A 144,179-nucleotide genomic window follows, 5' to 3' on the forward strand; every position below is an offset into this window, starting at 1 on the left:
TTTAAATGAAAGACTTTCAAGGTATCTTTGTTCAGTGTATTTTTTCATTCATGATTATTCTGCAAAAACAAACGTTCATATAATTTGTTACATGCAGTTTTCATGATCTGTGTTGTTTCTTTCCCTTAGTCATTTTGTCTGTTTTTGCAAGACTATGTCTAAACCTCATGAGCCCCAAGATTCTGCAACTGTGCCCACAATTGGAGAACTCATATGAACACAACACCGTCTTGCATGTTTCTACTTCACCCAAGGCTATTGCATAATTGATAACATTTGCTTAGCATTGGCAAAGCTTACCTCAGTCGTGCTTTAACATGGATGAACAGGTACCTGCTACTGACGTGATCTGTAGGCTACTCTTTAATTAAGCAACATCACATGAAACATCACGTGAAATATACACGAAGGGTTGCATGGAAATTTTACTAGGTGTCAGATAGATAGATAGCTGGCTAGATAGACAGACAGAAAGACAGAAAGAAAGACGATCAAACACCACAAAGCGGTTGAATCCAGAGCCACTAGCTTAACACAGTTCTGTTTATTCAAATTTATTTAGAGCTGGAAAGTAAAAATGACCTTGTTGTGGCTGTATCAGTGGTTATGTCTCTATCAGTGGTGAATTCGCTCTGAAAAATGCATTCCACAATTTCATGCTGCATTTACTTGCACGCGGACAGCAGAGTTCAGTCTTGTAAATTTTGAACAATATTTTGAACAATATTTATTTTTTCTATTAGATTGTCTAGACTGGGGTGGCAGCTGAGCCCCTGGGAGGCAGCGCTGCCAGTCAACAGTGGTGGCGGAAAGGAAGAGAGTGACCACTGGTATCCACACGTCTGTCCTCCCACACATCTTCCGCTGACCACAGTCCACAGTTTAACCCCAGTTATTTTTAGAAACATGTCCGTCTTTGTGTTGATGCAGTGCAAAGTTTCTTAGCATTACCACGGGTGTTCATGCAATTAGAGTTTTTTTCAATCGCTTTACCTTCTCTGTCAACTCAGAAACCCTGGTATCAAAACAGCTACTACATAGGCCTAATGAGAGGTGCTCCTCCCAAAATAACACATTTTGTTTGCAAAAGGCTCTTACCATGACAAAACATTTCAAACATGCAGCAAAAGCACATTTTGTCACCATCCAATACAACTAATCCAGCCACTCACTCACTTCATACTCAACACCAGAATGCAACATACCCTTTTCAGTCTGAGCAGGTTCAACTTTACTTTTTCCTGTGTGTATTGCAGTCATATTTTTTTTGACAATTTACATAGTTACATTTTGTAAAGCAAGTAGCAAAAGCCAATATTTCCCTCAAACAACTCAACTTCTGCCCAAATGAGTAGATTCCTTCAATCAGCTCTACTGTACTGTAACACAGCTGACAGCAGAATACAAAATACAGCTATCAGTTTGAACAAGGTTCTCCTGTGTGCTACACATTCAAATGTGGACTTACAGTAAAGACCTGCATCCAAACTCAGAAAGACTCTGAAGTGAAATTTTACTGTATTGAAGGCAAAAACTGAAATACTGTAAGTCACATACAGTATTACACAGAAAAACTCAAAGGAGTTGAAAAAAAAATACAGAATACAATTTATAGGCCCCTTTTTTGTAGGTGCATACTGACTGATTGGTGAATGGTGATTGGTGGAAAGGGTAGTGATGCAGGTGGACTAGTGATTTCACAGTGATGCAGCTCATTTCTATCAGCTGTGAGCAGATGTTTTGCTTTTGACTACAACAGTGAAGTCAATGGAGTCAGGGCCATGTAAATGACACATGTGAGAAGTGTTGCGCAAAAGAGCGTGACAAATATGTGAATCCAATGAAAAGGTATGAACACATGTGCAAAAGAAAACTTCTGCTGTGGTTTGGAGGTGAAGATGACGACAAAGTGGATCCTAGTTTCATTATACTGGAAAAAGTGATTGAAAAAAACTGTAAGAGTGCTGTTGAGTGATGTTGAGGTGTCCATGAGTGCTGTATATCAGCACTCATGGACACCTCCTGTCCAGTCAGATTGCACCACCAGAGTTAACTGTTGTGTAGCAGTAAAAATGGCATGTATGTAAGGTCTGTGATGTAAGGTGTGCATATATGTAAGGTCTGCGAACTGACAAACACTCCAAGTGCTGCTTTCAGTTCCTCTTCAAATACAATTACAAGGAGTATAAATAAATAAAACCAATTTCCCTACATTTTTTCAGAGGCTATAAGACTTTAGCTGTTTTATGAAATTAGATTTTTTGTTTGTATTATTATTGTTATTATCATTGTTATTGTTAGTCGTGCTCTTCTTCTTCTTCTTCTTCTTCTTCTTCTTCTTCTTCTTCTTCTTCTTCTTCTTACTATTATTATTAGGGTATTATTATTAGTAATAGTGCTAGTAGTAGCAGTAGTGGTAGTGGTAGTAGCAGTATTTCTAATTTGTAGAATGGACATTTCCTATGTATGCAACAAGTATTCTCTAATACAACCAATGAATCATAATAATGTTTAATTTTACTTGCATTCATTTTTCAACACATTGGGGGGATCTGCACTAGGCACAGTACATCAAAATGTGTGCTTAATGAGACGAGCATAACCCCAGGACAGTAATACTTGGACTGATTACATTACTGAAAAAAAAAAAAAAAGATAAATTATTGCTGACAATATGGAGCCTGTCTCTGTATGAAGTACAAGCACTTCCACTGGGTGAGGAAGTGTTAAGTGAAAATGTGAAGGACTAATTGATCTGTTGTTAATTGAAGTTAGATACTGTAGTGAGGACTGGGAAGGAATGCACTACTTTATCATTCAGCTTTCTTACCATCTTCAAAAAGATCAACATGTTTTTCCACCTGATTTTACCCATTTTTCTTATTGCAATTGTCTAGAAAAGTCTAGATAGGGCAGCAAACAGAACTCTTTGCATGGCCTTACACAAAACCAGTGTGATTTTGAGCAATAACGGCCACTTGCAGTCTCGACCACTCTTCAATTTGTCAATCTCTGTTTCACGAGCAGCAGGCCTTATTTGGATGAAAAGCAGTTAGCCCTCCGGTCTATATAACCTGCAGTCCTTAGGTTTTTTTCCTCAGGTGTCTTCTTGGTTTGCTGCTGCCCTACAGACAGCCATGTGCTCCGTCCTCCAGCTTGCAGTGCTGACCCTTGTTTTCTGCTCAGTCCACAGCTTTACCATACAGGTATGTCTCAGTGCTCCATGTGATCAGTGCATGTATGGGAATATATTTTGATGAATTTCATAAAATGTTCATGCTCAAATTAAACAGTTGAACTCAAAAATTGCAATTCAGTTATTTAATTATGATTTGAAATATAGTCTTCTCAAATCTTAATGGCATCCAAACATCCAGTGACTCAGTGCACCTTGTGGGTGAGGGTGGACATTTCAACGACTGAATCTAAACCAACACGAGACATTTTGCATCAAACTAGGCGACCTAATCTAGAAATGACTGATTGCTTTCTTCTTCTTGATAAAAGATAAGACATGCAAGCATTTTATTTGCCTTTACCTCTGGTTATACATGACAATGCAAAACTTATTATATCATGCAATTCATCTTTAATTTCTGCCAGCACTAATCTCTCTCCACAGGGAAAGTTAGTTTCACTAATTCTGTATTTATTTATCTATAAGTAATCTGATTTCCCATGTCTTATTGCAGGCTTCACAAGAGAAGAGTGATGAAGCCTCTGGTAAGCTACTTGTCTTTGTATCTATCTATCTATCTATCTATCTATCTATCTATCTATCTATCTATCTATCTATCTATCTATCTATCTATCTTTTTTTCCAGGTAAACATATTATTTTATACCAGCCTGATTTACATGGAGCTATTTTCCTTCCACAGGTAACAGCATCGATGATGATGAGTTCTCAGTCTCAACGCTGATTGAGAAGGCCAACGCTAATGTTGGTATGCTGCTCTCTGTTGCACTCATCTTATGTTGTCCATTATGGATTTCATGAGGCAAAATTAAACTTTATTGATCCCTGTGGGAAAACATGGGTATGCTTATGTTCCAAATATGGAACATAAGCATAAAAATGTAATGTACACAAAAAGATAAAGGTATAAACTGGAGCCAAAAATGGCAAATAGAAATAGAATAGAAAGTTCAAATAGAAAGTTCTTTGTGGACCCAACTGGTTCATTAAAGAACTTTTTTAGAAATGGGTTCTATAAATAAATGGTTCTTTGAGCATTTTAATTCAAATTTTATGGGCATTATTATAATGTCAGCAACTGCAGGCACCTCAGTGGCTCAGTCCTGATTGCAGTGTCCTGGGTTGGAATCCAACCTCAGGCCCTTTGCTGCAGGTCGTCCCCTCTCTCTCCCCTGCCTTTCCTGTTTCTCTCTACTGCCACTGTCAAATAAAGCAGAAATTCTAAAAAATAATTAGAAAAAACAAGTCACCTGTGACAGGCATTTTTCACTGTTTTCCAATGGTTTATAAATGAAGACATATATGTATTCACTTAGAAAATAATCTGCGGATTAATCTAGAATGAAAAGAATTATTAGCTGCAGTCCTAATTTCATGCTGCCGTCACCAAATAACTCCAATAAAAATGAAGACGCTCTGGTACAAGAGGTTCTTCAGCTGCTGATGGCAGAACCAGAGAGCATCTGAAGAACCATTTGAGAACCGGTATTTTTCTGAGAGTAGAATAAGCAATAATGGTAGAAATGATAAACAAGTGTCAGTTCCAACACGTGGAATGCAAAGTATGGTGTGAAATGGGAAGTGTAGGACAGATTAGGGACTATACCCAGGCTCTTAATCACAGTGAAATCAACTAACATGAGGTGCAAATATCAAGTTCACAACAATAGATCTCCGCAAAGGTCTTTCTGTCACGTTGCAGGTAAGGACGAAAACGACCCAAAGGTGATGTTTGGAGACATTGCGGTGTACACCGGCCTGCAGAGCGCTGATCCCTGCACAGCCAGAGGCTGCCTGTGGCCCAAATCATCTGATGGCAATGTCTACGTGGCGTACCGCATCTCCAACCAGTACTGTAAGAGCCCCGCTCAGCCACAGCCTGCCAGCCGCTTTGGCTTTGTTAGCTGTATTTGCAATGAATTATTAACTATTTTCTTATTTTATGCTTATTAACATTATTATCATTAGTATCACTGCTGCTTTGCAAAGTGCTACATGTAACATATTTTAATAATTATTTTCTCTTTTCTCTTTTATTTTTTTTTATTTTTCTCACTCTTGCTATATATATATATATATATATATAAGTTCATTTATTATTATCTTGACTTTTGTGTTTCATTTATGTACAGCATATATAAAGTGCTATACTGAACATAGGGCTACTATTATATTATACATTTATTTTTTAAAAAATGTTTTATTTCTCCACGCCACATTTTGCAGTGGTGATTTAAGTTCTTTATTATTATTTTGACTTATTTGATGAGTGTGTTTGCTGTAAGTTCTGAAGCTGATGGAGAAATGAGAGGATCCTGCTGCAGTCTATCTAACTTAGAGATGGGGTTAGGGTTAGAGAGAGCTCATCCTCACAACAGTTCAAATGGTAACTGCTGTTTCAACTGTGAAGCCCAAAGGGAGAGAAACACCATCGTCCAGGGCCTGCGGTCGTTTTCCCGCTCCACCTGCATCCGCTTCACCCCTCGGAGGAGGCAGAGGGACTTTGTGGACATCCAGTCCCGCTCAGGGTAGGAGCCCCACACACACACACACACACCAGCTGTACATGCATGCACACACTCAAAACACACACACATGCACATTCATGCATGCACATATAATGTTGTTAATTATAATCTGTCACACTTCTCAAAATGCAGTTCCAAATGAGCATAAACATAAAAGTCAGCATCAAAACAATTCAAAGCCAAGAGCCATGAACTGGACTTCAAGAACAACAGGAAAGGATTATTAATTACATAAATGCATGTATCAATGTGTGTGTGTTTCAGCATTCTATTTACACATTTGTGTAATCATTAATCACACATTCATCCACATAGAAAAGATAAGATGTATGTAAGATTTTTTTTTAATTATTTTGTAATTTAGTGCTCATTTTAATATAAGTGAATTGCATTTATAATTTGAAATGTATAAGTTTAAGAATTATAAATATTGATTTATGTTGTGCTTATCCTTATCTTTATGCTTTTTTTATTTTTGATTATTTCTGGTAAATGTATGGTAATTGTGTAATAATTTTCAGTGGACTTTTTGCTAAATTTCTAATAATTTTGTAATTTTGTCTTACTTTTTTTGGCTAATTTTCTGATTGTTTTCTTGCAATGTTATGGCTAATGCTCAGGTAATTTTTTATTTTTTTATTTTTTATTTATTTGTTTATTTACTTTTTTTTTTTTTTTTTTTTTTGCTAATTGCTATCTTTAATAGGCTTTTGTTGTTGTAATTTTGCATTTTCTGGTCATTTTCCCATAACCACCTATGGTTTTGAAAGAAAAAGTTAATTTGTTTAGATTTCTTTTATGCTGCCAGTCCCATCAATTGGTTCATCTTTGCTGCATGGCATCAATTTTATTGTAATTTCTAGTGGAGATCCCAAGGTTTCCAAAGATCCCAAATATATCCTGCCAAATTAAAAAAAGGTGTAAAGAAAATGTATAAAATAATGCACAAGACATCTATCACATATTTCCTATTTGATGTGATGCTGCAATGGCACCATGAATATTTCACTCAGTGTACGTGTGATGTAACTTCAATGAAGCTGAAGCCAGCAGAGACACAATATGACTGTCCTACAATGTGGAAAAAATGCTTTCTCTGACTTTGACATTACTTAAGTGGACATTTAAGGGAAGATCAGACTCTAAGGAGTTAAATCTACTTAAAGCAGCTTCAGCTTTGGTGGCCCCCTGTGACAGCTGGAGGTCACTGTTGGAATTTGCCCAGAAATCTTGCACAGTGCTGTCAGTAAACAACGTGGTGGTGGAGGCGGTGATGCTCAGGTTTTTGCGGGCTCACTGCTGTCGAGGAGAAAGTTTCTGATTTCAGTTCACCACTTCCTGTGTGGAGAAGACTGCAGTGTTACTGACTGTGACTGTGATTCTTACCATCAACTGTGATCATTTGAAACCTCAGGTGTTTCTCGTTCGTCGGCCGTCGTGGCAATGGCCAGGTGGTGTCTCTGAGTCGCAGGGGCTGTGTTTTCCAGTCTGTCATCCAGCACGAGCTCCTCCACGCTCTGGGCTTCAACCACGAGCAGACCCGCTCCGACCGGGACCAGCACGTCCGCATCCTGCTGCAGAACGTCATCCGTGGTGAGCCCCACTGCAAACACCCTCCGTACCCATGTTGCCCAATTCAACAGGGTTTTTTTTGGCAAAGCATACAGGAATATGAACAAGTGAAACATTTAAATAAACATTTACTGTATGCATATGAAAAAGAAAAATATTAAATATCAAATATCAAAATAAATACATAATATTCGGTGCAAATATGCATTAGCAGGTCTGTACATGCATAAAGAAAGTTTCCCACCTGATCAGACCTATTGAGTGCATGTGCAGGACGCTCAGCTGTGGATATGTGTGTTACTAGCTCACCCTCTGGAAACCTCCAGATGGAGGAGGCATGCAAACAGAAATCATGATGATGTGCAAGGCACATATGGATACGCCATGTGGCCTGTGCATATCTCATAACCATGGACACTTTTAGTCAGTTACTTTACTCTTCACCAGTTTTAACAGGCAAATTAAACAACAACAGCATTTGATAAAGTGATGTCGTTCTCCCTCAGGACAAGAGCACAATTTCCGGAGGATTCGAAACAGCAGGAACCTCGGCACTCCATACGACTACAACTCTGTCATGCACTATGGAAGGTAGCGCCTCCATTCTCTCAGTTTTTTTCTTTTTTACAGTTGGTTACAAGCATTTCTCAATACTGAGTTCCCTTTTTCAAAATGCATTATGCAACTCTCTGCACCAGGATGCAGCTTGGAGCAACAATCAATTTCATATCTCTATTCTATAAACATCCCATTACAAGATGAAAATACGACCTTGGTGTGTGTTAGTGCTGGACGTCCTGGTGTCAGCTGGATCATCAGCTCCATAATTTGCTGTGTTTGTGCCGCAGGTTTGCCTTCTCTAGCAACAGACAGCCCACCATCGTGCCAGTCCCCAACCCAAATGTAGCCATCGGCAGGGCCAACCAGATGAGCCCTACTGACATCCTGAGGGTGAACCGCCTCTACGCCTGCAGTACGTACCACTTGTTTCTTTTCCTGCTAATTACTAACCTGCACACCATCAACATGCCTTCTACCTACTTCATATCTGCATACCTAACCTCCATGTTAGCTACTTACCTGTCTACAAATGCACCCACCACCCTACCTGTTTTCTTCCCTGAAGCCTACCTACCCACATCCCTTACACAACCTAGTAGGCTTTGTTGGTCTCCTGAACTTGCCCTGTTATCTTGAAGCCTATAATGTGTTGGCATGAAATCATGTGCTTTTGAATTCAGAGTTCTACAGCGTTTTATTTGTTTTGAGTCATAAACACAGCTACGTTTTGGTGAGTTAACTTGGGATTTTCACAGTATCTCATCAGGCTGATGTTAGCTGCTGGCTAACGTGAAAGTTGGAGGTTATGCCCCGCTCATGTAGTGTCAGGTTTATCAAGCATTCCAGTTTCCGAGCAGGAAGTGTATGAACGCCACACCAAGTTGTACAATCATCAATTGGGATGAATTGGGATTGTACATGTAACCCAAACTGGCCTGCGTTTCAAAATGTCAGCTCATTATGCAGCAAGAAGTTTGATCTGATAATACGTCAGTGAGCCACAGCTAAAAAATTCAAACATAAAGTCATGTTTGTAATAGTTATTCCCCAAATGCTTTGTTTTCCACTGTGGTTGTTTTAATAAAACAGTGCAAAAATAAGCGTGGGAGCTTCTGAATTATCCTGTGAATTCCATTGTGACACACTTTGGTGTTTCCTAGTACAGCCACAGAATTGCGCAAAAAACATTGTCAATGAGGAGAAAAGGAAGTTTCAGGAGAAATGGAGCAACACGTACTCTGTTGTGCCTCATGGTTTGGATAAAATAATGCCTAAGTGAATATAATGTACTTTTGACCAGCATTTGAGGGGTTAAACATAAAGCACCATTATGATGTCAATCATAAAATGTACAAGTTTGTGGGTGAGAAGCGCACAACTAATGTTGAACAAGAGGCTGAACTGCCCAGCATTACTGGCTGCTAACCATTCCCAGAGCATCACTTGTAGACATGCATTTCTTACATGATTTACAATGGGCATGGCTTCAAAAAACAGGTCATTAAAAAAAAAAAAAAAAAAAAAAAAAAGATTAGTTTTGAAATTATTTTGCGCTCTGTTTTCTTGGGCAGCACTCAAACCAGTTTTGGGTCCCTAAATTGGCTCTTAACCATGAAAACTTTGAGAACCCTTAACCCTGACTCTTTCCCTAATGCCAGACATGACCAGCTTATGCCTAACCCTGACCTTAACCCTAACCCTCATGATTTGGTCACCTAACACTAAGCTTTACCCCAACCAGTGAGCCAAAATAACCACCCAGTACAGAATGTAAAAAGAAAAATCTATGGCTGTGCTAGGAAACGTAAACGCAAACGCAAAGGCAAACGAAAAGATGTGATTGGGCCATATGTGTGATGCATTCAGGACAACACTGACACATGACCATCTGAAGATACTTGGCAAAATCTCAGTGTGCCGGTAAACACAGACCTAGAGGGAAGAAAACCTGCATCAGCTGTGCAACAATATGTTCAAGAACGCACGCAGCATTTGTGACTTTGGCTTTCTGGTTGAATTCATCTTCTCAGATTCAACTGCCTCCTTAACTGACCTGTACCTGTGAAGAAGACATTTAATGATGGTATACAAAGAGAAGTAAGGGCAATATTTGTAGGTGTGAAGCTTCCTGTTTCTGTTGTGCCGGTAAAATAACAAAGTGACAGAGCCTCACTCAACATTCCCTAGAGAGTGTTGCATTTGGTTTCTTACTCAGCAAATGACCTGTCTCCAGTAGAGTACAAGCCTCTGATACATTTCTCCATTTCTTTACTAATGCATATTCTTAATTTCAAGATGGACATTTTTTTTTAATTGCACTGTAGTCTCTAAAATGATAGAATTTTAATTCAAGGCTTATCTGGTCTGTGTGTGTGTGTGTGTGTGTGTGTGTGTGTGTGTGTGTGCGCGTGCGTGTGTGTTAACATGCTCATACCTCTATACGAATGACATGTCTTGCTTCTCTTTCCAACAGGGAGATCTGACTGAATAATCAAGAAGAAACAAGGCAGTCTGCAGCTTTTTTTTTTTTTTTAAACCAGCAATTTAACCTCAAGAGCCTCAAATCAGACTGCATCTGTGCTTGTGCTGTAATGCAGTTTAGATTTTACTTTAATTTAGCGAGACTATTGTCAGTTTTTGATTTTTCTTTAGCTGCCATAATCACACATGAAGTGTGTGTATGAAACAATTAACCGAAGATGCTTAAATTTCAGTTTCACTTCTTTTGATGGCCACTTGATGACTTGATTAAATATCTTCAGTAAAGCATGTATATTCTGAACTCCTGCCTCCAGCCTGTTCTTTGTAACTTCAGCTGTGCCCTTCATAACCTCTCTGGATATTTTCTTGTCAGTGTTATTTGCTCTGGGTCTCTTAGTAGTTTTAGGTTCTCATTACAACCAAAACCTCCGCCAGGTGATTTCACTGATTGGTCCCCTCTCTCTGCTCGAAGGTGAAGTAACCAGTGAAATTGCCTGGTGTGGTTTTTGGTTGGAATGAAAACCTGCAGCATCTTGGCCCTCCATGGCACATGGTTTGACACCCCTGACCATGTCAAACATTCAGCAACAAGGGCAGCAGACAATAGTCGATCCCACACCGACACATTAGCTGAAGCTGCATTTTGTACAGTAAAACAAAGAGCTCTTGGTTTTTGTTTCTCATAACCTTCACCTTCATTCTTGACTTTATATTGGAAAATCTCCCAACCACCTTTTTCAAATCAGTATCCCTCTTGATGCTTAAGCCTAGTGTTCTTTCATGTGTGACCAGGACACTTAGAGACTCCAGAAACCTCAACAGCGCTCAGACAGTTCACCCAGAGAGTAACCAATAAATATACAAGTCCTTTGTGTTCTATTTTGGATGTGGAAACTCATGTCTCTGCTCCTTCTATGATAATTTATTGAAGGTCAGAAAACAAATAGTTGCTTGGTAGATGAAAGCTGCAAGAGCCAGGTTAATAATAGATTATTATTACAAAAATATTCAAAAAATGTAAAAATATAACAATGTTACCAGCACAGGAAAGGGTGCCAGGGAAACCCACAAGAGGAGGGGATTATGGGAGAGGTGCTTTACCACCACCAACATGATTCACATGCACAGTTGCTCACACTCACTGCGAGACACGCACACAAGGACTTGTTGTCTTGTCACAAGGGGGGGACCCTCATCCTGGAATCAACCACCTGCATGATTCTAGCAACCCAAACAACCTGCAACTGGCACAAACAAGAAATCAAAATTAAAAAAAATAACAAAAAATGTGTAAACCTACTGTTGCGCAGGTATAAAACAGGGATAAAATTAAATGCTCTCCTTTACATCATGCAGGCTGGCTGATTGTCAGACCAGTACTAACACAAACTGCACTAATGCAAATCAACAAGAGGAATGGGGAGGCTAGCAAGGCAAGGCTTCCAGGCAGAAAATAACCACAAATACAAACTGATGGATGAACAGGGAACCACAGGCAGGGAAATTAAGAGAGACTAACCACGGGACAAAAACCGCCTGGTGGGACAAGAGAACAATAAATTAACTTAATATTTTACACCAGGGGAGAATACACCAACTTGACAGCTATACCACATACCCTCACCAAGCACAGCAGGAAGAGGTCATACAGGAGGCCAACGCCACGTTCCTTGTTCCTAGTACAAGAGGTCTACGTTATTACCGTGAAAATGTGAGCAAGCTGTGATCAAAAATGTCAAAGAATGTCATACCTTACCTTGTCATATTCATGCTGACTTGTAAATATGTTTAATTTGCAAGCAGCTGGAGCTCCTCTTGGCTTTGGCGCTGCTGATTGGTGTAGTTTTATACAGCTTGTGCACGTTTCTGAAATTCAGATATGTGTGATGCACTGGTTATTAGGAAGGGCAGCCTTGGCCGGTGTTTAGCTCTACTGGTAATGGGAATTCCCTGTACATGTGCATATTTTAATTTAGCTTTGCAATGAATGAACTTGTAGTGAACATATAGTACATTTATAAAGGTACTGAAATGCATTTTCATTTAAAAAATGGGGAAAAAGAGATACGAGAAAATAAGATGTCCGTCACATGGAAATTTTGTCTTGCATCACGTGCTCCGACACCATCTGCAAGAAGAGCACAGCCTTGTGTGAGGACCATGTCCACTGTCACATGCAGCATTCATGTATATATGGAATGGAAGGGTGTGATCACACAGCCCCTGTGTGTGTGGGACTGATAAATATTTACATAGCATGTTCAGATTTTAAAATGTCTGTCATCAGTTAGTCAGTGGCTGTATGGGCAGAAGCCGTGCCCTCCCCTTCACAACACAAGGGGCCCTATAAAGGGGAAGACGGGCCTGTCAGTGATGTAGCCGAAAAACTGATATCAAAATGTGCTTTACATATAGGATAAAAAACGCACACATACAAGTATAAGTATACATACATACGTATGTACACATCACTATGCAAGAAAAGAAGACAAACATGAAAGTACACATATAAGTAAACAAAACTACAGACAAAACCCGGAGTATTTATAAAAAAGCTAACCTATAGAAGTGAGTTTTCAGCAGCCGCTTGAAACAAACCACAGATTCAGCAGATGTGAGGGAATGAGGAAACCTGTTCCAGAGTTTAGAGGTGACAAGATTGCACAGATTGAGGAAGAGCAAGAGACAATTTGAGTAATGAAAGTAAAAATGGAGATACAACAGTCTGAGCAAGGACAGATGAGGGTGCACACCAGAACAGAGGTGTCAGAGATACGGCCCGGCCCACGAGCACGTCTCCTCTGGCCCCCACAGAGGTTTTGGATGGTTTTTGATCAGACCTAAAACTGGAAGTTACCAACTTAGGATCAGTAATGTCTGTCCTATACACCATGGTGCCAAATAGCAGAACATATGTCCACTTCCCACATGTTGATAAGCCTGTCAGGTTAGCTGATTCTTTAGGTTGATCTTTTTTTTTTTTTTCTTTTTTTTTAAGCACACAGATAATCCTTATTTGGGCTCACAGACTCGGGTCGGCATTGTATAAAAAGTCAGTGCAAAACTCTCAACTTCACTTCTGCCCGCATCTTGACCGAGGATCGAGGGTAAGTTCAGCCGCAAATGTGTGCAGCTCGCAATTTTGTGAGTGACAAGTTGTGAGATTTAAGTGTGAACAGATTTGCCTGTCTGCTTTCCGTCCTCATTCTCCACCTGGCCTCAAGTCATTTTTTGGTAATGACTTCAATCTGGTTTAATTTTGAGGTTCTGCTTCTCTTTTGAGATTCTCCTCACTCCTGCATTTCTCCATGGGCAGACGCCATGTCTTCTTCTCTGTCGCTGTATGAGCACTGCAAAAACGCAAAATCTTACCAAGATTATTTGTCTTATTTCAAGTGAAAAATGTCTTATTTCTAGTCAAAATATCTCATTACACTTAAAACAAGACATGATCACCTCAGAAGAAACTTGTTTTTCACTTGTTTCAAGTGAAAATTCACTTGAAATAAGTGAAAATTTGCTTGTTTCATTGGCAAAATTTGCCAGTGGAAAAAGTGAAAATGCACTTAAAATAAGCTTGAAACAAGAAACAAATTTTGCCAATGAAACAAACAAATTTTCACTTGTTTCAAGCAAATTTTCACTTGAAACAAGTGACAATTGTCCAAAAACAATTTACTTCTGAGGTGATCATGTCTTATTTTAAGTGTAATGAGATATTTTGACTAGGAATAAAACATTTTTGACTTGAAATAAGACAAATAATCTTGGTAAGATTTTGAGTTTTTGCAGTGAGTAGGTGGGTTTTACATGATGTGGAGCTGGAGCTGTGTCTCATCTCTCCCCTGCAGGTCTGCTGGGAAGGTCAACATGTCTGCTCTCAGGTTCACCGCCTTCGCCCTGCTGTTGTTGTCTGCCGGCTGCTGGGCCGAAGATCACGTATGACTCCATATCCTAAGTTTGCAATGACTGCGTTTGCATGATTGAGATTCTAGGATAGAAAAATTCCATATTTCTTCATGACCTGCTGTTGCGATGACAGTTATTCTCAAGAACAGTCAAAACATTTGTGCAAAGTTAAGAGCACCTTCAAAAAATTGTGCCTGTGCTACAATACAATTTAGGGAAGCTGGTGTTGCAAAGTGCAGATGCAATAATATTTGACTGATGAATAATTTACATATGCACTCAGCAAATAGAATGGCTTTCTAATTTGGTCAGTGTGGTGATACAGTGCAGTGAAGTGAAGAATCTGCACCTGAATGTTTTGATAAGTCAGATGAAGATTTTAGAACCTGACATTTTTTTTGTAGAAAAACTTTTAATTATACAGTCAATCCTAATTATGTATAATGTAAATGTAAGGTGAAAGTGTATAGCAAAAGTGCTTCTCTTTATGTGACAACATTAAGATCACCTCATCTGGCAGATGGACTGTATGGTTATTTGGCTAAAGGTTACTAATACTTTATATTACTTCTTAAATAATGCATTTTCTGTCCATTTCTAATGTGTTTATTTTTCCTTCCTACTCCTACGCTGATGCTGCAGGCAGGTATGGGATTCCCTCTGTTGATCTGCCACATTCTGTTGGTATGCACAACACTGTGACTCACATAATTTGCATAAAAAGTGATGTGTTGTTGATGTTGTTGAACAGAGAATATGGGAGAAGAGGATGACTCAGGGGAACTTTCTGTCTCTGACCTTCTGGAGAGAGCCAACAGTAATCTCAGTAAGTGCATTTGATATATACAGCATACACACCAGACGTGACACCAGGTGTGTTGTATTGTTTTGTTAAATGTGACTCTACATAGAATAAAATGATAAATGTTATTTTGGTGTAGATGTGACCCATACTATCTAACTTTTAAATGATACAAGTGACAGTCACTTTCTGTTAAACACAGTGCCACAATGTCCTTTTTGGTAGAAAGATGTTGCAATATTTTATGATATTTTCAGAATATATACTGAGACTGTCCTCTGGCAAAAAACAAGCCCATTGGGAGTTTGGACTGCAGCTGATTATGAGCTGTAGTTACGTTTTAACGTTAAGCGACTTCTAGTGGTCCTGTAAAAAACAGCACTGAGGTGTAGTTTTAAGCGAGCAACAAAGTGCATGCAGTGATGTTGGTGAGGAGGTGGACGGATCAATCAACACGACATTCACTCAGTTGACCCGAGGTCAAATCCAAGTGAGAGCACTGTTCAGCTAAAAATTTGTAACCTTAACCATGACCTTTCCCCAACCCTAACCATTACAACAAACCTTTCTCTAACCTGAACAATAACCTTTTCCTCGCCTTAACCAAGTATTTGTAGTGGTTAGTGGGCTACCTCACTAGCTGCTAGCTAGCTTGCTCAGGAAATGGTCCATAGGGTCATATTAGAGACACTCCTTCAGGTCGTATTGGAGGGCTGGAACAAACAACCTATGAGGGGTGTGGATTGGAAGACTTATTGCATATACCATATAACAACATGAGGACAAAAACATGCCAATCCTTGCAGCAAAAGAGAAAATCTCACAAGAAAAATTGGAGGATTAGAAGTAGAACTTCAAGACAGCACTGTGAGATTATTAGTAGCTAATGTTATTATAGCACTGTTCAAACTCTGAGGTCAATTGTGTTTCAGTCCCGTCTGTGGATGAGCCCATCCTGATTGGAGGAGACATTGCTGTTGACAGCGAGAGTGAGAAAAATGCAGATCCCTGCACGTCCCGAGGCTGCATGTGGGGGAAGTGGACGGATGGGAAGGTTTACATCCCCTACTACATCACCAACCACTTCTGTAAGTGTAGCATTCACTGATGTCACAGGGTCGGCAGAAGAGTTGCTTTATGTTGATTAACATAAACCAACACATTTTCTGTTGACAAAAGACTTGTTTAACACTTTTTTATGTTAACAATCACTTAGGATTACCTGACATCATAAGTATAAGTAAATTTGCTGCTTTCCACCTGAACATCACCTTGGGCTAAACACTGCTGTCTCTCTGCTGCAGCTTTGGCTCAGTAACAGGATCTCACAAGTGGAAACTATTTACAATTCATTACACATAATTACTACTTATGATGTTGGCAGCCTGTGCTACAGCGACATCATGTGGCCAAAGTCAAGTGGGCTACATTCAATTTTACTGTGTAGGTATCTTCCATTAGCAGTATTTGTGATAATGCTTGTTTTGTTGTCATAGAACTGTCAACAAATCCATAAATTATAAACTGCCAATAAATTTACTTGATTGGTTTTCCAAAGATGGCTGCCGGTTGGCCTATTCACAACTGCAGAAGCCCCTATTCAATGCCGATTCTACTCATTCCATTTCTGTGGCTGGAAACTGATTTGTTTGTCAGCTGTGATGGGCATTTTTCACTGTTCTCTGATGGTTTATAGACCAAGACATTAATCCCTTCACTGAGAAAATAATCTGCACATTAATCCAGACTGATGCCACCAACTGACTCCAATAAAAATGAAGATCCTTCAGTCCTTTAAAGAACCACATGAACTGTGTGAAGAATCAGCCCCTAATAAAGAGGTTCTTCAACTGCTGATGGTTCTTTGTAGAAGCAGAGAGCATTTTGAAGAACCATTTGAGAACCATTATTTTTCTCAGAGTGGAAGAAACTGCAATTTGGAGTGTCTTGAAGCTCCAATAAGTGTAGAGTGTAAACTATGGCCCAGAAAGTGAGTTTTGAGTCATAAACCTCTTCAGCTGGCCAAGAAATCATTGAGTCAGTGGTATTAATCAACAGTCCCATCCAACCCTGCAGAAAACATTATGGCTATTTTGTCCTCTACTTGCAACTACTAGTCCGGATGATGTTATGTGTTTTGTCCTGCCAGCCTCCCGTGAGAAGGCCATCATCACCCGCGGCCTGGAGTCCTTCTCCTCCGTCTCCTGCATCCGCTTCAGGCCCAGCCGCAGCTCCGACCGCGACTGGCTGAGCATCGAGTCCCAGAATGGGTAGGAGAATGCAGAAAATGAAGGTCGAGAGCTGCTCTTTGCCTGCAGTTTGCTTTGAATCTGACCTCTGTGTGCCTCATGGTTCTCCCCAGGTGCTACTCGTACGTTGGCCGTCGCGGTGGGAAGCAGGTTGTGTCTCTGGCCCGTCGTGGTTGCCTTTACCACGGCACCGTCCAGCACGAGCTGCTCCACGCTCTGGGCTTCAACCACGAGCAGACCCGCTCCGACAGGGACAGCCATATCAGGGTCCTGCTGGAGAACGTCCAGTCTGGTAACAGAGCTGTTGGTTCATATTTTCTTAGACAAGTTGCAGCAGAGTAGATTCAAATTATGGCCAAACTGCCATTAGTTAATATCACTGAAATAATGTCCTGGTTTGTCCATACTGTGTGCAGAGCAGTTGGGCAGATCTGTATCAGGTACCCACAACCAATCCATTGCTTTTTTCAGAGCCCAGTTAAACGCTTTTAAACACAAGTATTTAAACACCAGAAATTTGACACTGATACAACCACTCATCTGCCCTTTAAATACATCATATTAATAATTTTAAATATAGCTTCACAGTGGTGAAAGAAATCAAGTAAATTTTTCTCAGTGAGCGATGAGAAATCAAGGCTTGACCTGGAATTAGCCAGAAATGACTTGAAAAAAAAAATGAAATCAAAAATTTGTATTATTATTATTATTTGTATCTAAGTATTAGGTGAATAAATAAATCAACAAATAAATCAGGTGTTAAAAAATAGGCTAATATAAAACCTTTCACGTCCTTAACACTGCACTGATCTAAATATGCAAATGCAAATGCTTTGTCTCTGTCTTGCTCTGCACAAAGAAATGACTGTGAAGGAAATACACCTACTAAAGACAATACCCTAGTCTTGACAGACAAATCATTCTTTTTTTTTGTCGGTGTGTTTTTAGGCAAGGAGCACAACTTCAGGAAGATTGCCACCCTGAACCAGGGCACTCCCTACGATTACAACTCTGTCATGCAGTACCGCAGGTAGGAGCAACCGGCTGCAGTCCACATCATCTTGTTTCTAAATGCGTGAGCGTGCGGCTCAGCCCAGCTGTCGTCATGACCTCTTGGTCTGGGACTCAAAGTCTAACGGCTCTGTGGGTTTTTCCAGAACTGCCTTCTCTAAGAACAACAAGCCCACCATGGTCCCCATCCCCAACCCCAACGTGTCTTTTGGCAACGCCAAGGAGATGAGCCGCAACGACATCGCCCGGCTCAACACGCTCTACAAATGCTGTGAGTTCACAAACCCTGCCACAGGCCTAGACACTCCCCGTCATCCTCACGTCCTGATGCAGCTCACAGTGAGGTCCACCTCACCAGTCTGACAGGGCTGAACATGAATGTGGCATCAACCTTACAACAACCAGTTTCTCTCATTCTTGTCAAAATGGTGTCCAAACATTTTGATGGTAATTTCAACATTGTGCCAACAAAACTTGACACAGATAAATAACACACACTGCCTTGGTTTAGACCTGCATGTCTGCTTTTCATGACCTCACCAGAGTCCAGCATCAGGCATGGATTTTTGGGTCATGCTTTCATTTTTTTTTTCTGCCAGCCACAAAATTCCATCTCTCTGTATAGTCACAAAATTTCTTTTAATTTTAATTAATGAATTGACTTTATTATTTGAATTATTATTTTTTTATTTGTGTGTAGACACTGCCTGTATTCACTGGTATGCCTATGTTATTATGGCCTTTTGTGCTTTTGTGCTTTTCTTAACTGTCTTTCTATTGGTGTTTCCTTTTTACAGAGGACGTCCATTCAGCTGCTCCACACAGGAGGATGAGAGGGAATATTATCTCCCTGTCATGCACTCAGCAGCAGTGCCTGTTGACTCAGTGTCAATACTGAACTGAATGTGAATCCAATAAAGCTGCTCTGGAGTGCAACCCTGTCTTTGAAGTCTTTTATCTTGTTCTTTTTGTTTGCTTAGACGATTTGCTAGCCTTCTAAATATTTCATCCATGACAAAATAATTAAGTATAAATGGAAAAGGGACTGCATTTCTGTAGTGCTTTTCTAGTCTACTGAGCGCTCAAAGCGCTTTACAATGTTTGCCTCACATTCACACACACTGATGGCAGAGGCTGCCATGCAGGGTGTGAAACCTAGAAAACAGACTTCAGAGTTTTTATCCTGCCCTGACAAAGTGCTGCTGGCACAGAAATGGACTGGGTGTCATTCCACTGCCTTTACTTTTTTTTTAGTTAATGTTTGTTTGACAGGGACAGACACATGTTAGAGTACAGATCAGGCCACATATTTTTGTCCAAACCCAACCTGAGATGGGAGCATGGTAACCAAGCCTGACCCCAACCCGACAGGTATTCTTTTTTGTGCTCAAACCCAACCCAAGCCTGAGATTTTGCTTGTCCTCCATCTCTAGGTTAGATTTACTGCCTGAAATAACCAACGTGTTGCCTTCAGTGTTGTCACGTAAACTCCAATACATATCTCCAAATATAAGGCTTCGGGTGGTAAATGTAACCTAGCAATGGGGGGCAAGCAAAATCTTAGGCTCAGGTTGGGTTCATACACAAAAAAGAATGCCTGTCAGGTTGGAGTTCAGACCATGTTACATACACATTGAACATTTCATGAATATTCTGAGACCTTGTATCATAACATTTCTAGATTAAGCTAATTTGCTATGTTTGTCCCTGATTTGCCTTCAAACATTAAACATGATCAAGAGAAGAGATGAAATGCAGAGCACAGGCTAAAAGTGAATGAAATATGAAGAATAGAAACCAAACCTTTTTTTAAGCTCACGGTAATTTGGTTATATTGTAACTGTATTTTAAATATACAGTCGTAATGAATATAAATATAGTTTTCTGGTAATTTTTTAAAAATTGTTTTTGCTAATTTTATGGTAATTGCATTCTGTTTTTTTTGTTGTTGTTTTTTTTTTGCCAAGTTATTTTCTTTTCACTTTTTGCATGAATTTTCTGTTATTTTTGTAATTTCCTTGTATTTTGTATTTTGTAATTTGTATTTCATTTTATTTTGTAATTTTATTGTTATATTTTATGGTAATCTTGTTCTTTTCTTTTTAAATTTACTATTATTTGCTAATTTTGACATAATTTTCTTTATTGCTTTTATTTTTGTGAATTTTCCATTTTTTTTGCAATTCTCTTGTATTTTTTATTTTAATTTTATTATGTAATATTTTAATTTTATAATGATGCATTTGTATTTTACATGTACAGTTGTAACAAATATAAATGTAGTTTCTGTTTTACTGTTTTTCACTGATTTTGGGGTCATTTTCTTTTTTGGGGGGATTTTTTTCTTTTTTTGGCAATTTCCTTTTATTTTTAAATTTTTTATTGATATATATATATATATATATATATATATATATATATATATATATATATATATATATATATATATATATATTTACATTTTTTGGCAATTTTATGTAATTTTCTTGTCATTTATTTTTAAACATACAACTTTCTTGAGAGGAATCAGTTTAATTTGCAAAGATTTAAACAGAATAGAAGATACTTATTCGTATACGTATTCATCCCACAGGGAAATTCAGTTGTGGCCTGTGACCTTGAAAGCCTGCAGTTGTTGGCGTTTGATGCTGTAGGGAAGCAGAACGTGTCGAGGGTATAGGTGACATATGGAGGGAAAATGTGCTGAAAAGGAGAAAACAAGCGCTATGGAGGGAGACGGGCTGTGTTCAGGCTCTGCAAAACAAGATATTAGTGCAGGCGCGGTGTAGTGAGGAGGGAAAACCTGTCCTCCGGTCATAAAGCAGCACACGGACCCACTGAAGTGACATTTAACACTGCTCTGTAGCAATGTGGCTGCATGCATGACCCTGTGAGGGTGGGTGTTTGATGCTGTGTGTGGGTGGGGGTGTATGGTGTGTCCCACACTGATAAGACAAAAAGACTGTCAGCAACTCCAACTCCGCCTCTTCTCCACTTCCAGACTGACGTTGCAGAAGGCAGTAAAAACATTCAGTGTTCTTCTCAGCTGATTTGTCACATTTCTCATAAAGTCTGTGCTCTCACAACTATTAACACAGCCGCTGACACAAGCAGCCAAACTCTGCAAAAATGAAGGGCTGCCTTCCATTCGGTCAATGGCTCTGTTCCCACCCAGTATTAACACTGTCTTGAGAAATCCAAACACAAGGGGACAGCTGCCAGTCCGTCCATACACACCTGGCATTAACATGCACCTCAAAATGCGTCTCACTAAATAAAAATAAAACGTCATTCAACAGGCAGCAGGTATGTAACAAAAGGAGACATCCTCGCCACTTCAGCCTCATTTTATTTCAGCTGTCAATCACTGAAGACATATTTCACATCTGCTACAGCTCGACCCGATCACATTCAGGCTCAGTCAGGTTAGTAGGCGGTCCTTCAACGCGTCCTGGGACACATGTCTGTTTACACCTCTAATGTGATGAGGACACAAGATCTCTGAATGTGTCCTGAGATCTGATCAGGACACAAATACAAATAACACCATCAAAACTACATGTCATTAAATGTATTGATGAGATTTAAATAGTGAGACATATTCATGCAAGAACACTGATCAGTCCAGGGGGTTTATGGCACACATGGTCTTGTAAATTGTATGAAAACAATACAAACTTGCTATTAAAGGCATTGCTAATGAAGACAATGGGGTGAACTGTTTTCACAGCTTGACACTTTTACAGTTTAGAGAGTTTGGTGCATAGCTTTTGGGAAAATGGCAATCTTATATAAGCGTTTTTATATTTGGCATGGAAACAATGTAACTTTATGGTCAGTTTTGCAAAATTATCAAGGGTTTCAATGAATATGTTCACTGTTTTGAGAGCATGGATCTTAGTTTGGGGAAAAGTGTCAAATCAGCTGAGAAAAACTGGAACTAAGAACCTGATAAACCTGTGGCTGTTTTTTTTTTTTTTTTTTTTTTTTTTTTTTTTTTTTTAAATGATTTCCTAGCGGCTGCATGGTCTTTGCTCCTAGTCTGTGCTGCATCTGTAGCTGAACACAGTGCAGTACCACACACCTGAACGGCTGATGTTAATAATCAGTATGTGTGTCAAACTGGTGCTCTTTTTGATTATTATATCAGCAGTTCAGCAATTTGCTGCTAAAGAAGACCAGAATCTAGATATAATTAAAAAAAAAAAAATTATTGTACAGTAGACCAGGAGCAGTGATATCTTCCCCTTACAGATTTTTTTTTTTGTTCAAAATAATGGAAGTGCTTGCTCCTGCCATGACTAGATTGATTCAGTGAATAAAAATAACATGAAAACACCAGAAAATGATAAAAAAATTTAACAAAATAATTTCCAGAAAATTATATACAATTGACCAGAATATTAGCACGAAATCTGTAAAAATAAATTGTATTATTAAAAATTTATATTTAAAATGACAAAAAAGAAAACAGAAAATTTGAATTTGAAAAAAATGAAAAATTATAATACACATAAATATGTGTATAATCTATCTATCTATTTATGTGTGTGTGTGTGTGTGTGTGTGTGTACACTCACACACACACACACACACACACACACACACTCACTCACACACACACACACACACACACACACACACACACACACACACAGACGGAAGACCACCTGTGCACCTGCACACAGGTGCTCATCTGCACCTGTGATCACATACACTCAGGGGCACCGAATATGGGGGAAAAGTTACAACAATTCCAAGGGCCCTTGCCTGACAGGGGCCCCCCAAAATACTATATATATAAATATATATATATATATATATAGATATATATAAATTTTTTTTTTTTTTTTTTTCATGGGGCCCAAAATTCCTGGCGGCACCCCTGCATACACTGTATACACACACACACACACACACACACACACACACACACACACACACACACAGACAGTATGCTGGTGTCACACATGGGATGTTTCACACACATTACAAGGCCTTGCCTGTGCTTTCGTTGCCAGCCGCTCCGTGTGCAGTGATAAGGGCGCTGCAGCGTCGGCACATCTGTTTTCTGAGTCTCTGCTGATCTTCACATCAGGAGCTCTATAAAACCCCCGCTGGCCCCGGCACGCCACTCACACTCTCCTGAGTCTCTGAGGTAAGGACCGAGTCCGTCACTCTTTCCTGTTGCAGTGGTTTGGGGGACATTTCTAGATCAGTGGTTGTCAAAGTGGGGTTCAGGGAATATTAAGAAAGACTGCCGAAAGAAGAACAAAACAAAAACAAAACAAAACAAGAAAAGTATTTGAAATTTTGCAAAAAAAAAAAAACATTAATAATTACAAGAAAACTATCCTGTATTATAGGTTTTAGGTAATATTGTTAATTAAACTTCAAGTCGATGCCATGTTACTTATTTTCCTCCCACTGTGTGATTTGCTACCTTCCTCCTCCTCCTCCTCCTCCTCCTCCTCCTCCTCCTCCTTGGCTGCAGTTGTGTTGCTGCCATGTTGGTGTTCTCCTGGTCAGTTGTGGCTCTGCTGCTGCTCTCCTCTGCCTGGGCTGAGGTAGGACACCAGCCCATCACACCGACACAGCAGCTGAGGAAAAAACTTGAGAATTTGAGAGATTAAATTCATAAATTTACTAGGAAAAAACTTGGTTATTTCTGAAATCAAAGTGGTACATTTACAAGAAAAAAACTCACAAATTTATGAGAAAAAAACGCTGAAAATTATGACATTATAAAGTCACAAATTTTTTGGTCAAGTAGTAGAAAAACTAGTTTTTTTCATATATTTGTAACATTATAATCTTAGAATATCAATTTTTTTTGTTGGAATATTACCCCTAATATGCCATCTTAAGATAGAGACATTTATGTCTCAACTAAAAAAAAAAAAGTCTAAAAGCTTTTATTCTATTTGTTATCAGGCTTTATCAGGTCCACCTGTACAGTCCAGTGCAGCAGCTCTGCCATAAATTCTACCTTTTAACAAAGTTTATAATGCTCAGTTTTTGTTGACACTGTGGAGAATGTGTCAATTTAATTCTGTGTTTATTACTGAGGTTGTAGTTTGCAGAGGTCTGCTACTGGACTGCATTATATTGAGAGGTGTTTCTGATTTTTTGTCCTACCTGTTTCTATACATTAGGTGGACAGAATAGTAGAAACAGCTGTCAGTAAAGTGCAGTCCAGTCCAACAGCAGCACTAACTATGAGCTCAGTGCCAAACATAGAAGTGAATGAACACCTCTGTTACCGTGACAACAAGACAAGCTGAGCATTATAGGCAGCAGGAGAGGAAACTTTATGGCACAACAGTTGGACTGGATTAGATTGTGCAGGTGTAGTTTACATACAGATTATGTGTTTTGAATGAACATGCATGGAATATAGTTTACTCATCAGTTTAGGCTGATATCAGTCTTAATATTATGACTTTATTATCCACATCAATCTGATGTGTGTTATTTATATTTTATTTTATATCTTAAAAAAATAAAAAGCCTATAAGCACATCTCTGCGTCTAGTGCAGCATGGCCATGGAATATTGTTTGGAATTATAGAAGAAATCTGAGGCACTCAAAAAGGAGATGAATTTAAAAGGAAACTATGATGGATTTAAAATAGACTTTCCCATTTGACCTGTCTGCTGAATGGTATAAAAATTCTGTGGAGGTTTACAACAGATAAAAGCTGATATTAAAACACATACAAGAAAATGAATAGCTAACAAAATATCAGTATTTTTTTCTTTCTTTATAATGTGTATATATATATATATGTATATATATATATATATTTATATATACATTGGTGTGTTTTCTTTTATACAGATATATTCTCATTGCTTCTCTTTTAATGGTACACATGCAAATAAAACAGAGATGTAAAATCTTCATTAGTGGAGGGACGTCTGGGGCCCTTGATTAAAATTCAACCATGAAACATGGGAAAACATCCCTGGCAGAGCAGCTGCAGGCTGATTTTCACACCCATGTTCTGATACGGCTGAGCTGCCTGGGCCGGACATCATATCTCATAACCTCAGAACAGCAAACAGCAGGAAGATTGAGGCTGAAACAGGTAGTAGCTTTTTTAGTCTAGGGCAGGGATTTTCAAACTGTGGGTCGTGACCCACTGGTGGGTCCCAGCATGGAGACAGGTGGGTCATGGAAGGCTGCATGGATGCATCTGTGTGTCACTAAGAGGATGCAAAAGGTTAAATCATGCAATGTAGCCACAGTGTCTACACCCATCAGCCACCCATAAAGGACCGTTACCCATGATGCCCTAAGAATGACAACATGGACACAATTTTAAAGCCAAGAGCAGCCGGTGTGCTGCCTTAAAACAACATAGCACACACTGAATGGAGGACAGTGTAAAACTAAATATAACACAAATAGAAATTTTGTGATAATGATGGGTATGACTGCACTGAGAGCTAAATTGCTTCATGCCTCATCACACAGTATTTAGAGGCTCTCAGGACAAATAGTTCCTCTCCACATGGGTCCTGGATGTTTGACACCCCCTGCTCGAGGCCGTCGCTTGAATTATACAAGTCCTAAAAATCCAAAGCAAACACTAAAATCCACCGAACAGGGTTGACTTGCAGTTTTTCTCTGAATGGATTTCTTTCTGCTCTTCTCTTTCATGTCACCATGGGATTCTACAGGAAGGTAAGGAAAACATTTCAAATCAAAGTCTTCTTTATTTTTTTTTTTGTCTATTTTGTACATTTTGAAATTTTTATATGCTAACAAACACAGGGAAGTAATGCTTTTAAAAGACTGTAGTTCCATGAAGAACCACTGACTACTGACAAAGATTCTTTGTTGAAGCCTGAACCACCAAGAATGATTTTGAAAAAGGTTCTTTGGAGAACTTTTTGGTTAGAGTTTGTAGAAGAACCATTTCTTACATGAGGTTTCTTAGAAAGTTCTTCACCTTAAAGAACTGTTTCATAGGCCTCTGAGGCACCTTTGGGGACACTTTAAAGAAATGATTCTTTAAAGAACGGTGGTCGCAAAGAACTTTTCTTTTCTTTGTCTGAAGCCGTACCGTTTCTCTTCTTTAAAGACACACGGTCTGAAAGGTTCTTTGTGGAACCAGAAAGAGAGGCCATTTTCAGGTCCAGCAGGGCATTTAATTTTCTGCTTGTGTGTCTCCAAAGATTCTATTTCATCTTTCTACATTTTGTTTCTCCTGTTCTATGTGCTACCTCTAAAAGAGACCTATTGTCTTTCTCTCAAATTTCTGCTTTTATTGCGTCTGTATTTCTATGTATTACTTAACCATCTACTACTGTAAAGACACATTTTCACCACATTTTTTATTTTAATGTTGTTTTTTTTAATTTTGTACTGACTAAACTGAATTTCTTATATGTGCAAATATGCCAATAAAAAATGATACTAATGCAACTATCCAGAGAGATGATGCATATTTCAAATGTGATGTGTTGTGCAGATGTTGCTGCCGTAGAGGAGGACACATCCAGTGAGCTGTCAGTGGGGGAGCTGCTGGAGCGAGCCAACAGGGACCTCAGTGAGTGCGACCCCTCTGATCAATTATCATCCTGATCATAACATACACTGATCTGAATGCACTGTAAAAGTAAAAGGATGCTTTATCTGTGTGACTGCCAACAAGTAAAACAACGTATTTGTTAATGTCAGTGTCTTTGTTAGCCTGTAAATGGGATATTGTCCTTCCATTAACACTTGCAATCCTGAAAGGAATTCCATTTTTTTTTAAACATACTTTTCCAAAATTGCAACTTTGGCTGATGGAGATGAAAGTCATTCATTCATTCATTCATTCATTCATGCATTCATTTATATTTGGTCATAAAACACATTGTTGCAATTTTTAAATACCTTTTAAAAATTTGTTTTGCTTTTTTTTAAAAAAAAATAAATAAATAAATAAATAAAAAAAAATATATATATATATAATTTGTAACATTTGTAACATTAACATTTAAAGTGGGTTCTACATATATTTCATACTTATTTATTCTTTTTTGTAGACAAGACTTTACACTTTCAAAATAATAATAATAATAATAATTTGTCTTCACAGGCCAAAGTAGCAATGTTTTAAATCTTTTTGAAAAGAAATGCAGGAATTTATGATTAGATTGATTGATTACATTGTGTTATTGTATTATGTTATGTCATCACTGGTTGTAATGGGGCGATCCTTGCTACACCAGTTATCATGCAGGTTGTTGTACATGCAGAGCTCTAGCACCTGAGGGGCTGAGTGCTGATTCTGACGCTCTTCATTATGACAAAAGCAAAATCCTGCAATGATTTTCTTATCAGTAAAAACTGATAACTGACAATTTACAACCTACAATCCTGTGTTGCTCTTGCAGCCCCTGACTTCGATGAGCCCGCCCTGATCGGAGGAGACATCGCTGTCAACTCTGAGCTGGACAGGAACGCTGACCCCTGCACCTCCCGTGGCTGCCTGTGGGGGAAGTGGACCGATGGGAACGTCTACATTCCTTACTACATCACCAACCACTTCTGTACGCAGGATTTATCACAAAACAACAGCATCACTCCACAACTATTTCCTGACTTTGTCCACCATCCTTTGTACTGAAGAGATTGTTTATGCCGGCATGGCAGTCATGTCAGTGTGAAGCCTTTTTAACACACACACACACACACACACACACACACTCCCCAAAACTAACCTAACATGCCTAAATGCACCAAGTTGCTGCCAAGTGATTGGATGATTAGATATTTGCAGTTGAACAGGTGGACCTAATAAAGCAGCCAGTTAATGTATATATTATGGTTAACATGTATAAGATACTATAAAATAAAAGCCTGCCCATGCATTTCACAGGTCTCAACGGGGTTAAGAGTTGGAATATGCTTTTGAACAAATGTCCAACATGTGTGCTTTGTCCTGCCAGCCTCCCGTGAGAAGGCCATCATCACCCGCGGCCTGGAGTCCTTCTCCTCCGTCTCCTGCATCCGCTTCAGGCCCAGCCGCAGCTCCGACCGCGACTGGCTGAGCATCGAGTCCCAGAGCGGGTAGGACACTGGCTGACGTCAGCTGCACCAACCAATCAGCTGACGGGCCCACAAGGCAGATCGGACCCTACATCTAGGGCCCGCCTTCCTCAGTGTAGGGCCCCCGCAAACGATCAGATTATTTTTGAGAACTCATATAATCCTTTGAAACCTGAGCAAATTCACCTAGTTTCTGTCAGAGACACATGATCTTTAAAAAAAAAAAAAAAAAAAAAAAAAAAGGTTAAAAAATGACCAGAAAATTTAATCAGATAGAGATGATTCAAAGAAAATTGTTACAATATTAGCCCATAAATGACCAGAAAATTAAATGTCAGACAGGTTATTCATGTTTTGGATTTGATCTATTCATATTAACCTCCTGAGACCCAGAAATTTTTTTTTAATGATTTTCATGTTTTTTATTATTATTATTTTTTAAGGTTTGAGGTGGTAATGAACACATTTCAAAGATTTGTTTTTTCAAAATTCGACTTTATTAGAATTTTACAGAATGTCCCCTGTAGAGGACATTCTGTAATTATTATTATTATTAGTAGTACAAATCTAATGTCCTCTACAGAGGACAAAAATGAATAGCCGGGTCTCGGGAGGTTAAAACACATGGGCCCTCAAATGATTTTTTTTGCCTGTATAGCTCCCAGATGTGCAGCCAAGGCAGTACATGTCCCTGACTGCAGACAGGAGGAACTGATTAGAAGACTTCAGTTCACTGACTGAATACTGCAGCTATCAGCCTGAAATGTGTTTCATGTCAGTTTATGTCCATCAGCGAAACAAAACGAGTGTTGTGTATGTGTCTCCAGCTGCTACTCCTACGTGGGCCGTCAAGGTGGGAAGCAGGTCGTGTCTCTGAGCCGTCAGGGCTGCTTGTACCACAGCACCGTCCAGCACGAGCTGCTCCACGCCCTGGGCTTCAACCACGAGCAGACCCGCTCCGACCGCGACAGCTACATCAGGGTGTACTGGGAGAACATCATCGATGGTTCGACCTACAAGTTGTTTCTGATGCCACAGGGTCTCAGTGTCAGCATCTCTTAGCTCTGCCTTTAAGGAACGTCTGTAGAACTTCAGTTTCATACCTCATTGAGTTTTCTCTCATCTTCTCAGATATGAAGTACAACTTCAACAAGATTAACACTCTGAACCAGGGAACTCCCTATGACTACAACTCTGTGATGCAGTACGAGAGGTGCGGATAAGTTGACCCAGTGTGGGCCCATGTTATGCTAACAGCATCTTGGTGGAGTCAACCCCAAGATCGACCATCAGCGCAAACTCATTCTTTATCAAACTGATGCACGGCAGCATCAGGACATTCAAACCAAACTTGTTGACCTGTGCCGTGTGTCATGTCGTCTCCAGATACGCCTTCTCCAAGAACAACCGCCCCACCATGGTGCCCATTCCCAACAGCAACGTGGCCCTGGGCAAGGCCACCCAGATGAGCCGCAATGACATCGACAGGCTGAACAGGCTCTACAAGTGCTGTGAGTACACTGTGGTCCGCCTGGACTCCCACAACAGCATTCAAACACACAGACTGAGTCACAGTCACAGAGCCCTGCAGCTGAGAACCATACATTTGCTTTGACTTTTCATCTGAGTGTTGACTTCACACCTTAAAGCAGCGGTTCCCAAATGTTTTTTTCACTAATGTAGTCCCGCTGACATATTTTTCAGCCCAGTACCCCATGACCAGTGAAAAAAAAAGGTAGAAAAAAGCCTATATAGAGATCCAGTCAGCTCCATCAGTGTGGGAAACATCCACCTGATACTGAGGATAGTTGTTTTTGCTTCTTTTTCTCTTCTTCCTCCTTGTTGTATCGCTGCTACCTTTCAACCACTAATTCCATTTTCTTGATTTTGGCCTCGTCTTCCCGGTCATAGTCAACAAACATCCTCGCTCAACGACCACGGTAGCAGATTTAAACCACAAACACACACATCTGATACCTGTGGGAAACCTGGAGGGAAAACTGAATACAAAACGCAAAATGTGCTTTATCAAACTTACATTTACATTTTTTTTATAGAACATATACACCACAGGCTAATTATTTTAGGAATTAAGCATGACTGAAATGACATTTTTAAATTAACATTTTTAAAAAATTTCATGTACCCCCTGCAGTACTCCAACATACCCCTATGGGTAGGTTGCAAGAAAAGTAATTTATATTTGCAAGTAAAAGACCACATGGCAATAACATGGTATTGCTTCATCAGGCTTGCTCTGTAGGAAACTGATCACAGGATATACTTTCTACATCATTTATGAAGTATATGAGTCTTTTTTCTTATTGACGTAATTTTCTAATGTGGTAATTTTATAATATTATTGAGGTCTCTTTAATCTTTGGAGTAAAGTTATTAAGCGCTTGTCAGTCAACTGATAAATTTTCTGTGTAACACATTAAGCATGCAGGGCCCTACTGATGCACATATTTTTTGTCTGTGGATGTACTTTATATGTAAGGTGGGTGTTTCGATCCCAAATTCTAATTTGCAAATTGAGGGATCTTGATTTTATGTTGTCAAACCTTTAACACCCCCAGATGGCTTGCAAAATGGTTTGTTGCTGATGTAAAATGTGGCAAATGGACCAAACATTCAAAATCACGGGTGTGGACCTTTAACAGGACTCAGAGTTGTCCTCATGAATTGTTCGATTTGGGGTAATTAACGTTCATTTACCTCACTGGAATGATTCATATGTTGTTCTGTAAACATCAGCAAGACCCATTTTTTTGCACTGGCCTTCCAACAAGGTTGTGTTTATCCTCGGCAGAAACTGCACGTGACCTTTGACCTGACTTCCTGCTGACATCGGAGCGTGCTGGTGAAGAAGACGGGAAAGCCAGAATTAAAGGATTTGGAATCGGGTTGTCCAACAACAATAAACCTGATCAAAAGCATAAAAAGGCTCGTCTCAGTATGATTCTCTGATGATTGTGGTTTTATGAAAAGATATCCCGGTTTGAAAAGACCTTTGAAAAGAACATCAATATAAAATGTGGATTTGTTAAGTGTTGTTACAAATATCATGTAGCAAGAATATTGTAATGTATTTTAATATAACTAAGAACATTTAAATCAATCAATAATTTCAACTGTTTGATGGCAGCTTTTCAAGATCAGACATTCTGGAACAGATGTTAGGTGAGCTGGTCTGGGCTCTCAGCTGGATGCTGATTCAGAAAACACATCGTCAGACGACACTGAAGTGCACATTCCCGTCTTGCTAGTCAGCTCACACTGGCAGTCAACATGCTAAAGGCAGATCAAGGTGACGGATGATGAAGTTACACTTATTTGTAAACACTCACACATATTTAGGACCATATTTGTAACTACTTTGTAGCATAAATGTAGGAATGATAATCTATTATGAATTCCTTATGAGTCATTGTTAACTATAATGAAGGGCTGCTGATGGTACATTCCAAAGAGGGTTGTGCACGAGACTGAGCAGAGGCGAGGAAATGACACTATAAATGGTGATAATAATGCATCACGTGTAGTTGTGACATTATCAGGACAATAAACAATTCCATTATTCCATCCTTTAGATGTTTTGAAAAATTGGTAAAATGTCCTCCATGACCTCCACAAATTAAAAAAAAAAAAAAAGTCTGTTTGCATAGCCATTAATGGGCACCTCAGAATACTCCCAAGTGATTTTTTTTTGTTTATGACCACTATAGCACCATTATGTGAAACTATAAGACAATAGCAACTTGCCTTGAATTCTTTCAAAATTTATTTTTTCTGGTGGATGATCTTTTAACACTCAGGAGGTTGTTTATCTGCTTTGACCAAAGAGAAAGAAAAAACAAACATATGAAAAGTTGCATGTGAAAACGGCTCTTGTTGTCATGCTCAGAGTGGATCTCAGTCTCAGTCAAAGTCTTGATCATCATCAATATCCGCTGTCCTTCAGTTTCTGCTCCACTTTGTCAGCAGTGAGGTTGTGCTGGCAGGCTCTCAGGGCTTTAATGAGCTCCTCTGCGCTGGCCTGCGCTGCCTGGCTCCTCCTCCACTGCTTCAGCAGCTCCCGCACCGTCTCCTCCAGGTCTCTGGGATGCTTCTCCGAGATGGACTCCAGCTTGGCCTCAGTCAGACGCAGTTTGCGGCCCAGCTGACGCCACGCCCTCCCGATGTTGTCCACGATCACCTCTGTGGCGATGTCCAGCTTGGCTAGGAGAGGAGAAATTTAGAGTTTAGACCTGAGCTGTGCATCATAAAAAAAAAATTTCTTACGGTGCAAAAACAGAGCAAAACCTACAGAGCCCCTGAAAGGTCATGGCCAGATTTTTTTTTGGTATTACCTCATTAACTGTAGGAAAACTACCAGCAGGCATCAGCAGTGAAAAAGGGAACAATGTTTATGAACCATGTTGCATAGTGAAGGAGGACACTTTCATTTTTGCCTCATACAGGGTGTTTGCACGCATTAGAGAGCTACATTTTATGTTTTTTTTTTGTTTTTTTTAAACCAAACTACAAGCCTGATTTTTGAACAACCATTTTATTTATTTATTTATTTTTCAAATGAGCTTAAGTGTTGCAGGTAAGTATAAAAGTAAGTTCTATACATTCGGTTCAGAGGTCTGTTTTTGGTAGGAGTATGTAGAACTGAAATCTCATTATATCAGTTTTCTTTAAGTTAGATGGCAAAATGCTACTGTAATAAATCAAACCATTACTTTTTTCCCCACAGAACTCAGGACAGGGCAGTTCATGAATTGTCTTGGATTTCTCCCTACAGTATAACTGGAAAGTAAAAAATCAGCTGGATTCATCTACAGGAAGTATTTTCACAAGAGGTGATGTGTCAGTAGAAAGGTAAGTGTTAGCCTCAGTGGTAGACCTTGGAGTGTTTTCATGTAGAAGAACTTCACATTTTTCACAAAAATAAATGGAGAAATGGAATTAGACAAAATCTTTTTGCGGAATTGAGGACCTCATAAATTCAAATTTAATACTATTTAATGAAATTTCTGGCCTGATATTTAGAAAAATTTAAAAATGAAAAGAAAATTGTGATTAAATTATTTAGTTAACTTACTCCAGGGTTCTGTTGTACCTAGACTCTCACACTTTAGGAGACATTCATTCATTATTCATTATTAATGAGCCACTGAATGCTTACTGGTTGGAGTTAACTTTTTTTTTTGGTAATAATTTTGAAAATGATTTAACAGATATCCAACAAATGCAAACACACTGATGTCCAATTCATTCAGCATCCTCTGAAACAGGATTTAAACCTAAGACTCTATTTTGACACTACTACTGATACTACTATTCATAATAATACACATGTATGTGTGTGAGAAATCATTTCAAAATATCTCACTGGTATCCAGGTTAAGATGTTATTGGCATCTGCACCAAACAGACATATCATCATCTTTTTTGACACATGCTCAATTTCTTATTTCTGTTTTTATTGTTGTAATATTTTGTAGGCGTAATGCATATATTTAAACAAAATTCACATACATACACATTTTAACAATTTTATAGATCATTTATTCAAGTTATACATACTTTTTTTATTCCAAGGCACATATTTCTATGTTATTAATTACTTTTTCTCTTTCTTATTTAATTCTTCTTTTGAAAATCAGAGCATCTGCAACTGACTCAATTCCCCCTCAATCAAGTATTTCTGATTCTTATTGTTATAAACAGCGCCCCCTGGCGGTTGGGCCGGGTGGTGCCGCCGCCTCAGAAGTTCCTCATACAGTACCTCTCTCCGTCTCGCTGGGCTGGTTGTCGCTGGGTTCCGCCAGATGCTCAGTGTCATAGTTGTCTAACTTGGTCGCCAGGTCTTGACGGTGAACTTGTTTGAGAAGGCCGGACAAAAACGTGGTGTTGTCCTCTCCCAGCTCGCCTCTTTCCGTCAGCGCTTCGAAAAGTTTGTAGCCGGTGTCCAGCTTCTCTTTGCGGTTCTTCCCGATTTTTTCACACAGAAACTTCATTTGCTCCAGCTGCTCCCGGGTCAGCGCGATGGAGATCTGCAGTAACACGGCCTGAAACTGCGACGAAGTCATTTCTGCGATGACGGTCGGCGACCTGCCTGCTTCTAGGAACTAGGAACTACGTCGACCTTTTTGCTTTCACTTCAGCTCTCTGCCAGGATTGTCGCTGTTTCACAATCACACGGTCCACAGCCACACCTCCACCTGAGCGGGGAGACACTTGGTGCATCCTCTGGCTTCAGGGACTGCTCTCCCAGCCCCACTGAGTGCGAACTCCAGTAGCCAAACTCCATTCAAAAAGTCGACATTTTCATGTTTACTTGCGTGTCGGCAAAAGTACACATACGCCAGTACCTGACCTCAGACTTTTTACACATCTGTAAGGTGTTCAGTTAATTCGGCATGTATATGATCCACCAAGTAGCTTTGTATTTCAATAAATATTAACTTTTATCACGAGTTTGCCAATTGTAACACCGCATAGAGGTAGGTAGGATACATTCTTACAAGTTGAGATGTTAGTAATGCAAATTTCTGCTCGTTTTTTTTTTTTTTTTTTAATCATGCCGAATTAAGGGTAGCTCTCAGAGTTAGAGAAGCTCTTGAGTCATACTTAATGAGGGACTTAACCACTGCTGACACTCCATAAGAAATGGCCAGGGATCTCAATCCTTTCCTGTCACGGTCTCTCATCAGTCACACGTCTGCTAGACTGCTGCTGTGCAGAGCCTCTGACAAAAAAAAAAAACAACCTATAGCTGAGTAGCCCAGAATTTATACTAAATGGATTCCACCTTCATCATGCTTTTTTTTTTTTTTTGGACTGAAAAGCCACCTTGCATAACGCGTGGCATGCTGTCTCTTGTCAAGCTGTTTTCAGTTTGTTTTAATCATGGGATGTTTCTGCGACGGTGTAGGGAGGTGTAGAGCCATTGTAGGGAGAGAAACAACATAAGAATAACTATTTTTTGAGTTTTTGTCTCATAAATTTGTGACTTTAGAATATCAGAATTTTCCATTTTTTCCCTCACAAATTAGTTTTTTTTCTCGTAAATTTACCACAGAGGAATCTATCTATCTATTTATCTATATGAAGATATATATTCATATATCTCCATATAGATAGATGCATATTAGTGGTATATAGTTTCTTGAACTTCATTTTACAGCAAAAAGTACTGTGCATAAACCTTTGATTTAAGTATTTTGTAAATCATAGAACATTTTAATATCAGATAACATAGTGTTTTATTGTAACTACAATTACAACATGGCAACAGATGGAAAGAGAAGGACATGTCATGAGGGACATCAAAGGAATGGCTTCAGATTTGCTTCTGACATCAGGTTATCAAAGCTCTCCAGGAGAGTGTCCTGGCTAAAACAGGCTGTGAGGCCTCATGGCACATCATCTGTCACTGAATATCAATACCAATCCTACAAATACAATATTAACAGTATTAAGAATGGATAAAAAAAGTCTCCACAGTTCACTAAATTAAATGTGCAGTTTGTTTGTTTTTTTTGCTCCAAAGATTAGAGCAAGTCATATCCCTGTAAAAAGTCAAATCCCTTGTCATATCTGCTCCAGATAACAAAATGTCTTTGTGGGTGGTAAAATGTAGGCTCTTGTCCCAGGCGTCCTCCAAGATATAACGAAACAGGTCCATAATGATGCGTTCCAGTACATTAGATGAGAGAAATACAATTAAGACAGTTAGATATAGCATATCACTATTGCCATGTGAAAACATTGTAATAATTTTGGTGCTTTTATCCTTTCCACATGAGCTGAATTTCTTGGTCCTCTGTGAGCTGAGAAAATTCTCCAACCTCGTCAGCTGTGGAACATTTTCAAAAACCCATCAGACGATTTGAAGTCCCCATGAAATGACCTCGCATGACATCTACTTCCCCCTCAGATAGCGACATCACTGTGCACTAGTGGGTGTGACTTAAAATTTCAACCAATAACGCCTTTACAATCCACTTGTCCCTGCAAATCAAACTGTTTCTCCCAAACTGAGATCCTGCTGGTTTGCACTTGTGAATGCACTATGTAGTGCTCAAACATCCTGTTTCAACAGGAAGTACATAAAGTCAAGAAAGAGTGCATCCATTTCATGGGGTCTTTTAAAAAATGCAGTGCCATCGAGTGAGAAGCAATGCAGTTTTTCTCCTCAAAAAGTTGACATTTCGGAGACCAATTTTCACCTGACAACACAGATATATCATAAAAATCTAAATGGTATCAATACATTCTAAAAGTCTGGGGTGAGGGTCATAACCTGTGGTCACTCTATATATACAGCTCGGTCAGTAAAGGGGCAGGGGCTGTAACATTCATAACTAAACTCTAGGCATTCACTGAATGTAAGACTGTACATTTTAATGACATCTACAATTAGGGTTTCCAAAGTGATATCCAGTCACCTCAGTATACGCGGTACATTTTTGCAGTTTAAAATATACTCAAAAAAATATGAAAAATGATTCAGTCTTTGTGCTTGAATATTAAGATAACTGCAGCTTCAGTACAATGTCAAAGGTTTATAAAGTTAGTAAGGCAGTTTTAGTAAAAATATTGATCAAGTGTTACCTTTGGGTTAGACTACTGGTCTGAGCGTCACATTTGATATGAAAATCACTAACTGGAAATACTTCAAAGAGCCGGTGGCAGACTACATGGTGGACAAGTGGGCTTGTGATCGGTCACCACTTCACATCCTTGCAGCAGCTGGGAGAGTATGAACTGTTAAACAGCTGCTGCTGAGCTGCCCTCGAGCATGGCACTGCTGCCATGTTCCAGAGATGTCGGTAAGTCGCAGATTCCAAAGCCTTTTGAAGTTGCAGTTACATGCAGGAAAATCTGGTATGCACTACTGATGCTGCACAGCGTTGTAATGTTTATAATCCTCACAGCACACTCGGGGTAATATTCTGAGAAAAAAACTGTCAGAATTTCCGAGATTTAAGTCATAAATTTATGAGAAAAAAACTTGGATATTCTTGGATTCTTAGATATTAAAATGATAAATTTTAAGAAAAAAAAAAATTAAAACAAAAAAAATGTATGCATTGGCCCAAGTCACGGCGATGTCTCTTCAAAGTCCAGATGCTGATCAGAATTTCCTTGCTAAATCCGATTGCTGTTATGTATTTGTAACAATACGTTTTTTTCCTCATAAATGTATGGTTTTATTTCTTGTAAATTTGCCACTTTAATCTCAAAGAACATTCAAAATTTTCTCCTTTTAAATTTACCATTTTAATGTCAGAAATTGTGAGTTCTTTTCTCAGAATAGTATCCCCACCTGCCCTGGCTCTGTATTGTTTTTTCCCTTCAACAGCCCTAATATGCTGTTGTATGCAGTTGCTTTAAAGTGTACTATGTTAAAGTGAGGGCCATTAGACTCAACTGACAGAAAAAAAAAAAAAAAAAAAAAAAAACGCATATAAAAAAGTGACCTTTAAGGCAAGTCAGGACAATAATGGGAGTTAGGCTTAACTATCAACTTTTCAAGTTTATGCCATATTTTTTGTAAGTTGGATCTTAAGGCTCCTCACTGCATTGGAAATGTTATTTTTCATAATGCACCTTTACAGGATTATACCAGTGATTTTGACTTTTGAATTTTACACTGCAACAATCCATTTTGCAAATCATGCAGTGGTACCAATGAACATCCCCCAATTTTTGAATCTGAATTTTTGGTTGAAACACCCACCACATAATGTTGTGTGGCTAACAAAGTCCTCGACATTCATAAACCAAGGAATTGATAATTTGCTGTGTAAAGTGAGCGACTTTATTACAGTAATGGAATACTGGATGGAATACTGGTGTGAAGAAAGTTTGAGGTCTCTGAAAGTTAATTTTCATATCGTAGTAGAATGAATGGAAACCAGTGGCTGGATAAAAGGGAGGAAAAATGATATTGAATTTCTAAAATATGACTGCTTGTTTTGGAAAAAGATTAGGAAAAATGTGAAGAATATGCATTTTATAGATAATAGGCTGAACATGCAGAATCACTGGTATGCTCCTTTCTGTTCTATGCTCACAGTCATGGAGAAAATTGGAACACGGGCTCTACCATGAGCAACAGTTATTTTAAATCGCTCTGGCATCCATGTTTCTGCCATAGTTTTTGGCTGTATTTGCAAACCAATTGCTGGGAGTTTGTGACTTTCGACTTTGAAAGAAACACAGTACTGCAAAGGGCTGCGGAGTGACGCTGAAATAGAACATGCATGTTCAGCAAAACCCTGATGCAAATGACACAAATTTCAACATTACGATAAAAAAAAATGAATGAAAGTTGAAATTTTTCAACTTGAGTGAAAAAATTGTGGCCGTATTTGTGCGAATCCACAACATGAAAACACACTTTGCATTTGGTCTGAGCACTCCTTTGGGCAACTTTACACACTGGCAGTAACAAATGGCAGCAACAAGTAGCACAATGAGAAGATGAGAAATCCTGTTTGTTTATGTCTGTCAGTTTGTGATATTTGAGAGTGCTGTTTACGAGACAGTTTTGGATTTCCCATTTAAATTTCAATTCATCATGATGGAGGAGAAGATTTCCGGCCAGTGTCCACACTCAGTGGAGAATCTGTGGGATTTCCAATGCTGGGGATGTGTAACTGTTCTCTACTGTGGCTCCACTTTGGGATTTAGACCGACAACCGGGGGGCATTTTTACAGATAAATTCTGCCCGGTGCAGCTCTGAGAATTCCAGTTTGTTGGAATGGATAACAATGTGGCTTGTATTTCTAGGACTACATGGCAGCACTTTGACAAAAAAAATCCTAACATTTTGAAAAAGCGGGTGAGCACTGTTAGGCTTTGTGTTCATAGTCAAAGCTTATTAAAACTGTCATAAATATGAGGTTTGAACAAGAAGCAGGACAAAAAGAACAAAAAAACCCCAAACAAAACAAAACAAAACAAAAAAACAAAAACAAATAAAAAACAATGGCTTATTTTAGCTATACATTTGCATATTAAAAAAGTGTACATAAATTCCTGCATTGTATTAAATTGTGCAAAAAAAAAGAAACAAAGGCTTTTCTTATCTATACGTGTCTCATCTTAGGAGAGACGAGAGGACAAAGGTGGAGAACTTGTCAGCACAGGTCTGACAAAGTGAATCGGTGTTTACTGGGTAGGGCGTGGGCAAATTCAAACTGTTTGAACTGATCATGAGGAATTTTTTAGGATCATTTTTTTCTTCTTAAATTGGATTCCTCTCCCTCAAGCGTTGGTATACAAGACACTGGTGCAAAAGAAACCCGTGGACAGGGAAGGGTGGTGAACTGATAGCAAGCACTACAGGCTTGCTTTGGCTGGTCAAAAATTTCACTCATTTCCTGTAACTGAATGCACATTTCAAGGAAATATCATTGTCCATTTTATGAAAAAGGTGACTCCCATTTGTTGTGACCTGGTACTGACAGAAGATAGGAAATATCTTTAGACCAGATGCAACCCAAAACCACAGAGAGGAAGTTCTGCCTAGGAAGATTTGGACGGATAGATGGAGGCAATCTGCAATACAAATGCTGCATTCATGTTCCATGGGAAAGACGGTAGACATGAGCTTGCTACTTGAATATAATGTTCACATTACAGCTCTCATGCAGTCCAAGCAGAAAATACTATGTCAGCTTTCAGTGCAACCTAACTACTTTGGGAAGCAAGCTTGCTCCAACTTCCTCAGTTTGAATGTCATCAACAAGGAAATACCTGGAGCTATATGTGGGGAAATTGGCAAATTCATTTTAAACCAACAAAATTAACTACTTTCATTGTGTCATTTTGTGTTCTCAATGCTTAAAGGACCATGCCAGCGATTTTGAATGTTTCGACTACAACTGACATTTTATATTGCAACAAACCATACTGCAAATGAGGTGGGGGTACTAAAGATTCCATGACATATATTCAAAATACCTCAAATTTCAAATTTGAATTTTTGGTTGAAACAACCACCCTTTAATGTTCTGCCTCTGGGCACAACTCCTTGCTGGATTTTGGGTTCTTGGTTGACGCTATAATGCCTGCTTTGCTGTAAAGCGTGAACTCCAATGCATACTGATGAGACACGTGTGAAAAAGCTGATTAATGGTCTGAACTTTTTACAAATGAGCGGTTGCTTTTAACCACCAGTGTATTCCTCTAATTATTCCCAAAACAACATGAATGCAGCAGAATCTTTGACCTGATGATGGTTAATGGTTACTTATGTCAACCCTTACCATCTAGGTAGAATGTGAGCAGTTAGCACTGCCAGTATCCAGCTGTACTAGTTATTAGCTATGTTTACAGCTAGTCTATTTGCTTGTTGCTGTGTTTGCACTTGCTTTCCAAGACACTGGTGCTTGGAAGTTAGCAGTTGGCGGCATTGAGGTGAGAGGCGGGGCGCGAGCGAGGTTGCAGAGGGCTCTGATTGGCTGATGAGGAAGAAGTGCAGTTCTCCTGGTTGTGGTTGTCCCGCGCCGCAAGCCTCTTGCCCTGCTCCTCCTTCATGAAGAGCTCAACCATGAGGATCTTCTCCTTGTGGATTTGTAGGCTGATATCCTTGGGGATATCCGGGATCAGCCAGTCCACAAAGTCACTCATCAGCATCACCACGTTCTGCACAACATAAATGGGAGATAGCAGATTGGAGTTTTAGTTACACAAGCATTTCTCAGAGCCTAAGCTATACTGGAGGCAGGAATGATCTCATTAGTTTAACCTTTAGCCAAAGAATAAATTATTTTGGCTGTCACATTAAACAGAGAGCCAGAGAAAAAAAACATTGGCTAAGGGATACTTAGTATTACAACACCTACCATTCTTTCCACTAACTGAAAATAAAGATATCAACATAGTAGTTATCTGGGTTAGCTTATTGGTGACTGGCTGAGGCTTTGTTTTGTGGTTGTAGGAAGTATTCCCCCATGTGTCTATAGAAAACTGCACTAGCCACCTTGCTGCTAGTAATCCGGTGGGGTGATCTTAGCTCAGAACTTCCACTTTTGCCTTTCAGCGTTTAAGGTTTAACTAACTTGTGCCATGGAAAACTATGGTATTTTGGCTCCATTCACTGAGGTTTAAAGGGACACTTCACCCATAATACATGATTTTTGTATCAAGTACATATATTCCAAAAGAGCTAGCCATCTCTGGTCCAGTGGAAAACACTGGGGGTTCCTTAAGGTTACAATTTTACAACAGTAAAACGCTATCAAATGTTTAAAAATGTTTAAAAAGTTTGTCATGCCTTTTTTCCATGCAAGAATATAAAAACTATGCATTATGGTTGAAGCATCCCTTTAACCCATCCAATAAAAATATCTCTAACTTGAGAGCAGAGAAACCATGTACCATAGTCCAATGAAGAATGTACAGCGTTACTGAGGTCACAGGCACTGGTTTCACTGACAAGTGAATGGTACAAGTCAAAATAACCAAGTCAAAGTACTGTTCAGGCACTGTACAACAGTGCCTGAACACCCCCTCGCTTCACACACACGAACACGCACGCACACAAACATACATGTACACACGTAATTACAGGGACAGGCCCCCAGCACCGTAGTGCTTTTACCTATTTATTTATGGTCTGTGACCATACTGTTGTCATTTATTTATTTATTTATCATGCACAGTGCTACTGTGATTGTGTGTCCGGTTTGTATATGGTGTCTTGTATGTATCTGTTACTTTTGCCGCTGTGACAATTTGAATTTCCCCTCCGGGGGATTAATAAAGTCTTATTCTATTCTAAAGGTAAATTCAACTTATAATTGTAAATAATAATGGTGATGACAATTGACACATGCAAACAGCACTAAAAAAACAATGTCATATTAATAAATCTTCCTAGCATTCAAATCAAATCAAGTACCTAATATGATTTGTGGAAAAGCAGAAGTCCAAGCCATTCCTTCCAATGGCTATGTCAAATCAAAGTTTAAACAATTCCTTCATCACATGGTGCTGAATGAGCTCACGCTTGGCTCAAAGACTATGAATTGATCAAATATGAATGACCTGATTTCATGTTTGGTTTTCCTGGGATGTCACACAGCATTGCTTTTTCATGCATCAAATATATATGACAGTCAGAATGTGACATGCATACTTGTAACAATGTGGATGCACATGTCTGTTTTTTCGAACCTGAAAGACAATAACGAAGGCAAGGCGAGCTGCCAGGATGGCCCAGAATTCCTTGGAGAGTTCGTATGGTGTGCTGGACCAGGGGGGCTCTCTGTAGTCCTTATATCTAGAGAGAGACGGAGATAGAAAGTCTAATTCATTTGGAGCATCATAATTTATCAGATTTTCCCTGCCTCTACTCCCCATTAAAATGAAGACAATTTACATCATTAACAGTAAAAAGTCTGGACATACTGGACATAAGTCCAGTATCATCATCTTCATCATGATTGTCAGCATCAGGGTTGACCTGTATTAAAAATGGGATCTGGCCAAGAAATTGTTATCCACATCTGATATGATGCAATTTGTTTGACTGCACACATTTATAGCAGAAATGATCAATACCACACTGGTTTATTATGGGAAGCCCTTAACCTGAACTGATTCTGTTGAGACAATGTGATCAAATTCCACACAAGCATGCATGAATATGTTTTATATTAATATTTATATTACTATTAGTACTAGGGCTGAACAATTAATCTAAATATTACTGAAATCACAATATGGCCAAGTACAATATCCAATTGCAGATTGATAAAGGTAAGATGTGTGATAAAATATTGTTGTAAATATTGTTGGAATTTCCCCCAGGGGACAATAAATCTAAATCTAAATCTAAATCTAAATAAAGTGTTATGGTGCTAGATGCCCTGACCTACAAATTGTATTTTCCAGATGTAAGAAAACATGTTTGTTTGGCACAGCAAAAATGACAATATTATCATTTTCATAGCTTTTTTAGTGGACATGAAAGCTCTAAAGAATATCATTCACAATAATGTACTGCAATCACAATATTTGTAAAATGAACCAAAACATGATTTTTTAAATTAGATGTTTCAGCTTTAATTATTACTAGTGTTAATATTATTATTATCAGCTGGGGTTTCAGTGGAGAATGGGGAATGGAGTATCTCATGGTCTAAATCAGGGTTCCCCAACCCCGTCCTCAAGGACCCCCTCTCCTGCAGGTTTTTGTTTCAGCTCTGCTCTTGCACACCTGATCCAATTAAGGCCCACACATCTTCCTGCACGCCCTGAAGCCCTTAAATGGGTCAGGTGTGAAAGAGCAGAGCTGAAACAAAAACCTGCAGGACAGGGGGTTCTTGAGGACTGGGTTGGGGAACCCTGGTCTAAATGCTGTTTTTACCCTGACAATCACAGCAACACTAATAATCTGAGGGAAAACTTTTTTTGAGCCTGAAAACAGTCGAATTGAAAGATCCTGAATACTGACCAAAATCTCAGCTATTGGCAGCAGAACAAAAATATCAGTACTGCCATTTAAAAACCAAGATAAGTCAAACTCTCATCAGCATATACTACTACAAGCCGTGGAAAGCTTACCTGCATATTTCCACCTTGTAGCCCAGGTGCATTGGCTGCAGAGGCTCTGTGTCCTTCTGAAAATCCTTGACGTTGAAGTAAGACAAGGTGTGATTGACGAAGCCATGCATGGAGCCGTCAGGGCTGTACATGTATTGGTACACCAGTCGCGGGATGAAGTCGGAGGTGAAGGAGATGACAAAGGCCTGCGGATGAACAAAAAATCTAAATTGCGTGGATGAAATATTACCACATTCCCTTTTTAAAATTGTGAGCCTTTAGTGATATCACCAAAGAATGAGCTTATCAATTTCTGTTTCATTTGCAAAGTACTCATCTTGCAGTTTACCACCATATATCATAGCATGTATTATAAAGTGAATTAAGCTATGAGGAAAGGATCTTCTTAAGTGATACTTGAACATATAAAGGTATTTTGTTTTTGTTAGTGGTTGTCTGCCTTATGATAATCACCAAATTGAGGTCATGGTTTACCCACTTTCTTGGTTTCTGTTCAACCTTGATTTCTCCTGTTAAATGCACTTCACTTATGAAAGGGACATGTAGGTGACAGGGAGCAGACAGAGGATGTTTATGCCTTGAGTGGAGTGAGTCATGGATTACACAAAAGGGGTAGAAAGAGTTCCTAATATTTTTTATAGTCAGTGTGAGTTACTGCATTGGATTAATAGTTTAGGGGCAATGTGTAATTTGGGCTTTCAGAGAGAAGCAAGGCTGTATAGGGTGATGAAGTGGTGATAAAACTTTTTGAATATCCACAATTAAACTACGAGGAACTCTTGTGAGACTCGGGTGATGTTTGGGTCATCCATCTGACAGAGTTAATGAATAAGAACATCACAACAAAACTCTCTCCTGACTGAGCATTTATTACTCAATTATGCACGGGAGCATTCTTTCAGACCCACCATGGCATGTCTGTAATGCGGTGGGAAGGAAACAGGACTTACATTAACAATGACTGCTACCTTGCTGAGGCCTCTCAAGAGGTTGTACCAGATCCCTGCAAAAAGAGAGAGGAAAGATTTTTGTGATGAGAACAGCTTCACCCTGCTCAAATGAGGTTGTTTCCAATGAACTTCCACTAGATGGCGCAAAAGCCATTGGAAGGAGAAGTGTTGAGACTTGCAGTACTGTATGTTTGGGGATGTTAGGTAATAAGGGGTTGAGTGCATTGTGATAATTTGCATTGCCCAGAAAATACCACCCTACAGCACATTCTTTCTCATGTTGTTGAAATATTACACACAATACTTGACAAAAAAAGATGTATCTGACCATTACCCTTTGGTTAGCATTACCTGATCATAGCTACTGATGTTAAAAATTTAACATAGATGCACAAGGTGACAACATGAGCAAACTCCAGCTTTGTATAGTATGATGCACTATAGTTTCAGGGGTTCTTCAGTTAAGTGTCAATTAATGTTGATTTGAAGAAGCAAAAACATTCTGAAAAACAATGAATGTGAAACACTGTATTAAAAAACAAAAGGTTTGCATCCCAGGTCAGCCTTAGTCAGTAATTGTTTCTTTAGGTGAAACTGTTGTGAGATGATAGTCATTGTTTCCTGTAGTTGAAGCAGAGGACTCGTACCAATGTCTTTGGCTCGGGCAGCAATAGGCCTACGCAGTTCCATAACAAACTTCTTTGCATCCAGTCGGATCTCAATGATATTGTTAAGCAAAGCGAAGAGTGGAGCCAAAGGGAAAGAGGCCACGAACAGAGTCACCATCCCAAACTGGATAACTGAAAAGTCAGAAAAGAACAAAAGTAATGAATGAGTAGAGATAATACAGTTAATGAATGAACTGGTTGCCGGTTTCTTTAAATGGGGAAGTGACTGTGGATAGGGCATGTGATACTGGAATAAAAACATTGAAATAACAGCAGCTGCTTTCAGTGACTGACTGCACAGAGTTAAAAGAAGGCATAGCCTACATCAAACTCAGCCTTAAGTTTTGGCAAACTGTAAGTGGAAGCTGTGTGGTGGAGCACTGAGTGACCAGTTTCAAGGGAAAACAACATCTGATCAAAGATTGTTAGGAAAAATCTGGACAATATTGGTGAGGATGAGGAAAGTAAAACTGTAGTCGCAAATGAGCAAAATACCCAATTGCCTCCAAATCACTTCAGTTGCAGACTGGTGAAAGGCGAGTATCATATTCACTTCAACTGTGTAGATTTCCTGTTTAGTTAACTTTGAAATCGTTGTCGTGACCAGCACCAAGAAGTGGGTGTCGTTAACCCCACTTGGCTGTAGATTTGAGCATTAACTTATCATGAAGGAAAGCTTTACTTTGGCAGTGTCTACCCAGACAGTCTTATATAACACAACTTCCTCCTGCTCACTGTAACCCTTCTCCTTTTCCTCCTAACCAACAAAAATGCCAAAATCCTTCTCTGTTCATTAGAAAACATTTTCCCGTGGCAAAACCAATAATTAGTCAAGCAAACAATAAATCAGCAGACAGATTTCTATCCTTGACTTCTCACATTGACCATGCCAAGATACAAAACTCACTATAGTAGGCAATAATCAGTTGCTTGCTTTTGATCATGGACAACCGAGTCTTAAGACAAGTACAATATTGAAAACATCTCCATCAGGACACAACAAGTGTCTCAGTACTGAAATTATTGTGCTGCCAAAGGCTCATATATTTGGAGTTTGATGATTTTTATATCAGAATGGAAGTGACCTTGCCTGACTGATAGTTGATGCTTAATACAGGATGGGGCCACTGTATCAGTCTAACCCTGCATAATAACACTTCCTCTCTAACTACTCTCCCAGGAACCCTCAAGGAACACGTCAGCCATGAAATCTGTAAAACCAATGACAAATGCATAAGAGGACATTTGCCTTAAAGCAACATATTCAGATAGAAATCAGCGCTGTCAAAAATGATGACAAACAACAAAGTCAGCCCTTGATGGCCTGTGGTTGAAAGAAATGTCATCAGCTAAATATCTGCACTGCAGACAGGCTTAAATTTTACACTCCTCAGGCTTCTGCTTTCTACTTCCACATATAAACAAAACAATACAGTTTGCGTGTCTGCAACTGCTTAGTGTCTGTTGTGTCAATGTTAAGATGGGGACAACTGAAGCAGCCGCTCCAACAGCCCTGTGGAGCCTCTGTCATTGACATAATTTTTAGTGGTGGCTGCACACTGTCATCTTTGTCTCTAGCTGACTTTGTTTCCTACCCTCTGTAGAATATCATGAATGGCATCAAGACTGAATGAAAAAACAAATCATTGCCCTTCATCTTTTTTGTTCTTTGTCATTCATGTTCACCAGTTAGGAAACCTGCACCCAGAAAAACTGCAGTTCTCTGAGGCTGAATGGCTGAAATCATTGAGGTTTAATTTAAACAATGAGATTATTTCTCCTTCCAAAGTGCGTGTGGCCATTGTATGCAGTGTTAATTTAACAGACAATTTTGATTGAGTATTAGTCTTAGTCTTTTTGACTAAAACATTTCAGTCATTTTCAAAGTTTTAATCTTTTTCTTCTCATTCAATTCTTATATTTTTTGTTTCTTTCCTGTAAACTCCTAATTAAATTATTTGTTATGACATTTATACACAGATTAATCCACATTTCTCATAGTTTCTTGTATTTTGTATCTAACATTTGTGTTTACACTGTATTTAATATCAAAACTAACATTTGGCCATATATCTGTTTGCCTTCCAAACTGAGGTCATAAGTTGTGCTTCTGATCCATGTATTTCTGGCATTTTTGTATCATTTTTATTTATTGACAACAATTATAATCATATTTCATTATATTTCATCATAGTTTTTGTCAACAAAATGAACTGTATGAACTGTATGATATATGACATATACTGGCCAAGGAGGTTGACATGACAGAGGAGAAAATACACGGCTTGTCCATACACTGAGTAGGTCATGATGCATGTTAACCTTGTTAGGTGGGGGAAATCTTTTCTTTGTTTTTCTCCCTATTAGGGATACTACTGAAAGACAGTCATAGGGGAAACTGAGCCAGCCATTGTTTTATAAAGCGCTTTCTCTCTAGTGGGCTGTTGCATCAACCAGTTATAATTTGCCCTGATGGAGCAATTATGACAACCACCATGCACCATGAGCTCTAACCAGTCACATTAAAATGAGGTCTGTATAATCCACTTATCTTCATAAAGCAAAGTAAAGTGTGTGTGTGTGTGTGTGTGTGTGTGTGTGTGTGTGTGTGTGTGTGTGTGTGTGTGTGCGCGCATGCAGGCACTCACACAAAATACCTCAATGAGGGTATTAGTTTATGTTGTTATCACTGGAATTGGTTTGCTAGTTAATAACCAATGCATTGTGCTGTGTGCAGCTGACATTCGCCATATCATCCAAAGGTCGAATGTGGAGAGGGAGGATTGCACATTGAGAAAGAAACAGGAAAAGATCAAAAGTGTTAGTACAGACTGTTAAGATGATTGTGTCGACATGGTCAAGCATTATGGTTAGTTTTGACCTCAATATGCTTAGGCTTCCAACCTCTGGATTAAGGTAGAAAAAGGATGGCTGACACTGACACAGAGTTCAAGCATCTAGCTCAGAGATCGTCTTTGAACCAGGGTGACAGCATTCTCATAGAGGTGATGAAGGAGATTTACTCATAAACCACCAAGGACTGAGGGATGTCTTTTATTTTGAAGGAGCACACATCTGTCCACGATGCATTGATGATTGATGATCCACTATGATTCAATGGAACACAAAATCTGTGTTTTTTTTAAACCAAAAACATGTAACATATTATAAAACCACAAAATGATAGTAGAACATCATCTTTGTAAATATAGTGCCATTATTAACATCAGGATAAATCTGTCATGGCTTGACAAATAGAATACTTTTAGGGTCAGATTTAATTAAGTATGCATTCTTAGTATACCTCATTCCATATAATCAGGTAAAGTGTATAATTAGGTGTACCAGTGGCTACTGCATATGGTGTGATTACAGTTTAATTACTATGTTAATTACCTGAATTGTAAAAATTAAGTGTTGTGTACAAAACTGATGTACTGAATTATTGAAAGGGGCTATTAATACTTTACTTTTACTTTTTTTTTTGCACTTACCGTTATTTGCATATAGAATTGTATTTTTCTATGGAAAACAAGTACAAGTGTTGTATTACCTAATAAAATGAAAATGAATGAATGATTTGCAAATTTTGGTTGAATTTTGTTTATTTTTGTTTAATTTAAATTGAAAATTCTACTATCATTTTCTATAAGTCACAGGTAAAGTTAAAAAAAGGACAATAAGGCTGAATGTAGATAAAAACCTGATATGCAAAATATATTTCTATTTTTGTCCACTGCATTCACGCTGGAGCTTTAATCATCATTTCATACCATTTCATATCATTTCATACATTCAATATCTTTGCAGCAAATGTTAAATTTACTGTGCTTAGTCTTTACTGCCTCAACACACAATGAGTCTGCCTACAAATCTCTGGTTAAGAGCTTCTTTTTTTTTCATTGCTGGTTGGCAAACCATCTTTTTGTTGCACTACCACCAACTGGATTAAGTTTTGAGCTGAGTGGGCTAGGCTGATGGCCCAACTGACATGTTAATCACTTGTTCAGCAGCCAATGAGACCCAGAGCCCACCCCCATGTCAGAATGGGGCCAAAATCCAAGAGAAAACCCTGAACTGAGAACAAGCATACAAAACACACGCCAAGGATGTGGGAGCGAAAGTACTGTTTTACATAATCAAACCACGACAACTGATTGCATGACAGCAGCCTTGCTTGCAATTCTTGTTTCTTCTTTAGGGTTTTTGAATGTTAAATGCCAACCTCCTCCAGCACTATGCAGTTGTCAAGATATTCCAGGGGTCTGTTTCACGAAGCAGGTTCAACAAACTCTGAGTCTTACCCCGAACTCTGAGCTGATCTACTCTGAGATAGGAAACTCTGAGTTTTCGGTTCCAGAACAGCTGATCTGAGTTAGTTTGATCAACTCGGAGTAGTTTCACCTGGAGTTAAGCGCGTGCACCACAGGTATAAAAAAGACAGCGTCAAAAGAGCCCCGGTTTGACGATTCACCATGGCAACGGGGAAGTGTCAGGCTGCGTTTTTCACCCCAGTTGAATCAGAAATCTTGATGCATTCATACAGCGAGTTTGAACATGTTTTTTTTTTTTTTTTTTTTTTTTTTTTTAAAAGTGCAACACTGCTGCAGTGGCAAAGGAGAGGGAGATGGCGTGGGAGAGCATTGCTGCTCGGGTCAATGCATAAGTTTAAATGTAGTCCGTTGCAATCACAATAACATTACTGGGGAAAACTGCTTGAATGGTAGCCTATTAATTTATTTCATTTAGATGCAATCCCGCGGGGGAGAAGCGCACTTGGCAGCAGCTTAAGATGAAATATAAATATATTGTTCAAACATCTATATGCAGTCTTATAACCATCTCCCGATGATTAATTAATTCTCTGCGCAGTAACACTGCACCTTCATCCACGGGATCGGTGTCGAAAGGACATGCCATGTTCGTGAAAAAAAAAGTCACCACCTAACTACTAATGGATTTCTAATAAAGGCCTACTCACTGTTTTTTTTTTTTAAATTTTAAATTTTTTTTTTTTTTTTTTAAATAACAGACGGCAGAACTAATACGCCACGCCAAAACTCGCCTGCTGACTGAATGAATGAGGAAGTTAAATACCGTGTGTGGCTGAAAGAGGGCGGACACAGAGAGAAATTCGAGGTTTCATGAGAAAAACCTGGTCCTGACCAGGTTAGTTTCATGGAATCTGTTACTCATTTCAGGGTTAACAGACTCAGAGTTTTCACTAAACCTGCTTTGTGAAACAGACCCCAGTTCCACACATTAGCTAGTCACCAGAAGTTAGTCATGGCTTTCATTTCATGGGTTTCATTTAAATCATTCAAAGAGATACAGCTTTGGTTCAAGAAATGCCATCTACCTCAACAATTTTTGTAAAAATTGTTGAGATATTTAGTATCATTTAGTAGAGCTACTGGAAAAACTTGGAAAAACTATTGCAAAATTAGAGAGGCCTTAGATATCTTACTCTCATCTGCAGATGAGAATGAGAGAAGAGACACTCTATCTGAAGCCAGTGCACTCAGCGCAAATTAAACAAAATGGAAACTGAATTTATGGCTAATTTGTGGAACATGATCCTTTCCCAGTTTCAAATGACAGATTTACAGTTACAGAAAACTGACATAGACCTCATTGCAGCAGTTCAGCTGCTTAGGTTGTGTGATTTTGTGTCTGCCAGAACAGAATACAACATTTATCACTACACCACCTCTGAGTACAGTGTTAACACAGTTTGAATGGAAGGATACCTGAGCAGCAGTAAGGATTAGCTAACATGGCACTGATACAAGTCATGGCCAATATGGGCCTTAATGGGTTTAAGGATTACTCTCGTAACCCCGAGATGTTTAGATTGTATCTTTGAGCTGAGAGTTGTCTAAGAACCAGACAAGTAAAGTGCATGGTTTGGTTCTCCAGGGATGAGCTGCAGTTAATGCTAAATGCATTATTACTCACTCACCTTAACTCAAATTTTGTGATAAGGTTATGCAAATGATATCATTTTGAGAAAAAATGAAATATGAATAAATGACTGCAGTCGGTATCAGTTACTTAGCTTACAAGGTAGCAATTTTTTGGTGCTGTTTGTTTGGCCAGTACCAGACTAATAAGCCATGTGTTCCAGTTGCACTAATGTTCTCATCTACTCTGAAACCAAAACAAACTACAACAACAACAACAACAACAACAACAACAACAACAAAATGCATCCGACAAAGCAAAACAATCCTGCAAACCCCTGGAGGGTACTGACCCTTAGCATATGGAAGTCAAAAATCTAATTAAATATCTACATTTTGTCATTAGTTCCAATATTTCCGCTGCTTAGTGTCCAGAATCTGACAGTATGGGAACAGGGTAATTGGTTCTCTTCTCTACTCAAATAAATCTACAGAGTGTAGAAAAATCAATCACTAAGCCAATTACTCACTGTATCAGGATGATAATGAAACATAACTAAGCTCCATTTGACCCCTGGCGCTCGCATAAATTGGAAACACTGCTTTCTTATCAAAGATTTGCAAGTCAATGAGTCACATGATGCCCCATATACCGCCATTAGCTGCTGACGGTGTTGTTTGGTATCTGGACCAATTAGTGAGCATACATACAAGCTTTGTGCACAAGTATTTCAGAGTGTTAATGCCTGCATGCTTGCATATGACTCACTCATCTCCATGTACTCAGGGCTGAGGCCGATGAAGGGACCCAGGAAGTGGTCTTTCTCATGCCGATGCAAGGTTTTGTTCAGCTCCTTCTCTTGCTCCGGGTCAATCTCGGACTTCCTTTTCCGGAGCAATTTTTTAAGCTTCCTGCACAAACAAAGGGTGTTACAATGGCTGAATGATACGATAAAGACATCATTTAAATTTTACAGATATTACCACTGAGATACAATTTACAGTTTTAGTAGGAATCATCAATTTTATACTACAGTTGTCATTTTTACTGACAAAGCTTTGCTTTACTTTACACAGCCAATTTTCAGTTCCATGGTTGATGAATAATAATGACTTTGGTAGCTGTAGGAGCAGAACATTATAAGGTGGATGTTTCAACTACAAATACAAATTCAAAAATAAAGGGACTTTGATTATATGTTGTGAAATCTTAAGCACCCCTGCATGATTTGCAAAATGGTTTGCTGTGATCTAAAATGTGGATAATTGTAGTACAAGGGCCAAACAATCAAAATCAAAACAATTTCTTGTATTTAATACAGTATTTATTGCTTTATTCAATAATTTAACAGTATTTATAAATACATTATTAAAATAACACAATTGTTATGGAGTTCAGGAATGTGTAACCTTCCCAGGTGAAGTATGTCTGACAGCAAGTCAGGTAGTTCAATCATTCCTGTCAAAAGCCAATATGCTGTGTGGGTATTAACACGATTCACTGGGGAGATTCCACATACAGTAACATATATTGATCTAAGCTGGACTGCCATTCCACAAGCATTTTCCCATGTGTATGTGCATGTTACATATGTTGCTGTGCATGCCTGTGTGTTCTCTGCATGAAATAGTGCATGTTTATACATGATGCATGAGGTGTGCTCTGTACTTACGGTATGCCGATCTCAAACAGGTTGTTCTGGATGAGCTGCTTTCCCAGCATGGTGATACACAGCTGGATGCACAGCTCCATGAGGCAGCCAGCGTGGGCACACTGTACAGGGAGGAGAAAGAGACAGTCAAGGAGTGCAGGCCAGGGGCAGGAAAAGAAAAAGGGGTTTGGAGGAAAATGGAGGGATGATGGTGGTGGTCGACAGAGGATTAAGTGGAAGGGATTTTAGGCAGGAGCAAGAAAAGCAGCCAACAAGAACCGGTTTATTGGAGGCCACATTCATACTGCAGCTTAAAGTGTCTCAGTTCTGATTTTTCCCCGCATCTCATGTTTTCCAATCAGAGTGAACAGCAAATTGCTGCATGGAGATGCACCTTTTCAAAACCAGTATGACTCATCTGGATGTGTGGAACAAAACTGCATCTCGCGTCAGATGGAGGTGTGACACCTACATCTGACACCTACATGTGCTTGCATTTGAAAGCTTTGAATTTGTCAGGATTGCCAAATCTTACAGCAGTCAGCCCAGACAACTTAGTCAGTGTTGGCTTGAGTGACAACAAGATGCAACAATAGAAAGAAAGCCAGACCGACAACTTGATTGATATTTGGGGAGATTGAGTTAAGCCAAAACTAGAAGGCATATGCTATAACCAGCTCCGCCTACTCTGCTGATGTGTCTTTTCAACACTGCTGTCAGTTTATTCTGACACTGGATAAGGTTACATCTTAGAATCAGAGTGAACAGTCATCTAAAAATGTGACTGGAAGAGCCATTCAGAAATCTGCCTCAGGCATAAAACATAGGAAGGACTGTGGTATGAATGCGATCTAAGTCTCATCTCAGTCTGACAACTAGCATATGTAGTAACTCTTGGTTGTATCAGATTTAATGTGATGCTTGTTTAAAGACCTTTAGTGAGGTATCAAAGGTCTGATAAGGAAAGAATATTATTTGTTGATTGGCTGACTGTACCCCAGAATATGTGTTTGTTCATATGCTTGTTTTATTTTTATTATTGAGATTTTCTAGTACTTCCCTGTGTTCTCCCTAGAAGGATGTCTGGTATAGTACATTGTTGGGGGTAGTGAGTTACCCCTTAACAATTTACAGTAATCAGATTATTTTTTGCATTAACAAGTAACTTAACTTGTTAGCTTTTCAAATTTACTTGTTACTTTTGAAAACATTTTTGTCACCTTTTCATTTAAATCCATGAAGTTCAAAAGAAAATCTCATGCAGCAGTGGTGTATGACATGTTGGCGCTGAATGGATGAGTTGTTGACTTGTTGGTTTAGCTACGGTTGCCATGTGGATGTTGTTGGTAAGCCAGCTGGCTGGCAAAACGGAAGAACATGTGAGATGTAAACTGGAATAGTGTGAGCCATGCTCGCTGGTGCTGCTGTGCTGTTGTTTGCACATGGTGGAACAGGACATGGGATCCGTGCAGCAAACAGGGCCTAGTATTTACTCTATGCAAGTTTGGTGTGCTTTCTTAAGAATGGAGAGCAAATGGGTTCAAAGCACATTTGTTACTTGTGTGCTTGCTGTCAACAAACATAGCCTCAGTTGTTCTGATAAACTGAACTGAAAGTTTTCTTGCCTGTAGTGATTTTTGAGTTGGTGGTGCACTCAGTAATGCTTTCTTTCTCAGCTGCAGCAATGACATCACCAAAACGCAGATTTAAAAAGCATGCTGGATGGGTTACTCTCAGAAATAACTTTCCCCAACACTGGTCCTGTGTCAACACCCTCCTTTTCAGAACAGGCTCTTCATATTGTTCTTCAAGAGCAAGCCCAAAAATCTCTGCTTGTCTTCCATTTTTATTTTCAACAATGTTACATCAGGTTAGCTAGCTAATGCTCATTACATTGTTTGCAACTTTGTCATCACACTTTGTGTTGCATAGCAATGGCAATGATGTAATATTTCTTGTGTCCATTACGTCTCAGGCTATACAATGTTTAGCTTTAATGGTCTCAATTACCTCTTCCATTCTGTATGATCCAACAACATACAGATAGTTTCCTGGACGCCCAACAAGCCTGTGGACCAAACACAAGCATCAAATGTCATTCAATTACACAGGAAAAGCAGGTAAAGCTTATTATCCAGTGTAATCATTTTCACTATATTTCACAATGTGCTAAAAATCTGCATGCGGTCATATTACAGTCCAGTACTTTGGATAAAAAAATTTCAACAAAATGGCAGATTTTGCTAATTTTCCAACATTTGTTCAGGATTTATCATAGAAGCTAAAATAATATGTATCATACACACAAAAAACAGGCCAAATTATTTACACAAAGGAATCGAGTTACAAATGACAAAGGATCTTTAAATTATTAATTAAAGAAAACTCTGCTTTTACCTGCCCCTGAAAAAGGCCAAATAAACAATTGGAGTGAAGGCATTGACAAACTTCAAGATGAAGGTTTTGAAGATCAGGCGCTCTTCGAAGCTCTTGTCTGTCTTTGGAACCTCTGAAACACAGCACACAATCATTTTTCTTCTCTTTACACTAGATACATGAGGCAGTACTTCCATTATCAAAAGTAACATTAGCTTAGTATAACTTTAGGAGTCCTTTCAGCCACACAGTAATATATCTATCTGAACTCCACTGTTACTAGTTCTCCAACTGATGGTCTTCAGCTTATTAAGCCAATGTTACATGTGAAACTTTTTCATGCAACTTGGTATCATGCAAATGATAAAGTTGTTTTGAAGTTCCATCTAATGAAAATTATGAACTGGGTTTGCATCATCATTTGAAATGTTCCATATGGGTTTGGTGACATAGCAACAGTAAAAAAATAATTTGCAACACACAACAAATTGTATGGAAGTTGCCCTGTGCAACACTGGCCTTAGATATTTGGCTGTGGTTCCATAATCTAATCTTAAAAGCAACAAATATCCTTTCTTCCTTGTTTCTATTGAATATACAAACCACAGAACACAAACATGTACTGTATAACTCAGATGGTATAAGCCTGCATATTACAGTTAAAAGAACTAATAGAATTCCTCTTGTCCTATCACAAACTGGGACCTTTGCCTTACCCAGTGTGGTGAGCCAGCGGGCGATGGCGGCATAGACTTCATCTAAAATGATGATAACAATGAGGTTGATGATGGCGGCGGTAGTTTTTACGGTGGCCCGGATGTTGGATCGTGCTGCTGGGTAGGAACTCATGTGCAGCGCTGCCTTAATGCTAATCCTGTACAGGATTACTCCGAAGACGATTGCAAACGTCACACTGATCTGGAAGGAGGGAGAAAGAGAGGAAGACAGCTACACAATTGCCTTCTATTCCCATTATTTTACACTCATTTGTTTTATTGGGCATTGCATTGCATTAGTTTTCTTTTTATTAGTGTGGTTTTACCTTTTTATTTTTCAATTAATTCCTTTTACCCATTATTTTTGACTCCTTTGTTTTATTAGATTACTTTTGTTGGGTAAGTCATCTTCATTGTCTATCATACATCAAACAAGCACCTTCCTTAAAGGATCATATCAGTGATTTTGTATGTTTAACGTAATATCTATAAAATGTATATACTTCATATTTCTTCTAGTCTTTCCCAATGACTTTGTTGGCAACAGTAGCAGAGCATTATCAGGTGGGTGTTTCGACCAAAGTTTCTAATTTGAAAATTGAGGGATTTTTATTTATATGTTGTGAAACCCCCACATGATTTGTGAAATGGTTTTGCTGCAGTGTAAAATGTGGGTAAGTTGTAATAAATGCACCAAACATTCCAAATCCCTGGTATGGCCCTTTAAAAAGTCTTTAAAAGTGTTTCTTAATAAAATTGAGTAACAGTCATCTCTCATTTGGTATAGCTGAGAACACCCAAAGCAAAAGAAGTCAGACCTTTATGTGATTGATATTACTGCTTCAAATGTCATGTGAAATGCCATTAAGAACAACTCACATAGACATGATGAGACACATTTTTTCTCAACCAATGCAGACACATGGAGTGTTTTTTTTTAACAAAATGTATGGTTACTCTTACTTAACATTTATTTGTGGAAAAATAAAGGCTGGTAATGTAATTGTGTAGACGGTCCTGACTCACCATGAAGCCCATCATAACCACAGTCGTCAGGTAGGCCGGCATTCTGTCGGTACATGTCAGCTTCACCTTCTCACCCTGAGAAAACACACACACGCACACATGCACACACGCACACATGCACACACACACATATGTGCACACATTTTAGCGAAGGACACATGATGTTTGAGACATCAACTGCATCTCCAGCTGTCTAAATGTGTATATATCTATGTGTGTGTGTGTGTGTGTGTGTGTGTATGTGTGTGTGTGTATGCAAATGTGCATTTATGTTATCACAACCCCATGTCTATCTGCTAGGAGCAGCTTTTTATGCCTAAGGCAGAAAAATACACTCACACATAGACACATAGACTCAGACAACATACACACAGATACACAGATACACACATACACACACACACACACACACACATACACACACACACACACACACACACACACACACAAACAACACACACACACACTGACTGCAGCTCCAGTGGAGCACAGCTAACTCTGCCCCAAAGCTGACAGGCATGTCACATTCAAGCCTACTGAGAAATGGGTCAGCAAGCTCAGATGACCATGTGCGTGTTTGTGTGTGTGTGTGTGTGTGTGTGTGTGTGTGAGTGTGTGTGTGTGTGTGTGTGCGTTTGTGTGTCTGTGGGTGTCCTTGCGTGTATTTGCAAAAACAGCAAGAAATGATCTTGGCTCAAAGACAAAAGTCAGAGGCTAATCATGTGTTTGTGTTTGTGTGTGTGTGTGTGTGTGTGTGTGTGTGTGTGTGTGTGTTGCTACACTTGCTTCATAGTGAGCACCAGAACATATTTCAGCCAACAGAGTTAAACCAACATTCTGGTTTAACGGTTATGTTAGGGTTAATGTGAGAATTCGGGTTAGGTTAGGGTAAGGGTTAGGGGTGGTTAATCTGTGTGATTTCACGATTCGATTCGATTACGATTATTGAGGTCCCGATTCGATTAACAACCGATTTTCGATTATTAGCGATTCTCGATTACCGCGCTCCTTCTCGTCTGTGTCTTTCCTCTGCTGTCTTGCGGTGTTTGTCTAACCTCTCGCGAGGGGATCGAGCGCGAATCGCTGATCGGCTTGGTGAAGCGCGAAGAACAGTGTCACCAAATAATCGATTCTTAAAAATTTAATAATCGATTCATAATCATCCACAACATAATCGTGATTAATCGATCATTGATTTTTTTCACCACCCCTAGTAAGGGTAAGGGTTTGGGTTAGGCATGTGCTGTTTACAGTCAAGATCAGAAGAAGGCTGCAGGGAATGAAAGGAAGTCAATATAATGTCCTCTCAAGAGAGTGAAAAACAAATGTCTGTGTCTGTGAGTGAGCTTGTATGAATATGTGAAAGGGAGTTACAAATTAGAATGTTCAAAATAAGATTAGACAATAGAATGAGTTCAAGAGAGGTAGAGCATTTGTTTCCTGTTGTTGACCCCTCTGAGCCCTGATAGGCTGCCAGCCATCTTACACCAAGGCGTGAAAACACCTACCACACAACCAACTGGAGCTGTTGCTTTTCTCTCTCTCTATCCTGCTGGCTTTCTAGAGGAACGGGCTCTCTCCTCCTGCTCCCTACAAGCACGCAAGCCCAAGGCCTGTACTGTCCTGTCTGCTCCAAAACCGACTGAATGTGCACAGCCTCTCTCTCACTCTCTCTCGTTCACAGGAGGGAATGCGTTTTTCCTTAGCTAAGACAGCAGAGCGACCAGAACCAGGACAGAACTAGAGCCCTACACCAGGAAGCCTCCGCATGCCCTCTTTCCTGCAGAGCAAACAGCAGACGTGAAAGAGGACTCCCTGTATGACAGCAGACATGGAGAACTCTGGCTCTCTCTCTCCACATGCAACGAGATGTGACTGCACAGACGCCTTGCTTTGCCGCGAGAAACAGCTGAATCACTGCAACAGATATAAGGAAGCAACAGGATAATTCTTTTTGCCCTGGGAAAACAAAAATTTGAAACCACTAGGTTTTGATGTAAACTGTTTGCTAATGTTGCATTTTGTGATGTATTGCATTTATGAACCAGACACATCTAATGTTAGATAAGGTAAATTCACCAATGATATTTTACCTGCACAAATGGCGCTAATGCCACAGAATGCTTACAGTATTGAATGACTATCAGTATAAGTGTCATCCCTTGAGATGTGAGGGCCTGAGGCAAAAATCATTTGGTGGGCCCATGTGTTTTACCATGTGAGTAAAAAAAAATGAATGACCTGAAAGGCATTATTTCGCCCTTTGAACAAAATTTACTATAGTTCTTTTCATTTTTTAATTTTTGGGAGGAACGTTTTGGTCATTTTTTAACATTGTAACATTTTGGGGGGTATTTTGGTGCTTTTTGCTAATTGTCTAGTAATTTTCTGGTAATTTCTGGCAAGTTTTCTAATAATTCTCATGTATTTTATTTATTTTTGGCTGCATGTCATGCAATTTTCTACATTTTCTTACTTTTTTACTTTTTTTTTTTTTTTACTTAATTTTTCTTGATTTCTTTCAGCATGATGCAGCAAAATATTACCAGAAAATTTGTTGTCAAATTAGAAAATTAGCACACATGAAGAAAAATGAGCAAAAACCTCTTGAAAAGTGATATTGTCCAATGGCATTTCCATATTAGATCAGTGATGCTGCACCAACATAAAATTTCTTACGTTTAAATGTGATTGCTTATGGGGGCCCTATACTGAGGAAGGTGGGGCTCTAGGCGCTGTGCCTGATCTGCCTAGTGGGCCTGATGGCTCTGTTCACTATTATTATTCTCATATTCTAATGAGGTCAGCCCAGCTAGATTCAGAGCTTCCACCATCTCTCTTTGTTTTGGTTCAAAAACCCACAACAAAAGACAAACACGCGCCTACCTGGCTATGCACCCAGCACACCCACACAACGTCTTTATTGGCATAGTATCAACTGAAATATTTCCCATATCCTATGCTGCTTTCCAGTCATGTGGCAAAGAATGAGCAGGAGAACTCAAGAATGATCTAAAAAGTGTTAAAAATGACCTACAAAGTTGGAATTTAATACTGTTAGGTCTACCTAAAATAAAAACCTTAAACAGAAAATTTGTAAGTTTATATTATTATTATTGCTTAAGGTGGGCTTCGCTCTACATTATTTACAGGCCCAAAAAATGCAAGTAAAGATGGCACAATTAGTGTAACACAAAAAATAACATAATGAGCGGTGTAACTGATTACTTTCTTGGGGGGCGGGGTAAAGCAATTCATTACTTTTAAGAAAAGTAAACCAGATCGCCCATCACAAGATAATTACAAGAATGGACTAATAAAAAAAAATATGAGACCTGAGATGAGCACTCTTGATATAATAAATAGATTATAATCATAGATTATCATCACATTATCATCATAGACCAAACTATGGAGGATTTGGCAACAGTACCAATGAGTAAATCCCATCCTAAAGCCCACTTATCCAGTTTTACTTTCACTCTCTCCTACAATAAGCTTCTAAGTGTATTGAGACCTTCATGTGAAATTTAGGTCAACTAAGGCTGGATTGAAGTTATTTTCAATGGAATTATCATGATTGAATATCATATGTGATAAATGCAGTGATTAATATCCCTATAGGGATTGTGTTCAACATTATTGTGGTAGTTGCACTGTCAAGCACACTTGGAAGTGAGTTAAAGTTAAAAACAGAAATATCATCCAAACTAGGAGTGCTTTGTGTTCTTTTATCAGTCTTTTAGTGTATGGATTAGAGGCTGTGTAAAAGTAAACTGCTCATTGCCTTCAACAGTCAGCGATAAAAATGTGGAGGCAGACTGCTGGGGGCAAACCTCAGCTCACATAATATAGGCCTATTCCTCCTGCTGAGAAATAATATTGTTCAAAAAGAATGTGATTAGGAAGAGCCCGTGGATTTTACCGATTTCTGAATGATCTTGAATAACCTCCATGACTATCTGCACTCCACATTTTCCCAAAGATTGCATTGATCCAACTGCTGCACTAGCAGATATCAAAACTGCAGAAGCAACTGGCCAGTCTACAGTTATATACACCCTCTATACAGTGGCAGCACCATTCCTCCTTTTTTTAAACTGTCATGCACATGTAAGTTACAAGGAAGTGGACACACTGACCAGCACACATGAACTTTCACCTGCATATAAACATACACAGATGTAGTACTCGTGGGCTCAAATGAGGTGGTAGAACTCTCTCTGGCACAGACACACAACACATGCATGACACAGATGTACTGCAAACTGATGCCAAGTTCATGCAGTGCCTGACAACCTGAAATCTTAAATCTAAAATTTCGCATAGCTATGATGGACGCTGACTTGGGCAAAGACGTGGGACAGGTATTTTGAGTTTGTGTGAGAGTTAAGTGCTACACTTAGGTACCTGCTACACCAAATTGACATGTTAAATTGAGTGTCACTGACAAACTCCTACAGAAATAAGCAGATGCTGCAGTGCTAAAATTGATCCTCACTGAGTAATTCTGCCAGACAGCTGAGTCAGTGGGCAAGCTTTAACTTGCCCACTGACTCAGTAAGGCTGGAGTACCTTAACAACACAGTTACAACTCATAAGGAACACAATAGGAGTTTTTGTAAATTGGTTGCAAAAACTCCCACTTCACACATTTACACATTTTAAAGTCACAATTCAGCTCCATCTTGGTTTTCACTAGAAACAGCTCACTAAAAATGTGGGACTTGATTTGGCTTGAAGAATTTCACATGGTTGAAAGTTCAAATGAATAAAATAATATTTACAGGTAGTTCTTAGCATGGGTTTAACATGTTTGTCATAATACTACTGCTACCAGTTCTGCCATTATTGCTGCTACTATTAATACTACTGCTGTTACAACTAATATCACTACTACTGCTGCTAGTGCTACAACTAATAGGCTAGTACTTGTACTATTATTATTATTTGTTTTACTGCTAATCATAATGATATAATAACATTATTTATATGGAAGTCTTCAAAAAAGTCACAAACTGTATCCCTGAATCAATAGGGTGATTTACATAATAAAATATGAGGACATGAGGATTAAAATAGGAAATTATGCAAAAGCCTGTTCTTAAAAGTAAGTTTGGAGGAGTGATTTGATTTGGCGAGCCTTGCTTTCTCAGGCAGGGCGTTCCAAAGCCGAGGCTCTCTCATGGCAAAAAAACAGATAAATGGAGGTTACTGCTTCCAGTTCACTCAGAACATGTTTTGGGAAAAATACTAAATTAACTCTCAAATGTTTGCCTGTGATTGTAAAGAGTTTTTGAAATTCACTGTGCCTTCCTGTGTAGTAAAATTCTAGGATCTAGACTAAAACTATAAAAATGATGTGTTCTGTTTGATATAGGTCTGTTTTAAAATCACAGCAGTGATATGACCCCGGTGAGTGTTACCTTGGGAGTTGCATGTTCCTGCCTCAGTGTCTTCTCCATGACCCGGACCTCATAATCTGCTCTGCAGTGGTCCTGGAAGACACAACAGCTAGTTTACAAGTTACATCCAAACACAAGACATATTGCAACAGTCCTGAAGCATAAAAGGTGGGGAGGCATTAAGTGCACAGGCTAAAAGAGTCAGAAGGACCTTACAGAATGGTGGACAGGGAGAGAGAACTGAACTAAACAGTTTGGTGTCATGAAATTTTGTGCAATTTGCATGGCGTCTGAAAATGCAAATAACATGCTCTGCACAAAAAGTGAGAGAAAAACATTCCTCACCATGAAAGGGTTACGTAGGGGGACATGACTAGAAATATTGTTGGTCAGAGGGTTGGACCGGTGAATGTATTTTTTTTTTCTTCTTAAACCATAACCACAATTTAACTAATTACTACTTACTACTGAAGAGTTTTAGTTTTAGTTGTCTAACCCTAACCAATTGTTTAATTGGCTAACCCTAACTTTAACTAAAGTAGTTTCACTTGCTTAAATGTAACCATTAACAGGCTCTTTTTATGTAATAAGCAAACAATGGTTTGTCTATGTCATGTTTTTGTCACATAATCATTTCATGGTGGAGGAAGGTAATCTTCACATTATACTCTATTACTGTACTGTATGTGTCCACAACATGTAATCTGTAGCAGGAAGTATTGGAGCTTTCCACTGAACTCATAACTGCGATAAATCCACCTTCCTACCTGGAAAAGGGCAAAGGAACACCAATTAAGGTGGAACTCCAAGCCAGAATTACATTAGCTAACGTTAGATATCATCATTGACTCTCATTAGTGCAGCATTGGCTGTCAGTAGAGAGATCAATGTACTTCTTTCTTCTTGCAGGCATCCATGTTGTGTGCATGTGGAACGCATTCAGCACGGACGTGAGAAGTTCCAAGTTCATGTAAGTCGGAACATCAGACAGTCAATGGAAAGCTCCATATGTGACGCTTATTGAGACTGAAGTCCCCTTACTTTCAGATCAGTGAGTTTTTAATTGAGAAATCTGAAAACAGGTTGCTCCCTTGAGTGATTGAACCACAAATAGGATATGGTGTGTGTGTGGATGTATGAGTTGGTATTCACAGGTAGTGGACACTTCACACTAAGGAAAGAGAAACTACAGTAATGTGGAATGTAGTAACATCCCACAAAAAAACTGCCACATGCACCAGCGTGACCAAAACACTAGAAAAGAAAGCTGAGGAGGGTTAGAGTGCCACTTGTGGCCGTTAGGTCCATGTGTCAGACTGGCACACAGACAAACAGATAAGCAGATAGACAAAAAGACCTGAAGACAAAAGGCTAACCGGCCTCTGACAAACAGTTAAAGAAAAACACATATATCAGAAAGACAGATCCTGATTCAGGGTGGCTAAAATTAATCTGGATTTTCCTTTTCAGCCTTGAATTATTTAATGTATGCAATGACTGTCGCAGGCGCCCTCATTTGCCTATGAATGTATTAAAGTCTTTGTCTTCACATTATTATGGGAAAAAAACAGCAGCTAAACGATATATTAAATACCATGAAAGTTTAATTCAAATTTTCTTAAGGATGACAGCACAGGAACACTGAATTAGAGACTTGCCCTCGGGACACTGATTAGTCAAAAACGCAAAACATAAAATGTACTATACTAAATATGAAATGGCTCAGCCTATTCTGCATTTTTTCCTGCAAAAATTAATGAAAGATGCTTTAAACCAATAAAGAGCTTCAGTTAAATCGGTTGGCCAGCTTGTTATTTGACTGACAGTTTGCATTGTTTGCTCAGTTTCATCTTCCACAATCACTTTTGTTTAAATACCTCAGATTGAGGAACTTTGAACCATGGTAGCTCTGTCTTTTTTAAACCAGGCTTGCTACAGCTATTGTAGATCCAGCTCTGTGTCTGAATGATTGACAAGCTTTAGTTCCTATATTTACTGAGGAATCCTCAGATCTCCAACAGTCTCCATCGTGGCTGCCACTGGCCATAACATAGTCTTATACATTTCAAAGCCGAACAGTGCATACACTGCCTCAACCTTGATCTAACATACATCAGTGGAAAATGACACCTCTGTGATCTTTTGTGGTCCTATCCAAGTTGTCTTGGTTTTGGAGAGACATTTCAATATTTCTCAGAAATATGGGTTCCTGTCAGTGCCGGTAACCAAGGCACTACCTCAGAACTGGAGTTGGTCTCCAGGCGATGCACAGCGGCTACCCACTGCTCCTAACACTTAGGATGGGTCAAATGCAGAGAACGAATTTCCTTATGAGGGTTAATAAAGGATAAAGGACAACTTAAGGAGGATAAGGTTACCTAATATTGTACAGTCATCGATGACAGTATATGCAAATTATGCCATTGCTGTAGTGCAGAACAAAAGTGCAGATGAGTAAGAGAGAATGGGGTAAAAGGAAACAAAGGTTAGGTAAATAAGCTACCAGGACAGCCCAGATTTGTCTTTCTTATTGCAGTCTCCCTTTCCCTCTGTGCCTCTTCATTTTATAATGTTTTAAATGGCAAAATGCCTGTATTTTTGTGCTATTGTTTGTTCTTTTTCTATTTCCAGGGTATTGGGGGCCGACCTGTCTGTGTTTAATTGTGAAAATGCAACGAAAAGAGGAAAAGCGAGGAGAGGAGGAGGAAAGATTCAATAAAGAAGAGAGGAGGAGGAACGAGACGAGGGCTGTGAGTCAACAAACTGTCCTGTCATCTCTGCTGCCATCAGCAGACACAAACAACAGCAACAGCATTGTGTTGAGAGCCCACGCTAATGAGAGACCACGGAGAGGACCGGCATTATGATGAACCTCGGAGAGAGAGACAGAGAAGGAGGGGGGAGAGAAGAGAGAGGATCAGACAGAGAGTGATACAGAGAGAAAAGTGCAAAGGAACAAAAAGAAGCAGAAAAAGACAAGTGGAAGGACCCGAGGCAGATTGTTAGAGACCTTGAGGGAGAAAGGGTTAGTGTTAGGTAACAGCAGCTGCAGAGTAGATCTAAAACAGTAAGTCCAAAAGAAAGAAGGCAAGTTCAAATATAAGATGCTGCAAGCAACAGAGGAAACCAGATCCAAACCTTATGCTCCTCCTGCAAACACACATAAAAACATAAGGGGAAAGATGTCAGTCAAACAGTCATTCATATTTCTTTCTTTGTATTCAAAGATTAAAGGACCATACCAGTGATTTTATGTTGCAACAAAACAAAATCATCCACATTCATAAATCACAGAACTGACAGTTTGCTGTGTAAAGCAAATGTTTCAATTTCAAGTCATCAAACCACAACAGTGCTGCGGCTTTTAGGAAAAGTAATGTGGACGACTTTATTATAGTGATGGAATACTCGTGCAAAGTAGAGTTCTCATCGGGCCTGAAAATTAAGACCCGACCCGACCCGGGCCCGACTGGGCCAGCCCGAGGCCCGACCCGACCCGACTAATTAGCTGAACTTTAGGCCCGACAGCCCGATAAAGCCCGAAAAAAAATAATCGCCATTATTTAGCAGCGCCGGTCGGCCGCGGCACCCGCCTGATGCCGACTGATGGTGCCGCGGCATGTGCGGGTCAATACGGTAGTCTAGAAAACTGGCGATGTTTTTTTTTTGTCTCGTGCGCCCCCAAGTAGATTGCGCCCTGGGCAGTTGCACTGCCCATAGCAAAAACCGTCCCTGCTGCCGAGTCTGCCAGCACAGCGGGATGCGCTCGCACAGCTGGTTGTCTGTCTGTCACTAAAAGTTTAGCCTCCAAATCCAATCCAGTCTCTCACTCTCTCCACCAGTCACATAAAAATGAAACGTCATAATCAATAACACAACACATAATTCTATTTTTTTATTTAAAAAAAAAAAAAAAAAAATCCCTCACAGAACCCGAAGCCCGACCCGACCCGCCCAATTCACGTAAATTTTAGGCCCGACCCGACCTGAAAATGTCGGGTCGGGTCGGGTTCGGGCAGAATATGAGAACTCTAGTACAAAGTCTCTGAAAGTTCATTTTCATATTGTAGTGGAATGAATGGAAACCAATGGCTGAATAAAAGGTAGGAAAATTATGTTGTTCTGAAATACAAATGCTTGCTTTGGAAAAAGATTAGCAGAAACCTTAAGTTTATATACTTTGTAGATAGTATGCAAAACATGCAAAATCCCTAGTACGGTGCTTTAAGAGCATCATTTACCTTGTCACTGTTAGACTCTTAACTAAAAATAATTGAGGAGGAAATCTAAAATTAGGTCTAGAATTTTGTGTTTATAGTCAATCTTATTGATGCTGATCTGCTGAAAACCTTGTATCTCCAAACGGTAAATTTTGCAGAAATTAAGAAAAATAAGCTTGTTTTAAGCTTGACCACCATGCAGTTAATCAATTTTACAGGGTATTATTGGGCGATAGGTCATATCATGATGTTATGATATGCAGACAATAACTAGTCTTAAATCACAGTGTCAATATAATATTGATATATTGCCCAGCCTTAGTTTAAGAGTGGTAGAGCTTTCTCAACCCACAGACAAGCATGTACTGAATATAAAACATGATCATTACCAAGGCTGCAGTTACAAGGCTTTCACATGACAACAGTAATATGCCTCCCTAAAATCAGTAATACACTGTCTCATTTTATTATGATGCAAAACTGTGCACCAGAGTGCAATTTAGATGTTAGATGTCTGAGGCTGTAATCTGTTTGTGTGGGAACAGTTTTGCTGAAGGCTGACTCATTACAGAGTGCAAACAAAAGACAGGAATGATACATTTATATGCATATCGTGACCCATTTCTTGATTTCTTTGTGACTATGTTAATAAGTTCACTGGGGTGAACAACGGCTGTGGTTTGTTCCTGTTAATAAAAGTGACAGGACAACGTTTTCTGGGGTCCTTCTTTAAAATACTAAGAAGAAATAAGTTGGTAAGTAGAGAAGCTACTTTACAGAGTATTTAATTGTATTTACAATTAACCATGAAATAGATATTCATTATTATGGGTTTTCCAGTGAAATGATGTTGCAATGATGTTTTGAATGTTGGGTCTTCCAAATCAGAATGATACAGTTATGATTTTATTGACTTGCCAGTGTTTCCATGCAGAGGCATGATGCACTGACATGAGAAAAAAAAATCTGCCGTTTTTCTGAATTTATGATTTTTTTTTCTTTAGAATTCTTAGATAATCATGTCATTAATTCAGAAAAACATAACATTTTCCCCCATAAAAACATTTTCTCAGAAGTCTGCGATAATAGAGCCACTTTTTCAGTGACCAGGTTCCAGAAGTTTATTTCCCATTCATTTCTCCCAAAGACCTTTGCAAACATTAGTATTTCAATAAGGTTATGGCTTGAATGGCCGAATTCCCTACAAGGTGGATCATGACACTACTTAAATTAATTCTGAACCAAAAACTATTTGGAAGATGTTTAAAAAGAGTAAAGCACAAGGCTGGCTACATGTTGTATTTTGGAAGAGAAAAAAAAAAACTCTTTCCTAACCCTTGCCCTTGCTGACAGTCCTCTCCTCATCCCTAAAAAACACAAAATATCTCACTTGAAATCATGCTAGTAACAGCAAACGAAGAACTTCTCTGCATAGACTGTCAGACACACTCAACGCTGTTCCTGTCACCATGGTAGCGGCTCTCTAATGGGTAGAACTTGTTCAGTGAATTGTTGGTAATGTAGTACCTCTGCATTAGTGTTGGGAATAAAGTCAACCAACAAAGCTGAAATCAGGGTAAATAATGGCCTCTGGAGGAGCATATACTATTGTATAACATAGCTGTAGCTGATCGTAAGTGTACCTTGAAAAGTTAATATTTATCAGAGTCACTATGGCAAATATGAACGGGATTTTTCTTTCGGAATACGTGCCATCTCTATTATATTTTAATTCAGAAGAACAGAGAAGGATTATTCTTTTCAATTGAAAAATTTCTCTGAATTCTGATATAGATATGTTGTTAATTCAGGAAAACAGAGCAGATTTTTTTTTTCTCAAGTGAATGCAATATGCTTCCATATTTCCAAAACATTTTACAAGCTAAAGAAATCCATGTAGGTGCATTTTGTCTTTTACGGCAAGCAGAAGTTGCCCTTCTCATACCTCCTCCTCCTCAAAGCCCGTCAGGTCCCAGATATAGTTGAGTCGCATCTGTCTTCTCTTCCAGTGCTCCATGAAGATCACCGCTACACAGCCAAACAAACAGAGCAGTAAATGCAGGCTGAAGATACTGTATTCCACTAAATCCCATAAGTAATGTTTAAAAATAAAATATAACAATACACGATTATCCAACAACACCATGACACAACTTTGTGAGAGATACATAAGGCATTCCAGTAGCTCTTATTCCTCTCTATGAGTTACTTGACTATATACATGCTATCTCCATCGATACATAAGGCCTGATTACAATGAATACAGACAAGAAAGTGCATGCAGTGTTTGTACATTGTCACATTTTCTCTGCAATTTGATAACACTTCAGTTATTTGTTCAGCTCTAATCTAGAGATTTTGATAAAATGAATGTCATGTGCTTGTTCCAATCTGCAATGCATAATGTACATATTAAACTGAATATCACTGATAAGGTGAATAGCTTTTGTGCCTCCATCCCAGGACACATTCTGTAAACAAGTATGGCCATGTGCTGCTTATGTAAATACAATGCATATTTTGTACATCTTACATTTTACTACAAGTTCCTTCGTGTTTCTACTTTTCCAGACTTGACACTGCCTGTATGTTTAAACACCTCCGATTTTTTCCATGGTTGTTTTAATTCTGCTTCTACTTTGCTAAACCCTTGTGCCATTTTGCTGGTGAAGAGATGTGATTTGCCCACAGTTCGATGTAGTTTCAGCTTATGTTATCGCATTCACTCCCACTGGTCCCCATGATTACTCTGGTAATGTTCCACAGGTCCACAAATGAAGGAAGACAAATCCAGATGGTTGTCGTGGTGCGACTCTGTCAGACACTAGCTGAATCTAAACTCATAACACCTCCTTGGTCTGCAGCCCCTTCTGCTGCTAGCAGATGGCAAGTTGGCTTGGCAGGACATCAGACGAAGACTGGGTGAATTTTGTGTGTGTGTGTGTGTGTGTGTGTGTGTGTGTGTGTGTATCCACTGTAGCAAGCTTTGAGGATGTGTACAGTGTGATGTAAAAGCCAAACTCGTGTGTTTAAGGTATGAAATCTGTGTTTATGATATTAACGCTTTGTGTTATTAGTGTTTTGTGCCGATATTCGGCACAAAAAGAAAGAAAGAAGGTGAGACAGAAAGAAAGAAAGAAAAAGAAAAAATACATAATTCAAAACAACAACAATAAATTCCAAGCATTCTTTTTGATTCTTCTTGTCAGGGTGGAAAACCTCTGAAACATCATTATTACAGGGCGGTGTGATAATAACTACATTAGATTTGGAAATTAAGAATTGTTATATAAAAAGGTAAATTAAATGAATAAATATAAAATAAAAACAAAATGCTGATGGTTTCAGACTGTTTTTGTGTAGCTATGGTCAGGGAGGAACTGGCTGATATCCAATATTTAATAAAAGTTATATTGAGCTTACTCTAATGGAAACAGCATAATGAAAAAGATCAGACTGAACTTTTTACATTGAAATTTCACCCTTACAGGAGTTAAACCTCAGCATTAACGTGCCCCTTATACAGTATTAAACAATAGTACCATGGTCTAATTTGCATATTTGAGAGGGGCAGGAGACACAGCCCCCCTCATGCAACACAGCCATCCCACCCCTCCCCTCCCCATGAGGCTGCTCACAACTTTTCTTAATTTTAAAAATAGACAAATCATGTCTGACTGTAACAAATATAAGATTGCGGCAGCAAAACTAAGTATATATGCATTTGCTTGATATATTAGAAAAAATTAAAACAAATATAGGCAAACATAAGAGGCACAATCTTAAATAGTAAATTAGTGATTAATAGGGATGAAACGATATGCTTATGTCATGATACAACCATGATACTTTTTAACAACAGTTCAGTGACAACAAAGTATCACTAAGGAGAACTGTGTGTTTATTTTAGACCTATAAGGCAGACTGCAGAGCGTTTTCCACCTGAAAATCTGCCATCCACCTTGCAAGAGTTCTGTTTTTGCAACTAACTCGCAGCAGAAGCAAGAACGGAGATGTAGGCTATGAATGGGGCTTGAAGTGTGGAGTGGATCTGCTCCAAGATAAAGCAAGATAAACTTTTTACAGCTCGATCCACAAAGGGAAAACAAAGCAATCCTCCTCACAGCCAGTGCTGCAGGCGGGATCCACGTCTCTCCATAGGAAATCCTGGTATTTTAGCAGAGAACGCTCTAACACACCCTCAGTGTTATGTGTAGTCACAAAATTATCACAAATCATCATTGGGAATGCATCTACGACGCATGATAATTCCAGGTGTGAATGGTGATCTGTCTCAGCTGGATGACCTGAGATGTCTGTCAGTATTAGGTGTGAACAGGGCTAAGGAGATGAGAATATAGTCCTACCCCAGAGGGCCATGAAGATGGAGAAGAAGACGGTAGCTGGGTTGTCAAAGAGGTGGCTGGCCCGGGCTGTACCGCAGGCTGTTACCAGCTTCCAGTAGCTGCAGGCCCGGTCACACAGAGGACACATTGTGATGTTGTTCCTGGGATCACATATCTCCATACTGACAGGGATGGATGGAGCAAAGGAGAGGAAGACAGCAAAGTGAAGGGGGTATGGGGTTAGAGTGATTATGCTATCCAAAGAGTTTAGATTCAGGCTATATGGAAATACTTGGTAATGGAAAAAAAAAAAAAAAATCATCATGTGCTTGACAGTTAAGTAACAAAATACCCATAAAAAATACCTATAAAATGAATTAAATCAATTTGAAATCAATAAATACATAAATAAACATAAACTGAATGAATATAAACTGAAACAATATATTAGAGAACATAAAATAGTAAACTACATGAACAACAACAAAAAAGTCATGACCAGCTCTATAAGTGCCTCTAGATATTGTTTGATGTCATCCTGGTTTATGCACAACCAATACAGTATAGGACTGCTTTGCTAAAAATAAAAAGGCTGTATTTAGGGGAAAACAAAAATGATCTCCACTGCACAACAGATCTGCTCTTGTCAAAAAAAAAAAGTAACAACAAAGTTATCACAATTATATAAAAATATCCATATGTTAACACTCCAGTTTGTTCTTTGGTGGTGTTTCCTAATATCCCGCACTGTAATCATGCGTAATACAGTTAAGGTTTCTTCTAATCTAGTAAGATACCTTGCTTTAGGTGAGGTACATGTCACCTGAGAACCTGCTTAAATCTGACATCTTAGTGACCCTCTGACACTGTAAAGTCTGTACTGACTTGTTGTGGCAATAAACTGAACGTTAGGTGTTTATATGTACGACATGTAGGACCATTTAGAGGTTGGTGTGTAAACCTGCTTTTTACCGCAAAGAAACAAATTGGGTCAGTTTTGGTTGCAGCGTCTAGCATCATGTAAGTTTAGGGGAGTTATCTTTGCTCCCTGCTGAACCTTGGATTTGGTAGATTTCTGTGATGGTTTTGACTGACTCAAAAGTGATAATTTCATCACTTACACAACTGATGTCGTGTCTAGATAAAGACAGTTTGACTGTGTCTGATCAGCTATCACTGTATGATTGTTGGGACAGAGTTTATGAATATTTTTCTTTTTATGTAGAAGGAACATAAGATTGAGGGAACATAGAGCTGTTTGGAGAAAGACAAAACATTGGGAACATAAAGTATGTACATCTTTTCCACTGCATTATTCAGTCTGAAATTTCCCCCACATTATTTACCCTTAGATTTTTTGTAGATGGAGGGATTTGAATCTTGCAAACCAATCACTAGCAACAGACGTGTCCACCTGATGTGACATAGTTTTCAGCTGACATCGGAGCAAGTGCTCTATGTTGCCAAAAAGCCAATGAAAGACAGTTGGATGAACAAAGTCGGACTCACTCTAGCTCTATTCCAGGGAGTTAGTCTTGACTAACAACAGGGTGGCTACAGAGACACACTCTTTGGGGCCCTTTCCAGTGGAGCAAATTGATGAATAAATTAAATTTTAGCCAAATCCCGTCAGCAGAGTGCAAAAACATCTTCCCTGCCCATAAACGCCGTAAGCGCACAACATTGATTTGCTTTGAATGTTGATAGCAGTGTCTGTAACATTATCATCCTCTTACTTCTGATGTTTGCTGGTGTTAACGAACATGCTATGATCTCTCTGGCTGTGGCACAGCTTGATAATATTTGTCATGCCCTACATGACAAACAGCACTGATTGGCCCAACTAAGACATTGCACTTGAGTGGGCAACAACCACACCCATATGAATCACCAGAATAAAATTTTTTTTTTTTTTTTTTTTTGTAAAGGAATGTGCAATTCATGGGTCTGGATACAGGCTAGAACACCTACATCACGTTTTCTCGGGTGACTGTCTTTCTGACAGGGTTGTTAAATATTCAGACATTATTTGCTTAATGCCAGCTGACCTCCATGATGGGGCCAGACTGGGTAATGGGAGGTTGCTCGCCTGTTTGGCCTACCCCTTCCTTTCTAATCTATGTGCTCTGTATATTTGGTGCCAAATGAAAAACATGGGGAAATGGGATTTCATGATGATATGCCTGTGTGTTTTTATGTACGTACCTAGGTATGTCATCATCTACAGTAGCACAGCCATATAAGAACACAATGACTCCCACGATGGCTGCAGGGATCAGCATCTGTGTGTAGACACCTAACCATGCAAAATACAGTCCAATCTTCTCCCCAAAGTACTTCCTGTGGGAACAGATGGCATAATATTAAAGATGGCACATTTAGCATGTTAAACATCTTGATTAATTGTGATACAATTATTGTTTACAAATTCCACAAACAGATGAGGTCATATCAAAACAACTGACCACACCCCTGGTTGTTTAGTACTGTTTCTAAAAATTAAGACCATGATTCTCAGATACTCCATTTCTTCCTGTTCCCACCTCCCTCTCTTCTATGGTTGGCTTTAATGAAGAGAGTAGTCATGTTGGAAGGGATTTATACACCACCTGCCATTGCCAGGAACTCTACAAGTTGTGCCATATGACCACCTCTCTTTGTGTTGTGATGTATTCTAGCTGAAGTCCTGCCAAATGTTTGCCTGGCTGATGCTGGCGGTGTGGCAGGAGGAAGGAGCCATCACTACTTCGTCTGGGCAGGCTCCGTTCATTTGTCAGTATTTGTTCAGATTGTGTGGTTTTGGATTGGTTCTCATGTTTGAATTCACTATGTTCCTTGCCTGCAAATCAAACAAAATGTGCACTGCCTTTTGTCTTGCAATGCTATCAGTTATGATTGTAAGCATGATTTGTTAGTTTCAAACTGGTGATATCCAACCAATGTCAGACACCGCAGGCACAGTCCCATCATTATTTGCATAATCATCAACAAGATCAAAAGAGCCTTTCCTGACTGTCCAGAGAAGTCTCTGGAGTCTGCTCTTAGCCAAATGTGACCAGGTGGCATGCAAATAAAATTCACTGTACAGGCCAGTAGACACTGCTAAACTTGATGATTGTTTCTTCAGTTACAACAATACTACTACTACTACTACTACTACTACTACTACTAATAATAATAATAATAATAATAATAATAACAATAATAATAACACTTTATTTATTTAGCACCTTTCATAGAGGAGGTATAGCTCAAAGTGCTTTACAGTAAAGTGAAAATAAAGTTTACAGTCATTCTACTGTATCTTAACAGATGTGGGAAATATTTATTGGTATTAAAATATTAAAGTAGCATATTTAATCACTTCAGCAACTCCAAGATGAATTACACTGCAGAAATAAATTCAACCATTTAATACAATTGAGACACATTTTACAGGTACCAAAGATTTCACAACATATACCGTATTTCACCAATTAATCGCCCGGGCGTTTAATATGCAAAATCGACTTGTACCCCGGGCGTTTAAAAGAACCAGGCGGCTATTCGCTGCAGGCCTTTATTTGTTTTTGCACCAGGTCATTATCGTGATGACAGCTACTGTCCAACATATTTTCAGTCTGTCGATTTAAGATTACGGTACACTCTTTTGTTCTAACGTTAGCTAGAGTTCTTATTTTGACAGAAAACGGAAGCGCCGCACAGTTATTGTGCGGCTAACTGTTTACTTCCGCAAAAATAAGGTGAATAGCCTTATTTTGGGTTACCTCAATATAATGCAAATAATCGCCCCGGCGGTTATTCGGGTGGGCGTTTAATACGCAAAATGCGTGCAGACCGCAGGCGTTTATAAGAACCCGGCGGCTATTTGCGGCCGGGCGATTAATTGGTGAAATACGGTAATCTTGATTTTTAAATATGAATTTCTGGTTGAAACAGCCACCTTATAATGTTCTGCTTCTGCGGCTAACAAAGTCGTGACCATTCATAAACCACACAAATGATAATGGATGTGAAAGCAAATGTTTCCCTGGGACTATTTTCTGGCAGAGGGACCATGTCACTCTACCCAATTTCCAGTCATAAGAGTACAACAGTGCTGCCGCTTTTAGGAGAACTAATGTGGACGAAAATATAAGCAGAAATGTGAGGTATATACAGTTTGTAGATATGCTAATTGTGCACAATCACTAGTTTGGCCCTTTAAACATAATGCTTTATGACGAATGAAAGAATGAAGCAGGGGATCATATGAGGGTACAGGAATACAGTGACTAATTTGACACTCTGCTGGTTTTTCTGCTTTCTTGGAAGGGTCCCAGTGCACGAGAGGGTTTAATTATGCTTTATGAGGACTCAGCATCATCTGGCTCATTATCCATAACCCCCACATTAGCCTTCAATCTCTGAACACGGACAGTTAGGAAACATAAGAAACTACACGTTCTACTCACATTATCATGTTTCCTGGACAAAGCTTCAGCTTAGTACAAGACCATTTATTCTGAAAAGAAAATCACTTGCTCCAAAACCACCTTAAATCTTTCTTCCTTGCTTGTGGTGACATAATACAAGAGTTGATGTTAGTGAGAAGACTGCTGTTAGAGGATCAGCCTTGACAGACATGTAATCCTGCGGTTGAGGAAATGCCTCTGCAATTCACCTGATGGATGTGACAAAATCAATGTCATGAATCTGACCTGATGAGACCAATTGGCTGGTACTTGTAGAAGACGCTGTAGCTCGCCCACTCCTCGTACAGCAGCTGTAAAGGAAAGCAAAAACAGACATGACAGTTTTGTATTAATAAATGCCTGTTTTGCATCTCTAACTGGTATAACACAACAGTGATTAAACCTAGAGCCAGATCATTTGCTGCCCTAAACACGTTGGCTGGGTTGCACCAAGGATTAATTTTTAAACCAGATTTAATCATGGTTTATTATTAGATCAGGTTGCACACTTAAACCTCATTTTAGTTTTCACTCTAAAACTAGATTCCATTTAATCCTGTTGCACCAAAATGTTAAACCATGATTTGGTATTACCTAGGGCTGGGAAATATGGACAAAAATATCACAGAATTTTTGACCGAATACCTAAAAAACTAGTCTATAAATTTACAGGTTTGTGTGGATTGTGGTGGAAACCAGACTGTTCACACCATCAAATAAAGAACATCAACAAATGAGGTGATAGGGGTATTTCCAGGAGTATTTCCATACTTAGGTATGGAAAGTCAAGTAGTCAAATAATGGAATTTTATCTCAGGGCCACAGTGCGAACACTGGGAGATGGAGAGTGTTAAAACTGAAGCAGGGGAGAAGAAGGAGGAGAGGAATGGAGACACGTATTCATTCAGTAAATTCCACACGGAGCAACAGTATGAAACCAGTCTTCCCAACAGAAGCTCTGCTGACTCAAACAGTCAAGCCTGAGCGCATGCATGTTTGGCCAGTGTTACCACAGCCATGTTACCCTGTGGATCACCTGAGGCTAGGGACACACTACACAAGGCTTCACATTCTAACCCATTTTGATCACACACACACTCATCACACACATGACAACAAATTTCACACTTTTTTCCCTTCATAAATCTGCTTATATATTAGGCAATGACAGGCTTTCACACTTAATGTGACTCTGATTATCCTGCTGACTCCTAATATATAACTAACATCACACAGCCTCTAATTTCACAGTAAGGCGTGCCATCCAACATGACTCAATATCCACAATTGTGCAGCATGCATCAAAATGAAAAATAATCATTAAGAAAAATACAACACAGAGAGAATATGTGTAAAGAGACGCCTTTAGTGTGGGATGAGGTGACTTGCTGTGTGTTAGCTTGACTAGTAATTTGCCTTTATGGTGCCCGATAAGGGCGGAACAATAAAGGGATAATGCAATATATATACTTAATCAATACTTCCTATATTATCGATACACCTGCACCAAGTATCACTATTTTAGTTTTCAGCTTCATTTGCACAGATGGACATGTGAGGTCCTATGAGGTGTATCTATTCCCAGCCTTTAGGTGTTTTACCTGCAACTGTTCTGTCATGTTCATTAAAATGTTGAAAAACATGATTGATCCCTGCTTACTGAAAAATTATTTTGCCTTTTCCAGGGTATTTTTTTCTCCCTCAGGTACAGATATCATGATGTATCATAGCTGATTATCTTACAATATATTGCATATTGCAGAAAAGCGCCTGTATCGTGATACTAGCGTTATGGTGGGTAAAATATCATGATTATATCATATTGTGGGTTACTCACTGATTCCAATAAGTATGCTAGTGTACTGATTTAGAGGAAATTAAAAATATTTTATTTTTTTCATCATTTTCCAAAACACTTCCACAAATGGGAAGCATATTTTCAAATTCCAGGACATTTCCAGGATTTTCCTGAAAATAGAGTGACTATAAAGGAATATCACCATTATTCAGCTGGTGAACAAAATTCTTTAATACCTATATCAAATTTTAACTTGGACAACCACGGAAATCCACTTTTACTATCCCTTGAATCTTGCAGTCTTTGTTTGAGGGAGCTACTGATATTGACAGTGGTGGCTAAAATATATAACTTTATCATCCAAGAAATGAGCACTAAAATCAGATTTTTAAAATGCCCCATTTAATCTAGAAATATAAGAAATGGTAATATCATATTCATCAGTTGGTGACACTGTGCATGTGTCCACCCATGGGGCTTTCATCTACAGGTAAAAATAAAATATAATGTGGACTCACTGTCGGCGTGTCTGCCAGGGTGAACTATACAGCAAACGATTTGCATGCAAAATGCTGCTACAAGATTGGGTCCTGTATTGAAAACAGCCCTTTAATTATCATTAACAACTTATTTATGTTGTCAGAGCATGTACTGATGCTGGTAGGAGGAAAACACATAAATCATTCTGAACTGGTCCAACAATTTTTACACACGCAAACACACACACACAGACACACACCCTCTATTCACAGAAAAAGCATTATGTTGGGTGGCAAGAAAAGAGAGCAAGATTTAATGATGGGAAGCAGGCGCTGCAGGGCTTTGAGATGGCAACCAAGGAAGAGTACTACACTCTATCTTCAGGATTTCAAATCTATTATCTGCGATCACTCACTCAGGCGGATCAACAGCACCTCCAAATCCTCTTCAGCTTCGGAGATATCCCTCAATCATGTGTGGTGCATGAAATCTATTTTCTCTAACATGAGCCTGCTGTAAGCTTGCCTGCACAGCAATCAGCCGACACCTGATGGAAACCTGGTCTCAAATGTATGCAGGATTGGGATATATTTGCTTTGGCTGTGGAGGCTTTTAAAAGCAGCAGGCCAAAGCTTTTCTGATGCTTGAGAACAGCAGAAGGGGAATTATAAGGCTGTTGCCTTAGTGACACGCAGCCTACGGTATAATTACGGAGAGCGTTAGCAGGGGGAGGATGGAAGAAAATGACTTCTGACTCAGCATGAGCCCTGACTTTCTTTCTCAGTTTCCTGATTTTCCGTACAATTTGTGGCAAAAACTCATAGACTCAAAAACAACGTCACACCTTTCGTTCCGACATGATAAGGAACTCGGCTTTTCTTTTTCTTAACGTTGAGATATGACTTATAATTTACCAATAATTTAACAACTTAACAACAATTTAACCCTTTGAAACCCAAAATAAGATTCCCTTGATTTCTTTCAAAAAATGAACACAAAATTACCCCTCCCCAAAAAAGTAAAAAAGGAAAAGGAAAATTACAGAAAAAATATCAAAAAATTGGCCTGACTATTAAAAAATAGTAAACTATCAGAAAACCAGAAAAATTGCAAAAAACTCCCCAGAGAATTAGCCAAAAATTTTTGTAATTACAAGAAAACTATATTCAGAATGATAATTATATATTTACATTACAGGAAAATTAACCGCAAATGTAAATACAAAAACACCGAAACAAATAAAAATGTAATTTAAAAAAGAAGAAAAGAGAAGAAATCTCTTTCCAAACAAGAGGGTAATATTCCAAGAGAAAAAAGAAAACTTCGAATTTCTGCGCTTAAAGTCGCAAATTTACAAGAAAACACCTTGGATATTCTCTGATATTAAAAGGGTAAATTTACGAAGAAAAACTCAAAAATTTATGGAAAAAAAACCTTGAAAATTCTGAGATTATAAAGTCATAAACTTGAGAGAAAAACCCCAAAATTCTGAGGTTAAAGTTGTAAATCTATGAGAAAAAAATTATTCATGAAAATGTATGAAAAACTCTGAGATCAATAAGTTGCAAGCAGTGGCGGTTCTGCCCATGTTGCCGCCCTGGGCGAAATTACTGCCTTGCGCCCTACTGTTCTAGCCCTGCGCGCGCGCGGCGAGAACTTCCAAGCGATAACGGCCGCTACCGGTGCCCCTCTGGCGGCTAGACGTGCCCCTCCCAGAGCAGGGGCGCCAACACCTGCACAAATACCTTTTTTGGAAAAATACTTTTTATATGAACAAAATCTTGTTTGCATAAAAAAAAAAGCCACCGGTCAGCATCAGGCGGGCCGCTCGCGGCACCGGCTTGATGCCTACAGGTGCCGCGCCCACCCAGTCAGGTCTGCCGGATCTGACAGGTGAGCAGCACACACATACTGCCATCCTCTCATTATAAATCAACTTTTGTTCATAGGCGGCTGCAGCAGCACAACGGACAGTGACACAGACAACATGGTTGATTATTGACTGCGCAATGTGGCCATTCGCCGGTAATTGCGGCATCAGGCGAGCCTACCTACTGGTTTATATGCAAGCACAATACATGTGTATTTGCTTAGACCCCAATATTAGACGAGGGCGTTTTTTCAGGGCATTTTCAATGGAAAAAATATTGTCTTATATTCAGATGAATACGGTAATAGAAAACTGCTTTGCAGCGAGGATGATTTTTTTTTTTTTTTTTTGCTCTAATGCCGCCCCCCACGTGACATGAATATATGCCGCCCCGGGCAGCTGCCCGCTTCGCCCGTGCGTAAAACCGCTACTGGTTGCAAGTTTACAAGGAAAAAAAGACTCGAAAAAATTGTTTTTCTTATACTATGGGATTTAGTGACATGGAAATCATCAGCATCTGGACTTTGAAGAGACATGGCCATGACTTGTGCTGATTCAGAAGAAGAAAATGAAATCTGCAGAAGCTGCTCAGAGATGAGGTCATTAATTACAATCAATCAGCATCCAGTTCATTGATTGTTGTGCTGTAAGGAGTATTTGTTTATGGATTGAAAGTGTTGAGCCTGAAGTTTGACTGATCCCAGCTATTGGTTGATGGATTTCTTCCTCTTACCTTCCTGTCATTGGTTTCTGCATTCACCCCCTCGATGTCTCCCTGTAAAATACAAACATGCATGTGCACATGCAGTTTACATCAACTTCTAAATTGTGAAAATTTGACTTTTGAATACAACGTGCTAATCTTTCAATTGACATGCAACATCACTACAAGTAACAAACCAGCTGCTCCTGATTTGTTTATTGCTATATGGACTTTTTTATTCATACATAGAATGAATAGTGTGTTTATGTGCCATACCAGTGATTTTGCATGTTTAGTGCAATATCTATAAAATGTGTCAACTTCATGTTTCTGCTAATCTTTTCCCAAAGCGGGCAGTGGTATTTTATAACTCCCATATCATTTTTCTTACCTGTTATTCTCAGGGTTACGTTAAGCTCAAAGCATCGTATTTTTATTTTAAATATAATTAATAAAGTCAGCACCTCGAATTAGATGTGCATGTGTATACTCTGTCTACCTTTTATCTAGGCATTGGTTTCCATTCATTCTACTACAATATGAAAATGAACTTTCAGAGACTTCAAACTTTCTCCACACCAGTATGCCATCACTGTATTAAAGTTTCCACATTAGTTTTCTTAAAAGCGGCAGCACTGTTGTCTTTTGATGACTTGAAATTGGGCAATATACTCCCCAGGAAACGTTTGCTTTACCAATTATCAATTATCAGTTCGTGTTTGTTGGTCATAGAAGCAGCAGATTATAAGGTAGCTGTTTCAACCAAAAAATCAAATTTGAAAATGGAGAGATTTTGGTTATATGTAGTGAAAGCTTTAGTAGCCCCACATGAGTTGCAAAATGTTTTGTTGCAATGTAAAAGTGGATAAACTGTACTAAATGTGCCAAACATTCGTAATCACTGGTATAGTCTTGTCACACCAAATTAGCTGTTGGTAATTTTCAGAAACCTCATTACAAACTGGATCTTCAACAAAAATTATGCACTTCATATAAATTACTGTGTGCAAATACTAGGAAACCGGGAAGACTGATGGCGACACTCACATCATGCAGTGGGTAAGCAGAACTGTAGATGCCATTGGCGAGGAGACTGGTGATTCCTGTAAGAAGTCATTTTCAGCAGGATTAATATTCAAGCAAGGAAACACAAAGCAACAAGACGCAGCAGATCAGCTCTACAGGGAGATACGCTGTGCTTCAATCCAGCCAGTTAAACTGAGTAACGGCTGAGGTTACATACTCCCCACTGGATTTATCCCACACAGAGCCTGATGGTTCTGCCAAGATGCATGAGACTTACATATGGGGGGATGTTTCCCTGCAGACCATAGCCCTCGTCACAGAATGTTTGTTTTTATTATTTTTCATTTTTATTATTGACATCTCATTTGTCAACTCTAAACTGTTGGGATTTCTCGTCACTTAAAATATGCCTTTTTCCATTTCTCTCTCTCCTGATCTATACTAACCCTGCAACAGATGCCCTACTAAGCAAAACTTAATGTTTTTTCTGTCATTAATTGAGGATTAAACCATACAGTACTGAAAACAGGACTCAGATTAATTCCATATTGATGTATTCTGGGGAGAAACCTTACCCATTGAATATTTGGCTCTGGTGCACCGTGTCCGTTTCAATACCTCATAAACCTGAGGATACGAGAAGACATGAAAAGTGTAAAGATAAGAGAAAAAGAAAACATATTCCACCGTTTTAGAGGGCATGCTAGTATCTTGGCCGAACCCCGCCCCCATATCAGATCAACCTCACTTCATGCTTCATGTCTTTAACATGAACAAAATGCTGATGGAGGCAATATAAGAGGTCGCTTTTTACTTGAATAATAAGTGACATTTTATTCATGGCTTGGGGAAAATGACTGAAGGAGACAAATAGCTGTCTCCTTCAAAATCTCCCTCTGTGTGTTATTTCCTGTCACTCCCCATAGAGAGGACCTTGTGCATGCGCAGGAGTAGTGCTTCTGATCAGAGTGCAATAAACCAGACAGCCCTGTTCAGCTGTAATTGGGTTTTATTGATGTTTCTGTTGAGAAGTAACACTATTCAAGTGCTCAGCTGGTAGCCATCCAACTGCGCTGATTGAGGAACTGAATCCAATAACAAGCAGTCACTCACATCACTTGATCATTAATGAAGTGGTGTGGTCGAAGCGGTGTGTGTGTGTGTGTGTGTGTGTGTGTGTGTGTATGTGTCAAAAAGGCAGGAGATGCACAAATTAGACAGTTAGCTGAATGCAGAGCACAGAATGTAATAGTTTTTCATTCTAACCACTCCCTAATCAATTGACATATAACCAAGGCCCACATTTGAGAAAACCATTCCCCAGGAGCCCATTGTGTCACATTTTGGTCTTTAGATCTGTGTAGAAAAGTTTATTTGTCTACAATGAAGGAGGAGACATCACGGCATTCAATACAGCGATTCTAATGCATGCCATCATTACACTAACTTGTAGTAAATGGTGTAACAGTGGAATTAAACTCCATTTCATTGAGCTGTGGCACCCTAAGGGACCCCACTTTACATCAAATAATTCATCAGAACCTGTACTTACTATGGAGCTCCTGGTCTTGCTGTCAAAGAATTTGTCCCTGTCAGATAGATCAAACCTGAAAATGAAGATGAAAGACACAAAGCAGTAAGGCAAAAAGCAGCAGACCAGTATCTAAAGAGCATGGTTAAGGTTTAAGGCCGACTCGCTGACAGATAAGTGATAAGGCAACTTTAAAGATAATCAGTATTAGTACAGTATGTGCACAGGTATCGGAGAGTTGAACTGAATGCTTTTAAAGACCCTTTCAGCATAAATTTTAACAGAATTTAAGACTGATTTTTGGACATATTATCTTTCTCATTCAAATATAAAGGTTAGTACCATAAATCTGGTCCCGTGTAGAGAAGTTTTAGGTTTGAATGTTGCTATAGTACAAATCTGTTACTTTTTACCACTGAACTCTGGTCAAAAAAGTACAAGTTTAGGTATTTATAAGACTAAGAATAAAGTGAGTTACATTAAACTACAAGAGGCATTTTCCTAACAGGTAATGACTTTAAGGCCTACTTATAAAACTGACTTTGACATTTTGAGACTTTTTAAGGACCCGCAGACAACGTGTAATACACAATACTGGGATATAAGAAAAAAGGGATGCTCTCAGATTCATAATCTGTGCCCGCGGATTATGAAACCACATTCTGGGATTTGTAAACTGTACCCTTGGATTTTGAGGGCAAATCAGTGGATACAGATTCATAATTTGTAGGTGTGATCAACAGGATAATTTCCTGAAGTAGTAGCACATGTGTTACAACTTTATATATGACCCACAGGAGCATCTCTAATACAACCCAATAGCCTGTTTCCTGAGCGAGCTAGCTAGCTTGCAAGCTACCGAGCTAAAATTCATTGGCGAATGTTGCTTGCAAGCTAGTGAGCTAGCACGCTAGCACCCTGCTAACCATCAAAAAAACCTTGATTAAGGTGATTAAAAGGTTATTGTTAAGGTTAGGGAAAGGTTTGCCTTAATGGTTAAGGTCAGGAAGAGGTCAGGGTTAAGGTTACAAAATGTTAGCGTTGGCTAATATTATGAACACTGCACTAGCTTGGTTTTTAAATCTGGTTGGCTGTGTGAAAGACATGTTGATTTACTCATCTGTCTCCTTATAGAAACTTTGTTGCTCTCAATACTACACTACAGTGTCGCTATTTGCAGGACCACTAGAGGTCACTTCACTTTGAAACATAACTATAGGTCATAACAAGCTGCTGTACAAATGACCTATACAGTTGATTTTTGCTGGAGGACAGTCTAAATCTTTTTCATGAACACAATAAACTCAGTAGGATGCTGTACTGTTTATTAAAAGATGATTGAGATTAGACTGAAGATTGAAGAGTGTAGAGACTGATCTTCTGCTTGCTGTTAGTCAGAGCTGTAAATATAGCTACTTACTGCCCACTCTCTCCTCCATACATTCTCATACACACCACTGCCTTGCTGATATTCATGCTAAGACAGTACTCTCCACAGGAACACTGCTTTAGTTTCAAGGTGATTTGTTTTTAGATGGTTTTATATTGAGCAAAACAATCCAACACAATTCTGATTCAGTCTTGCTGCGTTTTCCCTAAGAGACAGAGATTTGAGGATGCTCTAACAGAGTATAACAAGAAAAAAAATCATGTGTTTTATAGCCATGCTTTGGTCAGGGTTGGTTTTCTAGGCTAAATTACACCCTCCAGGTCTGCTAAAAGCTGTTACGTCTCTGCACTGACATAATAATGGAGGACCCCGGTGCAGATAATGATGCATGGAATCAATTTGATCCCATTTATTTCACCTCAGCTCAGTGGTGATACAAAATGAAATATGGCAACAGCTGAAGGCTGAATAATTACAGGTAATTGCATTCCCACATTCATCAATCATCATGCATAAATAGCTCTGCAAAGCACGATGTGCCAATTGTGACTAACTGGACCAAAAATAATTAAAGCAACTGATAATTACTCATGATGCTTGCAAGAGCAAAAAAAATGTGACACCTAAACTGCATTACAAATGTTTTCAATTGTGCCTCATTTATTCACTTGCAAAACCTTTTCAAAGTGATTTGAATTGTTTATGATGCAAAGTAATTTGAATTATTTGTGACACAAAGCGGTTGACTGAGCCAATTCCTAAAGTGCAGGATATTCAGTAGCCCATTACCTCATAATACTCACACACCCATGAATATGAGAGAAAGATTTAAACCCAGAGGGAAATGAATGCAAACATAGGTAAGGGGACATTAGCCACACAGCCTTTTCTAAGTTGTAGTTCTACATTTTGTTATAGGTAGAAATAATACCATTGCTTTAGTTAAGCCTCAATGGACAGTTTTTCTAGCCTAAAGTCCATTGAAAATGGAACAGGAGAAAAAAAAGAGTTGTGCAACAATTCAATATTTCTGTATCATCTTTCAGTGGTATGATAATATTGTGATATACTATTCTGTTGTCTAACTTGGACTTATTGCAATACTTTGGCAAAATAAGGCCAATTTAAGGCACATTATATGAAAATATGACTTTTACAGCACAGCAAACACCACCACGTAGCTCAAAGTAAAGAACATCAACTTAACAATTTTGTATACATATACATAAAAAATGTGTTTGTGTGTTTATATACATATATATATTTATGTCTATATATCTATATATAGGCCTATGTGTTTATCTATCTATCTATCTATCTATCTATCTATCTATCTGTATACATGTAGGCTAAAAGTGCATGTCATGATGTACAAATTCACCACAATACTGATATATCACATACAATTTGTGTCATAGGCCTATCCTAATAATAATTAAAAAATCCCTATGCTTATTGTAATATTGATAACCACATTACCCAACCCAAAATAGAGGACAGCTGATATGAAATCTAGAGGTCATGCTTCTGATAAGCAGCAATCTACTTATGTAGTTAGCCTGCTGACCTATTAAGTTCAAAGTAGCCACACCAGCCTGCAGCTATCTAACTAAGCTAGTCAGCTAGACTGCTGACCATTCAAGGTCATGTAAACATATGTTTAAAAAAAACAAAAAACAAAACTGTACATGATGTACATGAAATAAATAACGCCATGTTCATGTCTTCTCTTGCAGTTTAATGGTATCATCATAATCAATTCCAGGCAGCAGCCAGTCCATACAAAGAAGTAGGACAGATAGGGCTACAAAGCAAAAGGGTTAGGCTACATCTAACAAACCAAGGAGATATCTGCACTATTTTAACTGCATCACGGTCAATGAGAGCCAATCCAAAGACACTCACTATTTTCATTCATCTGAGCGCAGGCATTCCCATGTGCATTGAGCCTAAAGGTGATGGGACTAGCGGAATAAATTCGAGGGGTTTGAAGATTACCTATTATCTTTGTGAAATTGATTATATCAGATGAATAAATGATTAAATCAAACAGGCAATTCATTATTTATTTTTTCTTAAAGGTAATAGGATTTTCTTGTTCTGCTGAGCTCAGGACTCTTTTGGCATCACCATTTGAGCAGCAGGTGTGTAGCTCCCAGCCAATCACAGCGGTGCCAGATTGACAGCACAACATCCAATAGGAAGCCATGCAAATCACACACGCAAACCACAAATTGTGGAAAAAATAAAATCTAGCAAGAGGAAACACTAAGCGGACCAAGTGCCTTCCACAACAAGAATGAATCTGGGGTTGGCTTTCATTTGCTGGCCAACACTGAAGCAGAGAATGAGGATGAAGAGCGACGTGCTGTTGGCCTGTTTTCTGAGGTGCCAGCAGGCCTAGGATGTTAACAGTGTTCATTCTGCTGTCATCCTAGGAAACAAAAAATTGTTGCCAGCGGGTAGCTTAGTCTGGGAGGAGGGGGCAACTTTGAATGATGTGATTACAAACTGCAACAAATCCTACTCATTCTGCCTTTAACTAAAGTAACAAATGTAAGTAATGCAATAAAGAAAATGCAATCCATGGCTACAACTCCTCTGCCAGCTAGCCAGACACAGAAAAAAATCAAAAGGGCCGTATCCATCCCACACACCACTAGTTGAATGAGCCTGGTTTAAATTAACACTATTTCTCTAATAACCAGGTAAACACAGATTCATTCAGTAATTTGTCTATAGCTCTAAAATATGAGTGTCAGTTCCACTTTAATCCCCAAGTCCAAGCTCATGATAAGAGGTTAAAAAAGAATAACCACAGTCCTTCTCAGCTTCTGTACTGCACTGTGCAAAATTTTTTGTTTGGTCAAACAGCAACCAATTTATTGCTTCGGTTGACAATGTTTGGGGAAAGATAAGAAAGAAATGAGATTACAGCATATACATAGCACAATAAACAGACATATTGAGCAGAAATCTGCTGTGTTAACTGGGTTATGCTTTGTCTGGTTGTGACCCTGCCCCAGTTAAGGTAATTAGTAACAGTATCTAGATGCCAGTTTCAGTGGTGGGTTGCCCACTTCTGCTTGCTATCAGGGTAATGGTATAAGTCTTAATATGGTTAAAACGGAACTACTAAAGTATATAGTTATCAGATAACAGGAAGTTATGAGTTTAGAGATTTTTGATTTGACACCTCTTTAGTTCAGATCCAACATAGATGAACAATGGCCGAAATCTACTGATGATGCCACAGAAGTGAAAAACAACACTGCACCCAGGTTGACCAAGGGGTCTGTCCATGTGATTGAGAAAAAGATTCAGCTCAGGGAAGTGACCTGAACAAAAAGCCACTTATTCAAACGGAAGAGACTTTACTCACAGATGCTGCTTCTCTCTGGAGAAAGGGTGGGAAAGTGGCTTGATGCTTTGCGGCCGGTTGGCATCTATGTTTGGGTGGAGAGGAGCCGTGACTTTGTGGATGAACAGCCTGATCTTCTCCACCACGTTACTGCCTTGTTTCACCTCATATACCTGCAGGGAAGGCACACAAGACAGCTTTACTTAGCATTCAAGGGACTATAGAGTTGAACTAATTTTGGATTTGTCTATAGGCTGGTGCTGATGCTGATATTTTTGGACTGGAGCTGCTGTTACTTAATGATTTATGCCAATTGTGAGTATCTTTAAATGTGATAATCTTTATGACTGAATCCCCCTAACATGGGGGAATAGAGAGAGAGAATAGAGAGAATACAGTTAATTTACAGATAGATCAAAACTAGCAGACAGTATGAAATAGTTTGAAAAACACCCCAGAATGTTTTTTTTTCTCCACATATTTTGCTAAAATTAATTTGGAATCAAACAGGAAATATAGTCTAGACAATATCATAGATTTAATGAGTTGATAAAGTAATTCTGTGGTAGCATAGGCTATTGTCTTGTCATTGATCTATCTATTGTTACATGCTTTTTAATATTTTTATGCTGAGCCATGTTGAATTCATGCTTTTGAATTCATATTTCCAATATCCTAGTAACAAGTGCAAAATAAAAATTCAATGATCCACACTCGAAAGCAACAGCAAAAAATTACTAAACGGAGTCTCATATTGTCTTGAGGACGGGTGGTAGCTAAAAGAGGGCATGTATTTTCAAACACACAGGGTTTCTATCTTTCCATGGTGAGAGGCTGGCTTTTCACCAGCGACTCATGGAAAAAAATAGACTTGAAGTGTAAAAAAAAATGCAGCCGGTTCACAGGGCTCCAGCAGACCTGGAGAACTGCAGCAGCGATTGTAATGGAAGCGTCTAACAGCAACTCTGCTGCAGGACGGATTCAGAGCTTTTTCTACAGCTGGTGTGAGATGGAGGTCATACAGAAATAAAGATCTATTAACATGTTCATGCAACTTCTCAGAATTTCTTATTTCAATTTTTTTTTCTTAAGAATTGTACTTTCTATGTTTTATTTCATTGCAATGAGAATACAGGGTACTGGTGATGATAATTGGATTCAACTGCTGTAATCATTTTGATCAGTATGTGATTGAAATGCTAGTCATATTATTGAACCTTGGGAGCTTTGTACATTTCAGTGTGCAGACTCTAAGTTATTTCCAGTTGTTGCCTTGTCTGTCTAGCACCTGAGTATTTTTGTTTTGAATGTGCGTGCTCCATCTCTAGTGTCTGTGAGTATTTCTGAGGACACTCTCCAAATGCTTTTTTAGAGTCACTTCAGGTTAAGAGCTTCTTATAGACAACAAGAGTCATTTCTACAATAAACAACCAAACAATATCAGACCAATACAACAGTTTAACTAATACAATATAACAGTTTTGCTTAAACTTCTAAAGAGCCATTATAATGATGAGCTTCCTCTTCACACTTCCTCATACACCGACTGAACCAGGCAGTCTATGGTGATTCTTTTTCACTTCTCACAATGACCTTCAATAAGCAACATAGTTGGAACCCTTTATACATAATGGTGTTGTGCATCTCAGTGAATGACTGCTAAGGTTGTGATAACTGCCCATACTCCAAATATACATATCAGGGTTTCCTCCAGCATTTTTTGAAACTGTGGGTGAGGGCTTCGCTTCAGAGCCGGGTGCGGGGTGGGAGCGGAGGGGTTAGGGGGTTGGGGGGGTTGAAATGTGAAATTATGACAACTTAAAACTGAATGTTTTTATAAATAAATACTGTATTTAAATCTCAAGATGTCACTCTATCCGTATCTAATGGCACAGTGTGCAGCCTGGCTGAGAGCACTTTATCTTTCTTGTTTTTTTGACAAAGAGCTCTAAGGTTAATTGATCCATTTTGGGTCCCAGCCGGATTCCCTGTGCTTACTTTTTTTTCCCCTCTCTCTCCTCCTTCACTCTCTTCTTCCCTGCTGCCCTGTCCTGCCTCACCATGCTCACCTGCTCACCAGGAAGATGCACTCTCCTGCTCTGCACCTCCACTTTTCTCTCCTGCACTCACCTCCTCCACTATTTCTGCCTGTGTACTTGTCTAATATAATTGGGAACAAGTGTTAGATTCTCTCACATCACCAATATCATGCAGGTAATGTTAGGAACATTTAAATATTACACTTGCCACTGTACACATCAGTATCATTTCTATTCCACAGAACTTGAGGGCAGAACGTCACAATAAATCAAGAACACTGAGCCTCCTTTATCTAATATTACCTGACTCTCTTCCTCAGGAACCTGAGTGAGTCATTACAGAAAATTACCTGACATTAAGCTAGGTCGTGCTGTTTTTCAAAACGTATGTGAAATGTAACACGTTAACGCCAAACTGTGCATCCATAACATTTAACGTTACTATCACTAACAATGCAATGTTAACATTAACAGTAACATTAGGGTCGTTTTCACAGGCTTGAACAAAAAATGGATTAAACTTCATCTGGTTTAGGCAACTTTCTCTTGCCCTTTTCTCTCCCTCTGCGAGCGAGCAGCAGTAGAATCAAACAGGCAAGTGATGATGCCGATGTTCATTTTTCAAAATAAAGTTAATTGCAGCGTAGTGTAATATTTCATGATATTTAAATTATCATTTCAAACTCTGATTATAGTAAGTATATGTGCACAAATATAGGCTATATACATATGTATATATATATATCCATTCATACAATATACTTTAAATTGTTTTAACATCTGAAAAAAAAAAAAAAAAATCATCATTCCGAAGGCGTGGCGGCTTTTTTTTTTGCCGTGGCGGTGCGCCACGGTCAATTACATGTAGCGGAAACCTTGCATATGCACTCTACTGTAGGGGGCATTGAAATCAAAGCATCCACTAAAATGATGACTCAAGAATTTCCAGCAGTATCACTGCTACATTGTGTTGGTGGCCAAGTAGCACAGTATTGCCATGTTACTGGTCCAAATTCTTCACATTTCTGCAGATGGTCCAAGACAGAGTGTGTGTTGTGTATACAGAGGTGAGTATGATGGCTGGAGGGTGATGATCACAGTCTGACAGTCAGCTAAGCCCTTGAGGCGTGTGTGTGTGTGTTCTAGTATTTCTGTACCTGGAAGCAACACATTTTCTCACAAAGACAGAAAGATGAGGGAATTCCTCAAAAGTAATGACATTTTCCTGCTTAGCACTATAATCTACCATTTTTAATAATGTTGACAAGTATGCTTGAGCTGTGTGTTGGAAGTAAACACACATTGCGAATGCCAAATACCAGTAGGCCTCCTGGCGCTGATGAGAATGGTAAAACTCTCAAACTCAAGCAACAAAAAGATTTATCTGTACGCCAGCAAGGTATAAGTACAGATCTGGATATTTCAAGTTTTGTGTGTTTGGAAGGTGTTTCTTGCGTTGGGGCACAGACCAGCCCAATCACAGCACCTTTTTAAGTTTTTAACCAGCACCGGGCAGAGGTGCTGCTTGATCAGTTCATCAAACAAGCAAAAGGGCACTGCAGTGAACCCTTAAATCTGACTAAATTATGTTCTATCAGATGAACTTTTCTTGTAGATTAGTCATGGAAAATACGAACCTTGCGAGTTTTCCTTTTGTATCAAGCAGCAAAAAAGTTGCACCATTAACAGGTTCGAGTGCATTTGCCTTACTTGACATTGCACATCCTCAGAGTGATTGCACATGCACACATCACAGTGTTGGCGCTGAAACAACATATCGCGCAGCCCTACTATATTTTAAGATTTTGCTTTCAATTCTTCAATAAACATGCAAACAAACTGCATCATACTAGAAATGGACAACACAAAAATGGTTGCTACAAAATGGCAGCACAATGGCATTGCAGCACCACATGCAAATGACATGCCAACAGGAAGTGTTGTCACACTGTAGGTCACTTGGAGCTCTGAGCTACAATGAACCATATGTCATAGCCTCGGGACCATGAGAATAGCTTCAAAGTTAATATACATTGATACACAGACATATAAATGGCAAAATTCACTGATGGGGCTGACTTACCTTCTTGGTGGGCATCTTGAGCTTCATGAACTCAGCCTCTCGACACAGAACCTTCCAAGGTGCGTGGATCTTCAGGAAGCCTATTCCAGGGATCTTAGACTGCAATACAAATAAAACTGATTGTTACTTTCTGGCAGAGGAAGCATTGTAAAAATATGGAGCAATGTTTTTCTATGTTTATGATCTTTGAAAGGGCCAGTGCAGGCCATTTTTCCTCTGGAAGGTCCGGTTAGATCCGGTGTTTTATAAAGGCATTTTATCAAGAGTCCTATTTTATGCTGTGGTCTGTCGGGGATGTGCTTTAAACTCAGAGGACTGGAACAAGACTGATAAACTGATCAGGAAGGATCCATTATTGGCTGGATCCCTGACTCGCTAAAAGTGAGTATGGAGGAAAGAATGGTTAGGAAGCTCAACAGTATTATGCAAAATGCTGATCATCCAATGTACTGTGTTTTTAATGAGCTGAAGAGCTCCTATAGAGACAGGCTTGTTATGCCCTGGTGCTCTTCAGTGAGATTCAGGAAGTCCTTTGTTTCTGCTGCAGTGAAGTTTTTAATGAACACTGTTGTTGACTGTCACTGTTGATGATGATGATGATGATGATCTGTTGATGATTACTAGGATGGTGGCTGTACTGAGGACTGTGGTAATGTTAGTGTTCATGAAATGTGTTGATGTTAATGACATAAATAACCACTAATATATTCCAGCACAATCACATTGATGTTTACACTATTTATTACAGTGCTGTGCTCTTCCCTTATTTTGTACTGCCTTGAGATGTGTATGCCTTTGTCCTACTATCCTCCCTGTTGTCTGTCCTACACTGTCAGAAATAGGAGTTCAGCAGGAGTCCATTTCTGTCCCCAAGGTACAATCTACACAAATGTACCCTCTTGGGCCTAATTATAGGACCTCAAGGTAATTATATGCACTTTCAAAGCCAAAAACGTGTATATATGTTCCCATGCAGTAAAAGGAACATATATGCACTGTTTCCTCTAAATATTAAGTTAAAATATCAACAGAAAGTGTTTGTTAGGCCAAATACAATGAATTAATAAATAAATAAATACATATACATATACATAATCAATAAGTATAGAAATCAATAGCAAATTAGTAAATTAGGTAAAATATTAATTTAAGGTAGCTCTTAACTTGTAGGTTATGGTTGGGTCACCTTGAAATTAAATAAGTTTTGTCTATTTGTGGATAGGAAAAACAGGTGATTCATTCATTTATCCAGTGTTATAATATAAGTTAGATTGGGCACTATAGGGCACAAACCGTAAGGGGACAAATAAGAACCCAATGTCAACGGGACAAAAGCTGAACCTTAGAGGCCCCAGGGACAAGCTGTTGTACCCCTGAAGGTACAATGACGTGCTTTATTTTCTGGGAGTGTATATGTATGGTGGCACCCAATTTCCCCCTGGGGGATTACTAAAGTATTTTGTGAGAGGGAAGTAAAATGTGTGAACCATCTCTTTGGTTGGCATATGCAAATAAAGCATTCCAGCTGGCAGAACGGCCTGTTGCTTTTCTGTCTGACTCAACAGATTTAAATTCCTCCTGTTTGTCACGCTCAGAGGAAAAACCTCTGCATCCACTCGAGTGCAAAGCCATGTCTATACTGCTGGATATGAAATTCTCTCTGCAGGCCTCTACTGTTATGTAAAGCCACTCATACACTCCCAGACTCACTTCACATCCCTCAGCTCGAAACACTGACCTGTCTGGATACAGAAATACACCATAACCAGTCCAAACAAGCTAATATAACTCAGACATTCTCCCACTCTGTATCAATATGAGACTATAGAGTAAAGACTACCAGTTTATAGGCTATAAACAATGGTTGATTAAATTAGATGAGGTTAGATGTTAAACTTAAATAAATATGTTGTTGCAACAAATAAAAAAAAAAAAAAAACAGAAGCTCTTTGAAGGGGTCCCCTTTCAATCGCTCTGTAATTAAATAGTTCTTCCCAGAACTCTCATTATGGGTTCCCTTTGAAGCGTAATAATTTTTATTACATTTAAATGAAAAAGTGTCCCTCCCTCTGTGTGGATCAATGTGGGGGGAAAATAAATAAATAAGTAAGTAACAAGATTAATCACTGCATCTTGTGTTACATTATCCAGCAATATTCATTTATAAGGCTGCCATGTATTTTTAACAGATAATGTAATGATAATATTGACTAATAATGTAATAAGTTGAGGTAGTACGTTTCTCAAAATTCCAGTAATTATATTATTTGTCAATATGATTATTAAGTCATTTTTGACCGAGTTAGATATTTTATTACGTTTTGACAAATTATTACATAATGATTTGCTAAAAGCCCTTTACACAACAAACCACAAATGCTCAAGATGCCTTTGGCTTTTGCCTGAACTCTTATGTCATATTCACAGGCTTGTTCATACAGTTATTAAAACAGTCCCCACAGACAGGATGATTCACTTTGGAAATGGTTATTTGTCTTCCTTTGTCTACAGAAAAGACTGACGAGGAGCTGTTTCTCCAGTGGTGAAGACAACCTAAAAACCCCCTCATATTCATGCCGGCCATCACGTAGCGAATGCAAACTGGTGACATAAGCGCTGACGGGAATATAGTCCAAAAAACAAACATGTTTTTGTGAGATCAGATAAAGCAATAAACAGGGTAATCTCTATCTAATGGTCTGTCAGAGCACTTCAAAGACTCACTCATGAGTGGGTGAAACTTCCTATATTCAAAGGGAGCCTATTACTAACATTAATTAATCATTATGAAGCTATATCATGATTTTAAACTCCCTTTTCATCAACAGCTAACCAGTTTGCAACCAGCTGTGCCCCTTGCTTTCAAAAGGGAAAATCATGATTTATATATATATATATATATATATATATATATATATATATATATAGATAGATAGATAGATAGATAGATAGATAGATAGATAGATATAGATATATTAAAAAGACCAAACTTGTGAGACTGAGGGGCAATAATAAAGACATGGACCAACTCTAAAACAAATTAATGGAACCCCTTCATCAAGGACTAATGTAAACAATTCTTTGACTCTGGACCACAGTGATAAGATGAATAATCTATACCAGTGGTTTTCAAAGTGGGGTCTGGGGACCTCCAGGGAGTTCTCAGTGAAATGTCAATAGTTTAATTTCACTGCATTTTAAATGCTTGTGATAAGTGCCTGAACAAAACCTCAAGAAATCTGTCATCCACCCTGCATCACTGGCCTGACCTTTACATAAACAATTTAATAATTAATTTGACATAATTTTTAAAAACATTTTCTGCTAGGTTTTAGGGTTTTATTTGCTAATCGACTGATATATTTTTTTGTTTTTATTTTTGTTTTCCTCAGGTTTCAAAGGATTAAATCACTAGACATCGTTATGATACAAAAATAAGGTATTATTTTCGCATTATGTTTTTTATGTTTTAATGTTTTAATTATGTTTTAATCTCCCCACTTTGACTCTATTTGACAGGCATGACACCAAAACAATTCCATAATTAACAAAAACTAAGCTATTTTTTCATATCAGAGTCCCGAGGGCAAGGTAACTTGAAGTGAGAGACAACTTGGGGGTGCAGAACATGAAAAAGTTTGAAAATGCCTTCTTTATACTGATTAAGGTATTATATATATATTGCATATATAGTAATTTTTTCTGTAAATAATTTTTCTGTCTTAATGTGCTGTTACACACCCAAGAGGCTTTAATCCATAGGGTATTGTACTTTAATTTGCTGTATCCTATTATCTGGTGTTGCTGCAGCTTAGTTTCCCCATGGATCATTAAAATTTCATTTTGTGTTATTTCTGTCAAATGCAAATGTCCCATCTGCAACAACCCATCTCTTTCTAGCAGCATTTGTTAGTGACTATCATCAAGCTGTCTTCAATATGTAAACTACAATCAACCATTCTGAAGTATTTTCCTTTCAAACTGCTTGACCCTGATATCACAACTCGATTATGCTGAGAATAGACATTTCTTTTTCCAGCTCAGTTGATCTATACTCTACCAGCTTTGCTGAAGACAGAGCTGATTGATCAATAGACTAATGAATACAATGCCCAGTCTATAGCTGACATTCTCTGCCTAATTTGATCCTAAATGAAACTCATGCCAGCTCACAAAAAGACTAGAGTCAATCAATTTCTAGCAAAAGAACACTCAAGTGGTGTAATGCACAATGACACTGACAATACCAGGGCAACATATTGATCTGTATGGTGGGAGGAGGGGACACAGAGCTTTGTTTGCTGGTAATAGCATGGAACTCACAAGAAAAGTGAAACATAAAACAGCGTAATTGGGCAGAGTGGAATTTAAATCCATCTCTTGCGCTCATATAATTTCTCAGGAAATCCTCGCCTATCACAGTTAAATTCCCCACCATCAATCACATGAACACCCGTCCCCTCCCAGGCACACACAGTGTCCACAGCAGAGCTGGATACTGTCATTACCGGAGGTGGCTAAAACCACTTCCAGAGGAGTCTCCATTCCAGTACCTTTAGCCCTCAAAAATATATATCCAGGCAGGGAACAGTTAGATTTAGGCATAAACACCACTTGGTTCAGTTCAGGGAAAGGTTGGGTTTCAGAGCCAAAACCAGAAACTGGACATGGTCTCTGGGTCTGGGACACCTGAGTGAAGGTCTTGCTCACTGACCCATCCACCACTCCACCTGCCTCCGAACATGGACTTTGTGGCTCTTTATACGTCACAATATGTGGTACAGGGATGAAATATATCTCCAACTGATATACACTACTTGTGCTGAATGTCACAGAAAAACTGACAATTCGTATCTGTGAGAACGATCTGATAGATTAAATTTTTGTGACTATATCATTGCCATGAGACCAGGCAAAAAACATTTCACTGCTATTGCCATTAATCTGGCTGTTGTTTGTTATAACAGACTAGACACTGAAGTTATCAAGCTTCTGTTTCCAAGATAAGCTTGATATGAACCAAGTTTTGTACCTTATTTGTGCCTTTTGTACTTAAGGACATCCTGCTGGCTCAGTTGACTAAGGTGGATAACATGTTCTCACTCTGACATCGACCTGTAAAGCACTGCATGCCATGCCCACTTTCTCCCTCCCATCTTTCCTCTTGGTATAAACTGACTAACTACTGCATATCCTGAAGCAAAATGCAGCAAAAAAGGCTGCTGTAAACTGCCCTGCCCTGTCTCCTTCTCTCACCCCTTCGTCCTTCTCCAATTCTAGGCCCATCTCCAGAAGGTTTTCCTCAAACTCCTCCCGCCGGAAGCGCTTGTCATCTTCACGGTAGTCGGTCCGTTGCTCTTGGGCAGCAATCTCTGGGTCCTCTTTGGGCTGCAGAGGGGCCCGGCTGCCGCGCAAGTTCAGGCTTCGCCGAAGCCGCCGGATGATGGTGTTGTCAGAAAACCTGGATGACTGGCGGCGAACACTGCCAGGCTTCTGGATGTTGTAGGCCAGCACATAGTCCACTCGTCGCTGGCCATCATCGAAGTATGGGCCTAGCCGAGGGGACCGGGTGCCATCACCCGAGTGGAGAGAGCCCAGTGGCTAGAAGCAAGAGACGGGGAGAGACAGTGAGTATCAACTAATGTATAGAAATACCATAGAAAATCACAAAACCTTTAGCACATAGCGTTTAATATTATTAATTATTAATAATAATATTTTAAAAAACACCACCACATCACTGAGTAAAATGTCCAATTGCAGCCTCTGCACTTCATACATTGCATCCATTTACACTGTGTCTGGTTCAGATTTGGTGGGAAATCTGCTGATCTGCTTTACAGCAAAAAACAAGAAAGGGTGCTGTTCTTCCAGCGTAAACAGAGCTAAAGCCTTCAGAGTTTTATAAAAGAATGCATTTGCACAGCTTTTTATTAATCTGATGAAAAGAATGCTTATGCGTATTTCTGGCTTTGTGCGTACACACAGTCTGTCTTGCTTGTGTGTGTTGTAGAATGTCTGCGTGCTGCACTGTCTTTGAATAATAACATTATGAAACTGATTCTTGCTGCTTTTGAACTGTAAACACTCTGCAGAGGATCCTGAGCAACACATCTGCCAAGTTTGAGGTTGATCAGACATATGGTTGCGGAGATGATTGAGCGACAGATACACATACAGACAAAGATTTCTCCAATTTATGGATAGATGTGTTCTTAATTTTGAGGGATACAAGCACGAGCTATCAATAATGTGACATAGAAGCTACCAACTGTTTCAACCATGGTCTCAAGAATGGTATAATTACCATACACAATTGTGATACAAAGTATCACAATTAATCTCACGATCATGCATTTGTCTTTGTTAATTTAAAAAATAAAAAATACTTAATATAGCTAATATGATTTATTTCAATTGTTATTGTTCAACGATGAATGTCATGCTTTTTATCAACTTGTCAAACGTCAGTATATGAAATCACAATGTGATGGGAATATAGCATCGAGGGCACTGACAAGAATTGAGGGAGGACTGGTGTGGCTTAGACATGAGTAGCTGATAGGTTTCATGGTGGCTGTTGTTGGAGAGAGTTCATGCGAAGAGACTGATTTAAAAAACAAGGTGATGTCTGAGGAGGAAGAGAAGTGGGGGGGTGAAAGAGGAAAGGGGTGGAAAGAAAAAACATGGAGAGACTGATGGATCGAGTGAAAGATCAAGGTGGTGAGCAGCAGATAGCACAGTTGATGCTCATAACTTCGCTTTTGCTATTCATTTCTTCACAGTAGCTACCTCATGGCACACTGGAGTAATGCACTCCTGGGCACTCTCTACAGATAGACGGTTGCAATATAATACCATTTAACATCCCCTGAGAAATTGGATTCACAAGGCCAGCACAGCAAACAGTGCGCATCGTACACAACATCATATACGACTGGGGGCAACAGATGACACATTCATAAGCCTCTACAGCTGAGCCAAGTTACATACCACGCTGATGAAATATTAAATGTACATACATAGTATGTAGAGTGACATGGATTCTGTACCATCTGTTTAAGATCTGCAGTTTCCCACTACACTGAATGTGATCGTTTGCCACACTGAATATGAAACCTTACAATCTGTATACACACACCTCTGCACCAGTGACACTTGATGCTTTCCTATTTTCTTACAACACAGACATCAAAAACATAAAAAAAAACAGCATGGTGTACTTGAAATTACTTCTTATGTAAAAAAATAAATAAATTTAAAAAAAAACAACAACTTTGAGATTCAAAATAATGTCTTTCTCGCAAATCTCTGAATTTGATATACAAACTGTTCACAAACATTGTCATTTTACTGTTGATGACAGTCATGGATATCAGTCATCTTAAAACTGTAATTTCACGGCAAGTTTAATGCTATTTCATGGTTTGACTTGGTCTGCCTTCAATGTACCCACCTGGCTATGTTAAGTACAAATGAACGATAGCTCAAGATAAAGTAAATACAACTTTGGAGAATGACCTGAGCAATTTCTCTGGGTGGGAAGTGCATGTTTATGCTAACAATATAGTCTGAACAAAATATTAGAGGGGGCTGTGATGGTAAAAGTGGGCAACAAAACAAAAAACAATTATCACTTCAATCAGAAGCACCTGTGTGAGTGGGAGGAAAGCCAGAGAGCTCTAAACAATCAAGTACAATTTATGCCCAAGAAAATCTCCCTCTCTGTTCACAGCGGAACACTGACGGGCTCATCTCTAATTGCTTTATTTTCTGTAATCTCACCACAATGAGCTAGTGGTGAAACCAGGAAGAAAAAAATCTTAAAATGATCCCTCATTCACTTTCTGCATTCTAACACTTTCTGGTGAATTTAATTGCAGTGAAATTAAATGATTCCCGATTTGGCTGAGGACCCCCCTGCAAGCCCCTCAAGGGACCCCACTTTGAAAACCACTGATCTATTGCATTAGTTTGGACATCAAGGCATAAATGAAATGTTAAATTTTTCAATGTTATTATGAGCAATTCAGTACATAGGCAAATAGTTACTGGGTATCATTTTGGCTCCAATTAGGCAAATGTTAACTGCACCAAACCACACATGTAAATCAATTATGCTACTTTTACACAAATCTGAGAAATCAGATGTACAGTTAGGTGCATAACTATTTGGACAGTGACGCAATACTCATAATTTTGCCCTTGTGCACCACCACAGTTGATTTGAAATTGAGTAATCAAGACCATCATCAGTCTCAAAAAGCAAAAACAAAAAATGTATCAGACAGGTAGCAACAACATTAGGAGTAGCCAAATCAACGGTTTGGTATACAGCTGTCCCTCGCTATAACGCGGTTCACCTTTCGCGGCCTCGCAGTTTTGCGGATTTTTTTTAGTGCAATTTTGCATGCTTTTTTCCTGATTGGCTAAGGGACTGTAGACCATTGTCAATCAATCTCCTCCGTGCCGTGACTCCTGTACAGTACAGAATGCATTCAGCTTGCCTAAAGTGTGTAGTGAGGGGTTTTACAGCCTTAAAACATCTATAATAATTGTAAAAAAATAAAGCTGACTACTTCGTAGATTTCACCTATTGCAGGTTATTTTTAGAACGTAACTCCCGCGATTAACGAGGGACCACTGTATCCTGAGAAAGAAGGAATGCACTGGTGAGCTCAGCAACACCAAAAGGCCAGGAAAACGACAGAAGATGTCTAAAGTGGATGAGCAGAGAATTTTTTCCCTGGTGAAGAAAAACCCACTGACGTCTAGGGAAGTCTAAAACACTCTTGAGGAGGTAGATGTAGGGTATACAGCAAGGTGCAAACCACTGGTGTCACTCAAGAACAGGAAGTCCAGATTAAACTGCAAAAAACATCTAAAATTCTGAGATTCTCTGGACACATGAAAGGAAGATTAATTTGTACCAGAATGATGGGAAAAGTATGGAGAATGAAAGGAACAGCTCATGACCCAAAGCAGAGCACATCATCTGTCCAGCATGGTGGAGGCAGTGTTATGGCATGGGCATTTATGGCTGCCAGTGGAACTGGCTCACTAGGGTTTATTGATGATGTGACTGCTGATGGAAGTAGCAGGATGAATTGCAATGTTTATAGGGCTATACTATCTGCTCAGATTCAGCCAACAGATTCAGCCATCAGCACTTCACAGCGCAGATGGACAAGGACCTAAAACAATGATGAAGTGGAATATTCTTCAATGGCCAAGTCGGTCCCCAGACCTCAACCCAGCTGAGCTGCTTTTCCGCTGCTGAAGACCAAACTGAAGGCACAAAGACCCACAAACCAGCAGTACCTGAAGGCAGCTGCAGTAAAGGCTTGGCAGAGCATCTCGAGGGGAGGAAACTGCAAAGACTGCAAAGGATTTCCCACCAAATACTGAACATAATCAGTATAAACATAATGATTATAGTTATGTGTGGTATATACAGTTTGTACAATTACTTTTGAGCTTCTGAAAATGGGGTGACAATGTATAAAACTGCTGTAATTCCTAAACGGTCAATACCATATTTTTGTTCAACCCCTCAGATTAGGTCTGCACTTCAATCGCGTCTTGTATACTCCATTTCAAATCCACTGTGGTGGTGTACAAGGGCAAAATTATGAATCCTGTGTCACTGTCCAAAGACTTATGGACCTAACTGTATTTCTGTCCTTTTTATGCTTGTCATGTAGAATTTGAAGCACTATTTACACAATAAGTTTTCTGCCATTGCAACTCCGCATTATTCAGCCATACAGTACATGAACACTGTTCACTTTGCTGGGGACCCCTTGACACTGAAAACCCACATTGAGAAGCAGTGTGGGTTTACTAGGCAACTTGTGGCTCTACAACATACCCTGGCAGTTTTCCTACACAATGCATTCTCTGTGGGTGTAAAATTGGTGCAATGCCCAAAGTTGCATCTGTCAGGGGAAAAGGTGAGAGAGCATTGTATTACGCATGCTTGCAGAGTAACTAAGACAGTTTGGCCTTTGTGCTCTCGTTATTATTCATTGTGATGCAGTTGATGATGAAAATTAAAATTATTGCAGACTTGGATAGATACAGACACATGAAAATTAAGTAAATTTTCTCATTTGTTGGAACACTTGCAGTTTTTTGCTTAAGGCTTCACTGCAATGCAGCAGATGTTTCGGGACATGTAGTTCAGGTGTTGAATCTCCTCTGTCCTCAGGAACATCAAACGGAAAAGTTTTGTGGGGTAAAAAACTTCCTCAACCTCGAAAGATCTCTCAGCGGTAAAAGTAGCATTTGATTCTGTGTCACCGTCCATTGGAGCCAGAGCTCTAACCAAACCTGGCAGCTCGGACACAGAAATAGATGTAGACACAGACACAGACATAGACAAAAACACGCTCTACTTTTCGCTCTCACTCCCCATCCCACTCTTTTACGTTTTCCAAAATTGTGTAGCAGGCTGTGACTCAATCTGTGCTTTTAATACATTCCAGGAGTTATTTTGTGATGAAATGTTGTGCTCACTTTACCCTAAATCTATCTTGTCTTCTTCTTCTTTAGTTAGTATTTCCCTACATGACCCCATAGAGTGAACTGAACTTGTTGCACCCAACCAGAGGCAACTTAGCACAGGGAAAAATTAGGCAAATGTGGCTGTCCAGAGAGGAAAGATCAGAATATAAAGTTAGTTTTTCATCAATTTATGAGTGTGTGGATATTTATATACATGTGTGTGTCAGTGTGTGTGTATGCTTTCTTCCTTCCTCTATGTTCATTCATCCTGTTCATTCCCCACTTGCCCTGCCCTGTAGCACCTATGTCCTTTTTGACCAGAACCAGAGCTTTATAGCACTTGATGTTGTTGTTCTCTCCTGAATAGGTCTTTGCTTATGGTGTATAAAAATCTCATATGTATGTCGCTTTGCATAAAAGTGTCTGCGAAATGTAAATTGTAACGAATTGTAATTGTACTTCAATCTTGAGTCATGGCACCCCCGCCCCCAGTCAGAGAGTAGGCATTCCACTCAGTACATACTGCTACTTTAAACTCACCTTCCTTGCCACTGCACTAGGTGCTACAAGAGAAGCACAAAAAGGAGGCAAAGCATGTGAGAAAAGTTTCTTTTAACCACCTTTTAAATTAAAGACTCAACTGCTGCTAATGCTTACTACTAGCAATATTACCAAGCCTCCAAGCTCAAAGAGGCCCAGTGAAGCAAACAAGAGATCCACTGCTGACAAAAATGATTGTCAAAGTGCTGCCATGCTAACGAATTGTCAGAGCAGCCCCACAACATTAAAATCAGTGGCACAATATGGACTGCACCCAACCTATACATATGCAGTTTCATTCCTAAATGTTAGATATTTTGACTGTACTGAGCTGTATTTATAAGCCAACAACAGGCACCAACAAGTTGATGCCACTCACACCACCACTCATTGGGCCTGTTTTTTTCAGTCTATGTTATTAGCACACATTATAATCTGTTAATTCAAATCTGTGGGATTCTGCAGGGTGATTTTTTTCCCCTTTTGGTTTTACACACACACACACACACATATATACAGTACAGGCCAAAAGTTTGGACACACCTTCTCATTCAATGCTTTTTCTTTATTTTCATGACTATTTACATTGTAGATTCTCACTGAAGGAATCAAAACTATGAATGAACACATGTGGAGTTATGTACTTAACAAAAAAAGGTGAAATAACTGAAAACATGTTTTATATTCTAGTTTCTTCAAAATAGCCACCCTTTGCTCTGATTACTGCTTTGCACACTCTTGGCATTCTCTCCATGAGCTTCAAGAGGTAGTCACCTGAAATGGTTTTCACTTCACAGGTGTGCCTTATCAGGGTTAATTAGTGGAATTTCTTGCTTTATCAATGGGGTTGGGACCATCAGTTGTGTTGTGCAGAAGTCAGGTTACTACACAGCCGACAGCCCTATTGGACAACTGTTAAAATTCATATTATGGCAAGAACCAATCAGCTAACTAAAGAAAAACGAGTGGCCATCATTACTTTAAGAAATGAAGGTCAGTCAGTCCGGAAAATTGCAAAAACTTTAAATGTGTCCCCAAGTGGAGTCGCAAAAACCATCAAGCGCTACAACGAAACTGGTACACATGAGGACCGACCCAGGAAAGGAAGACCAAGAGTCACCTCTGCTTCTGAGGACAAGTTCATCCGAGTCACCAGCCTCAGAAATCGCAAGTTAACAGCAGCTCAGATCAGAGACCAGATAAATGCCACACAGAGTTCTAGCAGCAGACCCATCTCTAGAACAACTGTTAAGAGGAGACTGCGCCAATCAGGCCTTCATGGTCAAATAGTTGCTAGGAAACCACTGCTAAGGAGAGGCAACAAGCAGAAGAGATTTGTTTGGGCCAAGAAACACAAGGAATGGACATTAGACCAGTGGAAATCTGTGCTTTGGTCTGATGAGTCCAAATTTGAGATCTTTGGTTCCAACCGCCGTGTCTTTGTGAGACGCAGAAAAGGTGAACGGATGGATTCCACATGCCTGGTTCCCACTGTGAAGCATGGAGGAGGAGGTGTGATGGTGTGGGGGTGTTTTGCTGGTGACACTGTTGGGGATTTATTCAAAATTGAAGGCACACTGAACCAGCATGGCTACCACAGCATCCTGCAGCGTCATGCCATCCCACCCGGTTTGCGTTTAGTTGGACCATCATTTATTTTTCAACAGGACAATGAGCCCAAACACACCTCCAGGCTGTGTAAGGGCTATTTGACCAAGAAGGAGAGTGATGGAGTGCTGCGGCAGATGACCTGGCCTCCACAGTCACCGGACCTGAACCCAATCCAGATGGTGTGGGGTGAGCTGGACCGCAGAGTGAAGGCAAAGGGGCCAACAAGTGCTAAACACCTCTGGGAACTCCTTCAAGACTGTTGAAAAACCATTTCAGGTGACTACCTCTTGAAGCTCATCGAGAGAATGCCAAGAGTGTGCAAAGCAGTAATCAGAGCAAAGGGTGGCCATTTTGAAGAAACTAGAATATAAAACATATGTTTTCAGTTATTTCACCTTTTTTTGTTAAGTACATAACTCCACATGTGTTCATTCATAGTTTTGATTCCTTCAGTGAGAATCTACAATGTAAATAGTCATGAAAATAAAGAAAACACATTGAATGAGAAGGTGTGTCCAAACTTTTGGCCTGTACTGTATATATATATATATATATGTTGTTAAGGTGTGTGTGTGTGTTTGGAGCAAAAATAACAATTTTTAACATGCAAAATCCTATATTAAACTGCAGAATGGGTGGACGGGTGCTGGACGGACGGACAAACACCCAAAATATGGACGGTTGGCGCACCACATGCGCGACACCATTGCACACTACGGAGTTTAGCTTTGGGAGTTAACTGTCAGTATGACAGAAACTAGATCACCGGTGAAGACGGCACATTTAAAATTATTTCAGACTGTTAACCACCAACAGAGCTGCCAACTCTCACGCATTGGCCGTGAGAGTCACGCATTTGATTGGCTCCACACGCTCTCACGCCACACCTCCGATTTCTCACGCTGAAGTGCTAATCAAGAGCCTTTTTTTCCTTTTGACTAAAAACAGTTCTGTTCATCTGTGATCTATCTGTTGAGCCTGAGAAAAGCCACTTGTGATCGATAAGTTATGCCTGCAGAGCAGAGGCGGCTGGGCCACTTTTACAAGAGTCTCAGCCAATCAGAAGAATCTTTTCGATCAATCAGGGACTTCCCCTCACCCCACCGGCATATTATCCAATGAAATGAATGAGTTAGAGGCTACTCACATTACCAAGTTTGTACCGCGCCCAGGCGTTCATGCACGAGCACATGCACGGTCACGCACGCAGCGCGAACGTGGATACGGTGTAAATCATGCAACTTTCCTCTTGCCTCCGCAAAATCGTTTAATGTGCGCAGTGCGATTACCGGCGAATCGCCGTGTTGCACAATCAATAATGAACCATGTTGTCTGTATTGTTGTCCGTTGTGCTGCTGCAACCGCATATAAACAAAAGTCGGTTTATAATGAAAGTACAGCAGTCTGTGTGCGCAGCGCACCTGTCAGATCCGACAGACCTGGTGCCGGCCGGCACCGCACAGTGCGCGGCCACCCGGTCAGGTCAGGTCTACCGGATCTGACAGGTGCTGCTCCGGCTGTCAATTGGACCTTTCTGAAGAAGGAAGTTACCTCCGAAACTTAAGGTAAATAAACATCCCTATGTCTGATTACAAGGTAGCCTACAAAAACGTCTTTTAGTTAAAAGGAACACATGATGAATGTATTTGAACTAGGCCTATATTGATTTATGATGACGTCGGGCCATGCGTGTGTCGTATTTAAACGTGATGACGTACATACCGGGGGCAATCCTGCTTGGGCGTGTAATGTGTAATGTGACCCCCCCCATCAAATCTCACTCCAAGGTTTTTTGAAAAGTTGGCAGCTCTGAGCTAGTAGGTTGTAGATGTTACTTACCCAAACCACTCTTCTTTCTGTTAACGTGTCTTTGGGACTTTAGATGCTCCACAATGGTTTGTTTCCTCAGATAATCCACCAAGAGCTGACAAACTTTACAGTGCAATGCCCTATCCCTGGCAGTGATCTGTGTCGCTAAACGACGACACCTCAGCTCCTCTGCTGTATATTTGATTTTCATCATCTTTTAGTTATTAAAACAAGTTGTTTTCTCTTCTGTTGTTCCACCTCACAATATGACATTAGTCACAGACAAAGCGGGGAAGGACAGGATGTGTTTAGGTACACTGACACGGCTGCTGCAACTCTATTGTGTTCAAATTCCGCGGATTTTCAGCGGATTTATCGTCGGAGCGCCACAGGCGCAGATTCTGTTCGGGCCTGGATATGATAAATGCCTCAATAAAAATGTGAAAATCTAAGCTTGCTAGCTAAAAAATGGAAACGCTTATTATCTTAATAAGCTAATTAGCATTAGAAGCTAATTAGCATTTCATTAGCATGAGACGCTAATTAGCTTGATAAGCTAACAAAAAGAAGACTAGCTTTAACCGACAAGGTTAGCTTTAGCTAACAAGCTTAGGTTTTTCACCATTTTATTCAAAAAAACGTCAAAGCCTTTGCGAACTATGCTAAATGGCTTCATTTTTTAACATTTTTAGCTGTGGTTGACAGCTAAAAACCAGGAAAAGAATACGTAGCAGTCTTTGTGAGACATTTTGGTCCACTGCTTTCATTACCCTGGCAACACAGACCTAGCCGCCTGAGGCAGGGAGACAGCTCACCTGTGGCCCGGCCTGGCAGGACGGGCCCGGCTCCACTCTGCTCGCTTTGGGCCCGTACAAACCCATCACCTCTGTCGACAGACAACCTAACCGCCGGCCTCAAACTGAACCGCACAGTCTCTGAGCTGCAGCCAGTCTGCTGCTGAGCTGACCTCTGTGTGTGGGGCTGGTGAGGTGTTTTCTTTTGAAATGTGATGAGACTGAACCGACCAATCACTCGAGCGGTGCCGGCTCTGCCTATGTTGGCGCTCTAGGCAAAATTACTCCCTTCCATCACCCACCCACCCATATTTTAGAAATTCCTCTCTTATCCAGTCATTGGTTTCCATTCATTCCACTATGATATGAAAATGAACTTTCAGAGACTTAAGACTTTCTTCACACCAGAATTCCATCAGTGTAATAAAGTCGTCCACATTAGTTTTCCTGAAAGCAGCAGCACTGTTGTGTTTTGATGACTTGAGATTGGGTGGAGTGAAACCAGGGACTATTTTCCAAAAGATAATAGCCCCTGTACTGGGTAAAAGTTTGCTTTAAACAGCCAATTATCAGCTCTGTGGTTTATGAATAGTGAAGACTTTTTAAGTCACAGAAGCAGAAGACGGTGGGTGTTTCTAAAATTCATATTTGAAATCAAGGGGATTTTGATGGTAGGTTTTGAAACCTTTTGGCCAGACAAAAAAAAAATTCTGGGTTCCGGTTCCCGACCAAAATAAAATAAAGGCACTATGTGACTGAGTGTGACCTTGTTGGCATTGGTCAAAAGTTAAGCAGGGCTTTTATTTTGATGTATGTTGCACTCGCCTTATTTGTGATGTTCTCGCATAACCGACAACACTGGCTGGAGAGAATGGACTTCTACTCGGTGTGTGTGATTTGTCCTCACAAACCACCAGTGAAAATAATCCGACTACAAGAGAAAACCTTTGCAGATGCAGTGAAAAAGGTGAAACAGTGCCATTGTAGATTTGCAAGTGCAGCAGGCAAACATGACGGGGGATCCGTCATGTTTGCCTGCTGCCCCGTGGAGCTTGGCTCTATGGCGGTGGGCGTGATGGGTGTATTCGACTTCAGGTACCTAGCGCTGCGATGCGAGCCAGAGACACCTCCCTCTGCTAGTAATAACGCTGCTCCATCCGTTATAAAGGTGGTAGCTTATGCAAATATAAAATTTAAAAAGCAACCCATGCATTGCTTCCAAAAATAAAAAAAAAGAATAAAATAAAATAAAATCCCTACCTACCCATCCTTAAAATGCTAAATAAAAAATAAAATAAAATAAAATAAATTCCCTACTTATTCATGCCCTTAAATGACACGGAACCAGAACCCAAGGTATTTTTTTTGTTTGGCCTTACTACCCCTGCATGATTTGAAAAAAAAAAAAAAAAAGGTTTCCTGCATGTAAAATGATGTATACTGTAGTAAATGGGCCAAAAAAAATAAAATAAAATTACATTCAAAAATCAAATGATGTGCATGGTCCTGGTATAAATCAACAGCAGAAACTAAAAGACAAGGACGAAAGACATTCCCTGGAATAAAGTCATATGTATTATACTAACAGAAAACACATAAGCACAGCAACGCAACAACATTGCTGGAATATATGTTCAAGATGGCGGATGTGATCTCAGCGCAGTTGCCCAAAAAGCCCTGCTTCTGACCTTGTCAAGCCTTATCCATCTGATTACAGCTCTAAGCACCATGAACAGCCGGCTGCTAAAGCAAACTGGACGCGATCAGTAGGCCTGCTGCGTGTATGAGTGGATTCTGAAATGGCTGAGGCTATAGCAATACATTTCTGTGGGCTGTATGACAAACAGCCAAGTCATGTCATTACACACACACACTCACACACACACACACACACACACACACACACACACACACACGGAGAGAGACCACACACACACAGATCAGCTACTTCCACTGACCCTGGAGCATACATAAAATAAGCCGGCTATTTACACACTGTATAAATCTTTGTTTTCAGTTTAGATTAAGTCAGATGAACATTTTACGATCCACATGGGAAAAGCAGGTCTTTGCAAAAGCAAATGGTAGTAGGATACACACCGGAAAAAATAGAACACAGACGTAAAAATAGAACATAAACAACTGTGAGGTTACATAAACATACAGCCAACAATTTCAATTACAGTTGCAGTTATTACTTACAGATGTTACTAACAATACCAATTACGCGCTTAAATATAGATCACTAAATATGAATTATGTGCTAAATATAAATAAAAGTGTGTAAACAACATTATAAAAATATAACAATATGAAAAAGACGTGCACAGCATGGTACATCCGCAGCAGTTTCAGCACATATGTAGCTAACAGTGAGATGGATGTTTGATATTTACAGCAGCAATAGCAGATATTGCTATCTAAACAGCTTGTTTTCACATGCTGATAGAGGCACAATTAAGGAGTGCTATGGTTTGAGGATCTGGCAATCCGCTGTCAATAAAAGAGTCATAATTTCGGACCAAATGGAGTGGAGCTGCTGTCTGCGTTGTAATAGATCAACACTCCACATCACAAAACTAATATTTGCTCAGTAGGCAAGTGCTGGTATAAAAAGCTTTTCCTCTTTTCAGCCGCCAGCAGGGACAGTGTGTGTGTGTGTGTGTGTGTGTGTGTGTGTGTGTGAGATAAGGAATATAATTGAAGGTTGTTGGGTTTGTGGTGGGTTTGTATGGAGGGAGATACTGTGAATGTCTGTACATATATATGGATATTGCTCTTGTTTGAAAAGCAACAAGCCCCCACCACACACACACACACACACACACACACACTCACACACGTACAGCATCCCTGTGGGATCTTCATCTTGAGTCCTCTCACAACAGGAAGTAGTCACGGCTGAAAAAGGTCATGGGTCGTTCCTCAAAGGGAGGATGAGGATGTGGTGGTGTATGCTTCGTCCACCAATAGGAGCACTGTTCTCACCAAAAGCACCAGGAAATGAGGTTCTCCTCTCCTCTGGGCTTCCATATGCACACAGTCACCTCCCACCCCCACACAAACACACTCACACACCCACACAAATATATGAACACACACACATGCACACACACACACACACACACAGTTCTTTGAACCATATTTCCAGGCCGAGACAACCCAGCAGCTTTCAAATCAGCAGAAGGGTTTCTGCCTACCTATTTTTATGCAAATTTTGAATTGATGCATGAGAAAACCTGAATGGAAGTGGTATCAGGGACACTCACTGCGCCTTTAATAATGCCCAGTTCAAAGTCCTTATAGTTGTGTAGGCCAAAGAAATCTTTAAAGCCCACAGATTGCTTTTCATGTTTAATAAAAAAGTGAGGAGTGCTCATGGGTCCTCAGGTGAAGCGCAAACGTCTCAGTCCAAGGACCAAAAGTCAAGACAAGTCAAGAGTAGAAGTCTTGATATTCTTTAACCTAACTAAACATAACTTGGGTCTGTTTGATTCTGGCTCTCATTGTACTTGGTTTTAGCTTTAAAAATGGTGCTGACCATGGCTTTACCTGTGATTTTGTCATGTGAACTCATCATACGACCCAGCCACATGTCATGTGAAAAGCTTATACTTCCTGTTGTTTGGTGTGATGCTCATGCACTGAAGATGGTCACAGGACCAAAACGTCTCCACAACATCTGAGCACTTTTGAGCTCTCTTTACTTTTTTTTTTTTTTTTTTTTTTTAATTAAACATGAAAAGCAACCTCGTTTTAAGCTTGTCTCAGAAACTGAAGAGAAACATTGGATTTTGCAAAGTTTTGGCTTGGCATCAATGCCACTGATGAAGAGTGGGTTATGAAAATGTTTGCCATGGTTATTTGGCTGGTACAGAATAAAATGCGGATTGTGGTTAGTTGGTGTGGTGACAGTATAGGGCCACAAAGTATGTCACACTAGTTTGAGAACTGATATGTTATACTGTGGCCGCTTGCTAAACGCAGTAATTAGCATAAATAAGCTGCTATCAATTGATCCTCAATTCGCCTCTGGCAGTGTAAGAGGCCTCCTCATGTTCCAGGCTCAATCGCTCATTTGGTCGCTGCTGCAAAAACTCTCATCTCAGCAAATCAGCAACGAGCCACCAGCCAGCCTATGAGGAAGTTAACCTGGGACAACAGCCACAGTTCTGTGCAATGGCAATGATACACATAAAATTGGCCACCGCTCCAACCACCCTATTATATCAATTTCTGATTAAATCGATTGATGATAGCCGGTAGCACAACGGCCATATATTCCAGTAGTCCTATTAGCCAGCTGGATGTTTTGTTGTCTATACAGTAGAGCAATGACATCAATTCCACATGTGTTATTGAATTCACATTTCTAGGACACAGTTTTCATTTCTGCACAGAAAACATGTTTGGAGTCATTACTTCCCTCCAGGGCCCTGGTAATTGTGTGGAGCAAGATCTAAAACCGGACCCATAACACTCGTTATCACATAGGCACATAATATGCAGCGTGACCCTTTGTGCTGACCTAAGTACTCAACCTAATATCAGTCATTAGAACAGAACAAAGGTCTTATGGAGAACAATACCACTGTGATGGATTGGAAGAGCCACTGGTTATCAATGGGGACTTTGTAGGGGAAATCATTAGATTTTATTGTTTGCCTCAAAAGCTGTCTAAGGAAACCGTTGGGCGTAATTGGCATAAATTGTTTCACCGGCAAAGTATTATATCAGCATGTTGTTGGTAATTACACACAGTGTCTGTGTGTGCATGTGCATGTTTGTCTTCATGTTTTAATAAAGAATTCCTTCCCTTACGGACAGTAGATGTAAATGAAAATGCAGGAAACAATCCCCTTGCATCTTAACTGCTGTGCTGTACATTTCTTAAATTAATACTTAATAAGTGGTTATAGCACAATATGCATCTGTTCTGCATTACTAAACCTAATTGCTCACCTCCCTGGAAGTCCCTTCAAATTCTGTTTCCTGTTGTCCTTCTTCTAGTGTCCAGTTATATATCTTCCATTAACTTTGTTCAACCAGAAATAGGCTGGTTTGAGGCATTTTAGTGTCCATCTTTTATTTTTTAAAACTGAAATTTATTTCCAGATTAGCCTGATATTCAGACTGAATGATGATTTTGTCTCCATTCTATTATTCTGTCTGAAACTGGCTACTAGGGATTTGAATCCTGCTAACCAAACACTAGCGACAGACATGTTCACCATTTACAATCAACAGCGCCGACTGGCCTGGTTGGTTTTATGAACCAGGAAATTACAGTTTAATTGGGCAACACCAGACATGTATATGAATCCAAGCTATTTCCAGACTGCAAATCTAGTTTTCGGCTGCCTGGTCTGACTATGAAACAAACTTATGGGAGAACATGAAAAAATGTGTGACTATATACAATGTATCATAATTGGATTTCTGGGATCTTTCACTCTATTCATTCCCATGATTTTTTTTTTTTTTTAAATAATATTTACAATCCACTCCACTGAGCCTCTCTTAAAGCTGAAACTATTGATCTGTTAAACTAGGACTCCCTGGAGCTATAGATCTTGTATTAATAGGCCCTTCGTGGCTAAATAAAGGATAAATACAAATAAAAAATAACATCTCTCAAACATTGTTTTACACTGCATTCCATTACCAAATAGCATAGAAATAATTGTTTTTTAAAAAAGGGTAGTGACTTACTATGGACTCAAACTGTTTGTATGGCTCACTGGTATTTGTCTTGCTGTTGCCAAAGTCTGCATCCAGGGTCTTCTCCTCGCCAGGAACAGGCAGGTAGTTGTCGTTACGCCTCATGATGCTGGGCTCCTCCTGCTGCTGGCTGCTAGAGCGCTTACAAGCCAGAGGAGGAGAGCCTGGGAGGTACACAGAAAGAGAATGAATCACTGTTCATTACTCCAAATACGAGAGGCAACAGATCTAATGTTGTGGAGTGCAGCTTTCTCTGAAGGGAGCGCCCGCTTACTGCTTAGAACTGAGTTTGTGTTTCACTGTTATGTTTTGACTTGTTACCTCCTGTGGGCTAAGGAGTGCACACAAACCAGTTAATTTGCAAAAATATAGTGAATCTGCAGTATCTCAATTACAGAGTATGGAATGGAATTTCTCTACTGTAGCACTTAGGCTAATAAGACAGGTGTATTTTTACATAAAAGTCTGCATGCATTCTGTAACACATTCTACATCAATAAATCATGACCATATTAACTTTGAGATACTAGTATAATTACCACAAGCAAATGAGACTAGGATTGCCATCGGTCCCATGGATGGAATTGCTCCTTAATGAAGAGCAAGATATTGTGTCCCTTAATGAGGCAAAACAGAATGTGACTTCTTCTGTTTTTCCCTACTAGAGTGATAAAAATGAACACAACACAATTGGGAATAACAAGTATAACATTTTTTCTCTCTCTCTTTTTTTTTTAAATAAATTGTGACAATGGAGCAAATTTGATAGCAAACACAGGAGCTGGAAGGCAGCTCTCTCTTCTCCTCAGTGTGCTTGCTCACTGTGTGTGATGGTGTTTGTGTCCTCATTGGCTGTTGCTATGTTACAGAGTTGCAGGTGGGGAAACAGGGGAAGCCGGTTTGATGGTTAATGTCGATACACAACACCCCTGACAACTGACACCACCACATAGCAAAGGTGTCAGTGTTAATTTGAATCTTTAAGTGTTACATTTAACAATTACTACTAATATAAGTCAAATGGAATACACTTTCAAATAAATATTAGCAAATTAGGCAAATATTGGAGGTGGGTCGTTATTTTTTGTGCACCAAACACAGTGGTGCTTTAAATAAAAGATTGTAAACACATAGAGCATTTTTTTAGCCGCTACAACTGTTTTCACATGGAATCCAATGGGAAGCAGGAAGCAACAGTCCATTGTAAATGTCCTTTTTGAGAAAAGTGAAGTCACATCCAAAAAAAATGGTTCTTTCTAACAAGTTATATGCAGCATTTACCAGAATACGCCTTGCTTTGTTTACTTCCACAACCATGCAGGAAGTCGGACCTTGGAATTTCTGTCTTGTGAATTTCCGGCCTGCAATATCACGGCATTCAAGGTGTAACTTTGGAAGGAATTAATGCTCTAAAAAAGCACAAACTGAATTTTCCTCCATGGGGTACACTGGTGAAGAGCGCATCCATTTTCCCGACATAACATAAATGTCATGTTGTCGATATTTTGCAGATGACAGTCCAACATCCATGTGAATGTATAATCACGATTAATCTGAAGATGAGGTCAAATTTGCTACAAAACTATCAGAAAGGCACAGAATTGTCTGCTCTCTATTACTGCCAACTATCGTAAATGTGCATGTAATGTAAATGTAACTATTTAAAAAAAAAAAACTGGATTTCAAGATTGGCTAGGTTGTTTGTTAGGACAGCACAAGTGTTATTTCAGACGCTGTCACAGCATTCCTTATTTTGTCATGCTGTTAAGCCAAACATCATATAAAAATCATACAAAATATGGTGAGATGACACAGTGGTAATTAACTTTTGTTCCATTCTACTGACAGGAGCTAATGAAAGGCAAAACTATTTAGAGGATGTAAATATTGTTTGGCATGTTACTTGCAGCCCATGTTTAAGCATGTCACCTCATTCTCATGAGTTTGCCATGATAATGTTCATTCATGGAGATGAATGGACCCAGTTAAAAAACAAAAAACAAACAAACAAAAAAACAGGTGTTGGACATGTATAATGCACACCTCTGAATTTGGGGACACTGTGCAGAGGCCACATTGTACTGATTGGCTGGACTGCTGCTCTACAAGAAATGAATGGTAGTGCATCACTATGGCAACGGCTCAAACTCTGTTCTCTCAAGCCGCTTTGACCACAAGAACCATGAATTGGCTGACATCCGGAGACCGAGTGTACTCACCATGCCATAAACACAATCCCTCAAGGGAAGCATGAATTGGCTTCAGGGTCATTCCATATAAAATGAACCAATTCAGAATAAATAAATAAATACACAAATAAAAATTTAACTCAGAAAATATTCATAGTATGAATATAAAATTTTGCATGGCTTCATAAAATATGCAAAAGATATTGCAGAAAAAAAATCTGCTGATTCTGAGGGGGTCAGGTGGGAGGCACTTGCTGAATTTCCATGGAATGACCCTGAAGCCATGTCTTCATGCATGGGTGGGGCTGGTTGATAGATCAGGCTTTTACCATGGATTGACTGGCAAGACACCAAAAGCATCCTTCCCCTTGAATAAAAGCATGACAAGGCCAGCATTTAGTCCATTCATCTTTTTAAAAGGAGCTTCTATCACAAGACTGATGCCCCCATCTTCACGTGCCATTGCTTTCTGGATTTGCATCTGGATTGTCACCATAATGTTTGACGACTTTACCAGGGCCCGGCTCACAAATGGGATAATCCAAGAGTGGCAGAATGTTACATAATTTGAGCCCCACTCCAAAGAGGGGTACTAGACCTACCAAGCAACCAAAAGTCAAAAATAAGTAAGCATGGTAAACAGGTGAAAAAGAACCAAGGAGTGATGGCAGATGGTACAAAGGGAGAACAATTACTTAACAATAACATGAGGGCAAATTCAGGAGACAAACCAAGCTTAGGATATTGCTTTGAATCTTACTTGGTAGCTGCTGTTAGTTAGCACAGGCTTTTGGAAGTATTTTAGCAGGCGATGGTTAGATGCTTTGGAAGGACAGGCAATACTGGGGTTTGTGCGAAATGTAGTCTTACCTTTGAGAAACACTATACCACTGTCATGAAGTGTAAGCTGGGAACTGTTTTGGGCCATACCACACTTTAAGTATCATAATCAACTTGAAAGTGAAATATTACTGGTTACACCTGCCACAGATGGCGTCTTTAAACCTGTAAGATGGAAGGTAACACTGGGTCAGACTAGAAGGTGCCTCAGGTGAATGACAAAGACACATGAGATCCCTGGTAAATATGGGTTGTTTATCTTTTTCAACTCATCTGGATACCTGAAGCGTATCACGGCTTGAATAGCAAGTTTTCGCCTGCCTAGCACATCGTAACTGATGTGTCCTCTGTCCTGCATACCTCAAATACACTCAGGCATGACACTTTCACCAATGGTGACATTTGTATAGTTGCATTCCATTACAGTTCATAGTTACCTCATCAAAATTGAAATAACTAATGTAATGAAGCTCAGTAATGTAATCTGATTACTTTCAATGACTTTCAGATGACTTTGACACATTTGAGATACAAATTTGAGAACTGAGGGCTTCTTTACCTCAACAAAAAAGGAAGCACCAGGCCTTTCTTAAGGTTAGTAGAGCCATTTTTGCTTTAATCAATAACTAATCAATAGCTAACAAAGCAGACAGACAGCAAAGAATTGGGATAACAAAGGTCCGAGGCTGGATCCAAACCAAGGACATCACAGTAATATGGCAGGCTGCTCATCTGAGCCAACTGAGTCAACAGAATGCCACCACACCAGATTGTTATCAGACAGGCAACTATTTGTCCTGACAGGTCCACAGCACCCAGTTTGCTTAAAACTCTTAGCTTGCCACTATTCTGTGATGAGCTGCACTGCTCAAATTTATACAGCCGACTTTTGCCACCCTCTAGCCTAAAGGTATTAGTTAAAGTATATAATGATGAGGATGATGATGATTTGATGATTTATATCAGCCAGGGCTGAAAATTTTCATGCATCAACAGAAACTCCATTTCCATAACAATACAATCACTGAGGACAACACAGATATCAAGGTGCTGCTCATTTAACTTTAGACCTGACTGATAACTGATAAGAGTGTTTCAGTGTGACCCATTAACATGGAGAATCCTGTATCTCCGGTTTGATGGCAGCTGGACAGCTTCACTGATCAGAACATGGTCCAAGTTAGAGACAGTGTTGTTGACCAGCCTCAGTATGTTGTTATGGTAGGCAGATTCATTAAGTTTCTCAAGAGGTTGCCCTACAATCTTTGAACAGATCTTCATTTGGTGAAGCAATTCAGATTTTGAAGTAGTGGTCAAACTCTTGTTCCGTGTAACGTTACAATACTTAGTCAGGATCACAGGAATAAAAAAATGAGAGCATATATAATGTCAGATGCAACTATGTAATGATTACAATGACTATTATTAGAAATGTCTGGCTGAACTAATTTGTAAGACAGCATTAAAAAGGGATAAAAACAACTTCAAAACACACAAAAGTGAATAAACAATAAGTTCTTTGTTACATTAACTAACAGGAGAAAAGCTGTGTAGTGATTCAAGAAGTGGAGTAATATCAAGTAATATGCCTGTATCATAAATATTTCTGTGTAACTGTGAAAACCTACTGGTCTAAAATAGTCTCAGCATACCTTTAGATAGCTGAAACACTTGTATGCTGATGGTAACTGGTGCTGAAAAGAGAGTGGTTTTCATTGCAGGAGTCGTGCAGATGTTTCAGCCAGGGGTCTGGGGCGTCATTCGTTTTTTGCTCACTACATGCCATTTTGCGCTTTTTTACATAATTCGGTATGACTTGTGGTACTGCAGATCGCTGTAGGAATCCAAGTCATTGTCTGACGGAGCCCAAATTCTCATGGTGTTTTTGTTATCATTTACCCTTAAGAACAAATCAAGCCAAATGAATGCTGTGATAACTTAAAGCATTGTCCAATTGGCTAGCTACTGCTATCTGATATCTTCCCACCCATAATGGCTGATATGATGTAAATTCAGAGATGATTAAGTGTTTTTACAGAACAAAAGACCATGTTTGTTTTGTTCTGTTGCTAATTTGATAGATTTATTACTGACACACTCCTAGACAAAAAGGTCACAACATGCCAAATTTCACAATAGCTGTAAAAATAATTTTTGAACCAATTTCTGAACCAATACCAGTTTTGTTATTTAAAGCTGATATCGGTCAATACTAATGATCTGCTGATATTACAACCCCATGTAGCAAGGTTATTATCATTAATGAAGACTAATTGAGAGACGGCATTGTTGTTAACTGAAATAAAAATAAAAATGAGGCTTTACAAAAAAAAATCTAACTGAAACTGTGATGTTTTGTTGAGTTTTTACTACACAAGACTTGTTCTGACCTTTTTGAATCTAACAACTCACAAAATATCCCATATTACAGATAAAAGACTGAACTAACAGTGAAAGTAATAAAAACTAAACTAAAATAAAATAAATAAATAAAAAGTCAAGATGAAATTCTGCTGTCTCCCTCACCCAAACTCACACAATGTTTCTGTCCTTCCCATGATAATGATCGGGCGGACTTTACCTTCAAAAACACGGCTTGCATGCTTCCTGTTTTACCAGCATTTCCTCATTTGAACTTGATCACACCTTAGCATCACTACCATCATCTGACATTTCCCGCAAAACTGGCTCAACTTCCTCCTGACGCAGGAAACATGACATGACCAAAAAGTCAGCCCTAAAACCTCACTCTTTACAACTTAATTTGCTATGGCACAGACGAATGCTTGATTCAGGGTGGCCGGAGGAGTGCTGCTTAGTTTCAGATGATAGCATCGCTTTGACCTCGCAGCTTTCTTCACTCGTGTTGAGATTGGCTTGTGAATTGAATGACAATGGGAGTGTGCAATGGGAGTTAGGAGACAGGCAGCCAGGCAGATTGGAGTAGAACGGTCATTCCTGTTCAGATCAACTAGTACATAGGCCTTTTAAAGTTAAGAAACACTTTTCTCCCGCACTAAAGTTGGGCTGAACTATGACAGTTTGCAATATTTAAGAGTAGGTCTGTCTGATGATGCTGGCCAGGCATCTACGTTTGCTTGTTTGCACGTTGACCGGGGAAACCTAATAGGTGAAGCACAGTCTTGTTAATATTATGCTAACCTCTTATTCCAAAAGAAAAAAAAAAGCAGCTCTGCACTCTGTCTTTTCCTTGTGGTTTATTCTTACCTGCTGTCACTCACCATCTAGGTGTGCAGAGGCGTAGTCTTTTCATGCTAACCTCATATGACACACCGAGACACGCTGAATGAAACACCTGCACAGTTCTCAAGCAAGGACTCGTCACCATAGCAAAGAACTGTAGTCTCCATTTTATTCTGTACCAGTGGCAAACAAAGCAACGTCCATTCTACTCCTTTCTAGTTCTGCGGTTGGAACAGAGCTCTTCATCCAGAGGTTATAGGAATTTTTAAATGACTGTGTTCAGTTTAACTCCAAGATAATGCATGATACAATACACTGCAACACATTTAATCAACATTACAGCTATTCCTTCCCGCTGACAAGCCAACTTTAGACCAGTATTACTAATTTCAGGCAAGGATATATAATGTGAAAATGCTGGTGACGTGTCTGTCTGTCAAGTTCAATCACTTCAGCGTGTTGCTTTTATAAAATCACACTGAATAATAAGAATCTTCAGTGTCTTGAATTCTTTCACAGAGCAACTACCGCTCTGTGGCTGAGATTAAACGGTCTGCATTTGCCATTGATTTTGCATTTGTCTAATTCAGCCCAGCTGGGCGGAGCTCTCAATTTTGGGGCCTCAAGCTCAAAACAAGGCCCAGCAGGCAAGCTCCGGTGTAAAAAATCTAACAGAACCAGTTAAGCACCCATTGTACGACCATCAGCACTGTGGAAACACTGTTCCGACGCCTTGCAGCCCAGTGACACCCCTGCCTCTTAATTTTATGGTTATTTTGTGCTTATTGGGCAGCAAACATCTTACTAACTGCCCCTTTAATTCTTACAGCCCTATATTCCACAACCAGTCCCATCACAGGTACTCCCTCACAGTGGACTCCCATTAGAAACCCTTGGGAGACCCATCAACCTTTCATGGTCCAAGAGGCCCGAGGCACTCTTTAGGTTACAGAAGGCTGGTTTACTACAGAGCCATTCAATGTACTATATGGGATTACAATCAAATAGGATATAATGGCATCCATTAAATACATTGATTCACTGCTGATGTGAACTGATGGAGCTATATAGATTACACAAGGCTACTTTGATTAACAGATAGTTGAGTTACGGACTAAAGCCTAAACACATAGTTGTTTATAGTAGGGCTGAACGATATATTGTTACCATATAGTTATCTAGATATGCACAACGGTATGGACCACATCAGATTCAGGCTTAGGGTTAGCCTAAGACATTGACTGGTCTGTTTTGATCAAAGTAATATTTTGTGAAGTCTGATGTCTGATTTTAATGCTTTTATTTATTGATTTTAATGCAGCCTAAGACAGTGATTGGTCTGTTCGGATCAATACTTTGTGAAAAAGACTGCATTTTTAGGTCCATTTGCTATTATCATGTTGTTTTTTGAAGAATGTTTCATTTTCACTGTTGCTACACTTAAAATTTTAAATAGATATGTACCCATAGCCATATCGTATATCGTATCGAGACATTTGGCATAAATATGGAGGTATGAAATTGTGTCCATATCGTGCAGCCCCAGTTTTAGCCTAACATTTAACATTAGAGTCTGTTCTCCAAGTTGACAAAGTGGATTGAGGACAAAATGAAAACTAGAAATGTCTTTCAATTAGGCCATATTGCTTTTTCATGCATGCATGCTCAGGTGATAATTATCCTTTTTGTCAAACAGGCAAACCCCAGATGAACTAGTAATAATGTAAAAACCTTGACATAGTATAGATACGGCACAGGCTTCCCCCCGTAGGATATTGTTACTCTCTGTGCCCATGTGTTTTCCATCAGCTATTCAGCAACCACAGTCCACCTGAATGTACCAATGGGAATTGGGGGACATCCATAAACATTTCAAATATATACATATGGAACTGAATAGTCATTACGCCTCTTTAATTCAACAAGAGCGCATCATTTATGCGTTTCTTGCTGAATTCCAACAGAATCCCTACTTTGCTGCTGGATGAGTGAATGAAGCGCTCTTACCGGGCTCTGTGCTATCGTGATTGTATAAGCGCTCAGCTGGTTCGTCTCCATCGTCTTGTCTCTCCATTGGAACACGGCAAGCTATTAAAAAATGCGCTGGATCCCTGTCCAATCGCACAGGTTCCCTCAAGAGACCCCCGCTAGATTGACTCTGCTGCCGCTCTCTGCAACAGCATCAGCTCCGTCTGTAGCGTCTGTAGCCTCACAGCTGCCTGCGCTGTTGCATGGAAACGGTGGACGGCTTTCCAGTGGACAGCTACCAGCTACTATTCATCCTGTTGGAGACCTGACACACTGTAGAACCTATCCAAAACACACCGCTTGGCTAAATGAGGCTATTCTCTGCCTATAACAGGGATATATCCCCTGCCTGCATTAGTTTCAGTGATACTCTGTCTGAATAATGATATGTCGTGTCTGAATGCGATTAACCACTGACAGACAGCAGTGTGATACAACGCGCATTAAAGCCAATATACTCTCCCACAGTGCGAATCGTGCCAAAACGGTGGAGATGTGCTGCGTTCAGGTCCCATAGGGAAAAAAAGGGTTGACACGAGCTGAGGCTACTCTTTAGAAATACTATTCACCTGAGCTTTGCTTGAAATTACCATTCACAGCTCTCACGTAGTAAATACAAGACTGTACCATACATATGAAAAACTGCCTACCATTTGGGAATTTGGGGCTTGGATCCAGGTTTGTCTTATTTGAATTGTGAAATCACAAAAACAAAACAGTCTGCATGCAGTTTTCTATATTTAGTTATACTTTTTGCAATTTAGTGTATGATGTATTGTAGATTTGAAGCCTATAAAATAGCCTAAATCAATTGTTTCTGCCACATAATTTATTGTGTTACTACATAAAAAATGATATTTTTTTCCTGAAGTTGAGTTTGCAGTTGACATTGCAATGTGAGGAAAAAGTAATTAGAAACCAGCCAAAATGCGCGCAAAGTTTCAGTCGCGGCGTCTTAAAACAGCTTCAAACGAGTTTAAACGTGCAAACATCCCCCTAATCTTGTAAACATTAGACTGTTTAACAGGTTTTCCCGTGGGACTTCAATGCAGCATTATTCTGCAGCCTGAGCATCACTATGCCAGCTGGTGCCGCCCACGCGCGCTGGGGTCTTCCAGTACGCGCGAGGCGCTCAGAGAGCGCACGAGACAGCGCCGGTCTCATTTCGAGACAGCGCACACCAAACTGCATGCAGAAAACTGACATTCCTCTGACGCCTTGCTTTTTCGTAAAGAGAAAAAACAGGTAAAACATCAAATGAGAGCTTCGTCAATTCTAGAGGACCCACACTTAAATTCGGCATACACCCAATACACCAAACAGCACAAGTTTTATCACAATTTCAACTTTTACCGTTGCTTCGCTTCACATCCCTACAGTCCTCTACCACAAATTATGCCGTGGTGGACGGAAGGAGCGATGTGAGCAAGTTGATTTTTTGTCGTCTAGGTGCTGTTTAATGACTTGCTTGTATGCAGAATTTAAGAAAAGATCATCTCAAAATCTAAAGGGTCTCAAACGTCTTCATACGATGTGTATACGTTTGCCGATCATCACAGAAGCATTAAATTACTATTTTTTTTAATGGAGTTTGGCGTGACAGTTTTCATACAGCAGACACCGGCACCGGGACTACATCTCCCTATAGTAACCCTCTTTAGACGGTCAGCAAAAGCAAATGTTTCACTCTGCAGATGAGCTCTATTCATACCGCTCCACAACCAGTGTAAAGACAGCGGCGTGTAATCCAGCCAACAGCGACGGTGTGCACCTTGCTGGTTTAACTGGGGACACAGAGAAAACCCAGTGAGTGTCAGCTGCACCACGGTACATGGAAAAGGCTGGAGACGCCGACAGCGCATTCTGGACACTTTTTAGGACATGTGCCCTTTGCGTAAAACCATTCATTGGGAACCATTAGGGAATCATCGTCGACGCAAGTGCACATACACACCATTTACCACACACAGCGTACATATGATTATATAAAGTATATTAACAGACAATATACATCCACCACTTGAAACTATCGAAGTCACCGGGAAACCCCTCATAACTAATGCGGCAACGAAAAGGGAACTCCTCACATATTTTGGTCTTCATTTTGGAACCACAGCCAAAACAGCCACCCACTTACTGTGACTACAACATTAGTGTAATTATTGAAACAAAAGTGCCACATTAAAATGATAATAAACGAGCAGTTTATCTGTAACCACAAAACCTAACATCCCAGCTGCCGTTTACGCGCAAAGCAACGGAGTAAGAGACGAGTATTGGAGTCGGGCTAATTTGAAGGAAATTAACAAGTAGGATTTGAACTGAATAATTAGGCCTTACCTTTTTTTCCCCAAAGGTAAAGACACGGAGTTTATGTCCAGGTAGATGGAAGGACAGGTATGAGACAGGTAGTACTTCCGACTCACCTGTCGGCAGGGTGGAGAAGGAAATACTTCTCCTCGGCTGAAGCCTCTCCTCCCACACACAGCAGCTCTGGGAGAGAATGAAGTCTCTGGTGGGTTACGTAGCACATCAGGGCATTATAAAGACTGTCGATTGGCCAGGTGCCCGGACAGAAAATACATTTATAAAGTAAGTTTAAAGAGGATCTCCTCTCTTCCCTCAAACCTCTTAGACCACATGTATTCACCAGAGCCTCTTACTGATAATTAGTTTCTCCCCTACTATACACGATTAATGCCGCTCTGGTTTCCCATGCCCGTGTGCCAGTGTAGATATGTTGCACTTACTTTTATCTATGATTTTAATATTTGTGTACGGTGACCGTAGGATTTTGGCCATGGAGTAAGTGAATCTTATTGTGTTGAATCTTTAAAGGTAAATAAATGTGAGTGGGCAGCAGGCAACGTGATCTCAGCGCAGCAGACGGGGAGTCTCCTCAGGTGAGACAAACATTCCTATAGGCAAGCAGGGACCTGCAGTAGATTGCCAAGAACTCTGGAAAACCACATCACCCTGTCACCCTCGAGCTGGGTCTAATTCATATGAAATCAGCCTTTTACTGAATAAATGAAGTTGTCAGATAAAGGGTGGAATACAAATTGTTTAGGAATACACAAAGCCTAACAAATAAGCAACTGGTTGAGCACAGACTAATATCTCTGGGAAAACACATCCAAAGGCTTCCTCCTGGTATGGTGCCCCACCAAATTTTTTTCCACAACATTAAGGAATTTGCATATTCAAAGCATGGCTCTGTCTGTATGCAGTTATTTTAGGGCAAAGTATTGGCATATTCCGGATATCAACAGATAACAACAGACCTCTCCATACCTTATGGGTCCTAATAAATGCTGATAAATCAATCACCAATATGTGATCTTGCCATGCAAATGAGGGGGATTGGTACAGCAAAAACTGGATGAGCGTTGTACTCTATTTTTTTTTTTTTTTTTTTGTAATTTTTTTGAAAAAATAATGTAACATTATTAGGCCTGTAATATTCAGCTCCTTTAATATGTCCTCCACATCCTTCTATGTGAAGTTAAAGGAAACCTTAATTAAATTAGAAATTCCTTTAACAAGCAGACAAGCATCTCTTAAGCAATAACAGTGTAATGCAATGAAATATCAGATCACATTTACCAAATGAACATGAACCAGCATAATTTTAGTACTTAAACCGTAGCTGCATAGACAATATAGTAAATATCCAGAAGCTCAATGAGTGCTTTTTATGCCCTTTAACTAATGAGAAATAATTTTCTCCATTGTGTGAGACTGAAATGTCTGAAAGGCGTTCTGAATGATTTATACACTCTGCGATGCCTTACTGGCTAATAGCCGACTCGACGTGTCTGTCGTCAAAGAGGATGCTGCCGGTGGAACACATGGCACACATGGTTACTCCATGTGCTTATTAGCTGTGCCAACATGCCAACAGGTGCACCGTCTGCTGAGTGATGTCACCAGAGATGATGGAAGCACAAAATCGGTCACACCATTAATATCCACTATGAGCTTAGTAATAGTACTCGAACTCGAAAATGCTGGTACTTGTGGTGGTGGCATCAGTAGTAGAAGTAGGCCTGGTAATAGTAATAGTAGTACAAATTGGGACTGGGACAGTGTATCTCCTGATTCAATACTATCACAGTACTTGGGTGCCAATTCGATATGTATTGTAATTCTTGAGTGTTGCGATTCAATATTACAATTAGTTGCGATTTTTGTTTTTTGACTTACCCTCTAATTTATGGATGTAAAGTTTCATGCAGCTGTGATTATCTAAAACTTCACAATAGGTCATTTTATGCAGTAATGTCAAGTTCCAAAAAATGGTCTCACTACAGTGAAATGGCTGCTATGGAGCATCGTCACACATGAATCAAATTTGGCTCACTGAATCCACAAGAGTCTCTGCTTTCCAGTCAAAGCCAATTGATGCAACTCCAAGACTGTTTAGGCCCCAGTCTGCACAAATACACCATTTTACAACAGGCCACAAGAACACATTTGGACTGCAGGGTTTGTGGCCCAAACTGCATGGGATTAGCATAAGGTGGGCATGTCTGCCAAGGGGAGAGCTGTGGGGGTCCATAGAATTTTCATTCAAGGTCAAGGGACCTTGAAAACGCCAGTTCTTCCCTCCCCAAAATTTAGCCATACTTTGCAGCAATATTTAGTCCCCTTGCCAACAACCTAGCATGACAGTAATAACGGATTCCTTAGCTCATCTAGTTTCATGTGATGACAATATGTACCTTTACATAGACAATATGATATGATTTCAGTCATTTTAAGTGATTTCATCACATTTTTTTGTGCTAACATGTTTAGGCCTGCTTATCAACAGACACTAGTTTGAGAGACTTTAAAATGACCAAGGGATGTATACTTTAAACCCTTTCTTTTCTTTTCTTTTCTTGTAGTTTTCACAGTGTCTGCTGACGAGAGAGAAAGAGAGAGAGAGAGAGAGAGAGAGGCAGAAAAATAAAAGTTCAAATCTTCATATCAAACTTCATCTGTATGATGCATGGCGATTAAATCATTGGACCAGTGTAGCCACAAATAGTAACAGTAGTAGTTGTAGTGGGAACAGCAGTGGTATTCTCCTCCGCCTCCTCCTCCTCTTTGTCATCACCTTTATAACTGAGTCAAAATGCATTCCACTTTATTGTAATTCCACACAAGTTCACAGAAAACCCAAACTAATGTCTTGGGTTCACAGTTGGAAAAATGAGACAATACAAAATGCAACAGCACCAAGAAAATGATATATCAAGTAATATACACTGTAGCATTCAGAATTGTATTGCAGAATTGAATTTCAAAATTAAGAACAGAAGCATTTGGGTATTGATCAGCAGGGATGATGAGAGTCCAGGATTCAAGTATATTGTGGAGGATGGGCATGTGGAAGTATATCTGACACACTAAAGCACATTTTACATTGCATCAAACCACTTATGTGAGGTGGTAAAGATTTCACAACATATAATAAAAATCCATTTACTTCCAAATTTGAATTTTTGATTCAAACTCCCACCTTATAATGTTCAGCTACTGCCTCATAAAGCACAGAACTGATAATTGGCTGTGTAAGGCAAACATTTCTTCAGGGAGTGTTTTCTGGCAGAGAAACCATTTCACTCCACCCAATTTCAAGTCATCAAAACACAGCAGTGCTGCTGCTTTGAGGAGAACTAGTGTGGATGTCTGTATTACAGTGATGGAATACTGGTGTGAAGAAAGTCTGGTGTCTGAAATGTTCATATTGTAGTGTTATGAGTGGAAACCATTGGCTGGATAAATTGATATTATGATCCTTTAAGTCTCCTGTACATTTGTACATTATCACATGAGCCAAGCGGGGTAAAGTGATCTGAGTAGGAGACAGATGTTAATTTAAATGTTGTAATTTAAGTGTATTTATTTAACTGCCTCCGCAACCTTTCAAACTGCCCCTCTAAAGAAGAGAGAACATTAGTATCTTGATAACATTCCCAGGTAGAGCTGCAATTTTGATCTGGTGTGAAAGTGTCAAACAAGTGTGACATTTTACATCAACTGGCATCTACCAGAAAATGAAATTTGCCATTTCTTGTCGGCAAGGAAACATGCAGGCCGGGTTGTTATTATCTGCCTATAGGATCTTGTATAGGTGTGTCTGGCTGCTCGCCTGGCTGCTTCCCGGACAAATGTGAACTTCCAGAGTCTTCCATTACATCTCTAACGCTGGTATTCCTGTATGACGAGTCTTTGTAGCCCTACAAACGAGAGTCAACATCTGAAAGTAACCAAATGTGACAGACCCCAACGGGACGGTTTAAGCCGACGGTAACGAAGACACGCTCAGGCCTCAGCGCTGGTCTGTTTCACAACCTGTTTGCTTTGCTTGCGTCTTCACACACCGTGGCAAATCAAAACCCAGGAGTGTTGTTTGCGAAATATTTCCCAAACAGGTGTCAGTGTGGACACTGGTAGGAGTCTGTTGATTGAAATTCAAGCCTTCTCATGCTGCAGGTGAGGGCCAGGGCAGGGCGGGAGTCATGGCTCGGTGCAGGGACGTGGGGGTTGTGCATTTGCATGAACTGAGCTTAGACGGCCTATTGTGTGTCTCACTAACAACATTACTCCCTGCCGACGTAGCCTGAGGTGTTGGTTTACTCGCCACACCTAAAACATCCCAAAGACACATGCAGAACAGGGATTACAGCAGCCTTCACTGAAATATGGTTTGGTGAGACGAAATAGGTTTTTGTATTGGCTACAGCTCTTTGGGTAGAGTAAGGCACCAGTAGTTATCCAAACATTATTTTGTGTGGTATATGAATGTGACCAAAAGTGCTGAACAAACAAGATTAAAACCCATCACATGAATAAGAAACCCAGAAACAGGAACAAAATAACCAACACTGTAAAAGCATGCAAGAACCTTTATTAATTGTAATATATATATAGATAGATAGATAGATAGATAGATAGATCGATAGATCGATAGATAGATAGATATAATACTATGGATATGGACTCCATTACCCCTGGCAACACTCCTGCAAACAAAGAAACCAAATAAAGAAATGAATGAATGAATGAATGAATGAATGTGTACTGATACTTTGGCTAAAAACAGTCAACAGCCAGGGTTGCACTGTGATAAATTTCATTTAAATGCAATCAATGAAATATCTTTATATCTTTAACAAAATCCCTCAGTATTGATAGTGTGGTGATGTAGAGGTGATTGTTGGGCCTTTGTACACCAGACATGTTTGATAAACAATCATTAGTAATGTGGATATGATGCGCACACTGCCTTCATTTTTTAGGTACTAGACTTTCATCAGGCAAATGGCTTGTGACAATGAGAGGCCATCTTAAACAGGGAGTGGCTGTAAGCCTACACCCAGTCCCCTTCCACATCCAGTTAGACCTGGAACACCAAATAGTCCAACCTCGAACCTAAGAAGGCATAAACATCAATTGCCCATGTGAGAGTAGAAAAAAAAGGGTAACACACTTCAGCTCCATATGCATTTCTGTTTTATTGTGGTAGTGTTTCAGCCCTCAGGCCCTCTGCAAGGGTCTTGAAGAAGGCCTGAGGGCCAAAATGTTACTACAGTAAAATGGAAATGTATATGAGCCAGAGTGTGTGAGACTTTTTTCCTACTCTCAACATTTGGTGTGCATTACTTCTCCATGAACAATTTACCATATACCACTTCCCAACACAACACATAGACCTCATGAAGTCTAAAAATGTATGTTAAGTAACAATCACAAATTTACCAACCCTATCATAACTGAATACATTAAACTGGGTGGGTTACTATAAATAGATACTTATCAGGTTACCTTTCTGGATGAACCTAAGGATATATTTACATTGCATATAAAATCCACATCAGTAATAAATTTAGTTTGAACCCTCTGTGACAGTCAATACAGGACATGACAAGGCCTCAGAAACTTCAATGGACAAATGCACTGTCATACATTCAGTACATACTGTATGTACATGCACATAATAAACAGGTCACATTGGTGAGAGAGCCTGGTGATACATGCATATATCCATGCGCCCCCAGGACTGTCTGGAGCTGGACAAGGAACCCCTCAGATTAAAAGGAGTGGGGATGGGGGGTGGAGGGGGAAATTATCACATACATAAGAAATGAGAGTCACAGGAAAATGTTAAGTAGTTTGTCATTCAGTCCCTTAGGATTTTTGTAGTGCATGAATCCAGTAGGCTTCACCTTTAGAGGCAATTAATAGACACTTGCAACAGTCCAATAAATTCAGAAAACTGCATCCTTTTAAATCAGTCTTTAAAACTGAGAAAAGACAATATAGTACTCCCATATCCAAAATCCCAAATATCTAGTCTCATATCATGCTATTGATATGATGTCAACTTATCGCCCAGACCCAACACTGAACATAAAGTAAGCAATGAGTTGTTCTGTTCTGGTACAAAGTTTTGTCATCTGTATTATTATAGCAGTATGTATGTGTAGATTGGAGAAGAGATTATTGAACACTAAAGACAGTAGATTATTTAAGAAGTTGCTCGTGTGGGAGTACCTAATTTGGTCAAGGATGCCATTTTTCAGCAGTGTAAAGAAAAATGAGCAAGTGAGATATCGAGCAAGCTGAAACTGGGGACATAGGGCTTGATTAAAAATGAGTTCAGGGCTGAAAGTGATGTGAAATTCAATCTGCCCAAGAGGAAAAGCTCTTTGTCTGCCCAGATCAGGTCTGGAATATTTCCCTTACAAGTGGAAACTGGACGTTATGTTGGTATTGATGTGATTTATAGGCTTTATACGATGCATGAGGGCCACTGTAGGGAAAAAATGATGGAGGTGGGCTTTTTTCTCGCAAATTTGTGACTTTATTATCTCTGAACTTTTTTCTCCAAAGTTTACCACTTATCCGAGTGTTTTTCCCATAAAATCTACAATGTTAGTCTTGAAAATTCTTTTTTTTTTTCTCGGAATATTACCCCTCCCTTCCTGGCTCTGATTTTTTTTCCCTGCAGTGGCCCTAATAAGCCGTTGTAACTTTGCATTAATGTGGGTTAAATAAAATTGAAAATGACATGCATTTTGTTTCCTTTTTCCCTTTCTATCATGATTTTAGCAGATGTATGTTTAATAAGAAAAATAGAGAAGATCTTTATTATTTTTGATTATGAGGAGCCTTTGCCTTTGCAGAACATTTGAATAAAGTGTGGTTGCAAAGAAAATATATGTTGTTCAAACATTTATGATGTCTGTTTGTATTCTGGTAAGTGACCTGGAGGTCTGGGTTTTGGTTGCTCTAATTGTGTGTCATGTAATCCCATTTGGGATGGTCCATGTAGATGGTACACAAAAATAAAAAAATTCCTTCATGCATTCATATAGCAGCTTCCCTCCTTATCTCCTGGCCTCATTAGACTTGTAATGTTTTGGGTAACAACTTTGGATGCTAAGCAGTAAATAAGGGCATTGTTAATTTCTTCAAATGAATACTATCTGTTATAACAAGAACAAAAACAGCAGAAACAAGGCCACAGCTCTGTATAGCTCTCCAGCCACATAATAACTGTGATAACTGAATGCACACAGCATGTTACGCATGCATATATTTATCTAAGTCCTTTTAGTTGTCAGTTGTTTTGTCACTACACAGACATGAGCTTCTGTGAGAATCACTACAGTTCACCACTGACCTGAAACACATATGGATATGTTCACCGCTAAGTTAAAGTGGACTGGGGCTGATAAACCAGTTATAATAAAAGGAAGTGGGAACTAAACATTCCTCAACACACTTTTTGGAAAGCCGTTACACCTCAGCAGTGTTATTCGGAACTACTCTTCATAACAAAGAAACATCCACCTACACATCATGTTCATGCAAGTTTGCCTACTTCCTCCACACACGCACGCACGCACGCACGCACGCACACACGCACACACGCACACACGCACACACGCACACACGCACACACATTTGTTTTCCTCTATTTGTGCTGGTCTTACCATGAACGTGTTAAACTATTTCTTTTCAGACTTGATCTTTTGACAAATGACCATCACAAGTCCAGACAGGGCTGTAGTGCAAATGGGGGCCAGGGGTTGGGGCATGTCCCCTTTACCTCTGGCGCATGTACCCTCTGTTCCCCGCATGCAGCTCCACTTACAAATTGTTAGTTAGTTCATCCAGTTTCTTAATAGTTCACCCACTCTCCCGCCTTATCCCTCATCAGAAAATTAGAAAAAAAGACAAAAGCAGAAACAGAAAAGTATTAAAACATTTCTGGAGAATTATTAAAAATAAATAAATAAATACAAAAATTACAAGAAAACTATTTAAAATGACTTTGAATATATATTTAAAATTCTCAGCAAAATTAGTAAAAAAAAAAACAAAAAACATAAAAGAAAAACATTCAGAATTATTGTAAATATCTACTTAAATTGATTGAAAATTAATTTTAAAAAGTAAAAAACAAAAAGAAAACTATTTGTAATTATTGTAAATATGTATTTAAAATTCCTGGACAAGTATTTCAAAAAATTGGAAAAAATTATAAGAAAACTATTTATAATTAGTGTAAATGCATATTTAAAATTCCTGCAAAATTAGTAAAAAAGTAAAGAAAAGAAATTACAAGAAAACTATTTCTAATTAATTGCAAATGTATATTTAAAATTGAATTACCATTAAATTACCCTAAAAAAAGGATTTCATTCCCCTCACTTTTGAAATGATGTCTATGCCTCTGAGTGTAAGAAATAGAACACACACACACACACACACACCCCTCAAGGGATGGCCGACTGGCAGACTCTGAAAATGTGAGTTTGTCAACATCCGTCTCCTGCCAGCGTTGCTCACCTCAGTGCGCAAAACACACATTGGTGTCTTGGATCATTGGTGGAAATATGGAGAAGAATTTCAGCCAATAGCAATATTGCAATATTGTGCCACTGGCCACCAACACAACGGCCCTCATTCATCAAGCTATCATGGAAAAGGGCACAGAATTTACCATGGAAGTGATGATAGGAGCCTTTAACATGTTTGATTTATGAAACTGTCGCAAGCCACCGAAATGAGACTAAATCACACTATAGGAAATCCAGCACAGCCATTGACTGAGCACCATGTGTAAACAACTGGATATTTACATATCCTGCATCTAGAAATATGCACGTTTGCCACCTCGTGGCCCACAAATGGATGGCTTGAGGCCTGCCATGGCCACTGCGCTTCTCACGGTCCTATCACCGTCCTGTATAATGTGATCACAAGTGGACAGCCGCCAGTCCGTCCCTTCACACCTGGCATCAGAATGTGCCTCCAAGTGCATCTCGCCTGCCTACCTGATCACAAGTGGGCGGGCAAGACGCACTTGGAGAGGCATGGTGTTCAGTATGTAAATAAACATGCTACATTTCCACGCAGGTTTGACCAGTGAAGTTCAGTGCTTACTATAAACAGGGGCGGATCTACCATGGTGGCATGGGCTGGCAGCTGCCACCCTAAAAACAGGCCTTGCCACCCTAGTTTGGACAATCTAATGGAAAAAAAATGTCATTGTTAGGAAATTTACAATACTGACACTCCATTGTCCAAGTGCATTCAGTGCAAGTGAATGTGGCATGAGATTGCGACATCCATTTTTCAGAACAATTTCATCACTGATAGAGAGATAACCAGAACAAGGTCATTTTTACTTTTCAACTCTGAAGAAATTTGAATAAACGGAACTGTGTTAAGCTAGTGGCTCTGGATTCAAACAGTTTCTGGTGTTTGTCCATTAGCAGTAGTCTGTCTATCTATATTTTTATTTATTTATTTATTTACGCAACAAACGGGTACACAGAATCACACAAGACATACACATACTGTCAGAGCCAGTGTGCAAAGAAGAGAAGTTGGTTACTACAAAGTGCCAGTGCAGAAAAGTGCTAGTGCATGTTTACAAAGTGCCACTGCAAATGAGAATTGCACATTGCTCTTGTCCATCTATATTGCACAATGCCCTTAGAGAGTGCTAGTGCATATTATATGTGCTGCTGCATAGTGTCGGAGTATATATAAACAAGAAAGGATTGCACATTGCCCAAATTTACATATTGCAAATTAAGAGTGCTGGGGGAGGGAAAAAAAAAAACAAAACAAAACAAAAAAAAACCTCAGGTATATATACAATTTACACATGGTCACAGATCTGGTTGTTCCTTATCCACACCTTAAGAAGCCTCTTAAATATTGGAAAGCTGGGAGATTCAATGACTGAGGATGATAGGCTGTTTCACAGCTTGCTACCTTCATAGGACATTACATTTTGACCTATTGCGGTCCACCTGAAGGGCACTTCACAGTCACCTCTAGAGGTGGCTCGTGTTTTACGCATCATGGAAATATTTCTTTTCTGAAAAATAAAATCATTTAGTGGCGGTGGTGCTAGTCCATGTAACACTTTATACATCATGCAGGCGATTTTGAAGATTCTAAAGTTTTCAAAACTGAACAAATTATATTTTGAAAGGATGCTACAATGGTGATAAGAAAAGGGTTTTTTGTCAAGGATCTTTAAGGCCTGTTTGTACAGGGACTCCACAGGTTTAAGAGTTATTGCTCCAATAAATGACCAGCACGTAATACAATATTTGATGTGCGAAAAAATCACTGAATGCAAGAAAGTTAATGCGGCTTCCTCCGTCAGCGAAACTCTTATATGTTTAAAATTATATAAATTAAATTTTACGGTTTTCTGTATCCTTTTAATGTGACTCTTGAAAGATAGTGCAGAGTCCAGAATAACCCCCAGATACTTAAACTCATAAACAATCTGTAGCTCTTCATTGTCAATGAAGATGTTGGAATGCAGTGGTTTTACAGGTTGTTTAGAGAAAAACATGCACACAGTTTTCTTAGTATTTAGTAACAGTGAGTTACTAGTCAGCCATGACTGAATCTGAGTTGTTGCTTGTGTGAGGGTGTTGGCAGCTTCTTCAATATTTTTTTCAGGTGTAAAGATAACGGCGTCATCAGCGTACATTTGAATATTGACATTTTTACAAACATTCGGTAAATCATTAATATACAAGGAAAATAAGAGCGGTCCAGGGATGGAACCTTGTGGGACTCCAACAGAGCACCCTAAGAAGGATGATTTTATACCATTTACCTGCACACATTGCTTTCTGTTTGAGAGATAAGATTTCATCCACATAATTGCTCGTGTGGAGAAATTAAAATGTGACAGTTTGTTAATTAAGATTTGGTGATTAACACAATCAAAAGCTTTTTTTAAATCTAAAAAAACAGCACCAACACAGCTATTTTGATCTAAGAAGCACTTGGTTTTTTCCAAGAATACAGCAATGGCTGTTTCAGTCGAATGATTGGCCCGGATTCCAAATTGCATTGGATGCAGTGTGTTTTGGCTGATTTTTAGATAATCAGTAAGTTGTTCGGCTATCCATTTTTCTGCAATTTTGGATATAATGGGCAGAATGCTGATCGGTCGATAGTTATGCATGTCAGTTTTAACCCCAGATTTGAATATTGGGCTAACTGTAGCCACCTTCCAAGCTTCAGGAACAGCAGAGTATTTAATGGACAAGTTAACCAGATGCGTAATCGGGCATATCAAATATTCTTTGTGTTCCTTCAAAAAATTAGAGTCAATTCCATAATTATCTTTGGCTTTGGAGTTTTTTAAGGAGCAAATTATATTTGCCACGTCTGCTTCAGTGATCTCTTTTATCGAGAAAACAGCGTGTGCATGGTCAACAGGGCACAGATCATTGACAGGAGAGGAGAAAAGCTGACATATTTCTTGGACAGAATTGATAAAGAACAAATTAAGCTCAGCAGCCACCATCCTCGGATTTTTCACTAGCTGATTATTTATTTTAATTTCAAGATCATTCTTGTCTTTATTATTGGTTCTACCAGTTAATTTGTTTATGTTTTGCCAGATTATTTTACCGTTCCCCCTAGCTTTTTCTATCATAGTCATAAAGAAATTAGCTTTTGCCTTTCTCAGCGACTGAGTTACTTTATTTCTTACAGATGTAAATTTTAGTCTGTCTGAGGCAATTCTAGATTTCAGGGCTTTCTTCAATAATTGGTCTCTCAGTTTCATAAGCTTCAGACAGTCAGAGTTCAACCATGGCGGAGAGTTAGATTTCTTTCTCCTCTGACTACCTCTCTTGGTAAAGGAGGAAGTTATTTTACTAACAAGTTACTTTGTTAAAAAGCAGTTTGTGGAGGAGTTGACATCCTCGCAATTGAGGATATCATCCCAGGCAACATTTTTCAGGGCTAATTTGAGATGTGGCTGCTGGTACTTGGAGATTATATTAAAAACAGACCTATTATTAGATTATATATGTATCTATCTGTCCATCCATCCATTCATCCGTCCATCCCTCTCCCACCCTGTAAAATTTACATGCCACTGCATGAATCATAAATCAATAATTTCTTAATATTTCTCTAGATCCCCCCTGTTTCTACATTAATGTGAAGAGGATGTATGTAACAACAGACAAAATACAATTCTGGAGAAATCTGTGACAGGAAAAAGCTCAAATGTAAACCTCCAGCAGAGTACTGGCAGAAAATAGCAACTATTGGCAGCTTCACTTCAGAAGTAGGCTATCAGTACTGGACCCTGGGCCCTGATCTCCACTGACCAGTTCAGATCAAGCATATTTTTCATATTATGGTGTCCTAGAGGATAGATGCATATCAATGAGTATTGTTGCTGGGCAGATAAAGCCATATTAATGAGGCTATAAACAAGATGAGAGATGAAATCAAACTTTAATGATCCCTGTGGCAGAAAATGCATAATCATCCAACAATGTAAAGCACAAGCAAACGTGTGAAGAAAAACGTCAAAGCGGGGATGACTGATGATTGAACCTGATTGTGTGAAATCGTTACAGCCGCACCAGAGGCTGCTGTGTGAGCGTCTGATGCTGGAAAACTTTGGAACCAGTCGCTTCAAGATTGGGAATGCTCAGCAAGAAGGCGGGGGGTGGCGGGGGAATAGCAGAGCAGAGGGACCCCTAACCCCGCTTCAGATGATCTATAACTACTATTTCCTGTTGGGACTCTGGAGGCAAGAGGCTCCTCAAGTCCCCGAAAGCTGCATTATCAAACTTTGGTGGCTGTTTTTGACAGTATGAGAGCATTACATAGGTGGTACACATGATCAATCTATCTGCCACAGTGTGTGTAGTGAGGCTGGCTCTGTACATACTGCGGGCTGTATTTCAATTATTTGAGAGGATGCAAGATCATCTGTGCATTCACACAATAACACACACACACTTACACACACAGTATCTCTTTTCATGACAGACTCATGACTGTGCTTCTGCTCTATAGCAAGCCATGTCTTCCTTATTTTTGACACTGATATCAAACATGCTGACACCACCATGACTCTGCTAAAAGTGTGTGTGTTTGCTGTTGGAAGCTGCTTGTATCAGCTGCGTGTGCCGCTGGAACAAACTGTGGTTAACAGCCAGGAGCCCACCCAGCCGTATGTTGGCTCCATGCATTTCCTCAATGTTGTTGTTTCCATTTTACTTTACTGTTTTATTAAGAAAAAAAACTTGTAGGAAAATTAATATTTTTTTAAATGACAAGAAAATTTGCTAAATATAGCAAAAATGTAAAGACAATGACCATGAAACTAACAGATGGATACCAGAAAATTAGTGAGAAATTACTGAAATTTTTTAAATCTGTTGATTTGTTTGCAGGACAATTCAAAAAGTTGGAGCAGATTCCTTTCTCGTGCTGATTGGTCAAAAGGGAGTGTAGTGGTGGGCGTGACCTATCACAAAAAAGGTGCAAAACTCCAGCAACAGAAACACTCACACTCACACATACTCAAAAATCAGTCACACACACACATAACTGAGTAAGGTTTGAATTTATTAAAGAGAAAACATTTCCTTCAATTAAAATCATGGAAAACAAGAATGGACAAAAACTTCATTTGGTCATCTGAGGTGGAAGTGGCAGATCTTGAGGACTGCATTGCATTGGTGGAGTGCTGTCTCTCCACTGTCCACTGATTTCACTCCTCATTTGACAGTTTATTTGTGTGCTCTCTCCCTCCCAGCTGAATCCTATTACTTTTGTTGCTGCACTGACCTAATTTCGCCATCCAGATTAGTGTCGTGTAATCTTATTTTATTATTAGGCTACTAACAGCCGACAGCATTTGATTCAGCCTGCATTATCTTGCAAATATAAAATAAATCAATTCCTTTAGACAAAGTAAAGCTTATCCGATCAAAAAGCTGCCGAAGCTGCTGATTTCTCCAGAATAATGTGAGAACTCATTTGTGTCTTTCCCCAAGCCCAGCTATGAGCATCCAGTTTGACTGTGACAGATGACTTGGTAACCTCTAATATTAGGCCTGCTTGCCATATTTAGCATCAGTGTGAACAGGACCGAGGTCAAGCAGCCCTCCTCACACCAGAGTCCTCAGCAAAAATAACTCCATTAACTGTTTCCCATGCACCATCCTCTCCCCTTCCTGTTTTTACCCCCCCTACCACCACCACATCCAAACACACACACTCTCTCTCTTGGTCTCTCTCTCTCTCTCTCGCTATCTCTCTCTCCCCCACACACATACACACACTTCCTGTCATGACAAGGCTGAAATTAAAACAGGCTGTTAGTTTGGACCCCTCCAAAGCCGACAGTGAGAGTAGGGGCAGTTTCTCACAGTCTTATTCAGAGAGACAGCAGCAGCATCTTGACCAAAATTTGACATCTTTAAAGGCGCCTGTTGCAGAGATTCCCTGAGCCTGAGGCTGACAAGCACATCCGAGTGTTAATGACCTAATTGTTTGTCCATGAGACGTACACCTGGTAACTCCCGTAGGCAAAGTTAGACAAGTGGTAAAATGGTGTTGCTTTATTTGATTGTGTGTGTGTGTCAACCTAGTTGACCTGATTTAACTTTTGTCAGTTCTTGTTTTTCACGCTTTTAATTTATGACGGCATATTAGGGCCACTGTAGGCCCTAATATGAAAAAAAAAATGGAACCGGTATGGACGGGGGATGTCATATTCTGAGAAAGACACTCAGAATTATTTTTTAGATTTAAATCTTAAATTTGCGAGAAAAAACTCACAAATTTATGAGAAAAAAATATCGTTCTGAGATTTTTTTTCCTCATAAATTTGTGGCTTTAACATCACAGTTTTTTTTTTTTTTTCAGAATGTTACCGTCCTCCCTGGCTCCATAGTTGTGGCGGCAGACAGGCGGCAGGCCAGTCAGGCCAAACCTTCACCACACTGGTCCTACACCTCAGCTGACATCATATTCTATCCTCCTCACTGAGAATCCATGTCTCTCTAAAACAACATGATCAGGAGGATTTTCCTGGTTTCTGAATGCTCTCGAATGATCTTCTTGCTAATCTGACCACTTCTGTCACCACATATTCCTCAGATCTTGTATTGATCACTAGACAATATCAACACAAGCTGGCACAAATGATTGTTTTGATTTTCCACAACTCAGCTGAAGTCCTGTGCTTAATTAAGTAACGCAGGTAAAGATAACTATATTGAAACAGTAACTGTAATATGATTATTGAAAATTAAAACATAATCCCAGTATGGTATTCTGAATAAAAGTAGTCCAGTTACTTATAATATCACCAGTGATGGTCATGCTTGTTAAGGAACTTTCATTTTGTGTTGATTTTGGCGGACCCTGTGGACAAAAGCGGTAGTGTTTCCTGGACTGACGACCACATTTCCCATGAGCTCTACCACCTTGCATCATAAAGATCTTGATCTGACCACAGAAAATGCTTGAAAGGTGGCTCAGCTTCTCTTGAAAAGACAACATAGTCAGGTACTAACTATTTATTTAATGTTATACAAAGCACCTTTACAGTGTAATCCCACAATTACATCTGCTGTAATATACAGTGATACAACAGCTGGTCTCATACTTGCCAGTGAGAAACTACCAGTGTGTCAGAGCCACAAACCCTTAAACTGGGCTGTTGTCCATTCATTGTCCTCTTGTCTGAGTGAGTAGAAACCTGATGGGCAGGTTGGAGTGTGTAGTGGGGGATGATCCAAAACAACACATGACACAGCTCTACCTATTACTCACCCAGCAACAATTCAGTCTGCTCAAAACACACAGCCTGCAAGCTCTTGTCAGTCTGATCCCTACAGAGTGTGGAGAAGACTGTGCGAGGGAGAAGTTTATGTGGTTCACTGTTGCCATCATTTGGTCAGTTGTGAGACAAAAACAGGCAGTCAGGCATTGTACATATATGCACCGGATTTCAACAGACAACACAAACCTTCAATTTTGTGGGTTTCATCGCTCCAAATCTCATTAAGTCAAACAAAATACTGTAAAATCTAAATAGATAGGAATACCTCTAAAATACTAATAGACAACATAAAAAATATGGTCAAACAGTGGCAGAATTAATCAAATACTCCACTTTCCTTGGTTTAATGGCTCCCATTCTGGCATCTAATGGCAAAGAAAGGTGTCTGTTAAATATCAGTAATTAGGCTACCGTTAACAACAAATCAAACTGGAAAAACATTAAGAAACTGACAGAAAAGCCGCCTGCCAGAACAAGAGATTTACAACTAAATGTAAATGGGAACCTACAAGTTGTAGCAGCCAAATGTCATAAGAACTATCAGTGGTTCTCACACTGCTACAGGTGTGTTATGGTACTACAGGTGTGATTGTGTTACTACAGGTGTGTTATGGCACTACAGGTGTGATTGTGTTACTACAGGTGTGATTGTGTTACTACAGGTGTGTTATGTTACTACAGGTCTAGTTATATTACAGGTGTGGTTGTGTTACTACAAGTGTGATTGTGTTACTAGAGGTGTGTTATGTTCCAACAGGTGTGTTGTGTTACTACAGGTGTGTTATGATAATACAGGTGTGATTGTGTTAGTACAGGTGTGTTATGTTACTACAGGTCTAGTTACATTACAGGTGTGATTGTGTTACTATAGGTGTGGTTATGTTACTACAGGTCTAGTTACATTACAGGTGTGGTTATGTTAGTACAGGTGTGGTTATGTTAGGTGAAGGCCTCAAAACAGAAGGGAGTCTTTCTGAAGATTAGAAACAGCATGTTATAGTACCTCAATATCATCAAAAACAGCTACAACAAATGTGTGTAAAATGTTGATAGATAGATATGTTTTATACAGCTAAACCAGCCTCTGATCAAACTGACCTTAAAGAAACACTGGTGTATGCAAAATGTGCCCAAGACATTGAAAACATGGCATCATGTTGTTATTATATTTACCCACTCGTCCCCATTAAATTAGGGAAGGTCATTAAATATGAAGCAACAAAACAATGTTAATCACGTATTTAGAGACATTAAACATTGAATGAGGTCAAATTGACCTCAAAGATACTAGGGTGGTAAACTGACCATTGAAACAGGCATTGCAGTATTACTACAGTGTTTAAGGGGTGGCATGGAGGGTCAAAGGTTAGTCGATTCACAACAAGAAGGTCTTGGATTAGATTCCTGCTGTGGCTCTTTTCTGTGTGTAAAGCTTGCATGTTCTCCTGTTTATGTGCGTTTCCCCTGCATTTTACTCTTAAGGCAGGTGAGTCAGGTGACCCGAACACTCTAAAATGCCCACAGGCATATTTTGCTGATCTCTTCAAACCAGTTTCAACTAAGAACATGACACCTAGTGTATAACACTTGATGTTGCACAAACATCCAGACAGAACTGTGTGGCTTCTTTCATTTAGCCTACCAGGACTAGATCTGCAGCTCCCTGCTGTAGGCTAAAGTTACCATTTTCTTTGAGGTTGCTGAAATCAAATAGGAAGCCTGCATTCTCCCACTGTAAGAAGAAATAATTGTATTGTGTAACATTAATGAATGTATGTCATTCATAATATTATTCTGCACTACATTAGGACTAAACAACCTACCAGTTTCAACTGTCATATTCGAATAATTATGATATCAGTTGCCTACAGGGTAAGATAATGAACTCCTCTTTCTTCCTGAGAGAAAACTGTGGTTAAATATCCACATAATAAATGGAGCTTTAAATACATTCAGCTTATTCAACTGTTTTGGCCAAGTCTCATATCATAAATATACAATGGTATATTAGGGACACTGGCGGGGGAAAAAAATTACAGAGCCAGGGGTGGTAATATTCTGGGGGAAAAAAAACAGAATTTTCGAGATTAAAGTCATAAATATACAAGAAAAAACTCAAATATTCTCGTAAGTGGTAAATTTATGGGGAAAAAATCACAAATTTACGAGAAAAAAAAACATGAACGAGGAAGTTAGACGACATCACACCTCTCCTGGCTTCCTTCACTGGCTCCCAGTTCATGCCAGATTTTAAAATCCTCTTTCTAACCTATAAGATTCTAAATGGGCTTGTGCCGGCCTACCTATCTGACTTAACTACACCCGACACCCACCCTGTTTTCTGGGGGGAAAGGCAAGGAGCAACTTAGCAGGAAATGATCTGAACATTAGCAAGAAATTGGTAAAAAAGTTGAAAGCAAATAATCTAACAATTAATTATTAAAAATGATTTTAAAAACTAGGGAAAAAATCAAGAAAATAAAATTTAATCATTATTATAATATTATATTTAAAATCATATTACACAACAAATATTCTGTAATTGTTATATAATCAGTTAATAATGAGGTCATTCTTAGCTCATTTTCTTTTCTTTTCTTTTCTTTTCTTTTTTTTTTTTGTTGCTTAATTTCAGGCCATTTCCAACTCATCATGCTACCCTGCTGTACATAACAGTGTGGTAAAGGCATGTGAAGTCTGTAAAATAGCCTCATTTTCTACCAGCAGTAGCTTACTCCACCTTTGTTGATTTCATTTGGTTGGGCTATTCCTTTCCAAAAAAGAGAAAGTAAAACTTTTTGTAGATTTTATATACGGAACTTGGAAAAGAGGGTAAAGTACATGGTTTTAAAGACAACTTGTCATGCAGTCACACAGCACCGTGAATGAGAGAGACCACATGGCCCTTAGTGGAAATGAGCTCAAAACAACTCTTTCCCCACCTGCTGGACTGAATAAGTCAACACATCCAGAGAGGACTCAAAATACCCTGTACCAATGCCTGACTTCCTTTCTTTTCTTACAACTTACCAGATGATGGTGACTGTGAACCACATAAATTTCTCCCTCACACAGTTGTCTCCACACTCTGACAAGAGCTTGCAGGCTGCATGTTTTGAGCAGACTGAATTGCTGCTGGGTGAGTAATAGGTAATAGTAATAGTAAGAGTTGTGTCATGTGGTTTTAGATGATCTCCCACTACACACTCCAACCTACCCATCAGGTTTCTACTCACTCTAATTACTCTAATTACCACATTAATTTTGAAACATAAGTGTGGTTACTTTTAACAAACATGACATCACAGAAATTACCATTATACCACATGCACTACATTATACTATATACATAATGTAGTGCAGCACTATGGCGACACACTTAGCTCTTAAAGTGAACGAGTAATACTGAAAGCAACATAACAGAACTGTACATGTTGAATGTTACAACAGATTACATGCTATGGTGAATTATGTTAGGTCTGTTATGCATCCGCTACATACAGTACATCCCCCCCAGAATTCAGCATAGCAGGAAGAGTGAAAGTGGCAGAGGTCGGTAAATGGTGGGGGGTGGAGCATTAACCCCAAGCTTTCTGCAGCAACCTTCCAAAACTCAGAACTGCTCCATGCAGGCCTTGGTATGGAGGTGTACTTTGGCACACTGACACTCCATGCATCAGACCAGCGCCTCACATCCTTCTTGAGCCTGTGCCCAGCCAGTTGGCTTATACCAGTTTTTGAGAAAGCTTCCTGCCTGGGTGCGATTGTCCATGGGTGGCATCAAAAATTTTTCATCTGACTCATGAAGCCCAAAGTTCATCAGGAACTGGAAGGTCTGCACCACATTCTTAAGGCCAAATGGCATGTGCAGGAACTAGAGCAGACCAACCAGGGTGATGACCGCCACTTGGAGAGATCTGGTGATGGCCCCAGATGAGGTCCACCTTTGAGAAGGTGACCTTCCCCATCAGGCAGCAGCACAGGACACAGGATGCAAGAAATCCATTGCGGTCACCACTGTAGATGTTGCAGGACAAATTGACAGAGAATGTGTCTTTTTGATCAAACAAGCTCATGTGTCATTTATTTTACCACTTGGAAGCAACACAAAATGGCACAAAACCAAAATGGCACTGTCCAAAATATTTCCCACTACCCACAACCCTCTCTCCCATCAAAGCCACAGTCCTACCCTCTATTTATACATACAAACACCAAAGTCATGGTAAATTGTGTCCACAGTCTCTCATGTGTCCACTACAACTTATTCCAAACAAACTAGGAACAACCAACTCCAGTGGTTTTCAAAGTGAGTTCCAGGAACCAACTGCAGCCCTTGGGGGTCTTCCATGGGGTCATCAGCAAAAAGAAAGAAGAAGAAAAGAAAAAAACAAAGAAAAGGAAGAAAGAAAGAAAGAAAGAAAGAAAGAAAGAAAGAAAGAAAGAAAGAAACCCCACTGATGATGACACATTATCTGAACAGCTTTAAGGTATTTGGTCATATTTAAAAGGCCATTCATGTCGTGGAAGTTGAAAAGAATGACAAGCCGATTATTGGTATATTTATTTTTTAAATTTATTCAATAAAATTTTAATTATGTAATGGAATCCAATCAGATAAATTTGCAACAGTAAGGTCATTTTTAAGGTACATAAAAAACACCACTCACAGCAGATAAATAACAAGATTTCTTTCTTGTAAAGACTAATTTGGTTGGAAAAATACATTTCACAGAAGCACATAAGGCACTACATAACAGTGTATGAGCTAACTGCAGTGGCCCCCACATTAAATCATTTGCTGAATATCTGAGAAACTGTCCTGGAATGAAAAAAATAGAAATAATAAT

The 144,179-nt window shown here is 39.4% G+C and overlaps 5 protein-coding genes across 7 annotated transcripts; 3 read left to right on the plus strand and 2 right to left on the minus strand.

Annotated features, from left to right (window-relative positions):
• Nucleotides 1-3,114: 3,114 nt before the first annotated feature.
• Nucleotides 3,115-10,609, plus strand: LOC115354928 (low choriolytic enzyme-like). 3 transcript variants are annotated; one of them, XM_030045477.1, is made up of 10 exons: nucleotides 3,115-3,206; nucleotides 3,693-3,723; nucleotides 3,881-3,946; nucleotides 4,901-5,053; nucleotides 5,609-5,726; nucleotides 7,141-7,319; nucleotides 7,805-7,889; nucleotides 8,147-8,271; nucleotides 9,890-9,956; nucleotides 10,333-10,609. In XM_030045477.1, exons 1-9 carry the CDS (start codon nucleotides 3,138-3,140, stop codon nucleotides 9,922-9,924), a joined length of 861 nt encoding a protein of 286 aa, XP_029901337.1. In that variant the 5' UTR covers nucleotides 3,115-3,137; the 3' UTR covers nucleotides 9,925-9,956; nucleotides 10,333-10,609. The 3 variants fall into 3 exon arrangements, with proteins under 3 accessions (XP_029901337.1, XP_029901345.1, XP_029901329.1); XM_030045485.1 differs by lacking the exon at nucleotides 9,890-9,956; XM_030045469.1 differs by lacking the exon at nucleotides 10,333-10,609 and having other exon boundaries at nucleotides 9,890-9,969.
• Nucleotides 10,610-14,210: 3,601 nt separating this feature from the next.
• LOC115380461 (low choriolytic enzyme-like) lies at nucleotides 14,211-19,144 on the plus strand. The gene is made up of 8 exons (XM_030081669.1): nucleotides 14,211-14,279; nucleotides 15,003-15,075; nucleotides 15,984-16,139; nucleotides 17,201-17,321; nucleotides 17,414-17,592; nucleotides 18,249-18,330; nucleotides 18,458-18,650; nucleotides 19,109-19,144. Exons 1-8 carry the CDS (start codon nucleotides 14,211-14,213, stop codon nucleotides 19,142-19,144), a joined length of 909 nt encoding a protein of 302 aa, XP_029937529.1.
• Nucleotides 19,145-23,815: 4,671 nt separating this feature from the next.
• Nucleotides 23,816-29,974, plus strand: LOC115380469 (high choriolytic enzyme 1-like). Its single transcript, XM_030081682.1, has 8 exons — nucleotides 23,816-23,878; nucleotides 25,998-26,001; nucleotides 26,792-26,869; nucleotides 27,705-27,860; nucleotides 28,260-28,380; nucleotides 29,187-29,365; nucleotides 29,491-29,572; nucleotides 29,746-29,974. The coding sequence occupies exons 1-8, from the start codon at nucleotides 23,819-23,821 to the stop codon at nucleotides 29,972-29,974; spliced, it is 909 nt and encodes a 302-aa protein (XP_029937542.1). The 5' UTR covers nucleotides 23,816-23,818.
• A 2,151-nt stretch (nucleotides 29,975-32,125) lies between these two features.
• Nucleotides 32,126-34,628, minus strand: fadd (Fas (tnfrsf6)-associated via death domain). Its single transcript, XM_030045499.1, has 2 exons — nucleotides 34,139-34,628; nucleotides 32,126-32,580 (listed from the first exon to the last, which is right to left on the minus strand). The coding sequence occupies exons 1-2, from the start codon at nucleotides 34,440-34,442 to the stop codon at nucleotides 32,303-32,305; spliced, it is 582 nt and encodes a 193-aa protein (XP_029901359.1). The 5' UTR covers nucleotides 34,443-34,628; the 3' UTR covers nucleotides 32,126-32,302.
• A 4,594-nt stretch (nucleotides 34,629-39,222) lies between these two features.
• Nucleotides 39,223-121,244, minus strand: ano1a (anoctamin 1, calcium activated chloride channel a). The gene is made up of 26 exons (XM_030048120.1): nucleotides 121,158-121,244; nucleotides 112,909-113,081; nucleotides 97,193-97,537; nucleotides 91,937-92,035; nucleotides 87,836-87,987; nucleotides 83,085-83,139; nucleotides 82,108-82,159; nucleotides 81,554-81,609; nucleotides 80,537-80,578; nucleotides 75,902-75,966; nucleotides 73,407-73,541; nucleotides 71,223-71,383; nucleotides 68,801-68,883; nucleotides 65,774-65,785; nucleotides 62,657-62,728; nucleotides 57,231-57,305; nucleotides 56,205-56,406; nucleotides 55,510-55,621; nucleotides 55,123-55,180; nucleotides 53,134-53,234; nucleotides 52,230-52,372; nucleotides 45,537-45,689; nucleotides 44,890-44,942; nucleotides 43,940-44,124; nucleotides 42,548-42,653; nucleotides 39,223-41,014 (listed from the first exon to the last, which is right to left on the minus strand). The coding sequence occupies exons 1-26, from the start codon at nucleotides 121,222-121,224 to the stop codon at nucleotides 40,766-40,768; spliced, it is 3,006 nt and encodes a 1,001-aa protein (XP_029903980.1). The 5' UTR covers nucleotides 121,225-121,244; the 3' UTR covers nucleotides 39,223-40,765.
• Between the last annotated feature and the right edge of the window lie 22,935 nt (nucleotides 121,245-144,179).

Source organism: Myripristis murdjan, chromosome 3, assembly GCF_902150065.1.
Source record: "Myripristis murdjan chromosome 3, fMyrMur1.1, whole genome shotgun sequence".
Taxonomy (NCBI): Eukaryota; Metazoa; Chordata; class Actinopteri; order Holocentriformes; family Holocentridae; genus Myripristis; species Myripristis murdjan.

Excerpts from the sequence above, each read along its gene's own strand:
- LOC115354928 (XM_030045477.1), top strand. The coding sequence starts at position 3,138 with ATGTGCTCCGTCCTCCAGCTTGCAGTGCTGACCCTTGTTTTCTGCTCA. Across the intron at positions 3,207-3,692 it reads TCCACAGCTTTACCATACAG|GCTTCACAAGAGAAGAGTGA; the intron begins GTATGTCTCAGT and ends GTCTTATTGCAG. Across the intron at positions 3,947-4,900 it reads GAAGGCCAACGCTAATGTTG|GTAAGGACGAAAACGACCCA; the intron begins GTATGCTGCTCT and ends GTCACGTTGCAG.
- LOC115380461 (XM_030081669.1), top strand. The coding sequence starts at position 14,211 with ATGTCTGCTCTCAGGTTCACCGCCTTCGCCCTGCTGTTGTTGTCTGCC. Across the intron at positions 18,331-18,457 it reads TCTGTCATGCAGTACCGCAG|AACTGCCTTCTCTAAGAACA; the intron begins GTAGGAGCAACC and ends GGGTTTTTCCAG. Across the intron at positions 18,651-19,108 it reads ACGTCCTGATGCAGCTCACA|AGGACGTCCATTCAGCTGCT; the intron begins GTGAGGTCCACC and ends TCCTTTTTACAG.
- LOC115380469 (XM_030081682.1), top strand. The coding sequence starts at position 23,819 with ATGTTGGTGTTCTCCTGGTCAGTTGTGGCTCTGCTGCTGCTCTCCTCT. Across the intron at positions 27,861-28,259 it reads CTACATCACCAACCACTTCT|CCTCCCGTGAGAAGGCCATC; the intron begins GTACGCAGGATT and ends TTGTCCTGCCAG. Across the intron at positions 29,366-29,490 it reads CTGGGAGAACATCATCGATG|ATATGAAGTACAACTTCAAC; the intron begins GTTCGACCTACA and ends TCATCTTCTCAG.
- fadd (XM_030045499.1), bottom strand. The coding sequence starts at position 34,442 with ATGACTTCGTCGCAGTTTCAGGCCGTGTTACTGCAGATCTCCATCGCG. Across the intron at positions 32,581-34,138 it reads GCCCAGCGAGACGGAGAGAG|CCAAGCTGGACATCGCCACA; the intron begins GTACTGTATGAG and ends CTCCTCTCCTAG.
- ano1a (XM_030048120.1), bottom strand. The coding sequence starts at position 121,224 with ATGGAGAGACAAGACGATGGAGACGAACCAGCTGAGCGCTTATACAAT. Across the intron at positions 80,579-81,553 it reads CTGCTTACCCACTGCATGAT|GGAGACATCGAGGGGGTGAA; the intron begins GTGAGTGTCGCC and ends TGTATTTTACAG. Across the intron at positions 73,542-75,901 it reads CAGCCAATTGGTCTCATCAG|GAAGTACTTTGGGGAGAAGA; the intron begins GTCAGATTCATG and ends CTGTTCCCACAG.